Below are 144,179 nucleotides of genomic sequence, written 5' to 3'. Positions count from 1 at the left end.
ATCAAACCAGTCTTCGCTCTGTTAGCAACTACGACGTATTAGTATGTTAACTTTTGTTGGCTCTCTGCGGTTTCATCTAGTAGCATGGAGTCGCGCAGGGTAGCCGCGTGGCCTTGGGTGCCTTGCCACAGTTCGCGCGGCTCCTCCAGTCGGAGGTTCGAGTCCTCCATCAGGCATGAGTATGTGTTTTGTCCTTAGCGTAAGTTACTTTAAGTTAGATTGAGTAATGTGTAAGCCTAGGGAGCGATGACCTTAGCTGTTTGGTCATAGGAACACCACCACCACCACCACCAACACCAGTAGCATGAAAACTATTCTGTCTTTTCTAAACACACTTCCTACAACCCTATATTTTATGCGAATTAATTCTATGCATCTATTTTTTTATCGCCGATCCTACAGTGAATCTCATTTTTTCTCAATTCACGTTAAACTCAGTCTTATACCGCAAAACAGCAGTCGAGACCTGCAGCTCGCTTGTTTACCGGTTTTCGTACAGTTCTTGATACAGTTACATACATGTTGCACTCCGTACGTATATGCTCAAAAATTTCTTACCGAATGTTTAATGTCAGCAGACTTCTTATAGAGAGGAACGCTCAATTACCTCAGTCTGCTTGTTGAAAGTTACAGCCGTAACGTTTTAATTACAAAATCGAAATACAGAAGTAACGTAACTAATATTTTTGTTTGTAGGACGATGTCAGAAGAGTCTAAGCAAAATTTCGGGCTCCCGTCACCATTCTATCAATGGGCTACGGTGCTTTAGCGTGGGGATTTTAGTGTGCACCAAGACTACGGTCATATACCTGCAAACATACAAAAATATTAGTTACGTTATTTGTTAGTTTCTGAGTTCTTAACTAAAAAGTTATAGCTACCTATTTATATATTCTCTTCGCTGCGTCCGTCGTACATGCTTTTGTTCCAATTTAATAGAGCTCCTTCTTTTGGTCTACTTATCTGTCCCTAGTTTTGAAAGCAAGCTTGTGACTGTGTCTTTTATGTTGCTTCTAACAGATATTACATAGTTCTAGGGTTTCCTACCCCAGTCGGTGAAACGGAAATCTTACACGACCGGTTTGTTGTTCGCGTTTTTGCCTGCCTGAATCTCGGTCCGACAGTTAATTCCTTTTTCTCAGGAACGGGTAGACGCATCAAGTTATAGTTTATGTCACATGCTGGAGCCTAGGGTCCTCTGAAGATGTAAACAATTTAAGCTTGTAAGTCAAGTCAGTCAAAAGATACGGGCATTTATGTTATATATTTTGAAACTCAAAAACTCACTCATCGAAAACTATAGGGTACTTACAGTTTCCCTAGAACATTAAATTTTGCAAGAAGCAGGTTTTCAGTAGTGGGTACAATGATTCAGGAGGGCGGTTTCTGATTACAGTTTATAAATGTTTTTTGTAATTTAATGAGCTGCGATCAAGTCCGAAATGGTTTTTAAAACAATGCCTTTTGCCTCTAGCTGTGATAGGAGCACGAACGACTGCTGACAGTCTATGCTCACAAGTACCGATTCTGTAATGTTCCAACGCAAAGTAGTAATGGTAATATAAGGAGGATTGCACTCCTATTGTTAGGGACGAGATTCTCGATATCCCATAAAATATCTATTGAAGCGTTCCACATAACAGATCGACTTTTTACCAACAATAGCCCTATGGCCGGCTGTACCAGTTATTTCTCTAGAGATTTCCAATATATCTTATACGTAATTGCAACAGGGACAATGGGAGACGAAGTTTACAAATGTGCAACTGCTACTAAGCATAGCATGTTCATACAGCTCGTAAATTAAAAAAAAACATTTAAAAATTACTGAAGCGAATTTGAAATTACACAGAAAAATTTAAAATTAAAACATTCTCGAAAGCCTTGGAATTCCCAGGAGCGATATCCTACCAGTATCAGTATCGATTCCCAGGGTGAATGAAATGTCTATATACATAATTAGATATGTACGAATCCCCGCTGCGCGATTCCTGCTATTGAAGGAAACCACTCAATACCAAAAATTGTGTTGGTGGTTGGGAATTTCAGGTCCGCTGGTGTACTGTTTCGCATCACCTCCCCCCAGTGTGGCGTTTCCAATACTCGGTCCTGATGGGATACAACAGTTCGCCGACCCCGCGTTCCGCCCGTCATTTTGTAATTAACGGCCCCCCGTCCCGTGAGTCTGAATGTGGCGGATGAGGCGGCAGCGCGCGCTGGAATCACTGGCGCCAGCAGATGAATGGCGCCTATTCAGTGGCGGCTCAGTACCAACGGCGTTCTGCCGGGTCGTTATGCGTGACCTAGCGGCTGCGACTTTTCAGCGAGTAACAGCGAATGCTAACATTAATTCAATAAAAATACACGATGAATCGAAAATCGCGATGTGAGCGGTAATGCGAGAATATCATTTCACCTCACCGGTGCATTTCATTTAAAGTGAACGGGCAAAAGTCACGGAAAGGCTTGTTGCATTCGAAGATGTGCCGTGCACGTCACCCGAATATTACGGTCAAATTTTGCTACATTAGACACAACATACTGATATTCATCTCCCTTATTTAGCATACGAGTGCCCAGTTAGGAAAAGAACGGCTTTCACGGATTACCTGAATGTATCAACCTTCTCTGACATAGCTTCTGGAACAGTTGGTGCAAAGTTTTACTCATGGATCGAAAATACTATACGTATCAGCGGGAGCATCATTCTGCTTTAAGACAGAGAGGTATGGTCGTCACGTCTTGCTACCTCTAGGAGCCAAGAAGCCACCTCGCTAACATCGAGTTGTTATCTTACAACGCATATAATACGCAATAGAGCCTAAAGTCGGCTGACACTTGACGGGTACCGATTCCTTTAGTGGGTGTTAGCCCTTTAAATAGCAGTTTAGCGCTAACTCGTAAACTAATCAGCGCAAGACGCCCTAAGACTTCTTACTAGATCGAAAGATCCCGATAAACCGATCTGTTTACAGCGGATATCGGGTCTTATCAGCATAAGGGGCAGGACGCGCTGACCTGCTTGGGGAAAAATGATCAGCAACTCCCACCTTCTCTAATATCCCTTCTCCACTGTCATTACTATCAAAGAATTACCGTTAAGGCTAAGAAACAATGGTCATAATTCTGACGAGGGGAATATATTTTCACACTGCAGCGAAGTGTGCACTGTTTTAAAACTTTCTGGTAGATTTAAACTGTGTGCCGGACTAGGACTCGAGCACGGGACATTAGGCTTTCCCGAGTAATGCTCTACTGCACGACGTTATCTAATGGGTATTCTGAAGCTGAGCATTAGCTTCTGTAACCAGTATCCTATATGAGCCAGCCAAATGAGACTTTACCTGTGGTTACTCATACCTTAGCTAACTAGGCTGTGTATGGTTAAAAGGAACAGCTCGATAATGTCATACCGTCAAGCTCTACACGCCTGCTTTCATGCCGGCTGGTAGCTTGCTACAAATAATAACCTGTAGTTGTGATCCTGTAGTGAATGGTCTACGCTTTGCCTAGAACTGCTAATTAATAAAGAGAAATGTTAAATAAAAGATATGGGTAATTAATAAAAAGAATTCTATTCTAACGTCCGAACCTGATGCAGACGACACCGAAGAATTTATGCTGCATAATATTTATTCGAGAAAGTATATCTCAAATAAAGGGAAACGTCCTATGATAAACCGTTATATTCCAAACCAACGATAACCTCATTAAATGCAGTAAAGTTACATTGAGAGCATTACGAGAATCATAGCATAATTCCCTAGCTTAATAGCCACGCAAGACGATCACAACACATGAAACATTCTCCAGCTAGAAATAGTTCAGAATTCAACACGACGACTCATAAATTCACACAAGCAATACAACAGGTTCAAATGGTGCAAATGGCTCTGAGCACTATGGGACTTAACTTCTAAGGTCATCAGTCCCCTAAAACTTGGAACTACTTAAACCTAACTAGCCTAAGGACATCACACACACCCATGCCCGAGGCAGGATTCGAACCTGCGACCGTAGCGGTCGCGCGGTTCCAGACTGTAACGCCTAGAACCGCTCCGCCAACAACAGTTCTTCTCTAAACACATTCAGATTTCACCGGCGCTAGAGACCCTTCAAAAGTTAGTGTTGTAAAGGCTGTGGGGCGGCGGATATAAGTTTGTAAAAAGTAATAAAAAATCTGATTGCTGGATATATGCTTGCATGTAGAATCAGTTTCTGGCTTTTAGAATGTTGTTAATGCTGTCTTTTGCCGTTCTCAACGCTGGCTCTCTATTTACTTCTTGGCACCCAGAAAGTGATTTAATAAAACATGGAGCCAGTAAATAGATATCCTAGTGCCCACTTTACCTGAGAATGTTGTTATAGCTGCAGCTTATAGCTCTGAGGAATTAGGATTTTGTCCGGGATTTCTAATCAAAAACGGTTTTCCAAAATAGTTGAGTATATTCTGAAATTCACTGATAAAAAACACAAGTATCCCTACAACCTAACTAACAGAGCAGTTCAGAGTCTAATGCGCTGATGCAACTATAAATGTCCGAATTAAATGTTAAAAAGAATGCTCGCCATAATTTGATGAAAATATTTCATCAAACGCCACGCTAAATATTTGGTAGAATGTCTGTCCCGCGACGGCACGTGAAAATACGACAGTACGCAAACTGAAGCTAGATAATGAAAATCATCCCAGAATTAACACTTCACATGAAATGTTTTCATGGTTCCGCATATCTCTAGTAACTTAATACGGCACCCGAGGCTGTTTGTAGCAGATACACTGATGCGACGCGACTACCGACACAGATGGCGTGTCATTCAGCGTCTGGAGAGAACTGGGGCCTTGCTTCCTCGCGCAGTGTTCTTATATATAAAGCCGCGGTGCGGACGGCTGAGGGAACGCATGATCAAATCCGCTCTCCCGACTAGCCGCTGGGCTAGTAACGCACCACTTCAAGTTACATAATAATTTATAGCTTCTTTGGCTGATGGCCGAAGAAGCTCTTAATTTAAACGTGCATTCAGCACGCAGGTAAGTATTGATAATAAAATTTTGACGTGGCTAAGTTAAATACTTTGAGCGAGAGAATTAATTAAATTACACTGCACGCAGCAGATGAGCTCTGAACTGTCCCTTTTGAGATCCGCTATCGCTATAATTTTATAGGTATTAAAAAGAAACTTTACACATCTTCATAGTCATAGCGGACCTCCAACCTATTTAAATCTAAACATCCTAGCCTTATTTATTAGCCTACTTAATCTATCTTGCTTCCTTCAGTTTTGAGATGAAAACCAGAAAATCATGAATTTCCACTAAAATCTTAATATGTGAAATCCAAAGTACTGTTTTTATTAAATCATTATGAAAGATGAATCTAAATATAAATTTTGAAGTCTCTAGCTCTGTTCTGTTGCGCCAATGATTTTTCCAGAAAAACGTCCAAATCTCGGAAATGGCTGAAGTTATCGAACTGATATTTAACACACATTAATTTAGTATTATTTCTGACATGCTAGAAAAGTTTTAGTTCATTTGCTTGATTTTTAAGCTATTGCGCAACATTTATGACGTCAGAGCTAGTTACAGCAGACTGGCTGGCACATAATGGAAACTGATGTGAATTTACTACAGTGTGAGTAGGCTGCTTCCCTACAAGGCCGTTGACTACCCGGAATCTGTCACCCACATAACCACCACTAAAAGGTCTGTCTTCTACCAATCTCAGCGCAATGTGGCCATAATCGTTGTATTGAGTACTCCATTTTATCCTAGCAGTGATCCGCCACTGTCTAACTCTCGTTGGTTGAAGGCCACTCGCAACAAAAATACATTGTTCTTATGTTCTGCAGACGTGATTCTGACTCAACCACTTTCTGCACTCAACTAACATATTAGAAGAATATTTAAACAAAGAGAAGTTATAAACATCCTATTATGCTTAGATCGTTTACCAAGTGTAGAAGTATGGAACCGGAATCTCACTATTGATGGTGATGGCCGTCAGTGTACGGCCCGTGAGACCGCCTCTGCAGCGCCATCTGCTTCCTGTAACGGCTGACGGCGAATTTCAACACACAGTAAACCATGTTTCATTCATCGGTATCTGTTTCAAAAAAGTAAACATATCGAGATTTGTGCCTACGAACTACGATTTGCAGGCAGCATTAGTTTTCTGTTTCGCATCGAATGCTTGTCGAAGCTTTCGGCGAACATGCTCTTGGGAAAACATAGTGTTTCGAGCGGTTCAAAAAATTCAAAATTAGTGATTCTGAAGTGTGAAACGACGAGCGCGGGAAACCACCGAAAAAGTTCCAAGACAACGAATTGCAGGCCTTATTGAATGAAGATGATATTCAACAGGAACTCGCAGAACAGTTTAATGTGACGCAGAAAGCCGTTTCTCTTCGCCTGAAAGCTATGGGAAACGTGCAGAAAGTGGGAAAATAAGATCCGCATGAACTAAGTGAAAGACAGCAAGAAACTCGAAAGAACACTTGTGAAATGTTGCTCGCTAGATACAAAGGAAAGTCGCTTCTCCATCGAATAGCAACAGGTGATGGAAAATGGATTTATTTTGAAATTACTAAGCGTCATAAATCATGGGTTAATCCAGGCAAACCATCAACACCCACTGAAAGACCAAATCGCTTTGTAAAGAAGACAATGCCCTATGGTTGGTGAGATCAGACGGGTGTCATCTGTTATGAGCTGCTAAAAGCTGTTGAAAGCGTCGACTCTGATCTCTACTTACAGTAAATGAGCGATTTAAATCGAGCATTACGTGAAAAACGACCAGAGTATGGAAAAAGGCAACACAATGTCATATTGCTCCATATAACGCCCCATCACACACAGCAAAACGAGTCAGGAAAACGATCGAGGCGTTTAGTTGGGAAATACTAGGGCATGCGGCTTATTTTCCAGGCTTGGCTCCGTCAGATTATCATTTGTTTGCATTACTGGGATACGCTCTCGCTGAAAAACGCTTCAGTTCGTATGAAAATGAGCGAAAATGGCGCGCTGACTGGTTCGCTTTTCGGTGTGGCATGTAGACTGCCGGAGAGATGGGAGAAATGTATAACTAGCAATGGAAATTATTTTGAATAAAATATTGTATATTAGTTTCAAAAACCAGGCGTGTAATTATTGCAAACAAATTGCGGTTTCACTGTGCACCTGGTACAGTACATAGTTTGTTCAGAAATGAAGAAGGTAGCACGTTTGCGTCAGATCTCTCATGTTAAAATACAACAAAATATCGTATTGTTTAAATAATTTTTTCTGTCTGCTTGAAAAAGAGTCTTTTGGCCCTCCTTTCACTACTGGTTTCAGGTAATGTATGTGACTGATCATTTCTTAAATTATCATGGTTTCTTAATATCGACTGTAATTATATTTAAATAAATTTACGGCAGAATAGTAACATATTCCTTAAACAAATACAGAAGAATAATAAGAAATGAGGTATTCATGCTGCGTTCCGTTGCTGTGTTACTGTGTAGGATAAAATGTTCTGACAAACATTAGCATAAAGAACAAGATATAAAACGTAATAAATCAATAAATAAATTGGTTACAGATATGTAGCTTCCAGGGATAATAGCTACATAGCAGTGTCATCATCTGATATGTTGTTTGTTGAAATCACACAGAGCATTTATAGGTTCTTAATTTCAAAGTTCTTTGTGAAAATATTCAGTCACCGTAAAATATTAACTTTTGTGGTTTTCAAGTTATTAAAAATATTATAGTTTTATTGGCTGCAATGCATTTTTATGGGATTGCAGATGTTTTGAGGATTGCTTTATCAAATGTGATTTATTACAGAAATTCTAAGAGTTGTAAGAAACTGTATTTCGGACCATCTTAAACGCCACCATTTCCGGAGCATCGCCTGTTTTTCGACTGAGTGAGCAATCGCCACCCTATTTCCCTTCACTGGGCTTTACCTGTTTCCACACAAGTGGTGATCACCTTTTTATCCAGTCACAGCCTTACTGGTCGCGTGGCCTGGACTGGCCGTGCTGCGTTCTGGGGATACTGGCTAGCGTTCAGGCACACAAAAAACTCACATCGCGTCATACCATTTCCAAGCGGCGGAATCACTTGCCTGACTGTGTTTAACGTTACAACTAAGCTATCCAAGCATGACTCACGACCTACCCTGAAAGCTTCACTTCCACTGGTACCTCATTTCCTATATTCCAAAGTTCTCCAGCATACTTTACAGGAATGGTACTCCTGGTAAAAAAGTTACTGCGATGAAATGGCCTCGCCACAACCTGGGGGAACGTACCCAGAAAGTATTGTAAGATAGGAGAAGAGGGATTGATGGAAGTGAATTCAGAATTTAGGGTTTGGGTGGGGGGCTGAGTTGCAGTTAGATAGCTCAGTCGGTTGAGAACTTGCCCACATGTGTGACGCAGAGGTTTCAGGTTCGAATACCGGTCCAGCACACAGTTTTTCTCTGCCAGGAAATTTCATGTATGGGGCACTAACTTCTAAGAAACTTGGTACTGTGGTATCAAATAGCACATATCTCATACGATATAGTTTCTTAACTCTGGTCTTACACTAAAGGAAATGATCATATTACTAGGTTAAAACCGACACCAACAAAACGAAACAACCGCTAAAGTTAATACCCTCTCCGAATTTGCATTATTACAGTGCTGAAGACGACATCTTACATTTGAGTTTTAGTGTGTAAATTACAAAAATCAAAAAGTAAAATCTCTGTTTTGCAAACAACATACCGAGCGAGGAGGCGCAGTGGTTAGCACACTGGACTCGCAATCGGAAGGATGACGGTTCACACCCACACCCGGCCGTCCTGATTTAGGTCGTCTTTGATTTCCCTATAACACTTCAGGCAAATGCTGGGATTGTTGCTCTGAAAGGGCACGGCCGAAAACCTTCCCCATCCTTCCGTAATCGGATGGTACCGTTGACGTCGATGTTTGGTCCCCTCCTCCAAAACAAACAAACAACAAAACAACACAGAATTCTTGACAGCTTTGCGACTGAACTGATATGTGACTTGTAGCGTGTCTTCGGTAGCTCCTCCTCATGATCAGCTTGAACCTGAAAGTTCAACATGTGTGGACTGATGGCTATCAGAAATGTACACGACCCCAAAAATTTAATTGACATTCCATCTGGAATTCACTCATTTGCCATGGTAACCAGTCTTTTACATTACGAAAAATGATTAGCTCAAGTTTATAAATCAGCATGCGCAAACACAGTGGCACAAAATGGACAGTTCACATTTTTCTAAAATAGAACGCAGATGACATTTAGCATAGTTCTTCTTCAGCTAAAGAAAAATACCTACACTTCGGAGGTTAATTTAACACGTTGACTAGCACACCCTTTGCAATGGATGTACAGCGTAAGACGTACGGTTCTGCTGTGTCTGCCTCTGGTCACACGGCGGTCAGAGTGTCAGATGAGTCCATTATACGAAATACTGCGTCCAACAAGAGCTGTTTTCATTGAAAATAACGTTATACACTCTTGACATTTGTAACGCAGTTCAGCCACAGTGTTCGTTAATTAGAGGTACTTAATCATCCACAAGTTTGTTTACACCAAACTTCTTGATTTTCGCAGAATGCATCATCAGCGCTCAGATTACACATAATTGTGGCGTGAATAGACCAATGAAAGCACCAGTGAAATAAATGTTAATTGTTCACTTTCAAACCACGGAATGACTGTCTTGGGTGACGATTAACTACTTATAAAATAGTGGAGGAACAAACTGTTATTTTCAAATCTATACTATGCTGTGAGAAATGGCTAGTTTATAATTCACTATTTGACGACCTACAAAATTTAATGGAATGTCACATTGCAGAAAATGTTGTTGATTACAAATATATCGAAATACGTGAGCACTATTTTTATTCTCCATTGTGATTCCTCTCATTTATCTGAATAGACGCCATATCGCAAACCATAATGAATTACACGAAATTATTAATCAGCAAGTTAATCAATTATTTCTCTGTGTCATATGGAATTAAATAAAATTAGGATGCCAAGTATACGTAGTCATAGTTCAGGATGTTACAAAATCTACGACGCAAAATGGCAGTGCTCATTAACTTCAAATTTTATTATTGCGGGAAATCAGACTGCTTAACTTTCGACTGGTGTAGGTCGCTTTTCACAAACCTACAGATTGTCTCACAAAGTTTATTAGTTCTCGAACTGCAACTAACCATAATTTTTAATTATAGGGCTCTTATGAAAATTAATAACACAAATGGAATCGGAAAACTTGAATAAAGAAACTGAACAATTAACTCCCAGGAAATTATCTAAACAAGCACCTGAGATCACCAAGTGAATGTTCCACATCAACAAGTACACATTATGAAAATAAGACAAAATTTAGCGAAAAAATTTAAGGTGTTTCCATTCATACGGCCCGTTTCGCTGCATTAAAGCAGCATCTTCAGGTGAAGAATAGTGTCACATAGGTTAGCATACGGATACGTTGTCAGTTAATCCGCCATAAACGTACGGTTATGATAACAGATGCAAGACACATGGGTCGTAGTACACTTTTCTGACTTGAATGTGATAAACTGACTTAGTAACTACAGGTGCAAATTAATGAAAGAGCGGGAGTATAATGCCGGAGGTCTCCCAATGGTTCACAGTCAGCTGGACGTCGCATGGTGTAAGATCAGCGGGATTGTATTGCTAAATGGTGCACCCTCTCTAAAACGAGGACGTCAAAGGAGGGGAAGGGACAACGTTTGTCCGTCAGCGAGCGGTTAGAAAAGGCTCTCTGCTGATGTTCTTCGTTACTTCGTGGCTCGGAGACAACATTTGGATGACTTCAAACGTGAAGAATCATTGGGAAACTGGAGGAAGGGCGGAGTGTAGTGAGTTTAGGGTAGGAGATTGGTGTCGCTCACAGTATTGTTACACGTGCATGTGGAGCTGTCGGAACCACAGGCACTGCTGCCGGGAGGAGAGGAAGTGGTCGACCACTGTCAGATACAACAACAGATGACCGCTGCGTCGTGCTACAGGCAATCAGCGGGTGCAATTGCAATCGTATTTAAGGGGCCACTAAATAGCGCAGGCACACGATCATCGACGGCACAGTGATGGAATGGGGGGCGGTCTCTTTGATCGACGACCGGCATGATGCCTTCCTTTGACACCCGGACATCGATGGCACCGCTTGCGATGGTGACGAGGTCGTAGGAAAAGCAGCAACAACGAGTGGTGTAGCATGCTCTTCTCCGATGACGGCAGATTGACTCTCAGGTGTCATTTTGGACATAGCCTCTAATAGCGAGACGTGGGAACACTTTCGAACACGATGGTATTGGTGCTCCAGGTGTAATGGTGTGAGGAAACATAATGCACTTGTCGGATACATCGGGGAGTACGTCCACATACGTCATCCTGCAGTTGCCAGCCGCACTGGTGGAGAAATGGAATGCTCAGCAACAAGAACTCTTTACCAATCTTGTGGTCAGCATGGGACACACAAAAATATTAAGTGCGGTTGTGTGAGTGGGACTACATATAATATTGTGTTCGTTAACGTTAACGCTAAACACACACACACACACACACACACACACACACACACACACACACACACACAGAATCGTCCACATGATCTGTGGAACGTGTAATTAGCAAATTAACTAAGTCGCAGTCCACAGTGCCCCGTGTCAATTTTAACGCATTTTCTGTAACGTGTATTACCAAGATCGGATTTGGTACTTTACGTCCAACTAGAAAAAAATTTGCCGGCCGCGGTGGCCGAGCGATTCTAGGAGCTTCAGTCCGGAACTGCGCGACTGCTACGGTCGCAGATTCGAATCCTGCCTCGGGCATGGATGTGTGTGACGTCCTTAGGTTAGTTAAGTAGATCTAAGTTCTAGGAGACTGATGACCTCAGATGTCACATCCTATAGTTCTCAGAACCACTTGAACCATTTTTTTGAAAAGTGGAACGGTGGTGGGGCTTAGCGCCGAGCCATGAATACCGTTTTCAGGTGTATAGAGATAATGGGCTCGTAAGAGTGTAGAGTATGCCTCATTGAGCTTTCAATCTTGCGTGTCAAGACGATCGGTTCGGGTTGGAGGTGGCTTAGTTATGACATGGGCTAAGTTAACAAGGCCACAATTAGGTCCCATTGGCGGCCCGGTAGAACAAATGACACGATAACGTTATGTGGACGTTCCTGGTGACTGTCTGCATCCATCCCTCACAACAAAGTACGCTGAGGCAGATGCCTTGTTCCAAGAGGACAGTGCAACTTGCCACTGCTCTTTGCAAGCACGCATGACGCTTGATAAGCACTGCACGGTTGAGTCCTCCAGATATATGGAATGTCGCAGATATCTCGATGGAAACAGCACCAATTATACAGGAAAATTTGTGGGTAGCACTGCAAGTGCTTACAACAACTACTAGAGTGCATGCCTTGGCGTGCCACTGCGGTTTCGAGAGCTAACACAGCACTGGGTCTGTTTAACATCACATCCTAATCATTCCCACGACCTCCCGCCAGTCATAGTAAATAAACATGGGCCGTGGAGACCGCTAAGTCACAATGCTTTGCGACCTTCCTTCAATTATTTTAATACGTACCAGTTTCGAGACGTGACCTCACCACCACGCATAATTGTGATAAAATAATGTAACTTGATTGCATTAAGATCTTGAGACTTTCTGGCAGAACAAGACCTTGCCGGACAGAGTCGAACTCGTGACCTTTGCCCTTTTGCAGGCAAGTCCTCTACCGACTGAGCAGCCCAAGTACTCCCCGTCCTCACAGCCTTACTACCACCAGTACCTCGTCTCCTACCTTCCAGACTATACTTGCCTCCGGAAGGCAAAGATCCCGAGTTCGAGTCTTGGTCCGGCACATAGTTTTAATAACCCAGGAAGTTTCATATAGCGCACACTACACTGCAAGGTGGAAATTCCATTCTGGACAGTTGCTTAAACTTTGCTGGAGACACTGTCGATGAAGTGTCCGAATGTTTGCAGTGCAATGGCAACTCACTGTTCAAGAACCGAAACCTCAGAAGGTAATGTTGTTGGGTACTGTGGTATAGAGCGAAGTCAGCGTTCTAACTGATCCCAAAGGTCTTCCACAGGATTGCTCTCGGGATTCTGAGCTGATGTTGTCTTTCTCCAAAAACCATTGCCTCACAGTTGCTGCTTCATGAAAGCATAGTCTAGCCGATGCAGTCGTCACTCGGAACTATTCTTCTACTTTCAAACAATGTTAATATTCTTCCACATTCATCGTTATCTTCAGAGCTTATGAAGACCATAACCTAGCCAAGAAAAACATCACCTCATCGGTAATTCACTGTTGCCACAATACATGATGGCAGGAAAAGTTCTCTAGACATTCGTCAAACCAAAACACTTCCATGGGATTGCCACGGGGTATAGCGTGATTCATCACTCCAAATCACTTGTTTCCAGTCATCCACTGTCCAGTGGTATTGCTCTCTGTACCACCTCAAGCTTCACTTAGCACTGACTACAGAAATGTGTGACCTATAAGGGGCAGCTCGACCATAGTACCACTTTCCCTTTATCTCCCTACGCACAGTCGTGCTAACTGGACAACTTTTAGCGTTGATGCATACGATTTTTCCAACTACCATCCGCAGTGCTCGTTGGTCTCTGTCAGTACAGGAGGTCTGCCTGGACTTGCTTTAGCTATGGCTGTCCTTTCTCATTAGCACTTCGCAGTCACAATGAAAGGAGTCCGTTATCGCTATTTTTCTCTGCCTTACCTCTGCTATTCAATATTTCTGTCATGTAGATTTCTGTCTGCCACAGGCCTATATTTGGACGAGAATTTTCTGCTGGACATTTGACTCAATTACATTTTTTTCTGCGCGGGCAACATTTCCAACATTCAATCTGTATCGAATTTAAAATCGCAGTGAAACTGGGATGAGACTTTGCGCTGATGTGTTGCGCAATGTCTCTAGTGTACTCGTCGATTGTGTCAAGTCCCACTTCTCATTTCTGAAAGCACAGTGATCGCGGAAAATACTACACCCACTCAAAAACGCTGCAGGAGCGCCCTCATGGCCCCATCAGAATGCGGCCAAGCAGTGTCCCCAAGAAAGAAGCACGTGAAAGCTCATCATGTGGGTTGCATTTATTCTGGCGGTACCCCTCAGCAGGCACTTCACTCCTGGCGGGAGGCTCAATAGAGAGAGAGGTGACCTCATTTGTTTTCTGTGATTTAAAGATTCTTCATTGATTGGCTATAGAGTTCAGTCCTGATGGTTGGATTATCTCTCCTAATTATCTGAAGCACTCAACTCATGCCACTTTCCCGTAATGAGCTGTATTCGTAATTGGGATATTATAATGCAAGCTTGCTTTCTATGCATTGTGTCTTCCCGTAGGAGATTTGCAGGCGAGTTTTCTGTGAGATTTCGTGAAGCTTCTCCAGTGCAAGTCTGTCTTATTCTCTGTTGTTGTTAGAATGGTAAGATCGTCCCACGAAAGCCACACACTTTACATTGATTCACTGCTCTATTTTAATCCCGAGCTGTATTCCCTTTATTTCCTATTCCCATGTTCTCAAAGCTTTTTACAGAACAATGTTAATTGAAGGGGGAAGAGGCCATCTACTTGGCGAACACCAGTCCGAATATGAAATGCTTCTGACGTTTGTCCAATGAGTTTAACTGTGGAGGTCGTACCTGTTAATGTCTATTGGATAATTGATCTTGTTCCCTGTCAATCTGGAATTCCTCTAAAGTATGGAATAATGTTAGCCTAGCTAATGAATCATAAGTCCTTATAAAATCGACAAGAATACCAAACTGCCTGTCGCTCGCTACACGGTCCGACAACCAAGAGTTATGGTCTGGAGTGCCATTTCTTATCGCAGCAGAACTCCTTTGATTCTCATTCACGGTGTTTGCCTAACTATTGAATCATAAGTCTTTATAAAGTCGACAAAAATTACCACAGTATTTCTACGTCTTCTCATTTGCCTTATTTTCTTCGGGTTCCATATCTGTTCAATTCAAGTTGACCTGTCGAAATTCTGCCTGGTACTCTCCTATTAATTGGTTCGCCTGTTCTTCTAGTCGACTTAGCAGGGCTCTCGATAGAGTTTTGCATACTATCGGGAGATGTGAAATTCCCCTGTAATTATTTGGATCGGTTTTCGTTCCTTTTTTGTGGATACGAAGAATTAACGCACATTTCCACTCTGCAGGTATTTTTTCAGTTTCCCAAATGTTTGACGTAATTCTGTGAGTTGCTTGTGTGAGCTTATTGTTATTTAATTTCTACATTTCTGCTAGTATTCTACCTTCCCAAGGAGACTTGTTGTTCTTCAGAGGGTTGATTATTTTCTTTACTTCTATAAGAGATGGAAGTTTTGAATCAGGATTATATGGGGATATTTCAAAAACTAGTTGTTCTGTAGGTGACTCGCGGTTGAAAAGGGAGTGAACATATTTAGGCCTACCTAAAATTTGGCGGTTATTTCTTGTGTTGGTTTCCAGGGAGCCGTCAAGCCGATGAAAGCACAGATTAGGTGGTTGACATCCTGATATGTTTTCTCTGAAAATTTTAGTAATTTCTGGTGTTCTTAATAAATTCTTGTTCAATTTCTTTAAGCCGATGTATAACGTATGTACGTTTTCCTCTCCGCATTGCTTTAGATAAACTTTTCTGTATTCTCAAAAATTTCTGACATTTTTTTGTTGCTCTTGGAAGTTTTCCATGCTTTATTCTCTCTTCTATTGCTTGATAACATGCACTGTACCACTACCTGTGTTTTCTCTTTCTTGGGCGTTTGCCATATCTCACAGTGTTTTTTCAGTATTTCTGCTAGTTACTTTTAATCTGAAGTATTTCATTGCCTAATTCCTAAGGAATTTCAGGTATTCTGGATCAATTCTGAATGTTTTATTCATTTGTGATTTTTTCTGTTAGGTACTTAGCTGGGTGATAACGTGCTTGACTCCCATGCAAGCGGGCCCAGGTTCGATTCGCGAACCGGTTGGAGATATTCGCCGTTCGTGGACTGGGTGTTGTGTTGTCATCATCATTTCACCCTCATTACCGGCATGCAGGTCGTCCAATGTGGTGTCAAATGCAATAAGACTTGCAAAAACGGGACATTCAAAAGATTAGACGAATTGTTTCTCTCATCTATACTCTTCCTTATTAAATAAACTCATCAAAAAAAGTTTTGCATCACCTGGATTCCCAGAGCTCCGGAACCTGTACAGAAAATTGGAATAGAGATCAGCATAAACATCATTCCCACCCTTTTTATTGGCCGGCCGCGGTGGCCGTGCGGTTCTAGGCGCTGCAGTCCGGAACTGCGGGACTGCTACGGTCGCAGGTTCGAATCCTGCCTCGGGCTTGGATGTGTGTGTCGTCCGTAGGTTAGTTAGGTTTAAGTAATTCTAAGTTCTAGGGGACTGATGACCTTAGAAGTTAAGTCCCATAGTGCTCAGAGCCATTTTTGCCATGCTGTACACCCTTACAACGAGACCTTCAGAGGTGGTGGTCCAGACTGCTGTACACGCCGGTACCTCCAATATCTAGTAGCACGTCCTCTTGTATTGACGCATGCCTTTATTCGTTGTGGCATACCATCCACAAGTTCATCAAGGCACTTTTGGTCCAGATTGTCCCACGGCGATTCGGCGTAGATTCCTTCGAGTGGGCCGCGCGGGATAGCCGTGCGGTCTTGGGCGTCCTGCCACGGTTCGCGCGGTTCCCCTCCCCCCAGCCCCTCCCCTCCCCGGAGGTTCGAGTCCTCCGTCCTCCCTCCGGCATGGGTGTGTGTGTGTGTGTGTGTGTGTGTGTGTGTGTGTGTGTGTGTGTGTGTGTGTGTGTGTGTGTGTGTGTGTGTGTTGTCCTTAAAAATGGTTCAAATGGCTCTGAGCACTGTGGGACTTAACATCTAAGGTCATCAGTCCCCTAGAACTTAGCACTACTTTAACCTAACTAACCTAAGGACATCACACACATCCATGCCCGAGGCAGGATTCGAACCTGCGACCGTAGCGGTCACGTGGTTCCAGACTGAAGCGCTTAGAACCACACGGTCACACTGGCCGGCTGTTGTACTTAGACTTAGTTAATTTAAGTTACATTAAGTAGTGAGTAAGCCTAGGGACCGATTACCTCAGCAGTTTGGTCCCATAGTCCTTACCACAAATTTCCAATTTTTCCTCAAAGTGGTTGGTGGGTTACGTCGTCCATAAATAGGTCTTTTCTATTTATCCCAGGCTTGTCGATGGGTTCATGTCTGGAGAACAATGCTGGCCACTCTAGTCGAGCGATGTCGTTATCCTGAAGGAAGTCGTTCACAAAACGTGCACGATGGGGGCGCGAACTGTCGTCCATGAAGACGAATGCCTCATCAATATGTTGCTGATATGGTTGCACTGTCGGTCGGCGGATGCCATTCACGTATCGCACAGCCGTTACGGCACGTTCCATGACCACCAGCGGCGTACGTCGGCCCCACATAATCCCACCCCATAACAGCAGGGAACCTCCGCCTTGCTGCACTCGTTGGACAGTGTGTCTAAGGCGTTCAGCCTGACCCGGTTGCCTCCAAACACGTCTCCGACGATTGTCTGGTTGAAGGCATTTGCGACACGCATCGGTGAAGAGAAAGTGATGCTAATCCTGAGCAGTCCATTCGGCACTTTGTTGGGCCCATCTGTACTGCGCTGCGTGTTGTCGTGGTTGCAAAGATGGACCTCGCCAAGCACGTCGGGAGTGAAGCTGCGCATCACACAGCCTATTGCGCACAGTTTGAGTCGTGGCACGACGTCCCATGGCTGCACGAAACGCATTATTCAACTTAACGGCGTTGCTGTCAGGGTTCCTCCGAGCCTTAATCCGTAGGTAGCGGTCATCCACAGCAGTAGTAGCCTTTGGGCGGCGTAAGCGAGGCATGTCATCCACAGTTTCTGTCTGTCTGTATCTCCTCCATGTCCGAACCACATCGCTTTGGTTCACTCCGAGACACCTGGACACTTCCCTTGTTGAGAACCCTTCCTGGCAGAAAGTAACAATGCGGACGCGATAGAACCGCGGTATTGACCGTCTAGGCATGGTTGAACTACAGACAACACGAGCCGTGTACCTCCTTCCTGCTGGAATGACTGTAGCTGATCAGCTGTCGGACCCCCTCCGTCTAATAGGCGCTGCTCATGCATGGTTGTTTACATCTTTGGGCGGGTTTAGTGACATCTCTGAACAGTCAAAGGGACTGTGTGTGTGATACAGTATCCACAGTCAACGTCTATCTTCAGGAGTTCTGGGAACGGGGGTGATGAAAAATTTTTTTTATGTATGTATATTTTTAAACATAAGTTTATGCACAACAAATTGCGATTTGTTTCCTACTTCACAGACGGTAATCACAGAAAGGTAGCTAATCGGTTTACAATTAGATTATTAGAATAATACTAGATAATCTGAATTTTCGATAACCACAAAGAAGGCTCAATGTTAGATGGGTTGGGGGAGAGGAGATGAACAGAGGGATGGGCGGAAATGGACATAGAGAGCGGAAAGGATACTGGTAGAGAGAGGGGAGGTGGAGAAGGAGGGAGGAGGAGATGATGGGCAGAGAGAGAGGGAGAGAAGGAGAAGACAGACAAGGAGAAGAGGAAGAGGAGATGGAATGGTACTGCGGGGGGGGGGGGGGGGGGAGGAAGGGGAGGCGATTACGACGTGTATGCAGTACCCATAGGTGTTACCAACGCCTGCTTTCTATTTTATTTTATTTTATTTTATTTTATTTTATGATTTAACCAGACTGAGACATAGCAAGCATGACCAGGTACTGCTAGTTAATCATATGCATTTAGATGGTCCCTTGCACTCATATTACAGTATGTGTCGTTAAGTCAGATTCTGTACCAGGAACCATTCCGGTTCAGAGATTAATCAATTTTATTCTCTACATTACCTCACCAGCGTGCCATTTGTTAGACATTTGACTGTTGGTCGAGAAAAATAGCGTCTAGTTTGTCAGATATTTATAAGTCAATGAAGAACTGATCGTTGAAATTCTTCGATTAACTGGAGTACTCTTAACGGTAGTTTATGTTTTGTATGCTCTAGCCAAATGCAGTGTTTAGTGTGTCGGTTGTGCTGGATGAAAGTACCACTAACAATTCATTTTATGTTTGTCAATTTGGTTGGTCGTAGAAGAGTAATATAATAACGAATCGACCTGTTACATTACCGCACGGAGCGGCTGTCGGGGCTTTGTGTCATGCAGAGAACAATGAGTTTGACGGTAACCGTTTTCAGTATGTAGCACGAGCTGCCATCATTAAAACACAGCACTCAGGGCTTGTATGGAATTTCCCAGGTATTGATTAACGCAATAATTACAGACGAGGTAAAAGGTACGTGGAAAATGCAAACGAATTCCCTCGCCCGTATAATTGGTGATTCTCGTCTGTGCTTCAGGAATTCAATAGAAACGAACGGTTCAAAAGACTGCTGGAAATTAAATTTGCAGTGATAAAAACGAAACGTAGCTGTAAATTTCCAGTGAATATGTCGATGTATTCTTTGTGTGGCGGTCGGTGTTATTAGAGGGCAATTCTATGCCGAGCTCTGTGACAGATAAAAGCGCTTGTTACAGTACTCAGATTACATTCAATTTTTGGAAAGGGGGATGATTTGTTACTCGCCGCAGGTTTAGTAATATCTGTCTCAAATGACAGTAATTACGAACACGGTTAACTCCTACCTGATTCCAAATAATACTGAAAAAATCGAGTTAATTTTACCATCTAACTGAATAGAAACGAACGCTTCAGGGACTGCTAGTAATTAAATTCGCAGTGATAAAAACGAAACGTAGCTGTAAATTTCCAGTGTATTCGTCGATGAGTTCTTTGTGTGGCGGTCTCTCTCTTATGCGGATGGTGCATCTACGTCTACGTTCAATTGTTGCGCTAAACGTATTGAGAACGGTGTATATAAACGAGTTTCACTAACTTCTCGGTCCATTTTGTTCCCAAAATAAAATAGCTCTTTGTTTCTTAATTCCCAAATTCTCACAGCAGCATGTTGCAACCTGATAAGAAAGAATCAAAACGCGTTAAATTCATTCCATGTTATCTTAAGCAATAGTATTCCTTATCTTCAAGCGGTTCAGGCTGAGTAATCACTATGAAAGTGTTGTGAATTTTTCCGTTGGCAGCTTCCTGTACATCTAGAAGTAAATACATATTCCACAAGCCAACTTACGGTGCGCCGCCGATTGTACCCTGTACCACTGTTGGTCATTCTCTTTCCTGTTTTCACTCCCAAACGGTTCCACGGTTTGTCGCAAATGCCGGTTTTGTGAACTTCCGCAACAATGCTTCGTGAAAAGAACGCCTTCTTCCCTCCAGGTATTCCTGTTCCAGTTCATGGAGTATTTTCGTAACGCTCGCGATGTACGAGGGTTATTCCAAAAGTAAGGTCCGATCGGTCGCGAAATGGAAACGACTATGAAAATCCGATAAAGCTTTGCACAGATGTGTTGGGTAGTGTCTCTAGTATAACCCCAGTTAGCATCACGTCGCTCTTCTCATTTCTGAGCTCGCAGTGAGTGCGTAAAGATGTCTAGAAAATAGTGTCTGCCGCCAAGTACGAGGGCCTGGTGCGAAATTTCGCCTGAAGCTATGCAGCCAACATTACACAACTGTCGTGCTGTTTCGTCTTCACGACAATTCTCAGCCGCATTCTGCAGGGGCAATGAAGATGCTCCTGCATCGTTTTCAAATGGAAATGTTAGATTACCCACAATACAGTCCGCAATTGTCTCCCCCTGAGTTTCATCTCTGGTCACATGAACCGCTGTCTTTGAAGACAACATTTTGACACAGACAACGAGGTGTAGGCCAGCGTGGAGAATTGGCGGAAAGCACTGGCGGCTGCCTTCTATGATGAGGCTATTGAAAAGTTGGTACAACGCTATGACAAAAGTCTAAGTCAGAACGGCGACTACGTAGAGAAGTAGCTGAAAGGTGTAGCTAATTGTTACAAGTAAAACATTTCTGATGTTCACTGTGGTTTCAATTTGGCAATCAATCGGACCTTACTTTTGGAATAACCCTCGTAATATGTCCTAAAGTTTACACGTGATTCACGATGGCCTTTACCTCAGTTAGCGATCGCGTAGGAATCCAGAGACGCAATACTCACGATATTTAAACTCTGTTGTCTTTCAGTTCTACTCACTGGATATAAGAAATCGACAAATTTTTAAGCCTGATTTTGTCTTTATCCTTCCTCGTGCCTGATGGGCTAATTAAGCCATTAGTTCCTAATTGAATAATTGGTGTTAATAATTTAGATTCAGAAACCCGTGTTCAAAATTTGAAAATTTGGTCAACCTATGAGATTAATATTTATTATGCTGGATACTATTTTTTTAATATAATCCATTATGGAGTCGAGGTAGCAGTTGTCGTTATACTGGTTATCACTGTTAGTGTTCAACCGCGATTCTTACACATATATTTTAACAACGCGTTTCAAGAGACAATGCTCTCATCATCAGGTTGTAAAGTCTATGTCAAGAAATTAAACGGACTAAAAAGACAAAATACCATCACAAATAGTTGGGAAGTCCATAGAGTACAACAAATTTAGAAGTATATTGGACTGTGGGTCCTCGTCTTACATTAAAGTTGTTGACACATGTCGATGGCCGTCCCATAGCTACCAAGTATGCTGTCGCACTGTGCCGGCTCGGGAGCTGTTGTGGACTGACGTGCCTAGGTGTTGTGGCGTGGTTACAGCCATGTGCTTGACGGTAACGCTATGCTATTGGGCGCCTTATTTCCTTATTGCATTGGTCTGCCATCGTTAGCCTCTCGCAACTCCGTCAGTGACATGCTACAAGTTTAAAGTTGCATACCTACCCTAAAATAATTCTAAAAACCCGCTAAAAATCTCATTTCTTTACAATTATCTTGTGCATTTAGAATATTGCTTTGTTTCTTTTCGGGGATAGCTATCTCGAATTCCTCTAGTAAATCAGGTTTCCTCCCTTTCTTTTCTACATGCAATATTTCTACGTTATCTTCTATGCTATTAAGGGGATGGACTGTTTCATATACATGGTTCGCAACAGCTGATTTGTCATAATTTCCTAACCAGAACGCATCTTTATGTTCTTTATACCGGATCGCGAATGATCTTCCTGTCTGCCCTATATATTTTGCATCACAAGTTCTGCACTGAATCTTATAGACTCCCGATCTTTCAAACTTTTTTCTCTTCTCGCCAATATCGTGCTTAAGGCTATACCTCACTAGGTTATTAGTCTGAAAAGCTATTTTAACATCGTATGGCTTAAAAATATTTGCTATCTTTTGTGAGACTGTTCCGTAGTATGGCATCGTGATAATTTTCACTTTCTCTCCATCATGTTTTTTTCTTTTTGCGCTTATTACTTTTCCGTAACAGTTTTTCAACCATATCTATTCTATAACCGTTATTCATCGCTATTCTCTTAACGGTATTAATTTCAGTCTCCCTATCTTTTTCGCTCATAGGTATATTGACTGCCCTATGCATGAGACTACGGAAAGCAGCTTCTTTATAAGCCTGCGGATGGCATGAATCATTCGGGATCTCGGCATCAGTCGTAGTTTGTTTTCTATAAACGGAGAACACATGTTTGTTGCCCTGCTTTTTTATATTCAGGTCCAGGAACTGTAAACAATTGTCAGTTTCATACTCCACGGTGAATTCTATTTTATTATGTGTCCACAACAGCTCTCGAGCCGGCACAGTGCGACAGCATACTTGGTAGCTATGGGACGGCCATCGACTTGTGTCAACAACTTCAATGTAAGACGAGGACCCACAGTCCAATATACTTTTAATTCTGTTGTACTCTATGGACTTCCCAACTATTTGTGATGGTATTTTGTCTTTTTAGTCCGTTTAACTTCATGACATAGACTTTACAACCTGATGATGAGAGCATTGTCTCTTGAAACGCGTTGTTAAAATATATGTATAAGAATCGCGGTTGAATGCTAACAGTGATAACCAGATAACCATGCTGGATACTATTGTATTTGAGGAGAAGGGAATTATTAATAATAAAGGTTATAGCGTGTGATGGATTTAAGTTTCTGCCTAGAAGGGCTAATAACTGAGACAGTATAAATCATTATTCATACTACAATAAAATTATTTTGGTTTCTGCCGTGAGCCTTCAGGCAAAACAAACTGCTATAATACCATTTAGTCATGTTTGCAAATATTTCTCATATTACAAAATGTCGAATTGTGACAGGTCGTCTTAATAAACGTCTTGACTGGATTTATGTAAGATATTAATTCATTTGGTAACTAATGATGTGTGTATTATCTATCTCTTTTTTTCATGAACCGAGCTGAGAATTTCCAAGAACGAGTAAAAGTAGATTCACACAGCTAGGAGAAGAAATTCCGTCAGCGATGCACGAACTCTAGTATGAAATTTACTTCTTTTCGTACTTGAATTCATGGTATCAAGTGCTCGCTTAGAATAGTTTCAAGTTTACCCCGATAGTTTTATATAGTGCTTATGGTATTTTTTGTAATAATTGACAATATTGAGTAGTTTTTATAATAAAGTCGGCGCTCTGAGACGAGAGTCGAGTTTCGCACTATTAGATTGCTTTCCTGTCCGAGCTTATTACGACCACCCATCACTGTTACATGTCATTGCATCGAGTAATAAGTAATTTCATTAGTCATTTTAATAAGGAATAAAGTTCAATTTTCGAAATTTTTCTTAAATCCAGCTAATATAGAAAATGGCTAAACAGATAACAATGTGTACCAATCAGATTTGTGATTACACAGATATAACCTACGAAGGCTCAAAAGGCGCGACAAGTAATGACTGTCTCACAGCAACAACCACATACATTACCATTCTGAATAGAATCATCATACTATTCACGCTGGGTCACACGTTGTGCTGTATGAGCAGCAATGGGACAACAATAACCAACTGAATAACAATAGTCACATTAACAGATGCAAGCAAAAGCTCCATGACAACAGGTAGCTAGCTATATCAGCCACAATGTCCACATCCAGTGTCAACAAGCACTATAGAATAATCAAATTAATTGGAACTGGCATAGCGCTGTGCCTGACAGAGATATGGCAGTGTAAAACGTCTGTCCACATTCGCACAGAAAAAAAATATGACCACCTTCAGCCCCACAATTATGGTGAACGAATGTGTTTGGGACAGTAATCAGTCAGTTCCACTGATAAGATACAATAATGGGCATGACATAAGTGACTAATTGTACTTTGATAGTACTAAGTGTGATACGCAGTATTTTACTATGTCCTAATCAGGAATGAATGCATTTGTGGGAAACATATTAAGAACAATGAAACTATACAAGTACACAGGTGCTACAGTCAATGAAATCTCTACTGGCTTGTAGAAGAGAATATGTGAGGATAGGATGTGCTGTCCTTGCCCGTCAGTAACTAACTACAGGACAGTGGGAGTCAAAGGCACAAGGTCTTTCAAAATACTGCAAAACACTGACAGGGCCTAAAAATTAAAACGATAAACAGTGGGACTGAGATCATAGATAAGCAGCAGTCTAGGGTGACTGACATTAAGAAACAAGTAGCTAACCTGATAAACGAGTCTCCATATTGAAGAGGTGAACAATGATCTGATACAAGAAGTATTTTGTTATGATATTCAAAAGTATTTCAGGAAAGGCACGGTGCAATCTGTGCAAAGCAGTCTCACCTAAATACGTCTTCTGCCACAGATCCTGCCCCACGCTTTGACTTGATAGACTGGTTACCATTGGAGAAAGAAAAAGAACAAATGTAGGAGAGAGAGTACTAATCAGAAACCACACAAAATCCTCACTCCTGAATAGAGAGAACAAGAGACAAATGATGAAACTGATCCATTTGGACTCGTCAACATGCCACAAGCTGGAGCTTACGTGATAGTACAGTTTAAAAAATAAAAAGCAACCCACCACATAGAAATTATCCGAATGGGACGAAAATCGGAAGATGTAATGTACATATAAAGAGAAACAAATAACTACAATTTCAGAAAAAAATTAATGATTTATTCAAGAGAGAGAGCTTCACAAATTTAGCAATTCAGTATAATATTGGTCCACCTCTGACTTGCAAGTAGGTATTGGTATTGCTTGATAGAGTTGTTGGATGTCCTCCAGAGCCATATTCTGTTCGACTGGCGCTTTGGATCGTACAAATACCGAGTTGGTTGGAGGGCCCGCCCCACAACGCTCCAAATGTTCTCATTTGGGGAGAGATTAGTCAACCTTGCTGGCCGATCACGAAGACAAACAGTAGTAACTCTCAAAGTGTATGGGCAGGCATTGTCTTACTGAACTTTAAGCCCAGGATGGTATGTCATGAAGGGCAACATAACAGGGCCTAGATTATCGTTCACATACAAGTGAGATTAAGAGGACCATGGATGAGAACCAAAGGAGTTCTGCTGCGATAAGAAATGGCACCCCAGACCATAACCCTTGGTTGTCGGGCCGTGTAGCGAGCGACAGGCAGTTTGGTATTCTTATCGATTTTATAAGGACGTATTATTCAATAGGTAGGCTAACATTATTCCATACTTTAGAGGAATTCCAGATTGACAGGGAACAAGATCAACTATACAACAGACGTTAACAGGTACGACCTCCACAGTTAAACTCATTGGACAAACGTCACAAGCATTTTATATTCGTACTGGTGTTCGAGGAGGAGATGGCCTCTTACCTCTTCTATTTAACATGGTTCTGGAAAAAACTTTGAGAACATGGGAAAACGAAATAAAGGGAATACAGCTCGGGATTAAGAAAGAGCAGCGAATCAATGTAAGGTGTGTGGCTTTCGTGGGACGATCTTACCATTCTAACAACAACAGAGAAGAAGACAAACTGGAGAAGCTTCATCAAATCTCACAGACAACTCACCTACAAATCTTCTACGGGAAGACACAATACATAGAAAGCAAGCTTGCATTATAATCTCTAAATTACGAGTACAACTCAGTACGGGAAAGTGGCACGAGTTGCATACTTCAGATAATTAAGAGAGATAATCCAACCATCTAGACTGAACTCCATAACCAATCAATGAAGAATCTCTAAATTACAGAAAGCAAATAAGCTCACCTCGAGTCATTAAATAAAAAATCTATTTCTGTCATTGCGGAACTAACACAGTGGTCCTACAAGAATCACTCCACGCCGTAAAAAATACAGTGATTCATGGTCCTGCCGAAAGCAGAGCAACTGAAAAGCAAGAAAAAAAAATTCTGAGGGACGTATATGTATCAGTGTTCCGTGAAGGAATTTGGATAAAGAGGGCACCAAGAGAGGCCTACAAAGAGATAGAAACAATAGCGGACACCTTTAGAGAGAGAAAGATGAAATTTTATGGACATGACAGCAAGATGAACAAGAACAGGCTCACAAGGCAAATCTTTAATAGCAAACTATAGCAGGAACAAGCCAAAGTGGATCACTGAAAGAGAAGAAGCCGTTAAGGAACTGGGCACCACACAGGATAACATAAATAATCGAGAACAGTTCAGTAACATCATAAAGAAACATACACTTAAAGAAAACCACAGCGAGAATCGAACAGGAAACTAATACCAGGCAGAACACAAGAGAGAGCACAGCGATCGTATGAAGAGAATTTGAGAAAAACGAAGGAAGAAAAAAAAGACATGGCTAGTCAGTGCAAACGCTCTTTTAAAAGGGGATCATCGAAATATAATAATATATTCCTCCAAACGTTTATTAGAGTATCGTGAAAAAATTTGATGTCATGATTTTTGGTAACAGTGTTTCTCCTTTATATATACTACGTATATATTTAGACATTATATATATTAGCAAATACATACCCCGCTGTAGGTTTGAATGTTCATTACAATATATATACATATAGGTTATGTCTTTCAAATATGCTCATTAAAATATCGTGCAAAAACCTGAAGGCCGGCAGTGGTGGCCAAGCGGTTCTAGGTGCTACAGTCTAGAACCGCGCGACCGCTATGGTCGCAGGTTCGATTCCTGCCTCGGGCATGAATGTGTGTGATGTCCTTAGGTAAGTTAGGTTTAAGTAGTTCTAAGTTCTAGGGGACTGATGACCTCAGAAGTTAAGTCCCATGGTGCTCCGAGCCATTTGAACCAAAAGCCTGAAGTATATCGGTCAAGAACTTTTCGAGACAACTTTTCTCCACTACACATGACATATTTATTTCTATTTGTATTCACAGGCAATGTTGTGTCAAAATTGTAAAGCATTTGATCGCCTACTTTTCGCGTTTTGCGAGCAAAAACATATGTAGAATGAATTTTTACAAATTAAAACGTGTGGCCCTAGTAGTGAACCACAAGTTGGCCAAATCCTCCTAAAACAATAAATAACGTCCAATATCCCACAGAAAAGGACAAAAATTATCAAGAGAACAAGGCATTTTACCTACTGAAATGAAGTTTCATTGTGAAGACGGATTTATTGCAAAACAACGCCTAAAATACGACGTGCAACCACGAAAATTAAGAGCAGTTATCTAATTAAGATACCTATAAATGACAGCTATATAACTACTGGTAATCGGTTGGCAACTTTGAAGGGAACAGACAAAATTGTCTAGTTGGTGCCTCCGTCTTTTAGTATCAGCATTGAAGCTACCTTACTGACTGTATGTTAAACGACAGCGATTGTGAACCATAGAACTGTAAGACTGTGCTATGTGCAGAAATTGATAAACTCTTGCTACGGGTCGAAAGTACGCCCTGAGAGGATGTAAAAAATCTTGCAAAATTCCTAATGTTATGTACCTGCAAAAATGATCACCACAGACAACTACCCATCGTGAGCAAACACCGCGCCCGGAGCTGTAAATTCGCAAGTCCACGACCAGCGCCCCTGTGCACAGACTCGAACGTTGGACTCTCGCTGGACGAGGGCTCCGATCTTCGCTCTATGCCATGACCCAACCAACTCTCTAAATCCCTCCCGAAACTTCGCGTGGAGCATCTGGGAAATCTTTCACTATCAGTTACCCGCGGCAGAAATTCACCAGGCGAATCGAGTAATCAGATAGCGGCGCACAGCCTTCCTCTTTCACATGGGCGAAAATCACTCCCTGAATAGTGTGGAGAGCCGCCAAAAATTACTGACGCCCTTAGTACGTCTTCTGACGTTACTGTCTGATTCCTGATCATGGTTCTTATTTTCATCGTTCATGGGAAACTGCTTGTCGTGGGAAACCAATCATCTTAAAAAAATATGTTGGCTGCGCTGGTGACATACCGTCGGGCGTCCAGCAGCGTGAGGGCTATTTCGGTCTCTGAGAAGAAACGTTTTGCAATCCTAAAACATAACATGCTCTTAAAGATAGTCCTGTGAAAAGTGACCCACAAATACCTGCAAGTACAGAAACTATTTCTCTCCCGACTGGGAACAATATCCAGGGTGATGGCTCAACGTGTGATAGAGCCTGGAAGTTCTAAAAAAGACACTGAGACTAGGACTGGGAACAATACGACATTGCACAGCAGGACACTGCCCATCGCCTTGCGAGTCCCTAGTTACAGAGCCTTCTGTAAGACCACCCCATGACGTGGAAGCAGTTACTTGTCCAACAGCACCTGCAGCCGTGTGTTTCCGCCTTCCCAGAGCAGCGGCCCATTAAGACGACCCTGAGGTAACCATTCAAGCAGCGTATCTCTTCCCACACAGCGGGAACTCAAACTGACCACCTGATTTTAGTCACCAGGAAGAAAGACCCGTCACCTCTAATTAACCAGTGCAAATAAATTCAGAGGGAAGCACTTTACAGTGATTACCAACCGACTCTATTAAACTTCGTAACTGTTCAAGAGCATCCTTGTTTTGATAATTGTTAAACGCGTCTATATTCATGATTTGAATTAATGAAAAATTAAAGGAAGCAAGCCCTCAGGTCTTGCTGGCTTTCAGACTTTCCTCCAACCTTCTAACGCATTTATCTGAAATTACAAGCAGATTTTAATCACACTTCACTACTTGAGTCTATGTACAAGGAAAAATATTTACGGTATGCCTACCCAACTTTAAAGGAATCGTGTTCATATTCCACGCTGCAGGACTTGTGTTGCTGATGGAATGACCTGTACATTACTTTACATTAATGCTCGTTTCAGAGACCACGAATACGACATTTCATAATGATGTTTAATGAGACAGTTAAACACAGGTTCCCTTTACACAATATATTTTTAATTCCTACTTAATACCCTAAAATTCATTTATTGAGTAGAAGTAGCTGTCTTTCAGAAATTCCTTTAATATATGTTTAAATGCTGGCTGGCTATCTATCATACTTTTAATGCTGTTTTGTACATGACCAAAGACTTGTGTGGCTGCATTGTTCACACCTTTCTGTGCCAAACTCAGATGTAACCCAGAATAGTGAAAATCGTCCTTTGATCTAGTGTTGTAGCTAAGCACTTTGGTATTCTTTTGGAACTGGGATCTGTTATTAAGATGAAATTTCATAAGTGAATATCTTTATTGCGAAGGTACTGTGAATATCCAGAGTTCCTTAAAAAACATCTGCAAGGTGATCATGGGTGGGCTCGAGCTATTATTGTGATTACACCCTTTTGTGGAATGAACACGTTCTCTCTTAATCATGAATTACCTCAAAATATGAAGCCATATGAAAGCAGTGAATGAAATCAGGCATAGCATGCTAATTTACTGAGGCGTGCATCAAAATTTGAAATAACACTACTAGCATAAGTAGACGAACCCAAACGTTTCAGCAGATCATTAACATGTTTTTTTTCCAATTCAGTTTCTCATCAACACATACATCCCAAAATTTTGAATGCTCTGCCTCAGCAACAGACTTCTGCTCAAAGTCTATATTTATCAATGATGTTGTGCCACTTACTGTAAAGAACTGTATATAATGCGTTTTCTGAAAATATACTGACAGACCATTTCCAGAGAACCACTTAATAATTTTCAGAGAGACATTATTTACAATTTTGTCAACCAATCCCTGTTTGTTGAATGCGATCAGTATACTTGCATCGTCAGCAAAAAGAACTAGTTTAGCATTTTCATGAACACAGAGAGTCAAGTCATTAATATATATTAAGAACAATAAGGGACCCAAAACTGAGCCTTGTGAGACACCACTTTTGATGCCTCTCCAGATCGAGGACCCTGTGGATTTTTGCAGACTACCTGTGCTATAAACTTCAACCTCCTGCATTCTTCCAGTCTAATGTGGATAAACCATTTGTGCGCTGTCCCACTCACACCACAATACTTAAGTTTATCTAACAGAATTTCATGAACACACACTACAAAGCCTTCGAGAGATCACAGAAAATCCGATTGGGTGATGTTTGGTTATTCAGAGCATTTAATATTCGATCAGTGAAAAAATGTATAGGATTTTCTGCTGAAAAGCATTTCTTAAAACCAAACTGACATTTTGCTAGTACTTTATTTTTACAAATATGTGAAGCTACTCCTGAATTCATTACTTTTTTAATAAAGCTGTCAGTAGTGGGATTGGGCGGCAGTTTTTAGCTTCAGACCTATCCCCTTTTTTATGCAACTGTTTAATAATAAAAATATTTCAGTGTATCTGAAAAACTGGCCTGACTCGGTGAGCTGCCGCGTATTTGGCTGAGAACCATACTTATACGTTGGGAACAATCTTTTAGAACTCTGTTGGAAATGCCATCAATTCCAAGTGAGCTGTTACTTTTGAGTGAATTTATTATTTTCCTAATTTCAGTAAGATAGTGGGTTGACTTTCAGTTTTATTAAATTACATAAGTATTGGCTCTTCCCTATACAGCCTTGCATTTTCTAATGAAAAGCTGGATCCTATTTTCTCTACAGCATTTCAAAGTGGTTATCGAAAATATTTTCTTCTTCTAACTTTTTGTTAAGACACTTTTCACTGAGTCTGATAGAAATACAATCTTCCTGTGCTCTCGGCTTCCCGGTTTACCTTTTAACAATATTCCGAATCATGTTAACTATATTATCAGAAGTGCTGATCTCAGATATAATGCATGTAATTCTGGACTTTTTAATAAATTTTCTCAATTCTGTGCTGTAGTTTTTATAATGTTTAACTATTTCTGGATCATTACTGCTTCTACCTGTTAGACACATTTCCCTTTTCAGTTTGCAAGATACTTTTATCCCCTTAGTAAGCCATGGCTTTTTAGGTGGATTTTTACAATTATGCTTCATTGTTTTCTCATGGAAACTATTTACAAATATACTCACGAAGGTATCATGAAATAGGTTAAATTTTACATTAGCATCTGGTTCTCTGAACTCTTCATTCCATGCTAACTGTTGCAAGTTTCTCCAAAAATTTTCAATTGTTAGATTGTTAACTGAATGCACTATTTAGGGGGACTATATTACTTTACTGTATGGAGCTGTGTCGTGTATTTTAACTAGTTGTGCATCATAATCAGAAAGATTATTCTCCCAAGGAAAAGTTTTAATTTGATTAAATATATCTTGGTCTATAAAAAACTATATCAGTGTGCTGCTTTCCTGTACTACCCCTGTAGGAAAACTGATGTCAAATTGAAAGAACCAAGTAATACTTCAAGGTCACGCTTTCTATCAGACTCTACACGGAAAATCTAGATTTAAATCCCCATAAAGAATAACTTTTCGGTCTGACTGACAGACAGCACAGGAAAGAATCCAAGTTTTTCAAAAATAGTTGTAAATTTCCCAATGGGGACCTATACGCAGTACAATTATAAAAGTACCATTATTAAGTTTAAGCTCACAGTCGCATGCTTCTACATGTGGCTCTACAAAAAAAAATTTATTTTCTGTATTTGTCATACTATGATAAATTTTAACATACATGGCAACTCTACCTTTCTCCATAGTGTCTCTACTTACATGTGCTGACAGCTTGCATCAACCTACATTTACCTTTCATACAATAAAGTAGAACTGAAACACACATACCAGTGTCAATTGAATTTGTAGACAGTCAACATGGGTCTGGAAAAAGTGAGCAGGGCTTAACTAGTGAAGTTATTTTGTCAAAATATCTACAATAGTGCTGCTGCTTTTCGTGAGTATCTACCCATAAAGGAATACAGAGCGGTCCTCATTCCACACTGCGGTTTAAGAACGTGGTTCGCAAGTTCAAATTAACTGGCGATTTCTGAATTGCTTCTGGGATAGGCCGACAGTGTGCGATCTACCGTTCGAAAAGGGCTGTGAACATTTGTGAAATGGTAGCTCTAGTTAAGTTCCAGGATGTTGCAGATGCGGATGATCGTGACGTTCGGCACTATTGGTACTCTGAAACGTAAACATGCTGCGCAGTAAAAAAATGTTATCCTCTCATGTGGAACTTGAAACGTGTTTCTTTCAACGGTTTTTCGTTATTTCTCTTCTACACGTCCTTAAAAATGTTTCCACGAACATGACTGCCCTATGATCACTCCTTTCTCATGGGGGTCCTCCGTAGCAGCGTTAGTTTAAGAATAACCGCGCGTAGGTCGTGCTAGACAACTGACAACACCGTTCTACTTGCAGCTTCCAACACCTGCAAAGAGGAGCAGGACGTGGACAATATGTATTCGAAACACATCCGTAATCAGAGTCAGACCAATGCAATCGGGATTAAAATAAATAAATAACAGATACAAATATTTCAGTTCTGCCTGAAATGAAAACAGTATCCAGTTCCTGAATGCAGATGATTTGCAGACAGTTAAATAAATTCAATTACTATTGTTAGTTATATGTATAGCTATAGCTAAATAATATACATCCGAAAGAAGTTGTTTCGCTTTGAACGTTGAAACGGGACCGTCATATCGTTTCCTACTGGGTGAAGTAATTTGTCGGACGAAATGTGCCACTTGGCGCACCATACTTGTTCCGCCATGTCGTTTGCACCACGCTAAACGCTTACCCTGGTAAGACTCCAATTAAACAGCTGGAAGGAAAATGGCGCAAGTTAGGTGTTTTTATTTCATTCTTACTTTTGCGGATGCCATTTTTAAGTTCCTGTATTCCTGATTTGGTGTGCGATTGTAACTGAAAGACTGTACGAGCAGTTGAGAATGTACGTTACAGGGTAGCGGTGGGAGGACGGAGCCATTACAGGAGGTAAAACCAAGCTTTCAAAATTAACGAAAAACTTCGCCTCCTGCTCAAAACAGAGCAGGGGCTCGTGAGAGAGGCATGAGTGCGTATTTGGAATAAGGGAAAGGTAACTGTCAAACGCTAGAACGATCAATGCTTCCAGCCCTAAAGGATCTTCTCCCCACCACCCGAAACACACGACAGGGGGGCTTTTTTCTTTCTTTCTTTCTTTCTTTTTTTGCGTCATCAGTCTTCAGACTGCTTAGGTGCTGTAAGCCACCAATTTCTCTTCTGTGTGCCAACCTCCTCATCTAAGAGCAGCACTTGCAACCTACATCCTCAATTATTTGCTGGATGTATTCCAATCTCTGTCTTCCTCTACAGTTTTTGGCCTCTACAGCTCCGTCTAGTACCATGGAAGTCAGCCCCTGATGTCTTAACAGGTGTCCTATCATCCTGTCCCTTCTCCTTGTCAGTGTTTTCCACATATTCCTTTCCTCTACAATTTTGTGCAGAACTTCCTCATTCCTTACCTTATCAGTCCACCTAATTTTCAACATTCGTCTGTAGCACCACATCTCAAATGCTTCGATTCTCTTCTGTTCCGGTTTTCCCACAGTCCATGTTTCACAACCATACATTGCTGTGCTCCAAACGTATATTCTCAGAAATGTCTTCCTCAAATTAAGGGCTATGTTTGCTGCTAGTAGATTTCTCTTGGCCGGGAATGCCCTCTTTGCCACTGCTAGTCTGCTATTGATGTCCTCTTTGCTCCGTCCGTGGGTTATTTTGGTGCGTAGGTAGATGAATTCCTTAACCTCATCTACGTCGTGTCTATCAACAACTCCTGTTAAGTTTATCGCTCTTCTCATTTCTGCTACTTCTCAATACTTTTATCTTTCTTCGATTTACTCTCAATCCATATTCTGTACTCATTAGATGATTCATTCCATTCAGCAGATCACGTAATTCTTCTTCTCTTTCACTCAGGATAGCTATGTCATCAGCGAATAGCATCATTGATACCCTTTCACCTTGAATTTTAATTCCGCTCCTGAACCTTTCTTTTATTTCCATCACTGCTTCTTCGATGTATAGATTGAAAAGTATGGGCGATAGACTACATCCCTGCCTTACACCCGTTTTAATCTGAGCATTTCGTACTTGGTCGATCACTCTTATTATTCCCTCTTGGTTCTTGTATTTATTGTATATTACCCGTCTATCCCTGTAGCTTACCTCAATTTTTCTCGGAATTTCTAACATCTTGCATCATTATTGCACGCTTTTTCCAGGTCGACAAATCTTATGAACTTGTATCGATTTTTCTTTAGTCTTGCTTCCATTATCAAATTCAGTGTCAGAATAGCCTCTCTGGTGCCACTGCCTTTCCTAAGGCCAAACTGATCGTCATGTAACACGTCCTCAATTTTCTTTTCCACCCTTCTGTATATTATTCTTGTCAGCAACTTGGATGCATGAGCTAAGACGATTGTGCGATAATTCTCGCTCTTGTCAGCTCTTGCAGTCTTCGGAAATGAGTGGATGATATTTTTCCGAAAGTCAGACGGTATATTGCCGGACTCTTATATTCTACACACCAACGTAAATACCCGTTTTGTTGCCACTTTCCCTAATTATCTTAGAAATTCTGGTTGAATATCATGGATCGCTTCTGCCTTATTTGATCTTAAGTCCTCCAAAGCTCTCTTAAATTCCGATTCTAATACTCGATCCCCTACCTTTTCTAAATCGACTCCTGTTTCTTCTTCTATCACATCAGACAAATCTTCCCCCTGATAGAGCAACTAAGCTGAGTGAGAATGACCAACGTAGAATCTCGAGTGAGAGAGCGAATGGATGTTTAAAAATCTGACAACCCTCCCCAGCCTCTTCCTTTTGGACACAGGAGTCGTGCTTCGGGAATGCGGTGGTTGAGACGAGAGACGAAGAGATCTCCAACAATGATGAAGTTACAATGGAACGGAGATAGGTTTGATGAGTCGCATTTCGGTTTAATAATTCTTGCCTTCCCCTGCTCCTAAGGACAGTGGAATGGCTTCACTTTACAGGAGATTTTTCGAGGCAGTGATTGGTGGGCAGCTGGCAGCGTCTTGCTGACGAAAGTTAGTACACGATATGATCCCTGAAGCACTTCTGTTGCGCTTTGCAGGAAACTGTTAAGGTTGTAATACTTATTTAGTTTAGTCATGATAGGGGGACATTTGGTATCATTCTAAGACCTCACATTGATTTTAGATTTGCTAGGTGTATCGCTACGGTGAGTTTCCCCGCGCTTTGTCACCAGCATTTAAGCAGTGAAGGGCAGAGAGCAAAGAAGTTCTTTCTTAGATGAATGTGCTTGCAGTGCGAGAGAATAGTATTTTTTCCTTCTTATCTGCACCTATTTCCGTATCTTCCTCCACAACTGAGTTCATTCCCGAAATCTTTTCTGAGGCATTTTTTTAAGGGGGACCATTTCATGGCGTGTACGAGTAATCTTTTGTATTCATTAATTTAGAATTTTGCCTTGGTCATATAACGCATGTACAGTGACGTGATATTGTCTTAAGAAATATAGAGTCATAATAAAACTTATATTAGTATTTCACCTCTAATTCAAAAGCAGCCCCCAATGTAGGCGAGAGTTCTTTCCTTCCATGGTTTGCGTTAGTAGAAAGAGGAGGAGACACATTTTCAAGCCTCAATAATCAAGTTAGCTGGAACTGAACCATATACCAAATATTAGCGTGCTATGTGTCTCCCAAAGTCATCTTCTGCCACCTGCTAGTTAATGAGTCGTTTTCCGCCGCCCGACGTTAAGTTATCAATGCAGTAGGCAAGTTTAAGGCATGGGCAATGAATCACTTCTTGGATTAATTTCAAGGTTTTATTTTCCTCATGTGCCTTAATAATGAGAACATTTTATGAAGGGTATAGGATAGAAGTTAAGTTCCCCTTAAACTGCCTCTACCAGGGCAAAGTCCTATTACATCCACAATAAGCTGCCGTCATTCACTTACGTCCCATCTGCCAGGATACACATGAAATATGTAAAATACTACTTTCACTAACGTCTCCCTGCCAGAACGCATACTTTACATTGCAGTAATAAACTGTCTACTTTCAACGTAATATGTTTATCAACTGCTGTTCTGATAGAAGACAATTTGATCGTAGTAGCTTCGCCTCTGAATCGCAGTGCCACTTGAAGCAATGCCGTTGTCTTTACACTAGGTAGTTATAGAAGTAGGACACACACTTTAGATGGATTAGGGCATCAACCGGTTAACATAAACTATGGCTGCAATTACCTCGGAGAACAAGTCAACAATCTCTATTGCGAGGCAATGAAAGGCAGACAATGCGTTTTGCGTGAAGTGTAACTCTTTTAGAGTCTCTAGAGCATTCATTTAAAGCCAAGAGGTACACTATTTCTAGCAGTGTTAGATCTTCTTTTATGTGGACAAAGTAGTGTTATCGATATGTATTACATACAGCTGTCTCTCAATAGGACTTGTTAATCAACTGAAGATCCTACACAGCTGTCACCCGAAGTGATTAAAATTATTGAAACCGAACGTGCGGCACTTGCAGCCTGGTAGTGGACACCAAATGATTTATTTTCGTACTGCAGAAGTGCGAAATGAATAAATTAAAATTGTTACATGATACAGCACTGTTGTTCCTGGTTGCTGCAACTAATCAGTGGTAACAAATATTTGCTGCTTCGGCGAGTGTAATAGTCTCTTACTCGCTGACTATTTTCAATTAAATGCAATCATTCTAATCACTCTATGAATGGGTAATCTTATCACTTTTCACAGATAGTCACTATCTTGCTCCTAATGTTTCGGTGTATATGAGTACTCACAATAAAACTTGACAACTCATCATATTTCCGAAACCCAAAGATACACAATCAGCTTCTTTTTAGCGTAGTAGTAAATTATGTACATTTTGAACAACAAAGTTTGTTGATAGAATGTGCTTTCCATCAAATAGCTGTCCGACTATCTTCAGTCAAATATTTTCAAAATAATTCACCACACAGACACGTTAATATTCTCTTCAATATTTCAAACATATTTATTGCATACCGCAACTTATATACTACTGTCACTATATTCAGCCGTGCAGTGTAAATGCTTAAGCAAGCATGGCCAATTGAGAATTAATACAAAACTTTAACAATGTAATACAAGTTATTCATTTTTCTCGTGGTAATGATGATGCTTAGCGTAGTCTTAATTGGTCTGAAGACACCTTTTTGCGTTGTCCGACTTTCGGCACGGCTGCAAACTTATCCTTTGTACCTCTCTCCAGCAAACCCGCGGCTCTAGATCTCTTCACCTCCGTCAAGTCACGTATAGAACATGACACAAAGAAAGAGACACACAATTTGCAGTATATACACAATACATATATTAGCATTAATGCTTGCTTATTACAAAAGAAAAACATAATCAGGCACAGTACCGTGCATTGCAGGAGCGGCAAAGTTTTCAAGCTGCTATTGATTGTATAGGAGTTTAGTAGAGAAAGTTTTGACAAGTGGCGCACGCCCAGAAATCTACCGTTTGGATGTAAAATAAATTTGAAGTTAAAAATGAAGGTCGCACAGTTTCCGAATATCCCGCTACAAGTTGCGGTGCGTAACGAAAGAGCTCCACAACGCATATATCGAGAACGTTTACTGGATCGCCACAGTCCATCACATACAATTTTCGTACAACAACGGCTGGTTGAACAGCGGCCGTCGGGATTTTACTACGAAAGATGGTAAATCACAAAAAATGTGACCGTGAAGACATCAGACTATCCGTTGCTGAGTTACAACTAGATTTCAGTATGTGCCATAACGCTACCCTACTTTTATGTGTGTATACTGACAATTAGTAATTACAATGAAAAAAAAGAAGCACATATGACAAATGGGAATTTCGCATGGAGTAGCTAAGGATGCGTTGCAATACATCAATGAATCATGCAATAATCCAGTAACGGTAATACCTAAAATGATTTTATTGTATTCCTTAGGGCCTGCCGCATGGTAGATATTTTGTAAGGGAATTTTTTATACATTATTATTCCAAGAAGCTGACAATTTCTGAAGCTTTATTCAAGAGTTCTACATATGATGGTTTACACCAGTGTGTCGAGTGGAAATAATCTTTCAAAAAATAGGAGCTTTTTGGTACAGGCTAATAGCACAATCTTTACTAAATGATCATCACATTATCAGGCGCTGACATTAAAATACTGTTCGTGCACTAAGCAATATAACTAGTCAAACAGAAAATATAGTGCAGTCACTAAACAGAATAATTTATTGCAATGGCTGAAACATCTCGCTCGTAATAAAGCTTTAAACTTGTAACGAAGGGTTGTGAAAATAGTTAAATAAAGAAATCAGATATTTACGCACTTTTAAATCTTAACGTTCAGAACGTTGACGCAAAATGTTAGTGAAAAACTGAACTTTACAAGTAAATATCACTTCACTGGACTGTTGCTGTGACATCGCTGTTCAGTGGCGGATAAATAACTTCCACAGCCTTCCTCGTTCATTTTATAATGATGTTACGCTATTTGATATCGGCACGTGCCTTTCTGCAGTACCTCCATATAAAACCATGTTCTAAATGTTCTTCCATACGCATTTCACCAATCATCACACAATGCTCTCAGTAGGGCACAGAACACGCGCCATTGCCACCTGGAACCGACCGCCACAGACCACTTAGCTCAAAGTAGTTGCGATAAAGGAAGTCTCTGCATAACCAGTGCACCTCTCGCACAAGTGCAATAAATGTTTTACATACTTTGTTTCTCGTTAACACGTTCTACTTTTTAGTATAGTGCAATTTTCGATTATTTGATTATACAAATAATGTTATCCGCACATATTAAAGTACCCAGAAGAAAATGACAATACTATGTAAATAGTTTCTTACGCTACTCACAGTTTACCTGCCTACGATTCACGGAAGGATGGCACATACTTTTGCAGATCGGATTATGACTCGAAATTAATGAACATGCATCAGAAATTATACTGTGCTCTATGTTTCGTAAGTGAGTGACTTCAGCAGATGTAACTGTCTTGACATAAGTTTGGAAATTGGAAATTTATGATGAGTTCCTGTGGACCAAACTGCTGAGGTTATTGGTCCCTAGGCCTACACACTACTTAATCTAACTTAATCCAACTTACGCTAAGGACAACACACGCACACCCATGACTGAGGGACAACTCGAACCTTCGACGGGGGGGGGGGGGGGGGGGGGGTGACGCGCGAACCGTGGCAAGGCGCCTAGACTGCGCGGCTACAACGTTCGACTCTTCACAAGACTATGTCGTTAAATGGTATGTTCCCAATTAGGAGGGTTGACTGTAGTACTCCACCAACGCGCACCAAGGTCTATGGCCTTTGAGTATGAAAGCAGAGGTCGCAGGTACTCCTCGTGCTACGGGGGTGTCTTGTAGAGCCCGCACGGTAGAGCTCTTACTCTGCGGTGCGGTGAAGTGGAGCGGGAGATTTGAAAGAAATCCGATCTTCAAACTTTTACATACACACGATATAATTCCGTACACGGAGTCATTTACCTGCCGATTCCCATTTATAACCACCACAGGACTGTAATAGGAATTGCTGAACATGGTGCGTGCGTAACAGCTACTTACGAATAACAGCTGTATCTGTATATGTATTACCGCTCGGCACTACACGCAAATCCTATCAGAGGGCGTAAAGGATCGATTATAGATAACCCTGTCCGCTCTGCATCTGACTAGAACAAATAAGTGAACGTCGCTATCATAATTTGAGAACACTGTGTAGGTAAGCAGAAATGTGGAGAGGTAGGCAACCCAGCGTTACAAACGTAGCGTCAAATATTCTGCTTCGCTCTGAAGTCATAGAATGAGTGCAAAACGTGCGAGATACAAAGCCCAAAAAATTTTTAAGATGATAGGTGTTTCCAGGTGTAGGAGGAAGTGTTATCCTTTTTGTAAGACATTTGTAGGATTGAATATTCTTAATCTCAGTTCGGCTGCCTATTTGGAAGCTCTTTTTCGATCCAGTATTTACTCTGCAATGTAGGATTAGTCATTTAGGAAGAAACTTAGGTTTCACGTTCTCTTTTACATTAAGGTAATTGGGGACAATGTAGTAACTCAAAACTTCCTGCCAGATTAAAACCATGTGTCAGACAAGGGCTCGAACCCGCGAGGTCCACCTCACGTGGGCAAGCTCTTTATCGACTGGGCCAAACAATACAACTTCACAGCTTTAATTTATGGGAAAGGGTGAATCGTGGATCGTGCCTGGATAGTTCAGCCGATAGAACACATTCTCGTATAGGGTGAAGATCCCAGGTTCAAGATGCGGTCAGCACACAGTTTTAGTATGCCAGTGTTTAAAGCTCCACACACCTCACGGTAGAGTAAAAATTCATTCTAGTCTAGAACTTGCAGACAGGTTCAATTACTCGGAAGGCTATTTCTAAACAGTTTGCAAAATTATTTTTAGACATGCGTCATGAGGTTCGGTAGGCATGTTAAATAATCTGATTCGATGTTTGGCCTTAGCCGTCGTCTGGATAAAAATGTTCGTCATAGTGACAGAGTAATGTGTTCATGTATTAAACTACATTTTTTTAACCGTATGGTTAACGAAGTCATTATCTTACACCTTTCCTTTGATCACAAATTCTACCACTTGTAACTCACCTACATGCTTGAAGACTTAATAACTGATTCATACAAAACGTATTCCAATCATATCTGTTGTAATTTCCTTAGGTATTATGCTGCGCATGTTTCCAGTGCTTAAATTTATTTCCCATAACAAATGTTCAGCAATACAGGTAAGGCGACGTTGATTCACCTCTTCTAGTTATAAGGCAGCAGAGACCGTGCTATCGTAAACTAATCTATTGACCACACAACCGGTCTATTTTCTGGTTGTTGGAAAATGTAGGCGACGGATGACAAACACATTTATCCAACACAAAACGAGCCTATAAGATGCTTTTTTATGACACTTTGAGGCAACATAGTATACGGTTTACAGTTAATATTCTAGCTCGATACCCAGTTGTGTTATTTTCGAGTTACTCTCCTTTCAATGAGCTTTTTCAAACGTTTTGCAATTTCAGAAATCAATTTGCGATACGATATCGCCTTGTTAATGGTCATATGCATGTCTGGGAATATATTTTAGGTCATAAACCTGTGTACAATACTGCATAAACATTCAGGAAAAGTTTGAAAAAGAGTGGCAGGCTTGCAGTACCAAATCTTATGTAACTTAACGAATTTAAGAATTGAAACACATTGCAAGTTACAGTCTTTATATTTCTTACTTTACCTCACTTCTACCGCCAGTTTTCTTACACAAACGCTGCTGCTGTCGTTAGTAATCTTAGCTCGAGAACGCAGTTAACGTTGACCTTAACATGTGGCCTGATTGCATGTGAGGTTCTGTCGTGTTCCGCACACACTGACTGAAGGAGGAACACTCTACCCCTGCAGCGCCGTGTCGTGCAAGGAGTAATTAATGTTTCCTTGGGAGGCGACAGGAGAGCACGGGTTAATCGAATTTCGCGCGTCGCTGCACTAAATGCTTGTACGACACGGGTGCCAAATTCTTGGCAAGCTACGAATATATAATATTTCAGACACAGCTATACGATAGTCGAATGCTGGTTTCACGCTATGTGATCAAAAGTATCTGGAGATCTGGCTGAAAATGACTTACAAGTTCGTGGCGCCCTCCATCGCTAATGCTGGAATTCAATATGGTGTTGGCCCACACTTAGCCTTTATGACAGCTTCCACTCTCGCAGGCATCCGTTGAAACAGGTGCTGGAAGGTTTTTTGATGATTGTCAGCCCATTCTTCACGGAGTGCTGCACTGAGGAGAGGTATCGATGTCGGTCGGTGAGGACTGGCACGAAGTCGGCGTTCCAAACCATCCCAAATGTGTTGTATAAGACTCAGGTCAGGACTCTGTGCAGGCTAGTCAATTACAGGGATGTTATTGTCGTGCAACCACTCCCACCACAGTCCGTGCATTATGAACAGGTGCTCGATCGTGTTGGAAGATTCAACAGCCATCCCGAATTGCTCTTCAACAATGGGAATCAAGAAGATGCTTAAAACATCAATGTAGGTCTGTTCTGTGATAGTGCCACGCAAAACAACATGGGGTGCAAACCCCTCCATGAAAAACACGACCAAACCAAAACACCACCGCCTCTGAATTTTGCTGTTAGCACTACACACGCTGGCAAATGACGTTCACCGGACATTCGCCATACCCACACCCTGACGTCAGATCGCCACATTGTGTACCGTGATTCGTCATTCTGCTCAATGTTTTTCCACGGTTCAATTGTCCAATGTTTACGCTCCTTACTCCAAGCGAGGAGTCTTGTCATTTACCGGTGTGATGTGTGGCTTATGAGCAGCCGCTCGACCATGAAATCCAGTTTTCTTATCTCCCGCCTAATTTTGATAGTATTTACAGTGGGTCTTGATGTAGTTTGGAATTCCTGCGTTATGGTCTGGTCAGATGTCTGCCTATAAACATCACGATCCTCTTCGACTGTCGGCGGTCTCTATCGGTCAACAGACGAGGTCGGCCTGTACGCTTTTGAGCTGTACGTGTCCCTTCACGTGTCCACTTCACTATTACATCGGAAACAGTGGACCTGAGGATGTTTAGGAGTGCCACGTTCAAAGTCCGTGAGTTCCGCGGGGTGCCCCATTCTTCTCTCTCATGATGTCTAATGGCTACTGAGGTCCCTGATATGGAGCACCTGGCAGTAGGTGGCAACACACTGCACCTAATATGGAAAACGTATGTTTTTGAAGGTGTGCGGATAGTTTTGATCACGTAGTGTAGATTCTATCTTAAGGAAGAGAAAGGGCTTTTCATAATTTGATCACCGATGAATTGGTGATTCCTAGACTTCTTTCGTCGCTACTTCTGTACCCGTTGCTTTAGATGGTTGTGAAGTTATTCTCTAATAACACTAACGATAGTACGAAATTGTATATAAAGTGATACTTTGATTGAACTGATTTGTTTCATGTGCATGAGTGGCAAATATTTCGCTTTCGATGAACGAAAAATGTTTGTGGCCGCCTACCAAGGTCTATGCTCGGTTTGAAATGAAGTAGCAGGTAGCGAAGTTTATTTACGTTCCGCTTATCAACTAGTAGAGTTATTTGGTGGGCGCAAGTTTCTGTTAAAATACAAAATTTTTAATTTCATTAAAAGATTCTGTAAATTTATATCATCCTTTTCATTCAGCATTTTTCTATCGAAAGGAAGTGACAGTAGTTAATATAATATTGCTAACCAATATTGAAATGTGAATTACTGTGAACCAATAAAAAAACCTGATCTGATGAATAGAAGTAAAATGAACCTCAAGACAGCAGTAATTGGTGATTTTTTTACTGTCATAATCGGTTTCGCTGCATTAAAACATCATCTTCATGCGCTGATACATTTTTGATAATGCTATTATTATACAGAGTGAGGCAGCTAAGACAGGCCACCCCAGATTTGTCCACAATGAATCAATGTACAGAAGTGCAGTTTCCACCATGTTACAGCAGACAATATAGCGGAATTCTTGAATTTCACAAGTGATTTGTTTCGTCTGTAGTCACCGAATTACGACATTGACGTTTTTTTCTAATGGAAATAGATACTATTTTCTGTGGCATTTGAACGAAGCCTCTAAGAGAATTTCAACGAAATATATTGTATGAAGGTAATAGCACCACAAACTAGCATCCCACCGTCAGGAGATTCGTTTCTGCTAACGTCTGCCCTATTACAAAAAATGCAAGCAATCACATAACTCTGATATGTTTCTTATATACATCTGTCTATGCTCTGTTGTTGTAGCAATTTTTTTTACAGGTTCTGACATGCAATTCAACGAAACCTGACGTTCAGACTATACAGAATGGAGATATAAGTAGTGAGACTGAACAGTTCAAATTTCCAGGTGTACAGATAGATAGCAAACTGTCGTGGAAAGCCCATGTTCAGAATATTGTCAACAGACTTAATGGTGCCCTTTTACTATTAGAACAATATCTGAAGTAAATGGTAGTGGGACACAAAAAGTAATCTAGTTCTCTTATTTACACTTCCTTATAACGTATGGTGTTACATTTTGGGGCAACTCTTCCCATTGTAAATGGGTACTTTTGGCTCAGAAATGGGCGGTTCGGGCAATGGGTGGTGTAAGTTCGCGAACCTCTTGTCGACGCCTGTTCGTTAGCCTGAATATTCTGACATTGGCCTCTCAATATATATATTCTTTACTGTCATTTGTTGTTAACCGTGTCAGCTTATTCACAACAATTAGCAGCTTTCACTCTTAATATTAGGCGGAAATCGAATCAGAATTTGGATCGCTCCTTTGAACAGAACACTCTTGAACAGGAAAGTGTGCAATATTCTGTTGCATTCATTTTCAACAACCTACCACAAGAATTCAAAAGACTCTAGCAGTCGTCCACGCTCTTTCAAATCTAAACTGAACAGTTTCCTGATGGGTCACTAATTCTGTCTAGAAGTTCCTCCAGAAATTAAGCTAATTCCTGTCTTACAAAGTTGATCGTTTTTATATAAACTGATAGCTTCTCATCCTTTTAGTATTCATAAACATTCTATTTTATCTACTATTCCTTTTATTTTGTAATGTCATGTACTGATTCGTCCATGACCATGGAGATTTGCTCTTCAATTTGGTCCTACGGAACTAAAATTGTAAAATAAAAATAAAATAAAATTCAGGATTGTCTTTAAAAACATTACAAAAAATACAAGAGAAAAAAAGCGCAACTTATGGAAGAAATAAAACTAACATTTTAGCAGCAGTAACATATAATGCAAGTGTCACTAGGAGGGATCTCGGAAGTGTGAAAGGGATCAATGAAACGAGAATTCTGTGAACACTACATTCCAGCGCATACCATCTTCTTCAGTATTTCGCTGCATCTACAGGTTCATGCCAATGACTTCCAAAATTGGTTATAGTTCTTCGAAGATTACCTACGAAAAGTACTAAGCGATGTGGCATATCTGTGCCAAGTTCTTTTTAAGAAACATCCTTTACAGACCATGGGCAAGTCAATATTCGCAATATGTGCTAATTGTCATTTGTAAGCCGACCCAAAGAAATGGATAAAACAACTCTCTTGGTCTGTCAACACGATGCTTTGTCTTTCAAGAGGCGCATCTTTGGTTCCCGTTTTATTGATGAAAATCTAAGTATACTCAAGTATCTTTATTTCAGCAGATATGCAGCTGCCGCAGTTATTGGAAGAAATCCCACTGGACATAAGGCAGTCAGCGAAGTACCAACATAACCAATGTGCAACCCACTCTACAGATCTACTCGTAATTACAAATCCTCTTTAGAGAACATTTGCAGAGCATTGCAGCGGTCATTCAGAAAACAGAAGAGGTCTGCACACTCACCAAATTTAACAACTGCTTAGTTTTATCTGTAGCGAAATGTAAAATAAAAGGTCTAGAAGAAAACGCCAATGACTCCCGAAGGCATGAAATGCCTTATAACACCGGCCTGTGCTGCCTGTAACTCCACAGTGTAACACCCCAATAGCAGAAACCCTAATAAACAACCCCTTGTTGTAAAAGATGTAGGAAAATTAGTCAACCTGACAGTGACGGCAGCTACTGACGACAAATTTACACTTGTGATAATTTGATCGACAGGAATGTCATGTGAGTAGTAATATTTATAATGAAATAGAGACTGAAGGAAAGAATACGATAGGATACGCAACAAAAACACCAAAGAAAGAATTGCAAAATAATTAATAACGAAGGTTAAAGCCCATATGGTAAACTGGCCAAAGATAACATTTACCAAAGAAGAGAGTTGTACCCGCATCTAAAAGGAAGTTTGATGTGACTACAGTGTAACTCGGAAATGGAAATGTTAGCTTCAGTTGCTGTCTAGTCGCTCTCTAGTACTATTCCGACAGTAACGTACATGTCAGTGCTACTAGGTTGTTTTAAGCTAATCGGAAGGTTGAGAGTTTTGCGATATAGACTGAATCATTATTCAGAAGTCAGCACTAAAGCAAAGTCATCTTTACCTTTAGCAAGATAACGGAATACGGAGATTCGCGACGAAGTAAAATCGTGTGAGATGTGTGACGGGATTTAGCCTTCGTGATACTGAATAAGCACGAACATTCAAGGGCATTGAAAAAGAAAGATCGCCGACAGAAAACCAATTATTAGTCACGAGTAGGTAACATACTAACGCCAACACGAAGAACGTACAATTGCGCAGAGTTGTCAGAAGTTGTCGTCAACGACAGGATTACTGATGCAAACGGAAGCAATTCCCTGAGTGAGAAATCGGTGTGCGTGCTCCGCGTAGGGACAATTAATTACAAGGAAAAATAAAATTGGATTGGAACTTTAATTCCTCGTGTCACCTACATAACTGAATAGATATTATCTGGTGTATTAGTGAAAATTAATTGACTGTTAGAATATTATGAAGTGAAAAGTGAATCCATGGTTATTTAACAATGAACAGTCATCGATTTGCCACAAGATTACGACGCATTCTGAACATTGCTTAAGTATGTGTTATCTCTCGAATTACGTCGTGTAGTTATTGAACACGTGACGTAGCGACGTCTTGACGACGGAATAACAATTAATTAACTTACATCCTCGCAATTCCATAATGTGGCCACGCCTTGGGTGATGGATTGAAGGTTCAAGACTTTATATTCTTAATATTCAACATCCATTATCTAACCGAGCATAACAAAGGAAGAACTAGTTAGCCAGTCCACACAAGCTGAAAATTCTGTCGCGGACTCACAACAAAAGAAAATCGGTGGTCATCATTTCAGGTCATCGCGTCGTCGAATGGTGCAATTGCCGCGTTTACCAGCGAAGAAGCAAGAGCGGCTTACACATTCTGAGGCGCTGCTCTATCGGAATATTGACTTTGATCACGAAAAACGGTATTTGAAATATGACCAAACCACACGAGGAGTTTGTGTTTTTCTACTAGTTACAGGGTGCCGTTGTCGTGAGCGACGGACGTCGTTCCACGTCATACCGACTGGAACGACCATCACCGCCGAGTCGTGTCAACTCTTAAGGAGACGCAGACGCCACAACAGGAAATTCAACGGGCAGCATCGACTGATATGATCTCTCCCTTCATCCTGCACCCAACGCACTCGCCATCTTATGAAAATTTTTATGGCCTCTCTTCTGGAGTAGAGGAATAAATAACCCGAAATCTCTGAAAACCACGCAGAATCATAAAAACAGACAGCTACACTAAATATTCACTTGCAGGTCTCACAGTTTGAAATCCGACTGAGATGCCATTAAGAGCAGCGCGTTTTAAAAAGAGACGACAAGGAAGAGGCGGAGATTTAAAAGAAGAATGACAGCGCATTAGCGTATATCACAAATGTTTTATTACGCAGCTCCGGGAGACGGTATTGTGCGGCCGCTGTGGGTGGGTGCAGCGGGGAGTGCTCTCACTCTGAGGGTTTCGCAGCCGCGGGCTGGGAGCGCTCTTCCAGCATAATGGCTGGAGAATGGCCGCGCCCTGGAAAAGCGGCATCAGCCGGCGCCGCTTTTTGCTAATTTGCATCAAACTGGAGAGCCAGTCTAGTCTCCGTGGCTGCGGGGCTTCATTCTCATATCTCGTGTTGCTGCTACCGCGACAGCATACGCAAAATCTAATGGCGCAAAAAGCTCCTTAAGGAGACTCGGGTAATGAGCGTTGCCTAGCATACAGCTAATTCGTCTGATAATCTCAGCGTGGGACACTAAAAGAAACAGCTTATAATCCTGGCGAAATCGGAGCCTGGATTCTTAAGAAGCATTGTCAGATTCTCTGTAATAGCTCTAACAGACATAATAAACAGACGTTCACGCTGAGGAAATGTTACGATGAATTGTTATTCGAGTTAGACAGCTTCAGATGAAATAGCTCTGAATACGGTTTCGGACATCTGAAGTTAGTGGCCGGAAGGCGTGAGGAACAAATAAAGACAACAACAAAAATGGACTGACCTGTTACGGGAAACTGAACACACTTTTCAAAACCAAACCTTTTAATGGTCTGAAACGTAATGATAACAATTTGCTTGTATCACCAGTTTTGACTTATGTCAGGGTGACATGGACTTTTAATAAAAGAACCATTAATGCTCTGGAGTTATCCAGCGGGAGCTATATGTTGTGAGCTACTAGAGAAAACTAACAGCCGGATCAGAGAACAGGCTGGGGTAGATATGTGACATCGATATGATCGTAATGAAAACAAAATGTAAACAGGTAAGACTTCAGACAAGAAAAATGAATGGCAAACGGACGGAAGACAACCTCTGTTCTTTACAATATCCCGGCACGGCGAGTTACTTTAATAATGTGTGGATGACGTCAGCAGAGATGCAAGGAAAATATAAGTGTGCACAGCTGACGCCGGCAGTGGATGGGAAAGCCTTCAGAAAGTGTTAAGCCGAAATTCGACATTGGAAGTCTGATGATGATGAAGATCATAATAATGATAATGGTGATGATGATGATGATGATGATGGTGCTGTTGGAAGAAGGCGCCAATAACCAGCAAAGCAAAAGAAAACTACGATCTTCCAACTGGGAAAAAGCGGTGACTTTAATCGTAAGATTAAACTGTATGGTAATCTGAACACATCAGAGTATGGAAGATATTTAAATCATTTTACCATAAAACTTACGTCTGATATTGTGGGTGCATACTCACATTTTGCAGAAATAATAATTTATGGCTGTATCTAATAAGTTTGGATAAATATCTAGCTTCAGTGTGACTTTGCACAGCATGGAATAAAGGTACGTTTAGAAATGCAGTTTTTATGGTTAAATTAAAAATCTACATCGCGATGATATTTGTTTATTATCAGCGGTTTCAACTTTAAGTTAGAACCAGATTCAGTTGCGTGCCCGCTGGGATGGCAGAATTACAGAGAGTACTAAAACGCATGTTATTACAAGAAAATATGGAAGCCTTGTAGCATTTACACCTGTGGCTGCTAATGGTTTCAGAGCTGCCATATTAGTTTCTACGTTACCATGACGACGGCTTCCTTCTCTGATTTCAGCGCTGATATCTTAGCCCTTGCGCTGCCTTGACAACGGCGTCATTGTCGAATATGCACTACAGCACAGTGTTTAGCAAATAGACGACGACATGAATATATTTTAATGGCTGTATCTTTTAATGTACTTTGCTTCGTAATTACATTTTCGGGTGATATATGGCCGTGCATACACAGAGATGAGCCAAAAACATTATCACCACCTGATAAATAGCTGGTCTGTCCGTCATTGGAACGAAATATATCACATTCTGTGTATCAGCAATCAGACAGTTTGGTTGTTGGTTTTCAGGTACGTGGCATTAAATGTCTACGCACAGGTCATGTAATTCGCGTAAATAACGGGCCGCTTATTTGCGTGCGTGGTGATGGCTGCCGATAGCGACCCACATGGGTGCCACAGGATTTACATAAGGCGAAGTTAGTCACTGAGACATCAACATGAGTTCACTATAATGCTTCTCAAACCGCCGTATCACGGTTCTGGCTGCGAAACACGAACAATTATACTGCTGAAGCACGACATAGCCGTTACGAAAGATATCAGGCATGAACGGGTGCGAGTGGGTCACAGCTGTCACTGGTCCCAATAGCGCAAATCCGCTCCCACCAGCCTGCGTCCACGGGGTGCTGTGCGTCTCGAGCCGCAGTTCACCTCGATGACGGCGTTTGTGCAGACGACCGTCAACCTAATGTAGAAATGTGATTCTGCCGAAGAGCCAATAAGTTTCCACCAATCAAAGGCGGAATACCAATTGTCCCGTGCCCACTGAAATCGTAATTGACGATGTCGTTGGGGCAACATGTAAACAGGCAGGTGGTCTGTCGCGGAGTTCCATGTTCTATAATGTGCTATGAACAGTGTTTTGCGAAACACGTGTGCGTGCACCATCATTGTACTCTTTCGGCAGAGATGCCATAGATCACCGTCTAGCTTAATTTACTGGGCAGACAAGCCTCAGAACCCCACGTTCCATGCAGAGTCGTCGAAGTACAACTATTTAGCGCCTAGTGGTAGTTTCACTATCCTATCTCTTTCCGTAGATGCTCACAACAGTAGCACGTGAACATTCGACGAGCTTCACCGTTTCCGAGATACTCGTTCACAGGCTATGCGTGATAATAATTTGCCTTTTCTTAAAGTCGCTTGTCTCAATAGTTTTCCTCTTCCTCATTTGCTGACCATATCTTCGCTAGGGTGATCTCTGTGCTTTTCTGCTCCACTTACACAATTCTGTTACGGTTTCACATACCCGCAACACCACCAGGCAGCATCCAAGTTCGAGATGGGCACAGGTCAAAAGGTTAGGTTTATAAGTGTACTTGCTCTTCTCTAATTCGTTTGCTGCGAAAATACTGATAAGAACGATGTTTTGCTCATTCATATCAGTGGCAGCAGTCGACATCGCTTCCTCGCTCATTCTCTAAGTTTGCCAATTTTTAACATAAATGACTACTTGTCTGATGATTTGTAATGGTTAAACTTCTCATAAATTTGTAACAGGTCAACGAGAGCTTAGTTTGTAAATTTCATATAACATCGACATTTCACTTTTTGCGTGGCGTTAACCATTGGCTGGCGTTGAGGTAATCGGTCTTGTGCGAGGAAATTGCAAGCTACTTAACCAGTGGCTCTACGGCCATCGGTCACAGTTACGGCCGCGCTAACACGAGAACAGCCGAGTAGCCGCCAGTACCAGCCACAAGGTTAAATGGCACATCGTCTCTATTTCCTGGTAAAGCCATGCATTTCAGTACTCTTTGTAACTCTGGTGTTCCTACCCTCGCAGGGCTCACATCTGAAGATAAGCTCAAAGTCGGAATCGCTCATAATAAACAAATGTAGCTGCCATTTATACCGCTATTTCAAACAAATAATAGCACCAGATCGCTTTTATACCATGGACAATCTCTTCTTAATTTAGGATGCCCGCATCTCGTGGTCGTGCGGTAGCGTTCTCGCTTCCCACGCCCGGGTTCCCGGGTTCGATTCCCGGCGGGGTCAGGGATTTTCTCTGCCTCGTGATGGCTGGGTGTTGTGTGCTGTCCTTAGGTTAGTTAGGTTTAAGTAGTTCTAAGTTCTAGGGGACTGATGACCATAGATGTTAAGTCCCATAGTGCTCAGAGCCATTTAGGATGTGGTGTTTATAATGTGTTCTCCAGCCACATACCACACGATTTTCTCTCCTTACGTTGGTGACACAAACATCGACATCTGTTCATCTTCTCCAGCGGATCTCATTTCATTTCTATGGAAATATGGTACAGTTCGTTGCTCACTGAGACATTATCATAACATGGTGAAATGAATCTACATTTCATGGTCTATTGAATGTCACCTGCTTCACAGCGTGGAAAATCGTGCTCAATATTTTTTAAATAATCACAAAAATTTTAAAGGCTTCTACATCGGAAATAATATAAAATCTTTGAATTTTAAAACTAATTTCGGTTGTTCTTAGAGCCATCTTTAGATAAATGATGCTAAAGAACAATGTCAGCATATAAAAAATGGTTGGTTTGCACGTCTGTAGAAATGAATGTGTAACTTTGTCCATTTAATCACTTTCACACCAATCAAGGTGAAGTAGTGTGTCAGTGTATAAAATAAGGAAAATCCACATTGTCTGTATAACAGCATCCATCCATATTCTAGATGCTGACATAATATTTTAATTTGACTGATCTGAATACGGTTTCATGAGCAAAAGAAACAAGTTACCAAATTTTAAGGCTGTACATTACATGTGTTCTAGGCATTTTTAAAGTTTTGTAATACATTTTTAAATTTTTTAAAGAATCTGCAAGATCGCTTTTCTCCATTCCTGATAATTTAGGCATTGATAATAATCATTATCTTTGGTCAACAATTATTACTATCGCAGTGATTTTACAAATATTGACGGTTTATTTCTCTCTGTCCCCTTGGTGCGTTGATTGATATATTTTTCAGCACTGTTTTGGACACAAATTTTATCACATCACTTTGCAACAACAACACAGAATCACGAAAGACTCGACGCACGTGGAATGCTGTCGACGATACGCGCACACTCGGCGTTTATGAGTCGGAACAGAATGCTGAAGCGGCGCAACCAAATGGTACACCATCTCCGCCATCGTCGTCACGAGTTCACTGCGTCAGTGAACTCCTGACGACGATGGTGGAGATGGTCATCGAAAGCTCGAGGATTCCATTCGAATTGACGCGGGTTGAGAACGGAGAACGTTTTATTCATGTACGCCGTCGCGAAAGACTCCGAGGACGCAAGTGGTACACCGCAAGCGGAACACCATAGCCACAAACTACTGGGACTAAACAGGAAGTTAGTAGTGCAGGAATACAGTGGGTGCGGAATAATTATACCCTCCTGGAAATTAGTAAGGCACTCACTTAGTTTCAGGAGAAAGACACGAGAGACGACCGACGTTGTACATTCGCCGGCCGCCGTGAATCACGTCGGCGGACAAGTGAAGGAGTGCTGCAACGCTGAGTGCCAGCGTTAGCCCGACGACGCTTCCAAGGATGTCCCACCAGCCGTGGCAGTGAACACAACGGCACCAGACCAGTTGTGTTGTCTACCCACGAACGTCCGCCTCACTAGAAAAACACTGCGCCTTGTGGTGGCTCGCCCCTCAGTACCGACGCAGTACCACCTGCCTGATCGGTAGCAGTGCCAAAGATATGGTTTAGGAAGAAAGGGGTCACCACACTGTAATGCAATGGACATACTCGGCATAGATTTAACTCTAAAGGTATCGGACTCATTTCTGACCCATAGTAGGAAACGTATTTTATTCGTATCCGGGTGGTGCTTTGAGTTTTGCCACGTTGACAATGAGTTCAGAAAGACTCCAAAGGTTCTAGGCGCTCAGTCCGGAATCGCGCGACTGCTACGGTCGCAGGTTCGAATCCTGCCTCGGGCATGGATGTGTGTGATGTCCTTAGGTTAGTTAGGTTTAAGTAGTTCTAAGTTCTAGGGGACTGATGACTACAGATGTTAAGTCCTATAGTGCTCAGAGCCATTTTTGAGACTCTAAAGTGTAACCAAATGATAATTTGGTCTCTGAAATGAATAGTACACTGTCAAACGGTAATTGTCAGAAACTTTTTTTTTTTTTGCTTTAAACTTTACAGAATAAATATCACAATCTTTCATTAGTCATCGTTAAAACAGGTAAGTAAAACAATGTTGCAAAGTTTTTCTTTATAAAAAGATCGAATCAAAATCAAAATATATTGTTTATATGAGTACTAATAGTATGTTTACTTTTACAGACAAATAATATAGGTACAAATATTTGTGAAAGATTCTAAAACACGTCAGGTGACTAAAATGCCTTGCATGTTTTCTTACTTATTGGAATCAAGGAACTAAAGCATAAGAACAGACAGTTTCAGTCTATAATTATAAATATTTAAGAACAAAGTCTTGACAGTATTGCTTAAGCTGGGATGGGAAGTTCAGACATTCAACAAGAGTTTTTGCTTGACAGCTTTTGAATACGTACTTATTACACCTGAAGCATACGTTCCATGTTTTATTTCTCTTTGTTGCTTTGTTGTCTGCAGGAAACCTGAATTTGATACCACCTTCTATTTCCACATTGCCCACTGCCGTTATCGAGTGCCTGCCAGGGGGAGATTGACTCCTCTCTGCAGTTCGTAGGTACAGCAAGCTCATCTACTACACTGAGGACAAAGTCTCGGCGTGAAATCCTCTTAGAGGTAAGTAACTTAAAAAGTGTGTGAGCGCTGGTCATGGCTAGGTCAAGAATATTGTAAAAGAAGTGCATAAGCCATCAGGGGGTGCCAGCTAGGACATTGTAGTTTCTAGCCATTTGGTCAACTATATCGACTACACCCTTAGTTCCATTATGAGACTTCACAGTTTCCGACACTTTCTTCTCAGTATTATCATTCACCTGATATCCAGCATGCATGTTACTTAGATTGAGAATTTTTTTCCATTGGTATGCCGTGTGAAGATGGTCAGCTGAGTTGTAAGAGTGTTGCATACAATACGTCGTTACCACTTCGCACAGCAGGAGGGACCTCTTTGAGTGATCTCTGTAGAGTGCCAACAAAACGTTTTCCTTTTTGTTTCATCCGCTACTATCACGTAGGCGATGAAGTTGACAGTCGTGACGTGCCGTAAGGGCGGAGCGCCTGACATCTGCTGTCGTATAAGAGAACTATTAACACTGTTCCCCTGACAGCATTGTAGTAGCGGGAGCGGGTGGGGGCTTACCCCCTGTATAATATTTTACTCTATACATTCCCAGCGTCACTCCAAAGGTCTGCATGTCGCCAGTTCATAGAAAACGGAAGCCGCCCTGATATAAAGTATCGCCCGACCTCTGAATTCTTTGCATTTCACGTTCTTTTCTGGCGAAAGTGTCGTAATATATTCCATATCTCATGAATAACGTCGAGACACGCCTAAAACGATTTATTGGCTGGAAACACGTGTTACTGATATAAAAATGCGTTAAAATGCCTATCGGTCAAAAATGACCCACATGGTACTACTGGTATAACAGGTAGAATTTTCTTACTTCTAGGTGAGCTAGAGAGATAAAATTTTGGTGAGTTGTACAACCCCATAAATGATGAGAAGTCACAGGAGCGTTTGCTCCTCCGATGATTATGGTGGCGATTAGGGCCCCCGGAAAACCATCGTGAGTCAAAAATGACACAAATGGTACTTCTAGTGTAGAATAATACGAAACTGTGGTGGCTTCCTCCTCGGTACCGACCCTAGATTCAGACACAGAGAACCATGCAGTGGCATCTGGCTTATGAGTAATGCTGTGCCAAAGAGATAGTTTGGAGGAGCATGAGGTCACCACACAGTAATGCAATGTGCATGGTCGCCATGGATTTGGACCATGTAAATAAGTCGTGACCTAATCTCATTATGTCATACTGAATTAACTTTACTGTGTTAAAAGTGATCAATACCACGAATGGCATTCTCCACCAAAAACATGTCTGGAGAACGAAGTGGCGGAAGCTGTAATCGCTAGAGAAGTGGCGTCCCTGATGCTCTAAGAAGGGTGTTTCGCAATCTGGACGATAGCGAGGAAAGTGAAAGTAGTCAGTGACTAGTTTTTAACACTTCGCACGACATTTTGAACGTCATAAATATAGTCTCTCGCTTGGTTTCGCGACTACCCACACGCATTCTGAAGCCCACCGAATCGAGTACGCAGTGGAAATATTGTATCTACATCTACATCTGATACTCCGCAAGACACTGCATGGCGCACAGCGGAGGGTACCACTACCTGTTGTTTCCTTCCTGTTCCACTCGCAAACGGTGAGGGAAAAGCGACCGTCTATATGCTTCTGCACGAGCCCTAATTTCTCGTATCTTACCTTCGTTGTCCTTACTCGGAATGTATGTCGGCGACAGTAGAATCATTCGGCAGTCAGCCTCAAATGCCAGTTCTCTAAATTTTGGCACTAGTGTTCTGACTCAGGCCTTCCGAGATGATATATTGAGTCACCTGATCACCGTGGAGGAGTGCTTGTGTCAGTGTAATCCGGACATACAAATTCAATGGAAACATGTGGCCTCACCAACGTCGAAAAATGCAAAGGTTCAACCATAACCAGCGAATGTTTTTCAAAAATGAAGAACCTATCAACAAGTTGATTATGTTTGAAGGACAGTTACTGAACCACGACTTTTTAAATAGCAAGATCAATACAAATTCGGTAGATTACACTGTTCAGATCTCAGGAACACAATTTGTATTTGTAAACGTACCTGTTACTAATACTTAAGGAAATGTCTGTTGCTATGTGTACCTTCTCGTTTAGAAATTGGAAATTTGTGTTAAGGTCTAATGGCACCACACTGCTGTGGTCACCGGTCCCTAAGCATACACACTACTTAATCTAACTTAAACATCTTACATTATGGGCAACACACACACCCATTCCCGATGGAGGACTCAAACTTCTGACGGGGGGAGCCGCACGGACCGTGACAAGGCGCCATAAACCGCGCGGCTACATTCTCGTAAGCGAACGTTTGACACAAGAAATTGTTCTTTATTTCTGCATAACTGTGCAAACAACATTCATTTTAATCTGTTTACTTTATTCAGGTCCACCCAAGTCCCTCCATTAACAAATTAACAATTCACTGATGCTTCAGGAATACATCCCGGTTGCCGATCCTTACTGTAGCTCGATCTATGCGATAAATTTATCTTCTAGTCATTTTAGTTAATCGATCTACTCATTAAATTTTCAGAATCCATCGTGACAGTACCGTTCATAAGATATCAGTCACTTGTCTGAACAGAATTACTTTGCTTACAGTTAATAGCCTGGGTTTTGTTATCTATTTTGCTGTCCAAAGGGCCAAGTCACCTATTACTTTTAAAGTCTCATTTCCTAACCATATCACTTCAGAATATTCTGGTTTAGTTCGTCAACGTTCCATCACCGTTTTCTTACTTACGTTGATATTTATCTTACAACTTCGTTTCAACACACCAATCCGTTACAATGCTGTTCCTAGTCCATTGGCGTCTCTGATAGAATCATATCTTCGGGAAACCTCATAGTTTTATTTCTTCTCCTTGAATTGCCATTCACTTTCGAAATTTCCCCTTTGCTTCCTTCACTGCTTGCGCAATGTACAGACTGAATTTCATCAATTGTAGTGTACAAAAATAAATGGCTCTGAGCACTAGGGGACTTAATATCTGAGGTCATGAGTCCTCTAGAACTTAGAACTACTTAAACCTAACCAACCTAAGGACATCACACATATCCATGCCCGAGGCAGGATTCGAACCTGCGACCGTAGCGGTCGCGCGGTTCCAGACTGAAGCGCCTAGAACAACTCGGCCACTCTGGCCGGTGGTAGTGTACAACACTCACTTCTCATATACTGAATCTCTTTCACGTCCTTCGACCCTAATCAGCAGTCTGGTTTCTGTACCACCTGTAGATAACGTTTCACTACTTGTAGTTTACATCTACTGCGTTTGGAATATCAAAGATTGTATTCCAGTCAACAATGTCAAAAGCGTTTTCGAAGACTACATATTCTATACACGTAGGATTGCCTTTCCTTGACAGATTTTCGACGTTAAGTCGTAGGGTCTGTATTGCATCTTGTGTTCCTACATTTCTCCAGAACCGAAACCGATTTTCTCCGAAGTCTCTTCCTGCTGGATATTCCATTCTTCTGAGAGTGAGTCGGTGTTTTGTAGTCATGACTTGTTAAGCTTATCATTCGGTAATATTCGCACCTGCCAGCATCTGACTTCTTTGGGAGAGAAATATTACTTCCTCCTCTAAATATGACCTTAACTCGCGTGTCTCTTATGCCTGGCTCACACATCGGACGGATTACTTCTGCCACTGATTCTTGTAATAGATTTATTTTCTTATTATATATATATATTACTTCAAGAAAAGGAAATCTGACAATATGAATACTTCTGGCGCCCTCCGGATCTCTGATGAATGTGAGGCACTGTCGAAAAGCGGGACAATGTTCGTACTGCCACGCTATCACGCTTTCACACAGAGGTCGGCGCCAGAGTTTCTTCGTGGTCTGCAGGCGAGTCCTCCCTATTGTCTGAGGCCCGTATTCACCTCACACAGTGGCAGCTCTGCCGACGTGAGGTCACTCTCGCTCCTTTGTTGTTGGACGGACACAGCGGTACCACAGACAACTGTACTGCACAGGTTGGTTGGTTGTTTTCGGGAAGGAGACCAGACAGCGTGGCCATCGGTCTCATCGGATTAGTGATGGATGGGGAAGGAATTCGGCCGTGCCCTGTCAGAGGAACCATCCCGGCATTTGCCTGGAGTGATTTAGGGAAATCACGGAAAACCTAAATCAGGATGGCCGCGGGATTGAACTGTCGTCCTCCCGAATGCGAGTCCAGTGTCTAACCACTGCGCCACCTCGCTCGGTACTGCACAGGATATCCGCATCCATTGTTCCAGGAGAATCCCTGGAATATATTATTATCATGAAAGCTTTAGAATCTTAATGTAATGATGTATAACGAACAGAATGACCTCCTCCGTCCAAACAATATGCTGCCCGAAAACATAGATCACGTAAAATATAACTCCCAGCTTCCTCACGTCATATTCTGAAAACCACGGACCAAGCAATCTGGTAGATGCATTATTTATTGACTCCCAAAAAAGCATTTCACTGAGTACCATACATACGTGTATTATCGGGGTACTACCGTATGGGATAACATGTAGCAGCCACGTAGCCCTTCGAATCATCAATGGCACTCCTTCCAGCATGGGAGGCAACGTCACCCGCAAGAAAAGTCGATTTTCCACCTTGTTAGGCGACATAGGAAGAGGACTTGTCCAAAAATACGGTCGCCAATTATCCCGGACCAAAAATTCCGGCTGAACCGATGTTGATGATTCGCTGTCACCTCCCCAAGGGGTTCTATATACTATCCCAGAGGTGACTTATTAAAGTGGAAGATACCACTTCACGTAAAGTTGGCCCCATCTGTGAATAGGATGAATGACACAAAGCCCGGAATCGTGGTTGTCTGGTGAAGAAACCACTGACAAAACTGATCCCAATGTAGAAGGCCTGTCAGTATTAAGCCTTGCACCCGCTGTAAGTGACAAAGGTAGTAACAACTGTAATGGAAAACGTTCCACACGGTCGTCTGGCTTACCCTGTACTGGCGGGCCAACCGCCTGGTACTGACACGGCGTTGGCCTTTCACATTGTTGCATTTTCCACCAGGTCTGTTGTCCGAACATTTCGGGTACGTCCCACATGATTTCCTGCTTCCAGAAACGACAGTGTCTCAGACAGACGATGAACCAATGTTGCAGACAACGAATGATGTTGTTGCTATCGGCGGGGAAAGATCTCCTGATACGACCTTGCTGCCAGCCGCTCGTTGCAATTTGCCTTTCCGTAAGTAAACACCACGTGGGAAAGCTCTCGATTCGACTACGGAACGTTTGTGTACTACACTGTATCACATCCCCTACAAGGTGAGTCGCAAGAAAAGTGAATCAGACACAACATTAGCAATTATTATGGCAGGTGATGGAGCTAGGCATGATGTATGAGGAACAGCAACACTCCTGTAGGAGGAAACCGTGCATACTGTAACTGCGGCTGCATGCTACAGGGCGCATTGAACCACAGTCTAAATGGTCTCTAGCATGGAAACCATGGATTTCTGGACATAAATTCATTAGACCTTTCTTGTTCCATATCCTCTCGTGGATCAATCCTTAGAGTTTGCACACGGTGGAAATAATCACCCTGTATAATGAAGTACTGTCTGAAGAAAGCTGCTCAAATATCCAATCGGATGCTGATAATTTCAAAGTGGTGCAGATATTAGCAACTTATTTTAAATGTTGATAAATGTAAAATTTTACACTCCAAGAAGCGAGAAAACTGGCTATCTTGTGCCTGCGATATCAACGATATCGATCAGTCACAGTATGAATCGGTCATCTCATAAATTAACCGTTGTTCCTATACTTCTGTTTTATAGTTTATAATTTCACTTGTGTTATTCGTTATTTATGGGGCCTAGCCTTTTTCCATATCCCGTAGACTTTTTGCAGGTAGTGTACTTCTTTTGGAGAGCAGGCAAATCCTGTCTGTATCCTAATTCCTTTCATACGCAGTTTCACATGAAATAGTGAAAAGAATATAACCTTTTAACTTACATAAAAAGCGCAACGTAATCAGGACTGATTTCACATGACGGTTCGGGGAATGGATTATATCAAACTCAAAAAATGGTTCAAATGGCTCTGAGCACTGTGGGACTTAACTTCTGAGGTCATCAGTCCCCTAGAACTTAGAACTACTTAAACCTAACTAACCTAAGGACATCACACACATCCATGCCCAAGGCAGGATTCGAACCTGCGACCGTAGCGGTCGCGCGCCATATCAAACTCCTCTATTCGTTTATCAAGCAGGCATTGTCATAGTGATGACCTTGTGCAAGGTATGGGATGATTGCGGAATGCACGTGGGGGGAGAGTGTGTGAATTCAACTACTTTCCGTAAGACTGAACATTTAATACCTTTTGAACTCCCATTTTTCAGCTCACTCATCATGTACCAGAAGCAGAACTAATTACTATGGTCCATTAAGAGAGTGTGGATTTCAAAAAAATACCAGCACTGGCATCGCAGGAAAGTACACAACCTGAGGATAATGCCACTTCGGGTGGATGAAAAAGGCCCTGAAACTATGTTCAGTCTGCTGGTGGAGAGTCTAATAGTCCTGGCAGATTCTCAAACTAATAACGTCTTCCAAGGCTCTCCATCATTTTCAGTGCTAAAACACTGGCGCAGGAAACCACGATATAGCAGCATTGTGAATGAACCGACCCCTTAAAGTCATTCTGCGAAAAACAGACAAAATTCTTTAATGTCATCACATATACATGTAAAGCGTGATGTTTGTATTCATGCTACTCTACTTCGAATCCTCTGATCAACGGTTTGAATAACTATTTGATCCATAAGCGTACAGGCATGTCCTGCAAATGCAAAAGCAATCGATCTTAGAAAAAATTCTTCTCCGCACAAGTTCCTAAAGTACGGAGTTTTAAATTAAATGTTGTGTCTAGACAAGACAGCCTAGACACAATGAGAGGAAGCCGAAAGGCACGCGCTTAAACTCACGCAAGCTGGCGTGAGGTCTGAAACAGGATACGTAATGAATGCTATAAGGAAAAGTACGTAGCTTCTGGAATACTTAACTTTAATCCACAATTGTAGAACATCACAATATATATAGCAAAGGATTATGGCGCCTTGCTAGGTCGTAGCAATTGTAGGTGAAGGCTATGCTAACTATCGTCTCGGCAAATGAGAGCGTATTTGTCAGTGAACCGTTCCTTGCAAAATCGGCTGTACAACTGGGGCAAGTGCCAGTACGTCTCTCTAGACCTGCCGTGTGGTGGCGCTCGGTCTGCTATCACTGACAGTAGCGACACGCGGGTCCGCCGTATACTAACGGACCGCGGCCGATATAAAGGCTACCACCTAGCAAGTGTGGTGTCTGGCGATGACACCACATTCCTCCCCCGCAAATCGGCGAACGGTTGTGGTATAAGGCTTCCGCCCGCCGTGGGGAGGACCCCATGTTGACGTATGCGACGAGGTGGGGAGCCTAACAACAGACGAGGCTGTGCCACCCGCACCCGGTCATTCGGTCCGAGGGGAGCTAGGAAGCGTCTGAAAACCTAGTCCAGAGGCGCAGCTGATTGAGATGCCGACGCACCTCACCAGTGGCCCCCAAAACCAGATATATAGCGCGGGCGAGGCAGCGAAGAATGCGCCCTGCGAGCCAACGCCGTGAACCTCGATAGTTGCGATAGTATACAACGTCGCCTGGAGCAAAAGCAGGTGTCTGCCGCTGCACAGGAACCTGATGCGGCAGATGCAACAAAGACATCAAGGTTCGATGAGGACGACCGTGGAGCAACTCAGCCGGCGAGCGACCATCTCGGGGCTGAGAGCGATACGAAGACAAAAAGAGCAACAACGCGTCCTCCCGAGAATGCGACTCTTTCAACTTCAACATCTGCGACTTGAAAGTCCGGACCAATCGTTGAGTGGCACCGTTTGACTGAGGCGAAGACGGCGCGGATGTCAGATGCTTAATACCATTGGCCTTGCAGAATGACTGAAATTCTGCGGACATGAATTGTGGGCCATTGTCGGAAACAATAGTCTGTGGAAGACCTTCAATGCAAAAAAATAGCTGATAACGCTTGGATGGTGGCAGATGACGTCGTGGAAGACATCCCGACAACAAAAGGAAAATTACTAAATGAATCGACGACAACCAACCATCGAGCATTCCAGAATGGACCAGCAAAATCGATGTGTAAGCGTCGCCAAGGGAAAGTGGCGTTCGGCCATGCAAAGAATTTCCGCGGTGGTGCGGATTATTGTTCGGCACACGCCATGCAAGAAGAGCACATTTTCGTAATCGCAGCATCGATTCCGAACCAAGTACAGTGCTGACGAGCAAGCTGTTTCGTTCGCACTATACCCCAATGTCCTTGGTGGAGAAGCCGTAAGACAGAACTGTAACGAACGTGGGACCACGACCCTGGACTGATCACTATCAGAACGCAACAGCAAAACACCACGTCGAACAAAAAGTCTCTCCTTGTGAGCAAAAAATCGACGAACCAACGGATCCTCGATCCATGACTTTGACAAGGGCCATTGCGTAGCAACAAAACGCAAAACGGTAGCAAGGACAGGGTCAGCAGCTGTGGCTGTAGCTACACGACGAAAATCAATCGGAAACGATTTGACCACGTCCTCGGTTTCCGCATCAATGAACATGCAAGCAAGTTCGGAAGAATCGAATGCTCTATCCTCAGCAACAGGCAAACGGGACAACGCATCGGCGTTTCCGTGCTTAGCAGTGGACCTATACAAGATCTCGTAGCGGTACTGCGAGAGGAAAATAGACCAGCGAATGAATTTCTGGGCTATACGTGGAGGTACAGGCTTGTTCGGATGAAAAAGTGACGTCAAAGGTTTGTGGTCTGTGATGACTGTAAAGTGACAATTATACAAGAAATCGTGAAACTTAGTAACACCACATACGAGAGCCAAGGCTTCTTTCTCTAACTGTGAATAATTTCTTTGCGCAGACGAGAGCAATTTGGACGCAAAGGCAATAGGGCGATCATGCGAGCCATCTTTGTGCGCAAGCACAGCACCGATCCCGAAATCCGATGCATCTACCATCAACAAAAGGGGTTTCTGGGGATCAAATGGCGTAAGGCAAGTATTTGAAAGCAACGCCGATTTCAACTGGCGAAAGGCACGTTCGCATTCCGTCGTCCAGATGAACTGAACACCTTTACGGCGTAAGCGATGAAGCGGAGCTGAAATGGAAGAGGCATGGGGAACATAGCGATGGTAATAATTCATTTTCCCCAACACACTCTGTAGCTGCTTCAAATTCTGCAGCGAAGGCAAGTCCTGTATGGCACGGAGGTGCTCTGGACTCGGATGTATGCCTTGTGCATTGATTACATGTCCCAAATATGGTAAGTCACGAGCAAAAGACACACATTTGTCCTTCTGCAAGCGAAGACCATTGTGTCGCAAGAACTGAAATAATGTTCTGAGATTGGCTAAATGTTCTTCTTCCGTCTTTCCGGAGATCACTATATCGTCCAGATAGTTTGCTGCAGTAGGGACCGACGCACAAACGGTTTGCAGATATTGCTGAAACAATGCAGGGGCGGATGCACACCCGAATGGCAGTCTTTTGAATCGGTACAAACCAAGATGCGTGTTAACCACCAAGACGCGCTGGGATTCGTCGTCCACTGGTATTTGCAAGTACGCATCTGCTAGGTTCAACTTCGAGAAGTATTTACCCGGGAACAGTTTGTCAAAAAGATCTTCCGGGCAGGGTAAAGGATAAGTTGCAATCACTAATTGTGGATTCACTGTGGCCTTGAAGTCCACACAAAGTCTCCATTTTCCGGAAGGTTTTGGCAAAATTACTGAGGGTGATGCCCAGAGAGAAGCCTGCACACGTTCAATCACACCTTGTGATTCCAATTCGTGTAATGTTCTTGCGACCTCAACACGCAATGCGTGGGGAACATTGCGCGCTCTGAAAAATTTCGGTTGCCCATTGACTTTCAGTTCCAAAAGTGCCTTATAGTTCGTAGCGCAACCGAGGCCCGGTAAAAAATGTCTGCAAATTCTTCACATAGACTAGGAACACTGGCTGAAGGCACAGTCTGGTTCACTGATAGGACCTGATTTACTATAGACAAGTTAATCAACTTAAATAAATCTAAACCAATCAAGTTCACTGCAGAAGAAGAACGAAGAACGTAAAATGACAAGTTTTGTGTGTCCCTTGTATGTAGCAAGAAGGCTGCACTGTCCTAACACAGGGATATTCTGACCTGAATATGTAGTTAGCTTAACATTTGCGGCACGCAACGGAGGTTTGCCCAGCTGTTGATACGTGTCGTGATTGATTAGCGAAACTGCAGCTCCGGTATCGAGGTGGAATGGGATCACGTTGCCATGAATGTCCAAGTCTACAAAAAGTTTATTGTCCTGCTGACGACAAGAGCGACTGTCTCGTGCAATTTGAACAGACACTGGTACAGAATCACTTGCTAATTGACGTGATATCCGGCGACGTCGACGCACACTTTTTGTGGGACGCTCACAGTCACTTTTAGAGAGAGTGGCACTGGGCGGAGTGGAATTAACTACATGAATGTCCATGGGCGAAGGTTCACGAGCCTGAGTATTCTTGGTTCGATTCCGATTCCGGCGTGAAGCAAAGGGCCTGGAATTGTTGTGAGTGTCCGTTCTGAGCCTTTTCCGGCAAACACTCTGAACATGTCCTTTTTTATTACAGAAAAAGCAAATAGCATTTGCTTGCTGGCGCGGGATACGTGGCTGCGCGGACGTGCACGAGGGCTGTTTACAGTTCCGCGCAGCTCGCCCGGCGGGCCGGTTAATGTGACACACGGCTGGCGAAGGTTCAAATGATTCCTGAGCAAAGTCAAGTGTGTCTTGCCTATCCAATATGCCGATCACTTGTTGAAGGGAGGGATCGACTAGTTTCAAAATTTGCTCCCGTATACGAACATCAGAAACGTTCTGTGCAATTGCATCACGCACCATAGTATCTGAATAAGGGAGTCCACATTCACACTCAAAAGCACAATCCCTTGTAAGGCCTTGAAATGTTGCAACCCACTCCCTATTAGTCTGACCGGCCGTACGTTTTGTACGAAAGAACGTATACCTTTTTGCAACTACATTGACAGATTCTTTGAAATATGCATCTAATGCAGACAAAATTTCTTCGTAGGACAGAGTTGCTACGTCGCGGCGGGGAAATAATTTCACTATCACACGGTACGTCTGCACGCCGAGACATGATAATAAGTGAGGCTGCCGCTCATTACCTTGAATTCTGTAGGCGGCGAGATGGAATCCAAATTGGCGTGACCACTCCTTCCAGCTTTCCATCGCCGCATCAAACGGACGAAAAGGTGGTGCAACTGCATGTTGTGGCTGCGGTAGCGGTGGAGCGGCGGCTGCCGCATCGTTCTGCATTGCACGTTGACCCTGGACGAGCTGTCCAAGGGCATCCAATAACGCCTGCGTCTGCTGATTCTGCAAGCGATAAAATTCGGACAGTACATCTGGAGATTGTGGCGAAGCCATGACACAAGTAAATTAGAGCAATACGACCGTTAAATCGTCGTTGCCAAATATGTTGTGTCTAGACAAGACAGCCTGGACACAATGAGAGGAAGCCGAAAGGCACGCGCTTAAACTCACGCAGGCTGGCGTGAGGTCTGAAACAGGATACGTAATGAATGCTATAAAGAAAAGTACGTAGCTTCTGGAATACTTAACTTTAATCCACAATTGTAGAACATCGCTCTTGATGATACATGTTATAACAACAATATATATAGCAAAGGATTATGGCGCCTTGCTAGGTCGTAGCAATTGTAGGTGAAGGCTATGCTAACTATCGTCTCGGCAAATGAGAGCGTATTTGTCAGTGAGGCGTTCCTTGCAAAGTCGGCTGTACAACTGGGGCGAGTGCCAGTACGTCTCTCTAGACCTGCCGTGTGGTGGCGCTCGGTCTGCTATCACTGACAGTGGCGACACGCGGGTCCGCCGTATACTAACGGACCGCGGCCGATTTAAAGGCTACCACCCAGCAAGTGTGGTGTCTGGCGGTGACACCACATTAAATAATTAGACCAACATCTACATCAAAGTACGAAATAACTTCACTTATCTTAACGAAAATGAATTTATGCTAGGGGCACTCGTGATAGCACTTCTTACGCACCTCATGACGAGAGCCTAAATGTTCTCTTCAGACATTTTAGAAGAACTGCGTTAGCTATCACTTGACTGGCGCACATTTACAGATTGAGGTCATTAACCGGCCAATCACCAAAACGTCCTAGTGGCACCATGCACTTATCCGATCCAGCGTGCGCCAGAAAACCGCTAAAAGCTCGATAATTTGTTCCTGCCGTAATTTACCGGACAAAACTAGAACAGAAAAGTCAGTGAAACTTTCCATATCTTCGTACAGTTTTTTACCAAGGAAAATCGCCAAGCAACCATATGTCCTGAGAGGTTGTTTTAGTTAGACAATCATCTTCGGTATCAGATAATGCCATCTTCAGGTCCCTACGCGCTTCATGTACAGACAATCAGATGTCTAGATACTTGCATAACTAGAGCCACCAATATCTGGATTCTGTTAATTCTTTTTGAAGCGTTTACTTCGAAGACTTGACAACAACTACACTGGTTTTTACTTTGTAAAATGTGCGGGAAGTTTGTTGCATAGTTCCAGCTCAGTCCACAACCCCTGCGTGAAAAATAAAACTCTATTGGAAAGTACTAAGCCTCTACGAAATAGGAATAAGAGAAGCTACCTGATTCTCCAGTTACAAAATAAAGCTCAGTTACACACTTATGCACACACCATTGAGCTTATACTTGAAGGGAAGAATTGTGAAAGAATAGCACAAGATGACGATTTGAAATATAGTAAAATGAAATAAAAGACGATGGTTCCCTAGGCAATCTTTGTCCGAACTCTTATTCATGTAAAGCAACCAGCAGCAGAGTTTAACTGAACTTAAACACTATTGTCGAGTATTAAACGAAAGGGATCTGATAGAATACCCTTTCAAAATACCAGGGTGTATCAGTTTGTTGGAATATGAAATGGAATGATCGCAAAGGCTCAGTCGTAGGTAAAAGCAGGTTTGCAGATTGTAGTTGACTGATAGATTCCGAGGAAAATGCAGTTTGTTTACAAAGGAAGTTGCTTACAAACCACTCGTCCGACCCATCCTCGAATAATGGTCAAGTCAATGGGACGAGTGCCAAATAGGACCAGTGTATACAAAGGAATGCGTGAATGGTCACGGTCTGTTTTACCCATTGCAGGCCGTCACGGAGATGTTGAAAAACGAACTGGCAAACTCTTGAATATGGACGCAAATGGTTCCCTAAAAGCCTACTTACAATGGCATGACAAAAGTCAAGGTTCGTTGATTTGGGGAAAGATACCAAACAGCGAGATCATCGGCCCCGTCGGATTAGGGAAGGACGGGGAAGAAATCGGAAGTCGACTCTGCCCTTTCAAAGGAACCATCCCGGTGTTTTCCTGAATAGATTTAGGGAAATCGCGGAAAACCTAAATCGCATTGGTCGGACATGGGTTTGAACCGTCGTTCTCCCTAATGGAAGAAGTCATGAAATAGCGATGTGCACACATACAGATGTCAGTGATGTAGCGTACATAAAGTATAAAAGGGTGGCGCATTGGCGGAGCTGTCATTTGTACTCGGGTGATTCATGTGAAAAGTTTTCCGCCGTGATTATGGCCGCACGACGAGAGTTAGCCGTCTTCGAAGGCGGAATAGACCCATGGCACATTCCATTTCGGAAATAGTTAGGGAATTCAGTATTCAGAGATTCACAATGTCAGGAGGGTGCCAAGAATATTCAATTTCCGGCATTACATCTCACCATGGGCTAAGCAGTGGCCAACGACCTTCACTTAACGACCGAGAGCAGCGGTGTTTACGTAGAGTTGTCAGGGCTAATAGATATTCACCAATGCGTGAAATAACGGCAGAAACCAAGTGGGATGTACTTGTCTATGGTAGTAGACGACCAAAGCGAATGCCTTTGCTAACATCGTGATATCGCCTGCAGGTCCTCTCCTTGGCTCGTGCCACATCGGTTATAACCTAGACTACTGGAAAACAATGGCCTTGTCAGATGAGTTCCAATTTCAGTTGCTAATAGCAAAGCCGTGGACCGAACTTGTAAACAAGGCACTGTGCAAGTTGATGGTGGCTCCATAATGGTGAGGGCCGTTTTTACATAGAATAGACTGGATCCCGGCTATGTTCGGCTACATCTTCCCAAACAATCATGGTATTTTTATGGATAAAACGGCACCATTTCACCAGGCCACAAATGTTCTCGTCGGGTTTGAGGAACATTCTGGACAGTTCGAGAAACTCATTTGGTTATCCAGATAGCGCGACTAAATCCTGTCAAATATTTATGGGACAGAATCGAGAGATCAGTTCGAGCAAAACATACAGCACTGGCGACACTTTCGCATTTATGGATGGCTGTAGAGGTGTTTGGTTCAGTATTTCTTTAATGGTATTTCAACGACTTCTTGGGCTCATGCCACTTCATGATGCTGCACTCGCCGGGCAAAGTGGGGTCCGACACGATATGAGGAGGTATCCCACGACTTTTGTCACCTCAGTGGAGAGCTCTCCAAGAATCAACTTGAATTGACGAATCTATGACTGTACAAGAACTTCAGAGGTATCGCTTCCCTCGCTCCGTACATGTATCGAATGAGAAGAGGTCCCAATAACTGCTGCAGTCGGAGATAGCGTCTTAAATGCGTCTCTGTGGATTGCAGAGAATGGATAAACTAATATGCCTAAAAGTATCCGTACGACCTGAATTGCGTTACTCCTGTTGTGTATTCAATCCTCATAACGTAACTGCTTTACAGGTCCTCTGCTTTATTTTCAGTACAATCGTTTGACTATACAAAATAGTTACTACAAGAGAGTGTTAGAGAAAAATTCTTTGTAAGGCTATCAGTACAGTAGCAAATTAATTAATGAAAACATCAACAATCACGTTATTAGTGATGACAAAGTCTTTTACTGTAATAAAAGCTTTTCGAGTATGAAGTTGAAATTAAATGATGATAATTTTTGTGCTGGACCGGGACACGGGATTTCGCACAAGCAACTATTGTCTCTGTTAGTTAACACCGAAAGACCTTAACGATAGACTCCTTCGGAACGAACAAGGCAAGCAGTTGTTTAAACCTGAAATTACGTGGTGTAGAATTATATGCCGGACCTGGATACGAACCCAAAACCTTGTCGTATTGTTAACTAAGTACAAATTAATTTTAGATATCGAACAATTTTACCAGTAGCAAGATGAGTGAAACTGAAATGACACGAAAAGCTTTTATCTTACTGGTATTCGAACCTGGCACGTATCATCGTTGTTTTTCAGCTACAAATGGACGTTGAAGTCGAAATATTTCACCAGTAGCCAAATATGCATATGTTTGAATAGGAAATAACGCTGTTATGTGCTGACTGGATGCCAAACCCTGCACACATCACCCTTGTTGACTAAGTTCAAGAAGACGTTAACTATGGAATTCCCTTTCACTAGTAACTAGGTGTGGCATGTTTTAACTTGAAATGATGTGATGATGAGTTCTGTGCGTTATTGGGGGCCGAACCGGCACCAGTCGTTATCTCTGACATGCACGGAGATACGTTGATATTCACAGGTATTATTCACACGTGGCTTGGCGAGTACGTGATACAATTTGAAGAAAACACGCTGACAGTTTTAATGCATGAACAGGATTAGAGCCCAGACACTCGCCTTTCGTGAAGATTGAGGAGTTTGCAGTATTGGAGAAACAACGAAACGATGAAGTTGAATAGCTGAAAGGTATCAAAGCCGGAGGAGGAGGAGGAGACCTGAGACCGAATTGCAGCCCAGCACCAATATTTTCAACATATCAACTTAAAATACAGTACGGTGTGAGTTCCCTGTGACCTTACATGACTTTTGTTTCATTAATAAAATAAAATTTCTGCTATAAGAAAGATTATTGGTGACAAAGTTTCTACTTGTCACGACTTTCATCTCTCCCATTGCCCAAAGTACACCGGCTCTCCTCCTGGAGATAGCTGAGGAACATCGTGTCTAATGTGGATCTGCAAACACTTTGGTACCGTACGTTGTCGAAGAGGCGTTACCAGAGCGGGAGAGGGTTTGTTTGTTTTTGTTAAAAATGGGTGCTTGAAGTGTATATCGAATTTAGTACTTAACCATACGAAATTAGAATAATTAAAACAGACTACCAAACTAGGTATGGGGCTGGTTCTTGATTTTGTCGTAACGAAGGTTACTCCACATTCTATGAATGTTTCTGTTACATTGACTAAATCAACGTGAATCGCTATAATAATATGCATTGTTCAACACAAATGCGTTACTGCTTACCATGAGACCCTTACGATTGAAGTCGAACCCTAATTTAGTAAAAAATAGTATCCATAATATGAGCCAGCCCAAAACATTACTCATTACCGAGATATTACACACACTTGACGCCGATACGGTCTGTGTCGTCGTCAGACCCTGTGTTCGCTCAATATAAATTTCGGGATTACCACGAAAATATATAAACTGGGCAGCGAGAGTAGAGCCAGAAAGAAACCCTGTTAGCAAATTATTCACTGCCAAACGCAATCAATCACAAAATCACGCAATTCGTAAACAGCTAAAATTTGTGTCGATATAAGCGAAAAAGTTAACAAAGATGTAATTTCTTAAACTTGTCACCTTTATCTATTGGATACTAAATCGAGATAGCGATAGAATATATGATGAATCAGTTCAGATTTTCTTACTGTATTTCGATCTGTTAGCTTATAGCCCGATAAGAGAATGAGTGAAAAGTGACATTGTCTAGATCTTCAGCAAGATTAGAACCAACAACCAAAGAAGCAGCTTCTTCCCCTTCACAAAGCTGCCGCTAGCGAGCTGCTAGTACGTGCAGAATTCTGTCATTATCATAGTGACTCATAACACAGATAATATAAAACGTAAAACATGAGATTAGTTGCAGATTTTGCATGGGACGAGCTTCCTGGAAAGAAGTAATAAATGTGACAACCCAATGTTACACCATAAGTGAGAACCATTGATATATTTATTAGAAGTTACAAGCAGATTAATTCTGAACCACTCCAGCAAGAAAATCGTTGATCACTTGGTTGCCAAATACATTCTGTAATATTACCAACTCTCCAATGGACTAACGAGAGGAAGAACACGTTTTCCCTGCCAATGTGTTGAACTGGTCACCACTTGGGGCCCTCGCGTTTCGAAGATGCGGTGGCCCAAGCTGCCAATGGGTTGACTTAGAGCCAAAATACCTGATGTATAGCCCAATGAGGTTTATTCGTGCTCTTCTATCATCTGTGTCTAAAGGCAGTTTCAGTTCATAAATAAAGAGTGGGGAGAATTATTTGGGTGGCCATAATCTTCAGTATTTGTTGTAGGTATAACTGTTTTTTTTTTTTTTGTCATATCCGTCCTGTAAATTAAAAAGGTCCTCCAGTGGCAGTGATTCGCTTTTTTGGCCTCACCAGATACTATTACTGTTCTGAGTAAATAACATTCTTTTTAATGTTGTACACTTAAAAACAGTTTTTTTCTACACATACGATCATGCAGAAAGAAATTCAGTAAGTAGCGGGTAACACATATATTCAAATCAGAGAATCAAACTGTGCAACGAACCCTCCAACCCCCTGTCGTCCTTTAAATGACAATCATTTAGGATAGTTGATCGAAATAACAACAATAATATCAATATTTCTGATGCAGGATAATATAAAGGCACTCCAGGCAGATGCCGAGTTGATCAAACAAATAAGCCAATGAATTTTACTCAAATTTCTGGAACTAACGAATAATATTTAGATTCAACAATAGTGTTATGAAAATGGGTTACAAAATAACAATAAAGAGATAGAACAAATATGAAGAAATACAGTCGAGTTAAAGCATGCGATGCTGAGGTCATTAAATTAGAAAATTAGACACTAAAAGTAGTTGATGAGTTTTGTTGCTTAGACAGCAAAAGTAGTGAAGGTGGCCAAGTATAAAGGATGGAAAAAGCAACAAGAAAATAGCTTCTTAAAAACAGAAACTGCTTTACAGTCAATATAAAATGAAGTGTTAGAAAGTCTTTCAGTAGCTTTTTCTTGGATTACAACCTCGAACGGAACTGAAACATGGATTAAACTTCAGACAAGAAAAAATAGAAGCATTTGAAAATTGGTGCTGACGAACGATGGACAGTAGAAAAGTACATCGAATAACGAGACTGTCCTGAATCGATATGGCAAGAAAACTGAGCGTAGGAATCGTGTGATGGGACGCGTACTGAGGCATCAAGGAATTTGGATTTAGTAATGAATGGAGGTGTGGGGAAAGGTAAGAACAGTCGAGGAAAACCAAGGTTTGAACATGTTAAGAAGATCAAAGTGAATGTAGGTTGCAGTAGTTATATAGAGGAAATTGAATACACATGTTGGATTATCGTAAAGAGCTACATTCATCCAATTACCTCTTCACCTTCATTAAACAGTGTCAGTTGTATAATGCATGTATTCCAAAAAATAACTTCCCCCTCAGCTTTTACTCTGTTAGTTTCCCTAGTACCAGGGATTTTTTCTACTGATATCTTAACACGTGTACTGTCGCCCTCTTTTAATTTACATTTTCCACGTATTCCTTTCGTCGTCAATTCTGCAGCGAATCTCCTCACATAATTTTCGTAATTTTTCTGTGAAATCACAAATCAATTTTATTATTTATCGATTTTGCATAGGAAAATATAATTGCATCACAAAATTGTCAAAGGTAAACGTTTCTATGTAAAAGTCTTAGAATGGACGACGACTTTATTTAGAATGCAGTAGGTATTATTCTAGTACGGCAAAACAGCGAGAACCAGTCTGAATCTCGGCATTCTAAAGCTGTTTTGTAGTTTTATTAAGAACAACTGGCTTATGAAGTAGAAGTAGTTCATCGAAAGTGAGATGTAGAACGGAATGTATCTACAAAAATGTAATATTCTCTTGGAAATTTTCATACAGCAGGTACTAACTATAAGTAAAGTTCTGAACAGTGAAACACAGGTGCGAGTGTACTGATTATTTATCAGATCGTTACACACAGACCGTGTTCAGTGAATATCATTTTACTTCTGTACCAGATGATTAAATGTGTTATGCAGATTGTCTACGGAAATAACACATAACCGTGCAAGCAAAGAATCACCGCAGTGAACAACAAGATATAATGCCGTAGAACTATGAAGAGTACTGCACATGTCAGCAAGAAGTTGTGATTGTCAGCCAATACGTCATCGTCTTGGCTACTTTCAAGAGGCAGACAACATTTCTTTCAGAGCAGTTTTGGAGTCATTCTGTATGTCGTCAGTGGATGAAAAGACATTAAAATTAATGTCGCTGGCCGAGTCATATTCAACCACGAGCAGAGTACTATTTGACGTAGAAGTCTCTCTTAACAATCAAACTTTGATAAATTTCTTATGAATTTTCTTATAGTCTAGATGTTTTGCTAGTACGAAGCAGTCAGGAAATAAAGAGCGAAAGTTGCCAAGTGCAAGGTAGAGCAGGGAAACTCCAACCCACGCTCAGCTGGATGAATCTAATACTGATGTTTTACTTTCCCTCTGCCTGAAGTGTACTGCAGTTCGAGAGGCCCGTTTATCAGAGACATTTTGTTTCATTGACAAATCAATATCAGCGATTATATTGTAGCCACAATGAGTATGTGATATTTTCGTTCTTTTGAGTTGTTGGAGACTGAATGAAGGTTTCGCTTAACAAAGATGCATCTCGGACAGTATTGTCCGCGTTTTATGTTCCTTTTTAAGAGTTCTGATAACTGCTTCTTCCTTTGTGTCACCAGAGGCAGGAGTCGAATTTGCGCTGCACGCACTGAGTTCATTTCCTTGCAAGTTTTTGAGCACACTTCACTTTTCTTGATTTGAAAACTTACGTTATTCGCAGCTTTCAGGACAGAGTGAATGGAAAGAAAAAGTGTAACACATCAATAGGCTAGATGTGCGGCCCCGGAAGCTGAGTGGTGCCGGCAAGGTAACTCAGTTTGTTCGGTCAGAGGGTTAGATGCCCTCTGTAATAAAAAAAAACTGAGTTAATGGATCAACGACGAACTGAAACGGGTGTCTTACGACGTCCACCCCGAGCAGATAAAACGAACAAAAACGAACAAAATGAGATTACCCAACAAAAAAGCGCGACGGAACGTCAATCCTCAGGGCCCGGGTTCGATTCCCGGCTGTGTCGGAGATTTTCTCCGCTCAAGGACTGGGTGTTGTGTTGTCCTGATCATCATCAATTCATCCCCATCGATGCGTAAGTCGCCGAAGTGGCGTCAAATCGAAAGACTTGCTTCCGGCGAACGGTCTACCCGACGGGAGGCCCTAGTCAGACGACATTTATTTATTTTAATAGTCTAGATGTTCATTTATATCATATGAAAATTCCTTCGGTGTAATAAGGTACTGATCATTACTCTGATCCATTACAATGTTGAAAAAAATATAATACATTCTGAAACACTTTACCTAAGCTGTGGAAATTCATAATAGTCATACTTAAAGTTTCTTATTGTAAAAGTAAATCATGAAAGCAATTACATTTACCTATAAGGTTGCAGTATTTGGTTTGACATAAGTAACTATGTGTGCGTGTGCGTGCGCGCGTGCTGACGGAAGCTGTTGTGGATACTTTTGAACACGGTGGATTTGGACAAAAACTACACTCTAGAACAGAAAAAGACCAAAGTAAAAAAACTCGACTCACGACGAAGGAATTATCCGAATGGTACTGAAATCGTAGACAAACAAATGGTCACAACTTCAGAAAAGTGAATAATTTAGTCAAGAGAAAGAGATTCGTAAATTGAGTAAGTCACTAAAACGTTGTTCCACCTTTGGGCTTTATGCAAGCCAGTACTTGGCTTGGCGTTGATTGCTAGAGTTGTTGGATGTCCTCCTGAGGGATATTGTTCGAAATTATGTCCTACTGACGCGTTACATCATGAAAATGAGCCCCACTGCATGGACCTGCTCAAAATATTACAAACATTCCCAACTGAGGAACTCGGCGAACTTTCTGGCCGTGTCAGGATGTGACAACCACGAAGACAAGCAATAGAAACTATCGCCGTGTGCGGACGGGCATTACCTTGCTGAAAAGTAATCCCATGTCGGTTTGCCTTAAACAGCAACAAAACGGAGTGTGGGATATCGTCGACGTACCACCGTGGTGGGAGGGTGCCACGGATGATAAGAAAAGGGGTCTAGTTATAAAACGAAATGGCATCTCAGATCATCACTCGTAGGTGTCTAGTCGTATTCTGGGTGAGGGGCTGGTACTGTACCGCAGTTCATGGCATCTCCAGACACGTCTTCTGCCTGTAATCGCACTGACTGGAGTAGAATTGTCTTCAGTGTGAGTCCCGCTTCGAACTGAGCCTCGATGACAATCGAAGACTTTCGGGAGACGAACCGAACAACCACCAGCATGACTGTCGCCCGCCATTAGGGACGACAACCAGGAGTGATGGTCTGGGGTGCCGTTTTATTTCGTAGCATTCTTTGGTTCTTATCCGCGGCTCCCTTACAGAGCGTCGGATGTTCATCGCCCCGTTTCGTTGCCGTTCGTCGCAAGACATCCTAGGCTTACACTTCAGCACGATAATGCTCGTCCGCACACATCGAGAGATTTTACTGCATGTCTTCGTATTTGCCAAACTCTGCCTTGGCCGGCAAGCTCGTCAGATCTCTCCCAAATTGAGATCGTTTGGAACATTATAGGGAGGGCCCTCCAACCATCTGAAGGCTTTGATGATCAGACGCGACGCTTGAACAGAAATTAGGACGATATCCTTCAGAAGGGTATCTAGCAACTCCATCAATGAATGCCAAGCCAAATGACTGCTTTCATATGGGACGGTGGTGGACTAACGCGTTATTGACTCGCTCAGTTTCTGAAGCTCTTTCTCTTCAATAAGTTATCCTATTTTTTCTGAATCTGTAATCATTCGTTACAGCTACTGATTTCCGTGCGATTCGGATGATTCCTTTGTGGTGTGTCCTTTTTTTCCTTTGCTGTTGTTCTTAGAGTGGATATGCTGCACTGTGATTGGTTGTAAAAATTTTCTTGCAAGCACCTGGTATATTTACCATTTTCTATGGAATATACTTCTTCTACCTCTGCTATTACAACAATAATTATAGAAGGCTCTGCCAATTCTGCCATCGACAATAATTAACGTCATCATCTGTTACTAAAAAAACGCCATTAACTATAAACTTGTTTCACACTATATTTACTTTAACCTAATTACCGTTTGCTTCACTTCTGACAGTAGGTAAATCACTGCTTCTGATAGTACGGTTTACTGTCTTGTCTAACGACATTCGTTTATCTTCAGCATATGTTTTCTACTTGTTACGTCACATTGTCGTGGTCATAAACATTTTGCCGCCTCATCTCGCAAGGTGATGAATCATAAAGCTCGTTTCCACTCACCATCAAATATTATTCATTACTTTCGGCAGCTGCAGGGAGAGTGAGCCGTGCTTTCGTCACACATACGCGTAGCGGTTTTTTTATTGTACTGCACCATAATCAACTCGCAGCAGCTACATTACTCAGGGATACTGTACTGCAGGATCGCCAGTGTTGGTAGCAGCGGAACACAAACCACTGATGGCCCGAAATCGACTTACTTCTAGCGCTATCACCCTATCTCAGAACGAAGGAACTCTCATTCATAATGTCGTAAAAAAGACTACAGGCCCACTTTTGCAGCCCCTTAACTGTATGTGTTTCCTACATCCCAAGAAAATAATTTTCATTTGCCTTCAATTAAATTTGCAACCGCAATATGAGAGAGAGGGATGGAAGTTTACAATCGACTTAACTAGAAGGTTTCCTTTGTCGCCAGATAAACGCTGGAACTTGTAAGCCCCTGACTAGCTTGCGAAATGTTCTAATCTTGTTATGATCTACATGAAGCGAAATACACATCACCCGGATCACAAACGTCTCTACCAGTTGTGACAGGGCACGAAACTATATAAAAAAAAGGCTGGTCACTGTTAGGCTAAATGTTTTGTCCAACTGTGACAAATGGGGATGCTAGGTTCTAGCTTGACACCTTGGCTGATGGGTAACATGTGCGCTTCGTAATGTGGCTGCGAAGCCGAAGCTAGTTACAAATAAATAATTTGACGCAGGAAATTGTGCTAAAAATATTGTAAATAAAAGATTTTTCGAAACACATTAAAACCGTAAAAAGTCTACACGTAAGTACTAAATCAATTATAAGTTCATGTTAGAAATATGGGAGAGATTTTCATAAACCAAGGTTTTCGACAAGAGTATAGTCTATCACTCACTGGATTTAATTTACACATTGAAGCCCTAGTTATGAAGCGAAAAGATGAAATAGAGTTACCACTAAAAATAGGGTCTAGCGTACCTTTAAATACTCTGTTATATGCCGATGACCATATAATTACGCAGGAAACATAAGTTACATAGAACAGCGTTCAGATTGAGCCAAAAACGCTATAGCTTACACTTAACTATATCTGCAAAGGAAAGGATCTAGTCAGATCGAAAATCAAAATAAATGAGAAAATTTTAGAACAAATGTCCCACTTCAGTTATCTATTATGTGATATTTGTTTTAACTGTGACAAAGACATTGAGAAGGCAAGAAGTTTCAGAAGACAAACAAGAAAAGAAATACAAATGAAATTCTTTAGCCGGCCGCTGTGGCCGAGCGGTTATAGGCGCTTCAGTCCGGAACCGCGTGAATGCTACGGTCGCAGGTTCTAATCCCGCCTCGGGCATGGATGTGTGTGATGATGTCCTTTGGTTAGTTAGGTTTAAGTAGTTCTGAGTTCTAGGGGACTGATGACCTCAGATGTTAAGTCCCATGGCGCTCAGAGCCATTTGAACCATTTTGAAATTCTTTAAAGTAAAGGCTATGTTTATTCTTGTATATGGCTCCGAATCATGGACAGTAACAAAAAAAGAAAAATCACTTTTGCAGTATAAGAGATGAGGTTCGTAACATACGTAAGGGGCTGTAGTAAAAAAGATAAAGTTAGGAATGAAGCAATATTATCAGTTAACGACAAGATAGAACAGAATAAAATTAATCAAAAGGATCATGTTAATAGAACGACAGAGTATAGCATAGAAAAGATAACGAATTATAGCCCGACTGGAATCAGAGAAATAGGCAGACTTCATAAGAGATGGGTGGCTGATAGAGACCGAAACAGGTGACTGTAACACCTAATTCTTGGAAGGAGATGCAATCATGCCACCGGCCCGTATTTCTTGCATACCCTGTCGCAGATCCATACAAATCTTCCGATCCGAGGGGGACTGCTTACAAAACACTCCTGTGACCCATTCTGGAACATTACTCACGTGTGTTGGACCCTTACGAAAAAGGACTAACAGGGTCACTTAAAAGGATACAAGGAAAGACAGCTAGATCGATCGCAGGCCTTATGTAATCAATGGGAGAGAGTTACTGACGCGCTGAAACCCGTTAACAACAGGACAGTTGGCTGCAGTCATCATATAATCCAAGTTAATAACCTCAAAAGATTTCAAGAGCCAACATTAAGTGATGAATCTCCTACGTACCGAGATCTCCAGACGGTTAGGCTAATTACAGAGCCCATTGAAGCAGCAATTCTTGCAGTTGTCTCTACGCTAATGGTTCAAATGGCTTTAAGCACTATGGGACTAAACATCTGAGGTCATCAGTCCTCTAGACTTGGAACTACTTAAACGTAACTAACCTAAGGACATCACACATATCCATGCCCGAGGCAGGATTCGAACCTGCAACCGTACGCTAAAGCGATACGAACAATCAGTAATGTATGTTACAGTGGGAAATACACTCCGCCAAGAACTTCGCGGTGGTTTGCAGAGATTTATTTTGATATAGGTGGTTGCTGGCTGTATTTGTAACGAAAAATATAGAATAGTCTTAGCAGCCAAAAATTCTTCTTTTCCTAAGATTTCTTGCTTTAGTTCACAAGCTTCTATCGGACGGACAATAGCGAATGAATTGTTCAGCATTTTACTTCTCCACGACACATCTTACTTTGTGTCTGGGTAGGCAACAACTGTGTGTCCAGTAGTAGGCCAATATAAGACAGTAAGGTGTAAGACTAGTAAGCAGGGCACAAGGGCTGCTGAAGTGAAATGCTGACCACATTTCAGGATAAAAAAATTTATTTTCACCATGTTAATTAAGACAGAGCACTGGTAACAACACAATGAATAATTAGCATTTGCAAATTGCGGTGATGTAGCGATTATTCAGTTATGTAAAAGCAATGATAATAATTCAAAAAAATTTAAAAGAAAAACAGCCTTATGGCCCCCACTTTAAATTAATAAAAAATTATTTTACAAAAATATAAATTGTGAAATGAAACCAATTATCTGGCCTTGTGAATACGAAAAATAACCATTTGCAAAAGCTATTAGGTTTCAAAAAATACTCAAATAGCAAGATCTCATAAATACGTGAATTACCTATTATGGAGATCATTCGGCTGTATGATTTTATGCTAGCCTGAAAAACCTACACAGCAATCAGCACATTCTCGACGTTTGGCGTTGACATCGGCCGCTCGTCTGAATTCTGTGCTCGACAGCTCAAGTGACAACAACAGGCAGGAAGGCCTCTGCACACGGATAACGGCTTCTGAAACACACAAAACCATTATTATTACATAGTTCACCAAAATACTAAAACCAACAGCCAAGCACTGGGTAGCGCCAAATGCAGGAAGAGATGTTAAACGTTACAGCGTGACAAACGCAGTTACTATTAAAGCCATAGTTCATTAAACAAACTCCAGTGACCTAAAATTTCACTTGATAAATTTATAGACCAGAACTAGCTCATAGTGATAATGACCAGATGATCCGCAAACAACCTTAAATACCAAAGCACCGTTTGAGGGCGGATAATTTTTACTAAGATAGTTGCCAAGAAGGAAGAAGTTTGCAATTCCAATATAAATTAGCGGCTGAAGTTTTATACAGAGAATAAACTTTGATTCGTAAAATTAATCACTAAACATATTGGCAATAACAATTAAAAATGAATCGCGGAATATCGGCCACACTTGTAATTCAAGATAAAATCAACGGAACCACGGCACAGCCAAGTTAATGGACATGCAATATCACGTATCCAGGACTCATGTCCTAGTGGTTTAAGGAATGACTAGCGAAAATCAAAGTGGCTACACGCAGTAATTACATCGAAAAGTTCCACCACAAAATGGCTTACCATTTAAAGTTAGTCCAGAAGCTCGCTGTTAACATGCTCGCCAGGGTAAACTCCCGCTCTTTCATAGGGATTTGAGATAGGCACGATTCTTAAACAGAGCCTATGTTGACCGGTGACTGTTTCCGCTCTCCAGTTCCGCTCGCCGCCAGATCCAGGCGCCCGAATGTCAACACTGTGCGTCATCGCAGTACACCAAGCGCCGAGTGACTACTCGCGATGCTCCTGTGCTGTCTTCCCTCTGTCACAAACCCGACCGAGTCTCCATCACTCCCCTCGCGAATTTTTTTTTTTCTTTATTGTGATTTCATTCCCCTGCCCCATATGGGCAGGGGAGGGCTGTCAGCAGCACAATCCGCCGCTCTTCAGCCGAGTGACATGACAACTAAAACAAGAATAAAATAATACATACATAAGGAGGTAACCCCTCGCGAACCGCGGCAGCCCTAAATAACGGGCGCTAGCCAACAAAGACGTCGCAAAGTGCCTAACTTCGACAGAGAAACTATCCTGCCAAGAGCATCGCAGGAAGTCACGGCTCTTAAGTGATCGTCTATTTGAACTCTAGGTTCAAACTGAAGCGTTTTTCATAAGTACTGGCGGATTTGGATGTTTACTTTATGTCTTTTTCATCAAATTTATCTTCTTCCCATAAACAACGGAACTTTTAAAGATGAGAGGCTACACAATCGAAACAAAATCCCGTTCTAGAAACAAAGAGAAATGCAGAGTCAGCCCAATTTTTTGTTACTGCAATTGCTACTCAAGTAAAATTTTAAAGTTTCATATATGAAAACGAAGGCAAACTGATGACTGGTCAGTTGTACCGAAACACGATTAGACGGAGGAGTGAAGAGGGAAGTTATTTTTTGTGCTCTTTACAATCTATGTATTTCGGTAACTGTAATGTCAACTGATATTCAGATAACACTAAGAATAGCCCGTAAACGTAGTATAAAAACTTCCGCAATATAATGACGGAGTAAAAAATTTTCTTTTTCCTATTTTATGTAGGATAGTTAAAGACCCCTTTAATCAGAGGAAATTTTCGATCTACAGCAAAGTATACGTCCATTGGGTCTTCATGGAAGGTTAGAAGACGTTATGCGAAGTCTGGAAGGTAGGGGAGGGACAACTGGGAAGCTGTGAGGGTGGGTCGTGGGTCGTGAGTCGTGCTTGGATAGCACAGTCGATAGAACATATGTGAAACACATGCCTATGAAAGGGAAAAGTCGCAGGATCGAGTCCCCATCCACCGCAGTGTTTTAATCACCCAACTTTAATCAGCATCATCATCATCACCACAACCGTATTCTGTTGGTCGCTACGCTGTTAACGCCTTCTGATTTCCTTTCGTCAGAGACATCTGCGACTAATGTAAAAATGCAAGGGTGAAAAGGGTGGGGCGGCGAGGGGGCGGGGAGCTCCACTTCCACCCCCTGAATCAGATAATTTTTATTTAAATCCCATGCAAAGTCAAAATTTCTTCAGTATAAAAGAGGCAATTTGAAGTTAGAGGCCCCATTAAGGGTCCCATATGTATGTAAAATGTAGAGATAGGTACCTATTTACCTTTGATCAGGCCATGGCAATTGACAGTAGGTGTGTTCAGAATTTTCGAACTTTTGTAAAACGTTGAATGAAGGTTAAAAAAATCGTAAAATGGTAGGCAGCTGCCTGCCAGCCGCAATTACTTTACATTAAACACTTTGCCTGAAGGACTGAAGATATTTACGACGCAGATGCGGCAAGAAGTGAGGAAGGTATCATAGGCAGTCGATACGATTCTGGTTGTTACTGCAAAATGGACAGTGCAAGAAATCCTTCCATTTATAATTAATTGGGAGTTCAGTGAATCGTTACCCTTTAAACAAATTACAATGCAATACTTCTTTACCATTCGTACCTCAGTTGCATCATGCGAGAATCTTTCCACACCGAAGCTAAGATATCTTCGCTCTACCATGAATCAATAACAACCATCCAATCTGTTCATTTTATAAGTTGAAATAAAAATTTGAAATCAAATGGATTATAACGACCTTACTAATAATTTCAGTACAATAAAGGCACCAAACTGTGTACTATAATAATATCAATAATAAATAGTGTATCGGACAAACTTTATGAAAGTAAGTGATAATTTTATTGTACTTTACCTGATTGTTGTTGTGCCGATTTCTTTTATGTTTTTCACCTGTATCTTTAGGTATGTACATTACAGTTACTAGAGCGTACAGCACTTGACATTTTACGTCAGCCATTACACATACATTAATCACCAGACGTTCTCTACAAATACATAAATATCCAAGGAAACCCGGGAGGGCGGCTTTTAGTTTCGTCACCCCGGGTCCTCGACGGACTTGGTCCGCCACTGGTATTTATGGGGTCTGCTACGTTAGCTGCGCTGCTCTTGTTGGTGCAGGAGCCGTGTCGGAGCTGTGTTGGAACCAGTCCGTCTGTTTTCCTCTTCCGTCTGGGAGCACATTTTTAATCTCTCGTTCTTCCGCTCCGTTGCGGCCAGCGTGAGCCCCAGAGCACAGCGCCAGCGCAACGAAGCAGAAAGGGAAAGAGAAATAGAAAGGGAAAGGAAATTTAAGATTTACTGCCGCCTCCCACGGAAGAGTCACCCATCAACGGTGGACTCCTCTAAAGCGTTCGTTAGTAATAGTGGGAGGAAACAGCTAATAAGTACAACTAATAGATAAATAACTTCTCAAAATAACTGTTTTACATATACTGAAACACTCTCTTTGCCACACAGTGTTATCTGAAACTACAAATTACTGCAACCAGTCACAGTTTTTTATTATTTTCACTGGCCTTTCGGGAGAGTTACTTTTCCGACATCAGGTAGAAATATGTAAAATATTAATGCATCTATGTATTCTATGTGTGACTTTCGGGTAACCTTTCATGCTATCTTTCAGTGATCACAAGGATCTTTTATACTCGTGTTTGTATCATATTTACTTCGAATACACTGCTTTATTTTCACCTATTATAGACGCGCCCGAACCTATCTGTTCATAGCAAACGGAAGCCAGACGTTTCTACTCCATAGCAGTCTGCCAATCCACCTCGGGTGTGGGACTCAGCATTAGGTAATTGTTCGAATGACAGGTTCATAAACTTAAACTTCAAATGAAACGACAAGTATAGTTATAAACAGAAACTCATCACTATGTCAGTCGTGTCACTAATTATTAATAGCCAGTGCCATTCAATTATATATTGTTAACACGTACAGTGAGTTCTTAGATAGTGAAAGGAAACAGAACTAATCTTCTGAATTATACTGTACATCCATATTACTGACATTGTTTTGTAGTAGGATTTTGCACAAGTACTGTGTTTGATTGCATAATACTAACACCAATTCTTTACAGACGAATGGAAAAACTGGTAAAAGCCGACCTCGGGGAAGATCAGTTTGGATTCCGTAGAAATGTAGGAACATGCAAGGCAATCTTGACTCTACGACTTATCTTTGAACCTACGTTAAGGGAAGGCAACCCTATGTTTATAGGATTTGTAGACTTAGAGAAAGCTTTTGACAGTGTTGACCTGAATATTCTCTTTCAAATTCTGAAGGTGGCGGGGGTAAAATACAAGGAACGAAAGGCTATTTGTAATTTGTACAGAAAGCAGATGGCAGTTGTAACAGTCGAGAGGCACGAAAGGGAAGCAGTGTTTGAGAATGGAGTGAGACAAGGTTGAGCCTATCCCTGGTATTACTCAATCTATACACTGAACAAGCAGTACAGGAAACCAAGGAATAATTTTGAGTAGGGATTAAAATCCAGGGAGAAGAAATAAAAACATTGAGGTTTGCCGATGACATTGTATTTCTGTCAGAGACAGCAAAGGACTTGGAAGAACAGTTGAACAGGATGGACAGTGTCTTGAAAGGAGGCTGGAAGATGAACATAAACAAAAGCAAGACGATGATAATGGTATGCAGTCGAATTAAATCAACCGATGCTAGGGAATGAGGCATTTAAAATAGTAGATGTGTTTGCTATTATGACAGAAAAATAACTAAGGATGATCGAAGTAGAGAGAATAATAAATGCAGACTGGGGATAGGAAGGAAAGTATTTCTGAAGCAGAGAAGTTTGTTAACATCGAGTATAGAATTAAATGTCAGGAAGTCTTTTCTGAAAGTATTTTTATGGAGTGCAGACATGTACGAATGTGAAACACGGACTATAAAAAGTTTAGACAGGAAGAGAATAGAAGCTTTTGAAATGTGGTGCTCCAGAAGAATGCTTAAGGTTAGATGGGTACATCACGTAACTAATGAGGAGGTACGAAACAGAACTGGAAAGAAGAGGAATTTGTGGTACAAGCTGACTAGAAGAAGGGATCGGTTGGCAGGACACATTCTGAGGCATCAAAGAATCATCAGTTTAGTACTGGAGGGAAGCATGGAGGGTAAAAATCCCAAAGGGAGACCAAGATATTAATACACCGAGCTGTTTCAGAAGGATGTAGGTTGCAGTAGTTACTCGGAGAAGAAGAGGCTTGCACAGGATATAGTAGCATGGGGAGCTGCATCAGACCAGTCTTTGGACAGAAGACCACAACAACAATTGTGTTTGAAATACAAAAATTGTCTCGAATAATCTGTTGAAAGAAAAACACCATAGATTCAGAAAATATCGTTCTTATGAAACATCACGAGCTCTTTATTCACATGAACGAAAATTGGCTTATGAATCCTCGGTTAAATACTAGCAGAGTGATCGTGTGGGTGTAGATGTGGGTGGGGTTGTTCTCTGTGGAAAACATTTTAGAAAGTAAGTACACTTTTCAAAAGACAGAATGGGTCCATAACAACAACCAAAAGTATATTTTGGGCTCTTTGTACACATCCATCATAAGGAATTTTAAGTATGCCAGGTAACCACATTAACAAATGAGTTACGCACATAGAATAAAACCTTGATAATTACCTCATAAATATTTATGTGTATGACCATGGCACTAGATGTATAACTGTTAGGAAGGGAAAATAGACATAGAACTCCGAACAGCATTCTCTGTGAAGGAATGAAATTTTGCAACTGAATTATGTAAAATATTTTATTACGTAAATTTTTAAGTAAAATTTTTATTTAAAGTAAACAATAAAAATATTATAAAGAAGTATCTGTTACGCAATAAACTGAATAGAGTGAACGATTACTTATCTAAGGCATTTATGCTCAAGCATCCAACGCGAATAATTAATAAAAAAACGTCTCCGTCATTCCACGACGTATTTTTACACTATAATGTTCCTTATTATTTTCTTTAAAACAGGACACCAGACCTCTGGAATGAATAATGCAAAAATCACAAAACTGAAACCACGCATCATCGTCATGGTTCTGCTTCCAAGCGATACAGTGTTTGTAGCGTGTGAAGTGACTTGTATTGAAATATGAATCAAAAGAACAGTAATTGGTTTGACATAAGCAAATATATATATATATATATATATATATATATATATATATATATATATATATAAAATCAAAGTTTCAAAACCACAAATACACACACACACACAAATATATATATATATATATATATATATATATATATATATATATTGATTACAGGTTGAATTTCCAGAAACAGTGAAACACGTACTTTTTTCATCTCTCACCGAGAAGTCAGACACCAGTTTTCTAAGATTTAGCTTTAGAAATGCTTTCGCAATGAAATATTTTCATAAATGGTTTCACTCCTACTTTCACCTCCTAAGGGATTTAATTTTAGAAACCAGTAACATGAGCATTTTCTATTTCTAACATTGAAGCCAAATACAAATTTTCATAGATTTAGCTTCAAAAATTCTTGCACAATGAAATACTTCGATAAAAATTTTCATCCCCAGTTTCACACCCACAGGGGATGAATTTCCGAAAACAGTGAAATACGTATATTTTTGACAAACTGCCTGTTGGCTTCTGTCTCGGGTTCTTCGGCCGACGTCCATCTAATGATTTTACTGAAGTTTCGCCAGTACGAGTGGCTGTCATTTTCAAAGCTTCACCCTCCATTGCCGGTGGTGAACTGGAGCCGACCTCGCGGCCGCAGACTATATGAACCTGGCGCGCCAACGTCAGAGGGTTTCTCCGCGGTCGTTGGTCGTTTCCAGTGCGGTTCTCCTCTTGCTACCTGCGACGGTCGTGCGCTGCAGTACGGGAGGACAGGCGCGCCAGGTACATATACAGGGCTATTACAAATGATTGAAGCAATTTCATAAATTCACTGTAGCTCCATTCATTGACATATGGTCACGACACACTACAGATACGTAGAAAAACTCTAAAGGTTTGTTCGGCTGAAGCCGCACTTCAGGTTTATGCCGCCAGAGCGCTCAAGAGCGCAGTGAGACAAAATGGCGACAGGAGCCGAGAAAGCGTATGTCGTGCTTGAAATGCACTCACATGAGTCAGTCATAACAGTGCAACGACACTTCAGGACGAAGTTCAACAAAGATCCACCAACTGCTAACTCCATTCGGCGATGGTATGCGCAGTTTAAAGCTTCTGGATGCCTCTGTAAGTGGAAATCAACGGGTTGGCCTGCAGTGAGCGAAGAAACGGTTGAACGCGTGCGGGCAAGTTTCACGCGTAGCCCTCGGAAGTCGACGAATAAAGCAAGCAAGGAGCTAAACGTACCACAGCCGACGGTTTGGAAAATCTTACGGAAAAGGTTAAAGCAGAAGCCTTACCGTTTACAATTGCTACAAGCCCTGACCCCCGATGACAAAGTCAAACGCTTTGAATTTTCGGCGCGGTTGCAACAGCTCATTGAAGAGGATGCCTTCAGTGCAAAACTTGATTTCAGTGATGAAGCAACATTTTTTCTTAATGGTGAAGTGAACAGACACAATGTGCGAATCTGGGCGGTAGAGAATCCTTACGCATTCGTGCAGCAAATTTGCAATTCACCAAAAGTTAACGTATTTTGTGCAATCTCACGGTTTAAAGTTTACGGCCCCTTTTTCTTCTGCGAAAAAAACGTTACAGGACACGTGTATCTGGACATGCTGGAAAATTGGCTCATGCCACAACTGGAGACCGACAGCGCCGACTTCATCATTCAACAGGATGTTGCTCCACCGCCCTTCCATCATGATGTTCGGCATTTCTTAAACAGGAGATTGGAAAACCGATGGATCGGTCGTGGTGGAGATCATGATCAGCAATTCATGTCATGACCTCCACGCTGTCCCGACTTAACCCCATGCAATTTCTTTCTGTGGGGTTATGTGAATTCAGTGTTTAAACCTCCTCTACCAAGAAACGTGCCAGAACTGCGAGCTCGCATCAACGATGCTTTCGAACTCATTGATGGGGACATGCTGCGCCGACTTGATTATCGGCTTGATGTCTGCCGAATCACTAAAGGGGCACATATCAAACATTTGTGAATGCCTAAAAAAACTTTTCGAGTTTTTGTATGTGTGTGCAAAGCATTGTGAAAATATCTCAAATAATGAAGTTATTGTAGAGCTGTGTAATCGCTTTAATCATTTGTAATAACCTTGTAGTCTGCGGCCGCGAGCTCGGATCCAGTTCACCACCAGAAATGGAGGGCGAAGCTTTGACAATGCCAGCCACTCGTGCTGGCGAAACGTCAGTAAAATCATTAGATGAACGTCGGCCGAAGAATCCGAGACAGAAACCAATAGACAGTTTGTCAACAAGTGGTCACGAAAGCCTTAACAATTGCGTATATTTTTATTTCAAACAGAGAGGCCAAATTCAGTTTTTTGTAGATATAGCATTAAAAATGCTTACACAATAAAATATAATAATGCTTACGAAGTAAAATATCTCTATGAAAAATCTCATCCCATACTTTGCTCCGTTCTTGGTTCAATTTCCCAAAACAATGAAACACGTATTTTTGATTTGTAACAGAGAAGTCAAATACCCGTTTTCATAGACGTAGCTTTAAAAAGATTTTAGTAGTTCGTAAATAATGACATATTTACAAGAAAGCTTTCTTCCACTGTTTCATCTTCATAGAGTTAAATTTCCATAAATGCTGAAACAATTATTTTTTTATTTCTGACAAAGAAAGCAAATACGAATTTTATTAGGTCTTGCTTCAAAACTGCCTTGACACCGACATTTTTCAGAAAACCTCCCCTCTCCTGTTTTACCCCTTTGCGGATGGACTTTAGAAAAATACGATTTCGAACGACGCCTGCAGCGTAAGGTCTTCACCCTCTGCAAATTTCAAGTTTCTATCCTTAGTGGTTTGCGCTGCGCGATGATCAGTCATTCAGTAAGTGGGGTCATAGCCTTTTGCATGTAGAGAAGAAGAATATGTCCCAGCCCACCGATCATGCACCTTTATGCGACGTGGGTGCCACTGTTCGCTTTTGGCGTAGAACTGCAGTCTGTTGTAGAATCGCAGCAAAAATATATGAACTATCTGCAGATACTGATAAAATCTCAGCCTGAGAGCATTCCATCGAAGGGTAGGGCAACAAAGCGGAATGAATCGGTTTATTCTAGGAGGGTGCGTGTAATTACACACAAGGGCAGTGGACAAACCAGTGTCGTCATTCGTCGTCAGGAATTAGCTATTGTTAAGAAGTGTGTTATTTACGAACCAGATGTAAATGTCGTGGGACTAGGGCCTCCCGTCGGGTAGACCGTTAGCTGGGCGCAAGTCTTGGATTTGACGCCACTTCGTCAACTTGTTCGTCGATGGGGATGAAATGATGATGATTAGGACAACACAACACCCAGTCCCTGAGAGGAGAAAATCTCCGCCCCAGCCGGGAATCGAACCTGGGCCCTTAGGACTGACATTCTGTCGCGCTGACCACTCAGCTACCGGGGGCGAACACGAACGAGATAAACTAAATACATTGTGTGAGATGCTATTCCTTCAAAGCAATATTTTTTCTCCTTAAAACTAAAGATATTGTGACACAAGGTTATTCTAAATGATGGGCCCACTTTCAAAACTTTGTATTAATTAAGTACAAATCCAAGGTGATCAAGCTTTATACCAATGAAAAGAGGAAGTTTCAAAGTTTTTTCATAATGTTTGATATCAATTTAATAAATTTAATAATTTGGAGTAATTTGTAATTAGCTAGTTTTTAATAATTATTTAATAATTATAAATATGATAAATATTGCAAATGTTCAATGTGGCCACCGTTGGCTGCACGGCAAACATAGACACGGTAGCCAAACTCATCCCACACACGTGAAAGCGTATCTGGGTATCTGCTTTTACTGAGTGAACGGGAGTAGTGATGAGATTCCGCGCACTGTTCACAGTAGTTGGTAGAGGCGGGACGTAAACACCTTCCTTCACATAACCCCATAAGAAGTAGTCGCAGGGTGTGAGTTCAGTAGATCTCGGTGGCCAGAAATGCAGAGCCAGGTCCTCAAGTCCCCTGAGACCGATCCAGCGCTGAGGAAGGGAGTCATTCAAAAAGTCTCGTACATCACGGTGCCAATGGGGCGGAGCTCCATCCTGTTGGAGAATGAAGTCCTGGGAATCTTCCACAACTTGAGGAAACAGCCAGAAATGCAGAGCCAGGTCCTCAAGTCCCCTGAGACCGATCCAGCGCTGAGGAAGGGAGTCATTCAAAAAGTCTCGTACATCACGGTGCCAATGGGGCGGAGCTCCATCCTGTTGGAGAATGGAGTCCTGGGAATCTTCCACAACTTGAGGAAACAGCCATTGTCCCAACATGTCCTGGTACGTGATTCCCTTTACAGTTTTTTCCGCTAAGAAAAATGGTCCATAAACTTTTGTATGGGATTTGGCAGAGGACACGTTGATCTTCACTGAGTCTCTTTCGTGTTGCAATGGGGAATATGGGTTTCAAAAACCGTATATGCTAACAGAGTGCATGTTGAGTTCTCCACTAAGGTGGAACGTGGCTTCATTGCTAAAAATTACAATCTGAAGAAATGAGTCATCCTCCTTCTTTGCTAGCACACAGCCACAAAGTGCGAGAGCTTTTCCTTGTCATTGGGGTTGAGAGCTGCACAAGTTGTAATCGGTAGGGCTTGTACAGCAAACGCCCTCTCAGAACTCTGCATACAGATCACTTAACCATGTCCGATCACAGCAGAGAAAACTATTTCAGTTGCGAATGAGTAAAATACGGTGGGAGGGAGATTACGCCATGACTAGTACCACTGTTGCTGCTATTGTTACTAGCTTCCTCGCGTGTGATGTTCATCCACTCACCTTTCGAGTAATATGGCAACTGCCGGACTTACCTACGTCAATATTCTGCTCTCATATAAGCATAACCATCTCTAAAAGCACACTGTAGAAGCTGTTCATTTGTTTCCTGTGACTGCTAATCATTCGTTCTGTCGAAATAGCGGCTTTATTCATATATTAAGCGAAATACGTTACCTTCCTTTGTGTTGGGAATCAATTGACAGTTTCTCCACTAGGCGACGATTTTCTAGTATAGCTTCGTGGCTTCCAGTACAGGTTTTAAGTGTTACAAGTTCCTTAGCGCAACAGCATAATCCTCAAACAACCACTCAGACCTTTCGAGGTTATTCGCCATATATATATATATATATATATGCTCAGTATATATATATATATATATATATATATATATATATATATATATATATATATATATGCTCAGTGTTAACATGAGACCAGCCGTTAGGATTTCCCACGTGTTCTGCAGGAATCAAATTACGTAAGATATGCAGTACTAAAGACTGCTGTTTATTGAATTCGTGTTGATTCCTAGAAAGGCAATAAACCGTGATAGGCGGCCGTAAAACATCTTTCACAGTTCTACAATAAATCTATCAGCGACATAAAGCAGTCCGTTCCAGCGAAATAGGAGAAGCTGTTCCTAGGACAGAAGTAAACTGCTTTCGTAATTCTTACAGGGTTCTAATTATGAGCAAGTGCCTGTCTTCCCTTTACCATTGTATTTGATTCATTATTACGTGACCACTTATCTCAGTTTAGGCCATTTGAGTGTTCGTGAACCCACCACTTTTCTTAAACCACGGATGATCTTGGTCTCATTCTTGCTCACGTTTTCACAGGAGTAATCAAGAGATATAGTTTTTCTTGAAAATGTCAGTGTAACGTTTGTGCAAACCTCATGTACATTCATTGTGTGCTTCAAGAATGTACGGTTTTCTTACAGGTTCTGTCTCGTCAGTCTGCATTTTGACCCAAAAATACATTGCAGTTATCAGAACAACACATTACTGCTGTGGGGATTGTGTTTTGGAGGTGGATCAGTATCTACTAGCGGGCAGGTGCGAGAATATTTTCCCACACAAACGACATATCATCTGGTGCCCCACACCTCCATCCATTAGATGTTAGCTGACGTTCCTCTTTTTCCGTCAATCTTGTGACCGGATTTATGCAGTGCACCATGAATTCCTCCTCTGCGCCAATTCCAACATCCATATTTACTTCATGTATGTATTTCAACCTCTGTCTTCTCCTAAATCTCCATCAATTAACATAGCGGTTATACCTTTCTATTTAACCACATATCTTCATCCTCCCCCTCTTCTTCGAAATCTTTTGCAAATGCTCCTCTCCTCACCAAATCTGCAGAAAACTTTCTCATTTCTTACCACTCCATCTAGTTTTCAAAATCCTTTTGCAACGCATCTCAAATGCTTTTAGTCTCTTCCGTTCCAATTTTCCAACATTCCATGTTTCACTACCATGCAATGTTGTGCTCCAGACGTTCATTCTCAGAAATGTATACCTGGTATTTAGGTCTATATTTGGTACTAGTAGATATCTATTGGCCAGGAATGCCATTTTCGACAGTGCTAGTGGCCGGCCAGGGTGGCCGAGCGGTTCTAGGCGCTACAGTCTGGAACCGCGCGACCCCTACAGTCACAGGTTCGAATCCTGCCTCGGGCATGGATGTGTGTGATGTCCTTAGGTTACTTAGGTTTAAGTAGTTCTAATTTCTAGGGGACTGATGACCTCAGATGTTGAGTCCCATAGTGCTCAGAGCCATTTGACAGTGCTAGTCGGCTTATGTCCTCCTTGCCCCGTCCTTCATGGGCTATTTTGCTTCCAACATAGCAGAATTCGTTCACTTCGTCCACTTCGTGATCCCCATTTCGACTACTTCTCATTACTTTCGTGTTTCTCTGATGTACCCTCTATCTGTATTCTTTACTCGTTAGACGTCCTTTCCATTCAACAGATCCTGTAGCTCTTCTTGGCTTTCACTGAGGATGTCAATAGCAAACCTTATCATTGATATCATTCCATCTCCAATTTTAATCCCAGCCTTGAACCTTTCTTTTATATCCATCATTGCACGTATAGTGTGGAGAGTAGGGATGAAATGCTACACCTCTATCCTAAGCTCTTCGTTCTTCGTTTTCCAGTCCTAATTTTCCATCTTGGTTCTTGCATATATTGTACAGGGTAGGGCAAATAAAACTGGACCGGTGAACACAGTTCCAGGGTACAAAGAAACACAATAGAGACAAATAAATAGAGTACTAACCCGACTACAACAGATGTTGAAAGTGACCTGCATTCATCTGAAGGCAGATCGAAGCTGGACAGCTGGAGTTGCTGTCCAAAGTGTTCTGCTGTAGTTCTTGAAGACTATGAGAGTTGTTTCTGTACACCTTAGACTTGCGGGCCCCCCACACAAAGTAATTGCCCACTGACAGACCAAGCGTCATTGGTGGCCAGCTAGGACCGCGACCAGACTATCCTGCTAACAACTCTGCCAGGCGTGAAGATTACGTAAATGTGGCCCAAGGTTCGACCGGCTTGATGGGCAGTTTCTCCAGGCTGTTGAAAGTAAATGTACGTCTTTTCCTTCCGTTAATACTGCCACAAATTGACGTCGAGCCCTATACACTCGTCCGGGCAAACTCATCATCCCCTAGAGAGAGCATGTACCATTTCCACAGGCAGGAAGTATTTAATAATTACTGTGTATACTGTTTTCTGGAATACGATTCCTCAGGTTACGGTTTGTAATTGTGGCTTTTCCTTAAGTAAAATATTTCCTGGTGCTAGTTATACCTTTTGTCTTATGACTGTAGTGGGTCGTATTTAGAGACCAGAAGTGTGTGACCCACAACTAGTGAAATATCAAGTGTGGAAAAGCAGATTGCTATTGGACTGCCGGATATGGAAAGCGTTACACCACGAACACATTGGCTGAACATTACGAAACATACTCCAGTATTTCCAAGGCGATGGGATATATCGATGAAAATGTCACCCTTCATAACTGTCGGTGCCTAAAATTTTCATTTCGTACAATGAAGAATGATGTGCACACATGATTGCTGCGGGGTGTGTCTAGACCTCACTGGAAATTTTCTGCTGGAGATCGCAGCACAGAATGCGCAGCGAACATACAAGTGCAGCTTATCGATATCTTACAGACTACGAAAAAAGCTGCATAATTAGTTTGAGAGAACTGGGAGCATCATACTGACAAATTACACAGAAAGCTGAGAGTAGTGAAATGGTTGTAGAACGAGTGATTACAAGAGACAAGTCGGCCCGAGTTCATCCAGATCTACAGTGTGTACCGAGCCAACTGATTCACGCTACGGAATCCTACACAAGTATGTCAGACTAGAGCTGTAATCAAGCAGCAGCGAACGCCTGCCAGTCGCTTAATTCACCTGGCTGCACAGAAACGTCAGCGTAAGCCGCTGTCCTCTTCCTTCAGCCGTTGATCCGTGTCTGGGGCGGTGACCGATTCCTGAATAACAACAGCTAGGCCCTGATCATCGACACTGTTGCAGAGGTTTCCAAGCGAAACAGAAGCACGGCTCTTACGAAAACTCAGCGCTGGGCAGCCGTCCTTAAACACCCAGCTTCAGCTCGTCATCATCAGTACAGGTGGACCACACTATGACGCACAGCCCGTGACAGTTATGGCCAAACTTGTGACGCATCCCCCAATGTCGTCCCAGGGCTGCAAAGCGACAACCGCCCTGTGACTGCCAGAGCCCATCCATCTGGCAGTCTGTGACCACTTCACGATAAGAGCCACGCAGTGAGTTCCAGCCAGCTCCGCGCTCTGGGTGCCCGCTGCTGTCGCTCTCCAGCCGGCAGTTCCGTGTTCATAGCAAGGCCTGGACTTGGTAGCTGGGTGTCTCGTCGCTGACCCACCGCCCCGCCTCCAGCAGCGGGCTCCGTCTGTGCCGGCGCGCTCGTGTTCGAGGATCGTCGTTCGCCACCTGCTGCCTGCATTTTACAGGTACACTGCTCTACGTTAATGTATAGTAGTTAATCGTTTTGGCAACAGACTGGCTACCTACGTCTTCTGCACCCCCATCTACCAGCAGGAGAGAACTGCTCGCTCACCCGTTTCCGAAGTTACAATGCGTTACAGTACCAAAAAGTGATTTAGATGGTACAGCGCCAGAGTCAACTGGGGGCTGAGATGAATTATGTAGTGTTCACCACTGAGTCCATCGTTATTCCGTGGTGGCCACATCGACTGCAACGTTTCTGTGGACGAGCAGCTGAAATGTCATAGAAGCTAGACATTCTAGAACCCCTTACTTCTACCTGGAATCATGGTATGGAGAACAATTGGGTATGACAGAAGCTCTAATTTGGGCTTAATGGGTGCTAAATGCTAGCCCGTATGTGACAATAATTGTAAAATCTGTCTTCATATCCTTCAAAACCATAATACCAAGTGACATGTTCTAGCAAGGTATTTCAAGACCCGACTTTGTGTGTCACTCTACTACCATCTTGATGAACGTAAGGATCCATGATTCCCCTGCGCAGTCCCCCGATTTTTCACCCATACCATAAGTCTGGCTTCAAAATGGTTCAAATGGCTCTGAGCACTATGGGACTTAACATCTGTGGTCACCAGTCCCCTAGAACTTAGAACTACTTAAACCCAACTAACCTAAGGACATCACACATATCCATGCCCGAGGCAGGATTCCAGCCTGCCACCGTAACGGTCACGCGGTTCCAGACTGAAGCGCCTAGAACCGCACGGCCCCCATAAGTCTGGGGATGTGACCTGAAACGTACATCGATGACTGAAAAACTATGAGCATCTGCTTAATGGCGTATTGGTGCACCGTTGGGTGAAATACAGCAGCGGTTCTGCGTTGCGTGGATTCCGCAAGTGCCTGGCAGGTTTATGGAAGTGTATGACACCTGATGCCTATTCACTGATCATACAGTTCTCGTGAAGTACGGGCCGGTGGTATATGGACGAAGCTGGCGCCAGTTTCGTCCTCATAGCCACCTTAGGAATGAGGGTGTACCGGCGACTGAACTGAGCAGGTTATGCGTCTCTGCGTTACTGTTCCCCAGCGTACGAAATTGCTTGTAGCAACTACTCCTTTAGGGCGCCTCAGACGATTTAAGAACTTACCACAGCGCACTTTCACAACTGATAAAGACTCCCACTGCTAAAATACGGCAAAACTGAATAACACATTGCTCATCGCTGTAAGATGTGAGATCGGTTAACTTTTTACTTTCATATATCGATATCTACATATCTGAGAGAAAACGATGTTGGCCCGTGATCTTTGGTCGTGTTGTTACACCGTCTCTGCCTAAGGGCGCTCAGAGAGGGAAATTATTGTTATACAATGGATGTTGGAAAGAAGATGTGGAATTGAATTGGCAGGACATTTTTATCTGGATTTGAGCTGCTAAATATTTAGTATAGAGTTGCTGAAAATGATTGAATAAGATCATGGTGACAGTATTTAAGCATTTTGAAAATAGTTTTGTGAATAATTCTGTTTCAAGGTAAATCTGCCTATTGGATACATGCACATACTCAGCTCTCCGTTGAAAACTTAAATGTCCTATGGAGATTTTGCTGAAACATTTATTTCATGAATCTCTAGCAGATAGAGGTAATACATTTTGTAAAAAGCAACAGAAATGATGTTCAGTAAGTTATTCTTTGGTTCAAAGTAAGTTTCTGTTTAATCAATCAGTCAGAATTGATTCTAAAACCAGTGATTGTTCTGCAAAGTCAATGTTATTCAAGACCCTGAAAGCGAAGTTATAACGTAATTATTTGCTACAAAATTATTTTAGAAAAATCATTAGTAGAACATTAATACCCAAAATTAGCTCCACGCAAGAAATTCTGTGTTGCTTGTATTCCTATTGCTCGTGGCAGCACAAACGCTTTTGAATGTCATTTTTAGCTTACCTTTCCAATTTAGCTTTTTTGCGGCGCTGCTTCCTGTGCCTCACTACCGAGAGAAAATTTTTACTGTATCGAGTTCAGTGAAAAAATAGTTCAGGGCCATAGTCATACAGTTACACCGTACATAAAGAACAATATCTTTACACAGTCAATCACTAAGTGATAGCTTAGATTCAGTGTGGAAGTTATTTTTTAGTTATACAAAGTACATTTCAGTAACAATTTGATATACCCATCTAGAAAACATTTTTAGAATTCTGAATTTTTTCCGCAAGTTATCTACGTAAACCAGCAGTGGAGTTTAATTAAACTAATTTGCATCATTTCTTCAGACCTTGAATAATTCATTTGATGGGTAATTTTTATTTGTTTTATTCTGACGTATCTTTAACATGTTGAAAACTGAACGTAAGGTGACCCAACACTGTTAAATCGACTGCACAGTAGAAAACTTAAATAATCACATTTTTCTGTAATTAGTTTTGTGTACATACACATACACACACAGAGAGAGCTATGTAAAGAAGAACACTTAGGAGGTAAGCTATTAATTTTCCGTATTGACATGGCTATATCGAAAGCATGTTCATAATTTGCCGCTGACCCACGATTCCTCTGTAGGAACATTACCTCTGTATCTGAAGAAAATAGCCGAAATGCTGCCAGGTGCAAAAGGCTGGAATTACAAGCCTCTAAAAGAGGTTTGAGGAGGAGACGGACGTCAAACTGGCCGACTTAGAGCAGGAGAGACACCACAGGACATTTTAATTTCCACTGTCTATACTTTTACAAATAAATTCATAAAATTTTGCCAGCATGACAAGAAAGGATTCAGGATTCACACACATAGCAGTGGGGGAGTTAAAAAAAACACAAAATCAAATGGCTCTGAGCACTATGGGACTTAACTTCTGAGGTCCTGAGTCCCCTAGAACTTAGAACTACATAAACCTAACTAACCTAAGGACATCACACACATCCATGCTCGAGGCAGGATTCGAACCTGCGACCGTAGAAGTCGCACGGTTCCAGATTGTAGCGCCTACAACCGCACGGGCACTACGGCCGGTAAAAAAAAGCGAAAATATTTTTTTTTTGCATGTGAAATTCATCTTTTTTTTCACTTACTGTTGGCTGCATTTGTTGATGTAGGTAGACTTTTCTTCAAAAGTAAGAGAGATTCTTCGATGAATTTTTCACAGCATACAAACCATAATTACAGGTGTATGAAACTCTAGAATTTACTTAATTTATGAAAAAAGGAATTACCTGTTAGATTTTAAACTTTATGTTTAGAAAAAACTCTAACATTGTAGTTAATTATCTCAATTTTTACCACAATTTATAATAGATTCGAAAAATTCTAGAATATCGTACATGTGTATTCAAGGTTTGTATGCTGTGCGAAATTCATCGAAGAATCTCTCCTACGTTTGAAGAAAAGTGCACCTACATCAACAAATGCAGCCAATAGTAAATGAAAAATTGATGAAATTTCAGATGTAAAAAAAAATATTGAATTTTTTTTTTTAACTGCCACTGCTGAGTGCAGATCCCGAATCATTCCTTGTCATGCTGACAAAGTTTTATGAGCTTATTTGTAAAAATGTAGACAGTGGATATTAAAATGCCCTGTGGTGCCTCTCTTGCTTCAAGTCTGCCCGTTTGACGTCCTACCGCCGTTAAAGAACGTGTTAATGTTAGTGAAACCAGTTCCTCAGCATTTGGTTCTCATTCGGTAGAGTCTAAGAATTGTTTTAATGATCTCACTAAAAGCATCACCATCCATCATAAGACAGAAGAAGACAGATCACTGAATATCGTAGAAGAAACAGAGATTCAAAATCGCCTGCCGAAGCCCTGACTGAAGTCGTTAATAATATTTAATGAACACACATAGTTACGAAATGAGATGTGTATACAGACTTCAAACAATTTTTTAACTGAATAGGTTCACATTATGGTTTTCTCCGTTATTCTGCAAAGTTAACTGATTATTACGTCAAGGTATGCTGGTTCAACATTAGATCCACGTCCGAGTTTACAATCTCGTTATGTGGTGAACACAGATTTTGTTGCGTTACGTCCATCCTGTAGATTGTTTTACTCTTGACAGTTAACGTTAGTTTCATCTGGTTATAAATTCTGCCCTGACGTATTTCACATATTTTACATTACGTACTACACGGAACAACAGGTTTAAAGCACCACATTTCCGAAACACCGCAACTTTCTCCCCATGGAACGCATGTGTGATATTTGGCTGAATGGTGCCTGCAAACTTTCTCTGTAACGGCGCAAAATCGTGGCGCTCTCCGACGTCACGATCTGGTTAGACGACATTTCCGATATGCGAGAAGAAGGCCAGAACTCAGAAGCTCACCTGATCTCGAGAAGGTCGCCCCAGCCCCACATACCGAATCTTTCCTCTTCGTTTGACACTTCTGCGATGTAGTTCAGAGCAGCGACGGCAGAAGTTGAAATCACGCAATTCTCTCATGAATGGCCAAGGAAAACACTGCTAACACACCCCCGCTCAGGCTTTGAGGGGTGGCATAAAGGCAATTCATGAAACCCTCCATTGCCTTGGGACGTTCATTTCCAGACACTACGCAGTCGTAATCCACATTTTCCGGTGTGATGGGTAACAGGAAGACGTTCTTAACAATCTCCGATACTGCTAACATCTCGCAGAAATTTAAATCATTCTCTAAGGACATTTTGAGGCTTCATCCCCATTTAATGTGATGTACCCCTTTGCAGCCTAGCACGACTTCAATTCTTACTGTAGTGTACAGAATGGAATTACTTAGGGCGGTTCAGCAGCATCTGACGAAATACGAACGTCATCCGAAGCAGCAAATGGGTCTTATGATATTTCAGTGCCTCTTTCATGCTCTCCTATGGCAACATCGCAGAGTGGTTCCACATTGACACATCCGTGACTATATCGACAAAGGATACTTCTAAGACCCCTCCCCCCGACCGTGCAGTTTTATGACGTCAGAGGCTCCTGATTCCATTTATTGAGAATTTTAAAAGTGTGCCTTTGGAGAGAAAACGTTCAGAGCAGTGCTAGGTGCTTGCAGGATGCCAACTGTCACCTGAGGTGTATCAAGTAGTTGCCTACCAGCAGGCGTCCGCTACTACTTCGAAGGTTTTCTTTGTAGGGGCACATTCTTAAAATTCTCAATAAATGGAGGTGGGTGCCACTGAGGTTACTGCTCAACTGTGGGTCTCAGACGGACCCCTTGCCGCTACACACATCAAAAAAAGTTTTGCATCACGCCGGTTCCCAGAACTAGACGTTGACTGTGCATATTGTACCACAGACACATTCCCTTTGACTGTTCAGAGATGTCACCAAACCCGCCCAAATATATAAACAACCACGCATGAGTAGCGCCTATTAGACGGAGGGGTCCGACAGTCTATCAGTTCCAGTCATTTCAGCAGGAAGGAGAGACATGACTCTTGTCTGTAGTTCAACCATGCCTAGACGGTCAATACCGTGGTTCGATCGTGTCCGCTTTGTTAGTTTGTGCCAGGAAGGGTTCTCAACAAGGCGTCTCGGAGTGTATCAAAGCGACGTTGTTCTGACATTGAGGAGATACAGAGAGACAGAAACTGTCGATGACATGACTCGATCACACCGCCCAAGGGATACCACTGCAGTGGATGACCGCTACCTACGGATTACGGCTTGGAGGAACACTGACGCCACCATGTTTAATAATGCTTTCGTGCAGTCACAGAACGTCGTGTTACGATTCAAACTGTACGCGATAGGCTGCATGATGCGCAACTCCAATCCCGACGTCCATGGCGAGGTCCATCTTTGCAACCACGAAACCATGCAGCACGGTACAGATGGACCCAGCAATATGCCGAATTGACCGCTCAGGATTGGCATCACGTTCTCTTCACCGATGAGTGTCGCATATGCTTTCAGACAATCATCGGAGACGTGTCTGGAAGCAACCCGATCAGGTTGAGCGCCTTTAACACACTGTCAAGCGAGTGCAGCAAGGTTGAGGTTCCCTGCTGTTTTGGAGTGGCATTATGTGGGGCTGATGTACGGAGCTGGTGGCCATGGAAGGCACCGTAACGGCTGTACGATACGTGAATGCCATCCTCCGACCCATAGTGAAACCATATCAGCAGCATATTGGCGAGGCATTCGTCTTCATAGACGACAGTTCGCGCCCCAATAGTGCACATGTCATGAAAGACTTCTTTCAGGATAACGTCATCGCTCGACTAGAGTGGCCATAATGTTCTCCAGACATGAACCCAATCGAACGTACCTGGGATAGATTGAAAAGGGTATTTTATGGACGACGTGATCCACCAACCGCTCCGAGGGATCTACGCCGAATCGCCGTTGAGGAGTGGGACGATCTGGACCAACAATGCCTTGATGAACTTGTGGATAGTATGGCACGACGAATACAAGCACGTATTCAAGAAGAAGTGTTTCTGGGTATTAGAGGTACCGGTGTGTACAACAGTCTTGACCACCACCTCTGAAGGTCTCGCTGTGAGGTGGGACTACATACAATATGTGGTTTTCATGAGCAATAAAAAGGGCGGAAATGGTATTTTTGTTGATCTCTATTCCAATTTTCTGTACGGATTCCGGTACTCTCGAGAGCCGAGATGGTGGATAACTTTTTTTGATGTGTGTATTCACGGATGTGTCAGTGTGGAACCGGTCTGCGATGACGCCAGAGGAGGGCGTGACGCATGAGTAGTGGTAAAGCGTAAGCACTCTTTGGTGCTACAGATCACATTTTGCCGAATGGTTTTCTGTGGTCCATAGTGATCCCATCCTGTACACCAGAACAAAAATTCCAGTCGCACTGCACTCCCTAGGGATGAGATCGCTTTCAGTTTCACTTACGTTTCGCAATGGCAGACAATTACGTCATATCAACAAAGCGGCCATTTAATTCTGCTGATCTGTGTATTTGTCCACAGTCTTACACACACAGTCTACACAGTCTTACTGACGAAAGCGATTATACATTACAGTATAAAGGTAGGAGATGTGGTTCTGGTGGAAGCAGAGCTGTGAAGACGGATCGTGAGTAGTACTTGGGTAGCTCAAGCGTACAATACTTGTCCGCGGATGGCAAACGCCCCGAATTCGAGTCTCTGCCCGGCACACAGTTTCAATCGGCCAGGAAAGTTCTTATTCTACAATCGTTGCATGTAGCGGTTCTGCACCCTTAGCTGTGCATTTCCATGTTTTCATTTCACGGCAGTAGTGTCCAATACGACCAACAGTTGTGTCCGTTTAGCGTCTGACAGCTACAACATGTAAACTGCACAAAATGTGTATCACAGAGCTAAGTGAGAGAACGGACACTATCGTGATAAAACAGACATGGTTATCATAAGATTTTCAATTCCAGCGGGAATCTCTGTATCCTAGACCAGCGTCAGTTTTAGCATCATACAGATTTCGCTTGATCACACGTCGTTTGATGTAGACGTGCGCAAAATATAAGTAACCGTTTGTGTGTGGCACTAAGCAAGATTTTCAAAACTTCCCATGTCTAATGGCATCTTGCGAAGTGAAAGCAATTGGCTCCAAAGAGTGTGATACTCGAAGCACCAGGCGAGCTGAATCGCTTAGACACGGAGTACAGAGGGCGGCGCTACTCAGACACTGCCGCCGGGTGCGCCCTTGCAGACGTGCGATGACGCGCCACCCATTTGTCACGGCCGCTCTCGGCGCGCGGAGTGGTGTCGAGACGATTCCGCATTTCACGCTCAGTGCAACCACAATTTATCATCCGTGTCCGTGTCCAAAGCTCACATAGTGGTGGTGCACATCAACCATGGCACACTGGCACAGAAGTCGAGGCACAGTGCGAAAGCGGTTTCCATTAGTATTACTTATATATTTTTTCATTCATCCGATTAATCCTTTTCTATGATACAGTAAATCAACTTTGGCTATGCTTCATCGTGTTTAATTTTGGTTGCTCCCAGTTAAAGGGGGCGGTGTAACATTAATTTTGTTGCTATAGCTCGTCATTAAATTTATCCCTTTTCGCTGAGTGGCCCGATTGCAGGAGTTCTATCTATATCGGTTGGAGACCTAGTAGTCATGGCAACCACAGCCTATAAATATCAACCAAAACCATTTCAGCTGCTAGTAACTTATTTATAAGCGCGACCGCTTTTGCAGCCTTTTAGGTGCATCATCAGCTGCAATCTTTAAAAAGTAATAGACGAAAAGGTGTATTGATAAGGTAAGGAATGAGGAGATTCTGTGCAGAATCGGAGAGGAAAGGGATATGTGGAAAACACTGACCAGGAGAAGGTACAGGATGATACGACATCCGTTAAGACAAGATAGAATGACTTACATGGTACCAGAGGGAGCTGGAAAGGGCAAAAACTGTAGAGGGAGACAGAGTTTGGAATACATCCAGCAGATAGTGGAGGACGTAGGTTTGTAACGTAGCAAGTTATAGCGAGATGACATTCGTTGCAGTAAGACACGCAGCCGTTTGGTACGGTGGGTGCAGGGTGACTACGTTTCCTTCCGCTTTGCTCGTGCTGCCGTGAGAACTGCATAGAGTGACTTTCAGTCGGTACGGAAATTCATATCCTCTACGAATCTAAATAATCCATATTAGTTGTCATTTGACTTCGTTAAAATTTGGTACACAGCCTTTGATTATTAATGGAATGATGATGTCTAAATTTCAGATATTTATTTACTATTTTTCGGGAGATAGTGAAAATTATCTAAAAGTACTCAAACTGACGCATATGTTTTAAAGTCCAGTTAGGAACAAATTGACTTTCGTTTTCATTTGATGCCATTACAAAGTTACCAGTGCATAAAATCAATTAATTAGAATTTTCCTTTCAAAACATTAGTTACTTTATATTACGTAATATAAAAATCTCTCAGAATTATTATTTGCTTATAATTTTGCAGTGTGAGTGCATGAGAATGATTGAGAGAGTGTGTGTGGGATATACGTTAAAACTTAATATGTCATTTTGCGTAAGATCTTGTACAAACGAACCGTGGGAAAGTTATGGTGCAACCACAATTCAGATGACGTATGTCGGTGTGAGCTTGCTTTTGTATAAAAGCAGCCAGAATAAAAGTTAGAGGCGGATTAAGTTTATTTATCAATTTGGAGAACATTTTATCTTCGCTTATTTTAATATACTAGAAATTGAAGTTTTAATGGCGTTAATTACGATCAGATTATTGATTGGATGAAGCAAGTTTTGCCTCGAGAATGATCTGGAAGGAACATTCTGATTGGTAGCTTATATCAACAGCTAATCAAAATTAAGCTGCTCTCGAGCGAATATGGTGAGGTGAGCTGAGAGTAGAGGAGCTCGAGAGAGTCGCTTGCAAACCAGCCTACGGATAACACCATGCTAGACAGCTCTTTAAAAATAGTCTGTAAGAAGAAAAACTTGGAGTTTATTTCAGTTAGAACATGTCGTGACTGAAGAGACTGGAGTTACGAACATTTTAATGAGACTTTGGTGTTTCTAAATTAAATAGTTGGAGATTTATGAGCGTGTGAACTTTCTGGCCGTAGTAACAATTCCGTGTGGCATATTTCATGTTTTGTACAGAATACTTCGGCGAGCACTTCTTACTAAGAAGACCACTGAAACGACCGAATGTTTAACTTGCGAATAGTTGTGGGTCTGTGACTGTTAGAAGGTGAAAATTAGTCGGGTCGGACTTGCAAAAATTCTGGCTGATTTTCGAGTGAAAATATGTTGTACAGGCAGTAAACTTTGAATGCTAGATTATTAACATTGTAAATATAGATTTATAGCCATTGCATGTGTTTCCATATGAATAAAAAGTAGATTCAATCTAATTTTTAAATGCTTTCTGCAAGTAGGCTGCATCCTCCGAACGCCCTATTTTTTAAATATGAACTTTCAGGAACAGATTTTCAACTCGAGTTACGCGGCCTCTGTGTGGTAGGCATTAGGTTGTGGTTTCATCAACGCTGCTTTATACTGCCTAGCACGTATCTGCTGCTGTAGAGTGAAGGGACGCCGGAACGAGGCATATCGAGGTAGGTGGACTTCCAATGAGTGATAGATAGAATGTAGACGACCGACCTGGCCCCGCCGCAGGTTGCAAGTGCTACTCGGAGATGAAGTGGTTGTCGCAGGACAGGTATTCGTAGAGGGAAGCATCAAACCACAGTCAGAAGACTGGAAAAAAAACGAAAACTTATGTAAGGAAAGAAAACGTAACTGAAATGAAAAGATGTACGGTACGACCAGACACAAAAAATAAAGTCATGTTCTGATAAAGAAAAAAGAAAGGAATGACCAAGCGATGATAGTCATCAATTTTATGCTAGCTAGCAGACGTCGAGTGTAAAATATCATAGAACTAAATTGTGCGCTCCCGTGATACCTAGAAAGAACAAAGGCTAAAATAAAAACTTCCTAATAACGAAGTACCTTGTAATTAAGAGATTACCAATTTCCGCTCACCATGAGGATACGTATCTGATAAGATGACGGGTCGCAATATACCTAAAAGGTGATGAGAAACTCACCGTTTATGATCATCTGATGGGTTATGTATAATTAAAGGGCACCCGTCTTTCTTTTACCAAAGAAGGTCTGAAAAACGTACTTGTAAAAGCCCCAATTATTCAATCTTAAAGAAGGCAAGAGCACAACTTTGTTATATATTATCATTCCATGTCATAGTTTAGAAGATTTGATATGTACCACACTGAACCATTTTGCAACCATTAAAATGTTGCTTTTCTGTGGACAACATTGGCAGTAGTTATAGTTTTTTAAAAATTTACCTTGGTTTTAACAAACTGTAAGGGATCGACCAGTTTCCCATCAGCCCACTCATCGTTCTGCATGTTTAGCTATCAGTGGATGGGCGTGCGCGCTCCACATGAACCTTCTCTCTCTGTTTCGCTATATCAAATTTCCTCGTTTTCGTCTTCACACGTCCCTGTTAGTATACATTCAATGCGCGCACTGCGCGGTGGGAAGTGCAGCCTCTTGACATTTGGTTTCAAAATGCGTTACTTCATACCGATTGTCCTATTTAAGTACAACAGGACATTCAGCGTTGTTTCGCATCATGTCAGTTTTGCATTGGATTTCTTGCGGGAATGAAGCACAATTTATGACTGAATAACTGGGGCTTTTCAGCACTTTTTCAGTTCTGTTTAGGTAAGTGTGGAAGCTGCTTAATTCGCAGGTGATCACATACGCGGAATTTTTGATCACTTCTTTCGTATGTGGGGACCCGTTCGCTCACCAGATACTGTTATGGAAGGTGATTGGGAATTGATAGTATTTTACCTACCAGTTTATTATTAGGAAGTTCTTATTTTAGCATTTGTCCTTTACTGGTATCACGGGCGCGTATTAAGGGAGCGGTGAGTGTCGCTTTATGCTATTACATAATTAACGTCCGCTCGCTCGCATAAAATTACTTGCTATGTTCGCTTAGTCTGTCGTTATTCAGTCCGTATATGCTTCCAGAACTGTAGTCCTCTTTTCCTAATTAGTTCAGTTAGAGCTCTCAGTTGCATCTTAGTTTGTATTTAGTACTACTACTACTTTTCAGTCCCAGTACTTTTGAAGATTTCTTATATCAACATTTTACAGTCTTTCAGTATCCCCAAATCTTGTGCGTTTAAGCATTCAGAGTTTCATGCCCTGTTATTGTTTAGTAGTGACCTAGTGTTGGTTACTGCACAAGCGCTTTTTGGTAGTGTGTCTTATGTCATAGTCGAGCACTTTCCACCTTGAGTACTCTGTTTCCTATTACCTAAATTTCTTTGGTGTTGCTGGTTACACATTCGCCAGCTCATTTAAAATATTTTCTTATTATTTGTGAAGCGTCGCTGATTATATCATAAACTGTGGTGGTTCGAATAGTATTTTTGACCTTTATGTTTCCTTACTTACAGGGGTATACTGGTTGAGACATTCGGTGCACGTATTTCCGTCAGCAACAACGACCTTAGCCCCGTTGGACACCGCGTCGAAATTAGTTCCGATGATAGACACGTGTACGTCACTCCTTGTTTTTTAAAGTCTTTGTCAGAGTTCGTCAGTTGTTGCGGCTGACGAGGTGGCGTGCCAGAGTTCGGTTAGCTCATGAAGAGATGTTTTCAATAGCTGAGACACCTGGAGAAAGTGCTGACCTTGATAAAAGACGAAAAGCCTCTGTATCGAGGAGGTCGGAACAACACGGGAAACATGAGTTCTCGATATCATATTGGAAGCAAACATCTCGAGAACCTATAAGGTACAGCACAATCGCCTGTCTTCACACAGGAATATAACGGCTTCGTCGTAATTATCACCTAAGGAAACTAAAAGTGATTTTACTGTGTGTCCAGTGGCAACCGATACCAAAAAGCTAGGTTCTTGGCCGGTGTTCTTATCGGAAGTGCAACATGGTGACATTAGTTCTCCTCGGAGTTTGGACAATGAACTGTTTATCGTGATGTACAGTGAATGGGAACTCGTTTGAGAAGACGATGCGATGCACTTTTGCTTACGGTGTTACCACTGCCAGCGTGCCTCTCTCTGAAGCTGTGAGGACAGGTAGTGAATTTTCCTTCTGTATCTTATTCCTGAGTCAGGATACGTGATGTAACCATAAGGCGTAGCACAGCCAAGCGAACGTTCTGTCCTCTCGGGCTGTAGTCGCGTGGGGGATACCGAGTTCCAGTAGTATGTACGGCCCTCCTGAACGGGTCGACCCCATATTCGCATGTTGCTCGAGGTATCCCGAACCAAGAGAATAGCAGTATTGTGAAACGATAAACCACGGTCTCGGTGGGGAACTATACCACGGCTGTCGCATCCAAACGATCTTATCACAAAACAATCTGAAGTCAAATGCGATTTCTTAACCAGAAACCAGCTGTCTAGTATTTCCTTAAACGCAAAATGTAGATGGTGTTATCTACTTCGTGCAGTTGTTTTGAATTGTTAATGATCTGCAAAGCCAAGCACGTAGTACACTTTGTGACACTTTGACATTTCTCGTATGCCGTCTTCAGAGTGTTGCAATTTGAATGGCCAGCAGTGTAATTTGTGTAGTTATGTGCAACTTGAAAAGTAGTACACAGTCTACCGAATTCTTCGTTCCTTATCAGCCTTAACATCAAATAACTTAATCTATTACAATTTAGTAGCACCCAAACCACCTGTGTTAAATCGTAGCATCGTATAGCTTCTCTGTCGAGTTTCATTGCTTTACTTCTTCATGATATGTATGATTACTTCAGAATGAAAACTTCACCCAGCAACGGAGTGTATGTGGATATGAAACCCCTGGTAGATTAAAACAGCGTGCTAAACCGAGACTAGAATCCAGAACCTTTGCATTACGCGGGCAAGAGCTCTACTGTCTGAGCTACCCAAGCACGACTAACAACCCGTCCTCACATACTTCGGCCACTACCTCATCTCCTACCTCCGAAACTTCACAGAAGTTCTCTTGCAGGAGATGAGGTACTGGCGGAAGTGAAGCTGTGAGGACAGATCGTGAATCTTGCTTCCGTATCTTATTCGGTATGACTAGTGCATTAGTTTGCGAAATAAAAGTGATAAAGCTTAGTTGCTTTCCTTTCATCTCGTAAAGTGAAGTAACGCTTTACTTTGTGGTCAATCGATGTCGCTATGGACTGTCACCTATGGAGCTGTCCGCAAACAGCTTGAAACCGATTTGGCGAAAACCGATCGGCAGCGTCCGGCAGCTACGATGTGTGGCTATGATGGATCGCAGGGGCTTCCCCCACTTGTGAACGAAACGTCTCGATTACTCCGGTTACCGAAGTTCTCTGCAGAGAGCTCCGGTTTAGTATCAAACTGCCAGCTGACTGGAGTAGACCTGCTTGGAATTCTCTAACATCATGATCGGAATGGGCAGGGTTTCAGTTCCTGACCATCGCTGAAAATCATGGTGTGTCTTGCTATAGAAGCGGCCTCTCTTTGATGCAGAAGAAGAGTCACAGAAAGGCTTCGGTACCTGTCCGTAGCTCTGCTCATCGAACAGGCAATAAAGCAAATGAAAAAAATAAATCAGCAGAACAATATAAGTGTTAGAGGAAAACACAACAACGTCAACTTTCACAGATGACGTAGGCACTGTGGCCGGGTGTCTAAAAACAGAATGGTTGTTTCATGAACTGGATTGTATATTGCCCATAGAATGCAGCTAAAGGATAAGAAGGGATAAGAATGATGAAGAGTAGGAGAACAAACAATAGCAACTTGCTTGATATTAATGTTGGGAAATCGCGTACTGACAGGAAAAGAATTCTATACATGCAGAAAATTCTACAGAATAAATGAATCAAAGAAAATATCACTGGTAGATAGGTGCAGTCAATGAAAGCTTTCTGAAATAAGTAACAACAATACGGGTCAAGCATGACATTCCTGAAAGTAGACATTGGGAACACAACAGTGCTGTATTTAAGTGAAACGTGAAAAATTTGAATTGTGGTAATATCGAAGAACGTCAAATGTTAAGTGGGAGAAATACGAATGAGTTCCAAAGAGAATAGGTAATGAAAACAGTCAAAGGAAGACAGTTACTCAAGAAGAAACAGGTTTGTGGGACATGTTAGTTTACGATAAGAATAAGACGTACAGTAAAAATGAAAGTATCGGTGGTTCAAAGTCAGTAAAACAGCGTAACTAGAGGAGGCGAAACATTAAAGAAACAAAAACATGAAATGCAGTAGGCTACTTATCCTACTCGCTTACGTCGACAGTAATAATGTCTTTATTATTGCAGTCAGGACCTCGAAGAGGGTCGGAGACAAACCTGCTGTCCAGTGGATGTGACAAATGTCCATAGATCAGCTCTCCATCACACTGAGTCACTGATGCAAACTTGCATATTGTTTCACAGCCTTCCGCAATAACGGCACCAAAACACTGTACATCATCTACCGGGGTTCTTTACGGAAGAGATTCCAGATAGCCTCACAAATAAAAGTGTAGTGGTTTGTGAATGAAAACATGGTCCAGGTGGGCTGTGTTATTTGTTTGCTGTGCGATTGGCCAGATTCGAGCTTATTTTGAAGCACGTATTTAAGCTCCCAGCTTCATTTTACATTTTATATACGGATTAAGATACGTGCTTGAAAATCACTGAAGGTCGAAACTGGCCAATCGCACAGATAATAAAGAAATAACACATCCTTCCCAGACCACGTTTTTGTTCACAAAACACGCCGAGGCTGTGGACAACCGTAAAAATAAAATTTTAAAAAGTGTAGTGGATTTACGTCTGGAGAGCACGGTGCCAAGGAATTGGTCCACCTACGCCTATGCATCCGCCACGGAATCTATTATTTGAAAGCGAAAAACATTAAGTTTGAAACGAGAAGGCGGTCCGTGTCGCGTTAAGTACACGTTTTGTCTCACTCGCAAAGAACATGTTCTAAGAGTTGCACACCACGTGGAGTATCCTCTGAGAAACCACGGTACGTTCTTCCGTTGAGCCTGGGTGGGAGAACATCAGGCCCTGGGAACAGTCATCAACAGAGCCCTTCCCAAATTTTCACCGAAAAATCTTTCTTGATTATAGGATTGCATAATGTCATGAGGATCCTCTACAACCCATATGAGTTGACTGTGAAGCTGTAGAATTTGATCATGTTAAAATGAAATCTCGTGAGTGAATAGCGTTTCTGGACAAAAGTGAGCTTTGACATTTTATCGAATGATCGAATGTAGCGTACCCGTGCCTGCACACGCTAAACTATGATGCTCGAAAGTATGCGAGAGGTCACGGTTACTTCCGCCTGCTTTGCATTCAATGCACATAACAGAAATATGTTTCAGGTCCTCTGACCACTTTTCGCTACAGCCATTTGACTTAATAGAGTGGTTTCTACAAAAAACCACTAGAGAATTTTGCTTTGTATGATAATCGGTCCAGGGGCAAATGAACCACATGATAATGAAGATATCAGAAGGGAGTTATTACAGGTGATACATTACTTAACATCTGTACACTCAAAGTAAGTATCAACTTGAAAATATACGAAGAGAATGAAATCTCGTGGGTGAATAGCGTTTCTGGACAAAAGTGACCTTTGACATCTTATCGAACGATCGAATGTAGCCTACCCGTGCGTTATGTCATAGCAAAAATACTGTTTCAGAACCCTGGACTTCTACGCAGTGAATATTATTCTTGTTATATGACTACGACAAATGTCTTAATATTCTTTCAGTCACAAACAAGGAATTCTTCACGTATTTAAACCTTATATGATGTAGAGCTTTGTGCTGGAAGGGGATTCGCACCCAGTACCTGACTCTCGGATCCGTACATATCTTTATCGTTGACTTCACTCGAATAAACCTTAACTGTCGAAAGCTTTTTCACTAGTAGCTACGAGTGTCATCTTTGTACTTAAAATTATATGATGAAACTTCTGCGTCTAATTGAGAGCCGAAACCGGCACTATTCGTTCTTGTTGAAAGAGGACTGCGACACGTCAAAAATCGCAATTATTTTTTCACTTGGGTGATGTTTACATGCAACAGTTCTAAATGATACGGCGAAAATTCGACGAGGATTCGAAACGAGACACGCGATTTCGTGGAGAACATGAAGAGTATTGAATCTTGGGGAAATAACTATATGATGGAATTTTGTCGTCCCAAAGGCGTCAAATCCTAAGATTTGAGTTCGAATCCCAGTCCAGCACTAAAATTTTCAACAACTCACCAAGAAATAAGTGCATAAAATGTAGACTGGCAATGGCAAGGAAAGCGTTTCTGAAGAAGCGAAATTTGTTAACATCGAGTATAGATTTAAGTGTCAGGAAGTCGTTTCTGAAAGTATTTGTATGGAGTGTAGCCATGTATGGAACTGAAACACGGACAATAAATAGTTTGGACAAGAAGAGAATAGAAGCTTTCAGAATGTGGTGCTACAGAAGAATGCTGAAGATTAGATGGGTAGATCACATAACTAATGAGGAGGTATTGAATAGAATTGGGGAGAAGAGGAGTTTGCGGAACAACTTGACAAGAAGAAGGAACCTGTTGGTAGGACATGTTCTGAGGCATCAAGGGATCACAAATTTAGCATTGGAGGGCAGCGTGGAGGGTAAAAATCGTAGAGGGAGACCAAGAGATGAATACACTAAACAGATTCAGAAGGATGTAGGTTGCAGTAAGTACTGGGAGATGAAGAAGCTTGCACAGGATAGAGTAGCATGGAGAGCTGCATCAAACCAGTCTCAGGACTGAAGACAACAACAACAAGACTTTACATTACAAATGGTTCATTATAAAGTAAAGTGTCTGGTGTAAGAAACGTTTCTAGTGGCAGTCAACTTGCCAAGACATCCACCTATGTCAGGACCTTACCAAACCTACTCTGCTCCGGTCGATAGCGAAGGGACATAGTGCGTAACGTGAGTTCGGGACCGCGGTGCAGATATAGGTGTTCACTTGGCGTTATCAGAGGTGAAGGCTTGTTAAAAGAGATTACCTGAAGTGTGAACCAACCCCAACCCTTAAAAATAGGCTATCTGATTAAAAGTATCCGGAAACGTGGCTGAAAATCACTTACAAGTAGTGTCGCCCTCCATCGGTAATGCTGGAATTCGATATGATGTTGGCCCACCCTAAGCGTTGATGAAAGCTTCCACTCTCGCAAGCATACGTTTAATCAGGTGCTGGAAGGTTTCTTGGGGAATGGCAGCCCATTCTTCACGGAGTGCTGCACTGAGGAGAGGTATCGATGTCGGTCGGTGGGGGCTGGCACGAAGTCGGCTTTCCACAAAATCCCAAAGGTGTTCTATAGGACTCAGGTCAGGACTCTATGCAGGCAAGTCCATTACAGGTATGTTACTGTCGTGTAACCACTCCGCCACAGGCCGTGTATTATGAACCGGTGCTCGATCGTGTTGAAAAATGAAATCGCCATCCCCCAATTGATCAGCAGGCGTGGGAAGCAAGTAGGTGGTTAAAACATCAATGTAGGCCTGTGATGTGATGTGCCACGCAAAACATCAAGGAGTGCAACCCTCCTCCATGAAAAACGCGACCTCCAGTAACACCACCGCCTCCGAATTTTACTGTTGGCACTACACACGCTGGCAGATGACGTTAACTGACATTCGCCATACCCACACCCTGACATCGGATGGCCACATTGTGTATCGTGATTCGTCATTCCACACAACGTTTTTCCAATCATCTAATGTTTATGCTCCTCAAACCAAGAGAGGCGTCGTTTGGCATTTACCTGCTGACGTGTGGCATGTGAACAGCCGCTCGACCATGAAATCCAGTTTTCTCACCTCCCGCCTAACTGTCGTAGTACTTGTAGTGGATCCTGATGCAGTTTGGAATTCCTGTGTGATGGTTTGGATAGATGTCTGCCTATTACACCTTACGACCCTCTTCAACTGTGGACGGTCTCTTTCGGTCAACAGACGTGGTCGGCTTGTACGCTATTGGCTCTACGTGTCCCTTCACGTTTCCACTTCACTATAACATCGGAAACAGTGGACCTAGGGATGTTTAGGAGTGTGGAAATCTCGCGAATAGACGTATGACACAAGTGACACCCAATCAGCCGACCACGTTCGAAGTCCGTGAGTTCCGCGGAGCGCACCACTCTGCTCTCTCACGATGTGCAATGACTACTGAGGTCGCTGAAATGGAGTACCTAGCATTAGGTGGCAGCACAATGCACCTAAAATGAAAATCATATGTTTTCGGGGGTGTCCGGATACTTTTGATCACATAGTGTAAAAAGACTGAAGGATTCTAACAGGTCATCGAATCATGCATATGGCGGGAGCCTGATTTCGTCATAACAACGCCCTAGACGGAAATTCTTACCTCTTGCAAATGGATTGCAGCCTGTTGGAAACATTCCTCTTCCGAAAAAATGCGAAAAATGACGGAATATTCATTTCCTTATTCGTCCACATGGCCGTCCACCAGCTACCTTCGCTACTCACCAGTTTCTGTGGTGATTTTTGTATTAGTGGTCTAGTGGCAAATGTGGCGCAGTGTAAACAAAAATGTTTTTCTCATTTCAAGTAAGATCTTTTCGACATCAGTTATGCTCCAGGAAGATCGACGACCTTAGATATTTTTACGGTTTACCACTTTGGTCTATCCGGTTACTGTCAAATTTGGTGATGTGCGGCAATTTAGCCTCATTGAGACCCTTGCATTGACTGGGATATGGAGGGGACTAGGATTAGGAAGGATGAGGAAGGAAATCAACTGCATTTTTTGAAAGGAAAGATCCCAGTATTTACAGGAAATGAATAACGTGTAGCCGATCATGAGCTGGAACAGCTTAGCGAAGTATACATTAGTGTCGTGAGTCAAAGAAACTGTTTTGCCTATGTCATCATATATATCGTTTGTCTCACCGTTTGGAACTGCTCCCTGCCCCACCTTCTATCACTACATAGTTTTCTCACCTCCCACCTAACTGTCGTAGTACTTGTAGTGGATCGTGATTTTAGAAAAATCTTTACATAAATACCTTAAGTTCTCTATCCATTGTCTTAGCCACGCATTTGGTTTCAAAATACTGGTGGCCTGGCGAACTGCCATTAAGCTTTCCTGTAACTGACGACGTACACCTCGCCTACAGCTACTTCCTAGCAGCAGCACTTTCTTCTTGCAGTCACTCTGCATCTCACTGGGCTTTGTGATCTCGATTGACGTGTGCCGCACATTTCCTTCTCCTCGCCTTACCTGAGGGCATTCTTTACTTAACTCTTGCAGTGGCAGGCATCGTTGTAAGTGTTAACAGTAAAACTATTAGGTCGTGTTCTCTTTCTCCCTATGTTCCTGCCAACAGCCCGTTCCCAACGACTCTCCTCCGCTCTATCTCTCTTGATCCTGATCAGTTCCTTCCTTGCTTCCTCTAACTGCATGTGATGGCATAGTTTCTCCCTTCCTGTTCCTCAACCATAATGTCCGTACCTGCATGTTCTGCATTTCCAGGACAGAGCCCCCGTTCTCGGGAAGACATATCCCCTCCTCCTCCCCCCTCCGCACCACCACTCTAAAATATTGCTCACAAAATTGGCAACAAATCCCCCGTCTCAATACACTACAACAGCTCCAATATTTTTCACTCAAGGTCAATTTAACTTTAGGGAATGTAAGAAGATTGTGAAGGACGGATAGTTGGCTGTAAGTTAACAAAAACCATACTGAAGTGTTTTGTGCTTTTGCTGCCGTTTTGTACTGACTTAGAGATATAATGACAGGAAAATGAATTAGCAGTTGCTTGATTTGTAGAGAAGTCACGTTATCAAGATTGTCTACGTTTTTAAACTTTTATAAGTAGCAAATTTAGTCCTAGATCACGTTATCTTACCGGTAAACAACACGAAATGTGATGAAAAATACGATATAGAAACGTTTTGTTACATTACTGACACTATCGAAAATAGAAGCTGTTTGTTTCAACTATATTTATACTATTACGAAAGCTTAAATTGAATTTTCAATGTTTACTTCACACAAAACGTCGGCAAAAATCGCGACTGTATGTATTTCTAATAACATACTTTAAGAAAAAGCACGAAAGGAACGCTAAATATTCATTTTTGTAGCAAGAACAGATACTGCAGCAGGTATACAAGTCAAAATAAAATTAAAAGTAATACTATTTAGTCTTAAATAAATACATTTTGTGCACAAAACATACCTGTGTATCTCACTCCGTGGTCATCTTGTACCACCTCGTTTGAATCCCGTAACTTCTACAGTGCTTTAAAAGTTTCAACTAATCTTCAACTCTCTCTAGTAGTCCCACTTTTTGCAGCTAAGAGTATCGTACATCCTCAGGCTATGAAATTGCCACCGTGACGGCGGATGTCTAGCCTTCTCGTGCCCTTTGCTCGCTGTATTCTACCACGTCGCGAAACACAGCCCTGCAGTCAAGAGAAACTGTAGCTCCTGGCACTCCCTATTCTCCATCACCCCGCCGCAAGAGACTCAACACATGCCTAGGGAATGATCTGTGAGTTTGGACCCAGGATCCATGTTCCTGTCCTGATGTAACCGAGAGATCCCCTAGCAAAAGTACAGAGAGAACTGTGGGGTCGTCCGAACGAGAAATATCAAGAACGAAGCTGGGGCACCACCAGAGAGGCGGACATTATGGATTAAACAATAGGACTGGGGCAGCCGTGGTAGAGTCGGCTGGCATTTAGAAGTGTGGAATGGCCGAACGATTGTGGAACGGCAGGATGGGTGTAGTTTGCTTTAGTGTTATCTGTCTGACCTGTTCCTGAAACGCATAATGGGAGACAGCGACTTTGTCTCTGTGAGTGCATGATCAGACAGGGCTCTTCTAACATTCAGTAAATAGTGACTAGTTACATGTTCGATGGATAATTTTGCATGATAGATAGTAATAATGTCTAACTTGTCATTTCACATTCACATAGAAAGTTAATTTGTACATAGATCACCTAACTAATGATGAGGTACTAAATAGAATTGGGGAGAAAAGAAATTTGCGGCGCAACGTGACTAGAAGAAAGGATCGGTTGATAAGACATATTCCGAGACATCAACGGATCATCGATTTAGTACAGTTTAGCGTGGGGTGGAAAAATCGTAGAGGGAGACCAGGAGATGAATACAGTTAGTAGATCCAGAAGGATGCATGTCGCAATAGTTAGTTGGAGACGATCAGGCTTGCACAGTATGGAGTAACATGGAGAGCTGAATCAACACAGTCTTCGGAATGAAGACTACAACAGCAACAACATGGCTACATCATGAACATTTCTAAGGTTTTTTTTACATTAAAAAGGGAAACAGATATGCAGATGTCAGCTAGTAATTCATACCCATCATATTTTACACATTACGGTAATAGAAATTATTCTACGGAATAGAAGGAGTTGTTAAAGAGAAACTTTCTCAATTTGTTTTCAAACTTTACTTTGCTGACTGTCAGATACTTTATATCACTTGGTAAGTGATCAATATTTTTTGTTGCAGCACTGTGAACTCTTCTTGTATTAAAGACACGCTTAAGTGGAGTAATGAATGTGATTTCTTCTTCTGGTATTGTAATCATTAATCATGTACGTCATTGTTCCTTTAGAACTGCGGCAGAGTATTAACAATACACTTCATGAGAGAGTAAAAATATACTGTGAAAAAGTAGTTAGAATATCCAACTCCTTAAGCACATGTCTACAAGATGATCGTAGGTGAGCACTAGATACTATTCTCGAAGCACATTTTTGAGCAATCTCAGGATTTACAGTGATTCTTAGTGCAAATGTGGCTGAACTAAATTATTTTACGCGTTGCAAAATGTGATTTTTCCAGATAACATTCCCATTAACACGCACACCTAAGTATTTTAAGTTTACTTCCTATTTATTATTTCCTCACCACGTGTCGTATTTATCACTGGTGTAGTAGCGCTCGATGTACAGAACTCGGAATACTGCATAGTTTAAAACCGAGGGTCAGACCATCCGCAGAAAATCGGTGTATGGCACTTTTAAGAGTATTCATTACCATTTATTTTGTTTCTATGTGTATGCTTGGACTGATTACTATACCAGTGTCATCCGTAAAAAGAACTAATTCTGCTTGTTGTATATTAGGCGGCAGATCGTTCACATATATATGAAGAACAATAGAGGACCTAAGACTCACCCTTGGGGAGAACAATATGGGATTTACCCTCTTTCAGAATTGCGTCCCCGGACTATATTGTTCGAACAACTAAGGACAACTTTCTGCATTCTTTTGGTTAGATGTTACATTATCCATTGGTTGGCTATACCATTAACCGACAAAACTTCAATTTATCTAGAAGAATACTGTGATTCATACAGTCAAATGCCTTAGATAGGGTGCAGAAAATACCAACCGCCGCTACTTAATTATTTAACGCTTGTAAAATCCGGTGAGTGAAAATGTAAATGGCTTTCTCACTAGAGCAATCCTTCTGAAACACAAACCTTGATTTTCTGAGGACATTATTGTTGCAAAGGTGTGTTACTATCCTAGAATACATCACCTTCTCAAAATTTTTGGAAAATTACGTCCGAAGTAATAATTAGGTCTTCCCTAATGTAATTAGTACTGTGTTCGACTGAAGAGAGTGGACCTTTACTAGGTTGAGCTGTAATTGCTGTCGGTTCCACGCTTACTCTACGCAATGTGCACTGGCCAGTCACTGCAGTAGTCTGGTAGTATACTGCGCTCTACACATATTCTGCACTTGTTATCTGGCATGTACGACTATAGTGGCAACATATCCATAGCATATTAGTTTTCTAGTCTGCTTCTCTTTGTCGGATTCCTTCTCACTTAATTGTGTCGCAAGATGGTTTCTTTTCTTCAGTGTATTTCAGTGAATCCGCTACGAACATTAATTTTAAATTATGTAAATTGTTTCAAAATATCTTGGCCAGTTGTGACACGTGGTGGTGCTTTGGCATCTGGCGCGTCTGGTCATTTGGTCCATTGGCTGATGTTATTTTGGTGGTCAGTCCGTGAGTTCCACGCAAGAGTAATTACACGCAAGAGTAATTACTGTTATAGTTAAATCTTGGTTCAGCCTTATACTCTTCGCATAGTTGGATTTTAATTATATTTAAAGGGGCGTTACTGTGTATTTTTGCTGATTGTCGTTGGGCGTTTCTCATACTTCAACAATACTTATTCAAAGAAAATGTTGCTCTTGTGCTATAAGATTATTTTGGGGCACCAGGAGTATATTACGTATTTCATAAAATTGTAATTTTTTTGTGATATTTGATTGAAGCTCATCTCAGTGTTGAAGTGTTAAAGACACTATGTTGAGTAGTGCAACTTTAGAATCGACCACATAAAATTTCTGGATATTTGTTGTAAAATAAATTGTGAGAGTCTGCTGAGTAAAATTTTTAAGGGTAACAGACTATTCACAGCTCAGCCCTGTCATACCACTCTCTCTAGCGACATAAGGTTTGACACATCCCTACGCAAGAAACTTCTATTACATTTATACATGTAGCTAATTCTCCTTGAATCTTGTGCCACTTCTGCTCATTTCATATGATGTTTTGAACGGTTACGCCGTCTGTATCAGCTCGTCCGTTTTGGGCAATGCCTCTGAAATGAAAAAAGTGCCGAACAATATGATGAAGCATTCCAGATTCCCCGCAGTCGTAAACACCATTAAATCTTCGTCATATACATGGTGAAAGGTTCATGTTCTGACTGAATGTGACTTTGAAGTTCAGTCCACACACTCGAAAGGAACTCAAAGACGAGTCGTTCGTTAGTTGCTGCATCCCAGTTCTGCTGCCAGTCTCACTTTAAATACGATGTGATTTCTTCCTTTAAGTTTGAACTAATATTTATGTCCCTTTTTCAGTTTATCCTCCTCGTAATCATTATTATGCTTTCTTTCTGATTATTAGGTCTACGAGTAATATTCCTAATACTACCAAAGAGCTTTTATAGATGTAGACACCTATAAACCCGCAGTATACTGTTATGCACTCAATGTAGAGCTTCTTTATTTAGTCTTATCCTATGTGCGACACAACCTAGTACGAAAGAAATTACGGCTTTGTGATGTATTTTGATGATCTTTGCATGTAGATAGAATTCATTCTTGCCAATCACTGAAATTTTGCTCATAATATGTAGAACTCGTATATAATTTCTGTGTAACCGAAGGTTTTAGTTTCCATCGACAGACAATCCAAAGATAATTGGTTACCTGCATACATCTTGAACGAACTATTACTGTTTCTTAACGCCTATTGATGGTCCACAACAGTAGGAACGTAATGGTGTTACGAGACATGGAAGGAGAAAATTGTGAATTTAGGACCAAATACGACCTTTGACCATCAGGTTGATTACATGCCGGAGCAAACACATAATGTAATCATGCCTCCCCCAACCCTACTCACCGCAATGACCATTTAACAGTTTAATTTCTCGAAATAAGCTAGTTATAGAATTTCTATGCCAGTTATGCTAAATGTAGCTCGTCCAACAAAATCAATATCTTACTGTCTTATCATTTCGGCCAGCGACATACGATTTCGACTCCTCTCAAGTCAACCCACATTTATGTCTGTTTATTGAAAAGAGACGAATCAGAGTGCCTCCTACGAGAAGAATGGATGGAGGGAGAGCTCTTTCTCTTCAAGTAGTGCCGAAAATTGTGGTATGTCTCTATGAAGTCGGACATATTCTTGCCATAACTGGTGGTGGTTCATTTGTCGTACGCTGGGAGCATAAAAAAGTGGAACATTCTACCATGAGTAGTTTGAGAGAACATTACTGGCTTATTCCAGTTTCTTCCCATATTGCTATTGTTAGCGCCTAAACACATGGGTGTTGACGTGGCGGGCGTCGCAAACAGATGATAGGATAATGCTTTAATTGGGTTCATTTCGTAATTTAACGTTATGGGACGACAAGTATTTGAATTTACGGCCATTTCCACAGCTACATCAGAAATCAGTCTTTTCGTTCTTTGAAAGTTATGCTGTAGACCCTATCTGAATGTGAGCGTTATGTATTTGTGAGTAAAAATTTGAAATAGTTTGTTTACTTAATATATACCACAATTCTGTGCTTTTAACGCACTATACTCGAAGAAAACCGTGATGAATTTTGATAATGTGTTGTCTGCAAAATGGGGCAGCATTTTTTCATGCAAATAATGTTCTAGGAACAGTGACTACGAAAACGTAACTTCCATCATCTGTTGTTTTGTAAAGTTTTCCAGATGATGCCCATTACCAATCACTACTTTAGGGGAGGGGATGATAACGTATGATGTTCCACCCAGTAAAAACATAATTCCCAAGTTGACTGGTTGAAGCAGCGTTTTTTTATATACATTCATCAGTTTGTATGCTTAGTTGATGGTACGTTCCGTCGGTATTCTTGACTTCAGTCCGTATCTGCATGAAGAAACGTAACTGTTGCGTCAACTGAGGAATAATCCTTTCAAATATTGACAATTTGCCTTCCAAATATTTCCATCGCAGAACTACAACACTTACAAAAATATCGCTAGCGAACTCCACAGGACAAGAAAAAAATTGACATAAATCAATGAGTCTGATAGAGTGTCACTTGCTTTTTTAATACTAATGGTTGAAAATCCTCGAAGTCATCTTCGCAAAATTTTATTTTCTTACTAGTTTCAGCTACATGCGAGCCATATTCAGATCATTAAAACATTTTTGATAAGGATAATTTCCATAATGTCTCGACTCATTGTTAACATCTTCTTTTTAAGAAACTGACAGCATCCATACAGAATGTATAAGGTATAGGTCAAATAACTTTATATCGTTCATAATCAGTGGAGTAGAACGATAACCATCAAGTTAAAACTTAGTAACTGAAACAATTTGATCAGTATTTGTGTTATCTAATATCAGGCATCATCATGAGTACGTTATTGTAATACTGTATCGCAAAATTTTAATGATGTTTTGAGACATCATAGAAACTACATTAATCAAGAATGTTTTACGATCGGAAGATGGCTCTTGTGTAGCTGAAACTAATAATAAAGCAATAAAAATTATTGGCGATCATAACTTCGAGGATTTTTCAAATCTTAAAACAGAGAGTACGACAAATCGCTTTTCTTCAGCGTCGAGAACGCCAACGAACATGATAGTATAGATTCAATAATTATATTTACGTAGCGATAAACACGAACCTCAGGGAGCAGACAATGTTAAGTTAGCAGTACTTGTATCTCTAATTGTCCTATTTCTAGGAAATTAAATGACGACGAGTAGAGGAGGAGAAGGTAGAGGCGACTGGGAGTTGGGAGGTTGAGGGGTTGTTGTTTTTGTTGTTGTTGTGGTCCTCAGTCCTGAGACTGGTATGATGCAGCTCTCCATGCTATTCTATCCTGTGCCAGCTGCTTTATCTCCCAGTACGTACTGCAGCCTACATCCTTCTGAATCTGCTTAGTGTATTCATCTCTTGGTCTTCCTCTGCGAATTTTACCCTCCACGCTGCCCTCCAATACTAAATTGGTGATCCCTTGATGCCTCAGAACATGTCCTACCAACCGATCCCTTCTCCTACTCAAGTTGTTCCACAAACTCCTCTTCTCCCCAATTCCCCAATTCTATTCAGTACCTCCTCATTAGTTATGTGATCTACCCATCTAATCTTCAGCATTTTTCTGTAGCGCCACATTTCGAAAGCGTATATTCTCTTCTTGTCCAAACTACTTATCGTCCATGTTTCACTTCCATACATGGCTACGCTCCATACAAATACTTTCAGAAATGATTTCCTGGCACTTAAATCTATACTCGATGTTAACAAATTTCTCTTCTTCAGAAACGCTTTCCTGCCATTGCCAGTCTACATTTTATATCCTCTCTACTTCGACCATCATCAGGTATTTTGCTCCCCAAATTGCAAAACTCCTTTACTACTTTAAGTGTCTCATTTCCTAATCTAATTCCCTCAGCATCACCCGAGTTAGTTCGACTACATTCCATTATCCTCGTTTTGCTTTTTTTGATGTTCATCTTATATCCTCCTTTCAAGACCATGTCCATTCCGTTCAACTGCTCTTCCAAGTCCATTGCTGTCTGACAGAATTACAATGTCATCGGCGAACCTTAAAATTTTAATTTCTTCTCCATGGATTTTAATACCTACTCCATTTTCTCTTTTGTTTCCTTTACTGCTTGGCCAATATACAGACTGAACAACATCGGGGAGAGGTTACAACCTCCCTCTGGGGAGAGGAAGCCATGTGGCGTATGAATGGGCATGTTGCAATACCCCTGCATATAGGCAACCCGATACTTAAAATGCAAATGTGGTCCAAAATGCTTTTTTCGCTTCTTCTATGGACCGAAATACCCATTACGCTCTCACCCGTTACAATTTCCATTAGAGAACCATATGTACTTCGTACTTTCGCAGCCGTATCACAGTTGCTTACAGAGCGATGATTCGGATGCTAAGCACATAATAGGAAATGGTTCCGGAATACTACGAGATGGTCCTGTTGATGAGAGACGCCATACTGTGATTAACTGGCTATTTATCGTCCCCTCTTATTACATTATAAGTCAAGTTTATACTTCTAATCTAGGATTACTTAATGTGATATTGTAACATATTTGCAATCCAGAGATCATGAGATTTGTGTTCCTTTTGTCAGAGATGACCTCGTGGAAGGTTATGGAGTATCGAGAGAATTTTTTTTCCTGGCACTTCAGCTAAGTTCCCCTTCCTGGCACAGTCTTCCTCTCTGTTAAGAAAGCAGTTGACCAAGTTCTGAGAGCTGCCGGCAGTGACACGGGATGTGTCGATCTGCCGGAGAGAGAAGTGCATTCCGCCACGTCCGGGCGACTTCGTAACTCGTCAGGGAAAGAAAGTTTCTCTGAGATGTAGTTCCAGTTGTGATGACCTCACAGCTGCAGTATAATCTACTGCACATACTGCAGAGTAAAGACTGTATCTCCCTTCTGAAAATCGCTTGCATATCATCTAAATGTTGATGCATCGTCACGAAAAGCATTAAATTTAAAAATCACCGAAAATGCTTTGGGGTGGAGTTCAAGCAATCATAAAGGCGGAGGGTGTGTACACCCCACATTAACGACCTCTTTTAAGTGTCAGGTTACGTTTGATCAGAAAGTGTGTTTGTTAAGCAAGTTCTGGAAACGTGTAGTACACCTGTAAAGGAAAAATTACACACTACGCTAGTACAACCAGTTAGAACGTATTATATGTCCTTACCGAGTTGGCGTGACCACAGACACCGACAAAATTCAGAGACGCCCTACTACGATCGCTGACGTGTCGGTGAAGCCCGTACGAGCAGAGACTTTTGGGAGAGTTGACTGGGAATTCTCGAAAGAAATACGATTGACGGGGTAATTTTAAATGACAGGAATTCGATGAAAACTGTATAACAATCCTGTGGGCAACATCGTATACATCGCGTAACAGTTGAATATTGTAAAAGAGATTAGGAGTATTTTGGTGTAAAGGACCAATGTTCTCCTGTAACCCGTTACTGAGACATTGCATTTCGTGTGATTTCTCACCGCCACTTCTCTCTGTGTCTGTATTGTACTGAAAATCTCTGCAAACCTGTAAATGTTGACGGTATGTGGTGTGTTTCTTGTTTCGAAACAACCTTGTTCAATCCGCTTGTGGTATTTGCTGCTGATAAAAATATTGCCCACTTTTCACTTTACTGTCAAACTTTCATTCATCAGTGCTCTAATAGGTCTTAGGTTTCATTTCCCGACAGTGTTCTCTGTACGTAAACAGTGGTACAAAGGAATATGAATAGCTTAACTGATGAACACTGGATCTACAGGCCTTGTATGGTTTTACTGAATGCAATCGAACCCTGTTTGACAATCTAAGACGCAAAGGTATTGCAGACATGTCCTATAGAACAGACACCACGTATAAATATATAGTAATATGTTCCCTCAACGTCGGGAGCTGTTTCATCTGTATGTGATGTGTTGCATTACTCAGCGTTCCGTACTAACTGCTTCCTACACGTACACTTACAACCGTACTGTACAAACCACTCCGAAGTGCACGGCAGAGGGTACGTCATATTGTACCAGTCGTTAGGGCTTCTCCTCGTTAGATGCACGTATGCAGCACGGGAAGACACTGTTTGAATGCCTCTGTGTACGATGTACTTAATCAGCTCTTGTCATCACAATCCCTACTGGAGTGATACATAGGAGTTATAGGTTATTCATAGAGAAAACGTATACAGCTGATTCTTGAATCTTTGTAGGTAGCTCCTCTCAGGATAGTTTACGTCCATTTTCAAGTTTCTGACTGTCCAATTTCTTCAGCATCTCTGTGGCACTCACACAAAGGTCGAAGAAACCTTCGACCATTCGCGATGCCCTTCTTTCTATACATCCAGTATCCCCTATAAGTTCTTTATGGTACTAAAGAATTGAGCAATATTCTAGGATGGGTCGCCGTAGTTATTTGTAGGCAGTCTCTTCTGTGCACACATTGCGTTTTCCCAGAATTCTCCCAATGAACCGGTCTGCTATCTGCTTTATTTACGACTGAGCCTATGTGATTCTTCCATTTCATATCGCTACAGAGAACTGTATGAGTGTACTGATTCCAAATATGAATCGTTGTACTGTAGTCAGCGCATGCTAGGTTTCATTCGTATTTTGAAGTTCTCAGCTTTACAGTTTTGAACGTTAATGCACGTTGCCAATCTGCGCAACTCTTCGATTGCACATTACATGCTTATTCAACGTTGTGAAGATATTTTCACTGAATCGAAGGTAGCTGTTGTAAAAAAACCGAATAAATCACAAGTACATTGTTAGTGAATACAGTTACGGGGCTTGCCCAGAAAGTAATGCACCGCATTTTTTTCTTCAACAGTTCTTTATTGAACACAATGAGAATTACTCATACGAAAGAATGGTGTTTTATCTACACACGATATTTTCTCACGTAATCTCCATCCAATTATATGGCCTTCCTCCAATGCGAAACAAGGGCGTGTATGCCCTCTCGGTACCAATTCTTGTCCTCGTGGCGAAGCCAGTGCTTCACTGTATGGATCACCTCCTGATCGTCCTCAAAATCTCGTAAAGCGTCTGTCCTCGTGTATGACAACATCAGCTCGCTGCAGCATGGCATGTGTGGCAGCCGTGGATAGTCTCACCGACCGCTGCAAATCGTGGAGCTCCGCCGAACCGCTTCTGATGGTCTCTCCTTCCGAGCCCAGCGACTAACTGTACTTCTGTCGACAGCAGATGCTCCATAGATTTTGCACAAGCGTTTGTGAATACTGCCAACACTTTCTTCCTCTGCAGTGAGAAATTCAATGAAGGCACGTTGCTTGTAACGTACTTCACCTACAGTCGCCATTTTGAAACTGTCCTGCAGCTACGCTATCTATCGGAAGTGACGGGAACTTGGCACGCTCACTCAGGAGACTTCAAATAACACATGCGTAACGTTTCCTATTCGTAGCATTGTTTTCGGCTGCGAAAACAAAATGCGTTGCGTTACTTTCTGGACAACCCTCGTATATAATTTGGTATCACTTGTAGTGCACCTGAGGACAGTTTATGGCACACAGCTCTCGATAAGTAGACGCATGATTCAGAGATTATATTTATCCAGTGAACCGCGACCATTTTCCCTTTCTCTTTTTGAAACGTGGCTTCGCTAATGCAAAAGGCAATAACACATGATCATTTGTGTAACGGACAGTGAGAAGAGCTGGGAGAGGGGAGAGGGAGGGATAATTCACCTGCGCTTCCCTGACGTTTCTTAATATTTGCTGTGGGGACGCGTTCACGTGACTACTTGTAAAATTGTGCCTCCCGCTTGCCTGAGATTAGCCTGTTTCCTACGTTTAGTTCAAATAAATGATGCACCGAAAGTTTTTCGATCACCTCCTGTGCAAGAAATGTAAATTAAAAACACAGTACAATGGGTAAGTACGTCAGATGAGTAGAACCATTCATGTTCCAGTTTTTCCAAGATTAATATTTCACAGCATCTCTTGCCCTTTGCTTTATCCACTCTAAAAATAAAAATAAAAGTAGATTTAAAAAATCGGCGAGCCATAGTTGATTTGAGAGTCGTAGAAGTATATGTGCCGGTAAGATGAAACCTTGCAATAATCATTCTGCCATGAAGTACAGTATCTATTGCCAATAAGATACACTGCACTGAGATCTGGAAGTGGACACGGCAGTATTCCGAAATAATGTTCTGCGATATTCGATGGAGAAATAACAGATGGTAAACTACGTATGAGGTATGATTTACCCTGTAGTACTCAAGAGTTACCCGATAAACAGTGTACTAAGGGTAACTTCAAAAGCGAAATATGGAATGCGCGAAATAAGACAAAAATAATTCAAATTAAAAGTTTGTTAAAAGCGTTACCAGCTAAATTAAAAACGTGGCGAGCTCATTTTGTTCCGAGTTGATTGGATGCTACTGCTCGCCGAGCTCTTGTTGCAGTCGTTGTTTTGCAATTTAGCGGTCCGTTCTTCCGTGATGGTTGTATTTGGCAGACCAATCTGCAGTGGACGTATGTCAGCTCACTGTTGCAGAAAATTAACACCGATTCATTAGTCACTCCACAGTGAAGGCTCTGCGCTAGTTCACTTGGACAACCTACTGAATTGTTCCTTTAGAAGTTGCTATTCCCCTCATAACACTACCGACTACTATTTAAACAGTATACTCTGATAACGTTACCCGAGGAAAGAGTTTTATTTTGTGACCGTGTGTAGTGATGAGGTACCGGATGAATTTTGTTTCCCTAAAGGTTTCTCTTGTAAGAAAGTCGTAACAAGGTAAAAGTGAATCGAACCAACGTTCCATTAATAAAGTAGTAAACTCTAATTATTAAAAGAAAGGTTTGCCAAATAATTAGGCAAAGTTGCATCCAGTACTATCATGGTACATAAAGGAACTATTTTGGTTGACTTTACTGGATACTGAACTGCTGATTATATACTAGATAGTAGCGCAACTTAGAAAGTAATGTACTAGTGATTTTACTTAAACTACACAGGAGGAATATTAATGCGTTTAGGCAACAACTGGTTCTCAGTAACACCATCTGTAAGTTACAGTAAGAAGATAACGATAATGATAAGGAAATGATTACTTATGGTGGAACGCTAGTAACTTGGACGAGAGGTTATTTTGTGAGTTTAGTTATCGGAAACTACTACTATTGAAGTAGTTATGGAGTAATTGTACGTTTATTACAGATTATTATTTGCAGTCTCAAGGATCATTCACTTCCTCATATTATTTAGCTCAAGTGGAACACGTGACACATGGATCTAGTGCAATTTGAATATGTGTAGCTAGCTGCTTACTCTTGATTGCTGTTTTTTGTAATATTACATTTAAATTTGGCTGTTAGCATGGGAACAAACAAACTAATATTTCAGTAGATTCATATCGTGGCTGAATATCTTGTCACAATACAATATGGGAAAGACTGTTAATTATGTAACTCATGAAATTGTAAATACTGTTATTTCAATAAAAAAAACTTTAAACTGAATACTTTGACTGCCATTTTTGAAAACTGAGTGGAGTATTTCAAAACTTTTGCTCACTAAATAATTATGCACTTTAATCTCCACAAAGTTTATTAACTTTGCTTTTCGGTTCAGTAAAATAGTATACTCGGGTTCACCGTATCGCTTGGGATAGTAGCCTGTCTAGGTAAACGGTAAATGACTAAGGAGAAAATACGGTGGCTTAACACAGGTTTTTTTTCTGAGTCATCAGTTTTCTATCTGGTTTGATGCCGCCCGCCATGAATTCCTCCCCTGTGCCAACCTCTTCTTTTCAGAATAGCACTTGCAACCTACGTCCTCAATTATTTTCTGAATGTATTCCAATCACTGTCTTCTTCTACAGTTTCTAACCTTTACACTTCCCCTAATGTCTTAACAGATGTCCTATCATCCGTCCCTTCTCCTATTCAGTGTTTTCCACATATTCCTTTCCTCTCCATCTACTTCGTGACCATGAATCCAGATGTTAAGTTTCTCGCTGTTTACAGAACATAAAATGCTTATTGAAAAGGAAACCACACATTTGGTCCGTGAAATTCTACGGTTCTCAACTGATAATTTGAGATGAAGATGTTGACAGCATCGATCTTCTGTGCTATTCAAAAAAGGTGGTGAAAATATCCATAGCCCTTTGTGTGCAACAGGCTCCGAAAATCCTCATCGTTGGATTTTCATAGTACAGGGCTAACAAGAGAATACCATGAGTAATAAGCCGAATTTCTTCCGTATCCGAGACTATATTTTACAATCTTGCAGTTTTTATCGTCTCTTCCAGTTCACTAGGTGTACACCCATTGTCTGCTAGCCATCGACTCATGCCGCAAAGGAGCTTTGCGGTTGCACCGCCACATCCACCTTTTCTGTTCGCCCTAGCTAATTCCGTTGCGGAGGGACTTCCTTCCAAGTTAATGATAAAAAGTTTACTTTCCCTGTGCGTGAACCAGTATTACAATTACAGTATTAACTTTACGTTCTTTTACAGCACATTACTTTTGAAATTACATTCATAGATTAATTACAATTATGTTAATTGTCATAAATAATAATAAAAAGATGACGTCGATGTTGCATCAAAGATCATGGTTATACAGAAGTCTTAAGTAAAGACAGAAAAACTAGTTGGATAAGACCGTTATAGGTAATACAGATAATAGTGTTACACACTCTTTTCCAAATTTTATATTTTATTATTACGTCTAATGACACAAATCACCCGCATCCGCACTTCCTGTCAATGTAGCATCGTTTAACCCTGCCAAATACCTTTCTTTCGATATGATACCTGTTACATTTAAGACGTATTTGTTACATAGTTAAAAATTATTCATATCTTCCAATAATACCAGCGTCTGTCATTTGAATATGGAGCAGCACATGCAGTTTCTCAGTATCCAGAAGGACGCTCGAATTAATCAGACTATATTGATTTGTTTGTTTACTCACCTATTTGATTCGTTTTGACTCCTTTGGACCACGAGGTACTTGTTCAGTACATTTTCTGTCGTTCCAGTACTTCTTATTTCTCTCATTCAACCTTCTTCTCCATGCTTCCATAATCTTAATTTCATTGCAGTATCATGCGTCCTACGACCTGCCACTGTATCGTTTTAGTCCTGCACTGCTGCGTACGAATTATTTTCGCTTATTCCCATTGTTTTCTAGTCTGCCCTGACTTCTTTCATGCAGTTGTTCCCCGTTAAGTACAAAACATTCTATATATTCGTGGTCAACATCTTGCCCTCCATCCTCACGATATGTTCGACAAATCTCAGTCGTCTCCTCTGTACCATGTCAGAAATCAGTCAATCCTCCCCTTCAGCCCGTGCCTTGATATAAGTATGCATACTTCACATTGTTTCTTGTGCACCAGATGTCTCTGTCTTTCCCTGTCGAAACCAATACAGGTTCTCTTCCACCAGAGTTGTCTCTCTTGCATTCAATCTGGCATTTCTGATTGTGACACGTACCGTGTCAGTTTGGTACTCCTGGACAGATTTTCATTTCCATTTATTGTTCCTGCAACATAAAATAATTTCTACAGCGTTTGAAAATTGTCTGTAATGCTCTTGCTGATCTGTATGTTAATTCTTACGTTTTTCCATAGGTAACAGAAACTTGTCTTTCAACATCCAATTGAGGTATGCATTCAGGACATTAGTTTAATTGTAAAGATTCATGTTTGATGTTCTTCGTTCACATGTAGTAATGCCATATCATTGGCAAAGCGTAGCCAGTCCACTGTGCTGTTACGTTTTATTCTGTACTCGATTGTACAACTCGCACAACCTTAGAATTGTGCATCTGTCTCCACCGTTGCATCACTTCATCCAGCGACGAGCTGAACAGAGTTGATGCCGACCATCTGTTTATTTCTAACTTTTTTGACAATGAGCTACTGCACTTGACTTTGGCAGCCGCACATTTCAAGGTGTTACTTCTTAATTCGTGTTACTGTGGCGGCCCCTGGCACGAAGAACATTCAGCAACACATTCCTGTCTACAGAACTGTAAGCTTTCGTAAGACCACGAAAATCAACATAGTGTTTTAAACCCTTCCTGTGAAGTCTTGTGATAGGCTTTTGAGTTCAAAAATCTGTTCGGTACAATTCCTCCCTTTGCGGATATTAGTCTGATAATGTCTGAAGTTTAACTAGAGCTCCTCTTCCATCACTGTCGCCTCTGATCTAGAGAGTATCTTGCACGTGATGGCCAGAAGTGAACATCCTCTGTAGTTATTCTGTATCTTTCTGTCATCCTTCTTATATAGGATGTAACGGACATGATTGCATAGGCGAATGAGAACGCCATAATGAACAACATTAAATTAGTATTTACGTCATTTGCAGGCTAATTATTACAGCTATTAAAAGAGGTATGTTTTTGGGTTCGTTTGTATCTCCAAGTATATGTGACAGGAGCAAGCCATTAATGTTTATTTCATCGCCAGCAGCAGGTCAGCTGTTGAAGTGTGAATGCTTGGAAACAAAAAGTTTGGGATATACTGATAGGCATAGTCCACATGGTGCAGTTATGACCATGGAGAAAACATCACGTCGTAAGGTTTGCAACGCGTTTGTGGGAAGACTGACGCAGAGAGAAAAAAACACACGTCATCAGAGTGCTGCCTAACGTCGTGGAGTCGTGCCATGTTTGCCGGTTTATTTATTTATTACTATGGCCAAGAATTTGTCTAATTTCAAACCTTCTTCTTTTCCTTTACAGGCTTTTTTTCTAAATTTATATGGCGTGTCTGTACATCCTAGCATAGAAGTCATTAGAGCTCGTGAAAACCGTGATATGACATGAGATAAACTAATTTGGTGGTTCCCTCGCTCTCGTGCACGATCTGTTACTGCCGATTTATCTGTTACCAGATGACAATTGCTTCTGTGTTCCTTAAGGCGAGCGTTAATGTTTTTTTTTTTTTTTTTTTTTTTTTTGTACTCTTGACCACATGTGCAAGGGTTTTATATGCTCCTGCTGTGGCAGGAGTTTAGGTATTCACGTACGTTTCTATTTAGTTCAAACACTGTGTCAATACCGTGTTTTCTGACTAGTCTGCGGATTCGTTGTGTGAGTGTTTCTACGAATAAAATGAAAACTGCCCCTTTAGAAGCCCCAAATCTCTTAGGCCGTAGTGCTCTATTTACCTCTTTGTCAGAGGAGTTTCTTCTGAAAGCAATTCTCTTAGCCCAGTCCGCCAAAATTTTGAAAACTTCTCTTTTTTGCCCGGGACGGTGATGGGAACTTCTGAGGAGGTATCTAAAATTGTGAGTGTGTTTTATGTACACATTGTGCTCAAAAGTTTCATCCCGTTTTTTAAGCATATGTACATGCAAAAATGAAATTTAATCTTCCTTCTCTTTTTCCACAGTGAATTTCAAATTAACTGAAACCAACACACAGGCTTCCTCTTCGCCATCTGAAGCGCTGCTTCTTCAAATATTTTTATAAAAAAATTCGCTAAAACTGCGCTGAACGCTGAATGATTACCGTAACATACCATCAGTTTGTTCATAGAATTTGTTGTTCCATTGAGAGAAAGATTTGATATGTGTTAGTGTACAGGGACATATGCTAAACAGTTTGAGAAAATACTTTCCAATTGTGACATGAAATCATTAAGAGGAGTCATACTATACAACGAATCTTTAGTAAGATTTCTCTACAAATCGTTGTAGAAAAGTGGTCCAGTGTTTCGATCCCACTGGTCAGACAATCATGCGATTTTTGATGGATGACCAGAGGCTCCATCATTGAATAGTTTTATGCTCTTGCCAATACATAACCAATGCCTGACAACTACGGTTGCGTTGCTGCTGTGCAGTCTCTACTAGAGACCAGCAATGGAGCGAATAAGAGTGCATGTTGAGGATTGCATACATTAGAAATCAAGGCGCCACTGGGACATCAGTGTTATACAGGCTTTCTTCCATTCTGCTGTTGTTCCATGAGTGTGGCGAGTCTGAGAATGATGGTCTTGTGGAGGCTTCCAACTTGTCGATTCGTTTTCTCTTACTAACGTGCGTAGAAGTATAAAGCCAATTTGTAAAATCGAAGTTAAGTGCATCATTTTGCTGTTATAAACTAGCACTGATAGAGCGAAAACGACCGATTGTCGACTTCAGGTGGTCTCTGACGAAGCTGTGCGTTGTGAGACTTGTGAGGTAATGGGCGAGTTGCGGTGCCCTGAAAATATTTTAAGTTCAGAGTTGGTGTGGCTGCTCTGGGGCCTCTCGGCAGGCCGCGGCTTGTCAGCGGCCACTTGGTTCCGAACGTTAGCCAGGGTCCAGGCCAACAGCATGGCTGGGAATTCCGTGGTGATGCTGTGTCGATGAAGAAGACATGCAGGGAGAGCCAAAGATGGCGGACTTCGTGAAACCTTAATGGCACCCATTTTACAGTTAATATAGAAATTAATAGTAGCCAGAAGAGTGATGATACCTTAAAAAGAAACATGTACATTACGATTATTTGCAAGATGATTCTGATGCTGTAATCAGATTTTCAATATGTTTATTAGTTTAAAGTCTAGTATCTGCCTGTAAATTATACAAGTAATGCCCAGGAACGAATTTCCAAAATCTAAACGATTCATCCGATTTTGTCAATCGATGTGTCTTTAGAAAGCTATTAGTGTAAACCTAAATTGGGAAAAATTACAGGCATGTGACTTGAATAGTACATGAGTTACTGGAGGTCGAAGTGGCCGATTACTATCGATCGCATCAGGCCATAAGTACTCCACAGTTACGCGAAAAAACGGTATCAGCATGCTTATCAATATATTTATTCTTTTATGTCTTTCTTTATATCTGATATATACTGTTCATGAAATTGGATAAATATTTACTGTGTTTTAGAAAGCACAGAGACATTAGGCTAATGGCCTACCTTTTGCTTCTTTTTCTTTGATATATGTTTATTTGATTTAGTTATGTATTTAATAATGTGTATTAGAGCTTATTTATGGTCCTGCCATAGGAATACTTATTTAGTTTCAAGTTATTTAAACGTAAATCCAGTATTTCGAATGTGTTTCATTATGTTTGTGAGTGTACGTAAGGTTGGAGACAGGGCGGGAGCGCTCTAGCCAATTACAGCAATCGTTTCCTAAAAGAACACGTAGAGAGATATATGGAGGTGGGGGAGGAGCATTGCTTCCGGAGAAGAAACAAGGTTGGTCCTGGACAGTATGGCACGACAGATGCACGGTCGTGGGAGGTAGAAGTATATCCGTGTCTTCTGCAGTGAAGATGTAGTATGCGTTTAGAAGTGAATATCTCACGAGCTATGTTGTTGTTCATAACTAATTATATGAAGTATCAATCTATTGTTTCCATGTTATTCAACTTATATTTTATTTAATTGCTGGACCATCGACACCAATAAGAGTTTTGAAGTAATAAACAGCACTCTAAAAGGTACTTCTGCTATCCTACTCATCATTTAAGGTCGTTAAGATAGTACCTGCAGATTTTATTTAACTGCAATATTTCATTTATAAATTACCATGTTGCATTAAAAATTCGCAATTGACGAGTGATAGGAACCTTTGACGATTCGATTCATGTGTCTATTGATATTGTATACTGCAGACTCGGCAGTATTTGGCTTGTAATGCGGCAACTAAGTATCCCAGCCCCTAGACAACGAAATCAGCCAAAGCTTTTAATATTTCAACTCTGAATCAGAGTGTACGTAGTTGAGGGCCACCACAACACCACATCACATTTAATTTTTGAAAGGCCGCAGACTGTGAAAAGTGTAACATCAAAGTTATATGATGTAGTGCACACATTTGTATATGTGCTGCATTAGAGATACAGTGATTTCCTGGATAAATTAGATACTATAGTTCACACTTCAGACAAAAAAAATAATATAATTTCGCTGCATGCATATTCTGATTTATTTCACCTCCAGCATCAGAACACGTGTGTGATCCGTCAAGCAAAAACCGGACGCTCAACAAAGCCACTTGTAACGCCGAAAATGCAGTTAAAATACGTTCTGCACCATTCAAAATTTTTCGGCCTTCTAATTTCCCTTGAAAACATGTTCTGTACCTCCAATTCTGATTCTGTAGGTTTTCTTCCAGAAACCATATTTAAAATGTAATGGACGTAATACTGTATGTACTTCTGACTGTATATAATTGATTGTAATTATAATGCAGATACTGTAAATTGCTGCGTAAGAGCCAAGGGAACTTTGTTTTAATGTATCGATAGCAATGACGAATTGGTAGCAGCTGTGACGTTTATCTTTGTATATGGAGAGTCTTTGTCTCGTTGAGAGCAGAGAGGAAGCAGAGAAACTTGAGTCATGAAAGAGTGCGAAGGAGTTTGTTGGGCGCTCCCGCAGATGTGGTGTGCAGCTATGATCGCGCCAGTGTAGGCGCACCTTCTTCGTTAACCCGTGAGAGTTGCGAGCACGGTGGGAGTGAAGAGGTGGTGGAAGCTGCAATTCCAACTATTTCCTGTCTGATAATTGCCCGTGGCCCTGGAGGCGACTCGTGGTTCTCAACCAGCAACAGCAGCAGCCCAGCTGGTCATTGGCTACATCCTGCATCATCTGCACAGCTTCACGATCATAAGGCTTTTAACTGACAGACCGTAACTAATATTGTAGAGGCATTACCCCAGTGGCATTTCTTTCACAATGTTTAACTAACTTTCTTGCATAATTAACTGCAATAATTAAAACATGTAGGGCACCTGTGTTGTCATTGTTCTCAGACATTATTACCAAGGAGAGGCTCTTTCCTTTCCATGCAATCATCGAGTTTCGTAAGACTATGAAGACTCATTAACTATGTACTGCTAGTTTTGTGTGTTTGCTAATGACCAGTTTCAGCATAAACTTTTTGCCTCAGTGACTGTTCATTCTTGTATTGTATAACAGAGGCTTCAATAATTTAATGCTATGTATTAACTTCATTCATTTAAATTAACGTAAAATTTTAATGGCATAAGTAATAACTGAAGATACAGCACAAATTATGAGTGTGCAATTTCATTTTTTCTGTATTTAACTTAGGGAGTGACTTCTGTTGGCTTGATATGTATCTTATGGTAGTCATTTTAAAAGTAAAATCAGTTGCTCATTTACTTAGAGTGAATTGAATTCAATCTTTCAAGAATAAAAAGTTAATTGCTTGCCTTTTTCTAAATTTTGCATTACGTTACACTGAGGTTACTAAGTCATTTTTTCACATAGTAAAGTTTAAGTTAAGCCAGTCATTTATGCAATTAGTAACTTCATTTGACTTTGCTATCAAAATTTAGTACTTCAGAATAAGTAAATGCGAACTCGCTTTTTGATTCACTAATTTTCTCGTAAACTGTTGCTCTGTGGAAAAGGGTGACAACCTCCTGTTGCCAGGCCAGCGATTATTACTTAAATTTCTTTGCCGTTACCTTTCTTAAGATTCTGGAGATTCATTGCCCTAGCGGGCTGGCAAACCGTTCAGTTATCCCCTTTTTCGCTAGTCAGCGTTTTCTTTGTATTATCAGTAAATTCTGTAGCAAATATGACATGGTACCTTTTTCTTCCCTGTGCGATCCGTGAGCGGTTGCACTACATTCCACCCATTTCAAAACTGTCATCAGTATTTAGCTTAAGTTTAGAATAGATTCTGCCTTCAGGAGGGTATGTTTACACCTGCCTCGAACAAACCGGTGCTATTTTCCCTCGGTAACAATAGCCTTACTCACTGTAAAATTTCATTAGGCATAAGCGATCACAGTCAGACATATCGCAATCCAGCAGTAGGCCGATTAGGAAGGGGGAGGCTGCACACTGTAAAGTAAATGCGACCTAAATGTGCGCTTTGTGTATTCTTTTGTTCTTGCGAACTTCCACTTATTGGCTAATGACGAGCTTTATTGCTTAGCATTCATCTCTGCATCTTTTCCGAAGATGACTGTAGATTTATTTTGATAAGTAATCACCCTTTATGGAATACATTTCATCCTCATGACCTTTATTCTTGCACTATCATCACAGACTCAGAGATGTTTCAAAGGGAGTAAATATCAATGTAATCATTACACAGTACCTGATCAGATAAAAAAAATTATTGAAGTATTCGAAAAAGTTTTATACATTCACATACATACAAACATAAATATATACACTTATACACATGCATACATAAAGGTAGCCGCACATACATATCTATACATACATTATATATACCGAGAGGTAGAGGTATAAGTGCAGATATTCTTACTGGTAACTGAGGACAGTGTACTGAATATTAGAGCAATATTTACTTCACCTGCAGACTAATAATTATAGCTCTTAGCAGTAGTGTTTCCTGGTTTGGTTAGTACCTCCAAGTACATGTGGAAGAGCATGCCATTAATGCTTCTTTCCCTCTGGACAGCAGGTCAAGTGCTGAAGTATGGATACCTAGACACAAAACGATTGGTTTATACTGACTGGAGTAGTACACTTAGTGCAGTTACAGCTCCGCAGAAAACATCAGCTATCAGGGAGTAAATTATGTGATGTGTTCGCGGGAAGACCTTTAGGCAAAGAGAAAATACAACACACTGAAGTGGGTACATATTAAGCTACGAATGATCACAATATCTCCACTTACGCCCCTAAAACCTTGTATATATACGATTAAACACATTCACATCTGTATAAATTTAGTTATAAACAGAGAAACATTAAGTGCTAACCAATCAGCCATTGTATTGGCATATGTCATTCGTTATGGCGATCTTTTGCTTATGTAGCGGCACTGAAGCGAGTCTTCGATTACACTTTTCAGCTCGTCGACTCACTTTTCTTTCTAAGCTGGTACAGCCCACTTTTACCTGGCAGCGGATTCATGTCATGAGTTCGTAGTTAAACGGCAATGGCAGGGACTCGCGAGTGGAATCTCCGGGCATATGTAGATGACGGGATCGGAGAGAACCTCATATGACCCACTGGTGACTAAATCAACTACGCAGAGCTCATATTTGATCTCTGTTTTCGAGTCGCGTTCCTCGCTGCATTGGGCGGAGTGCACTGTCTTTCTCAGGTTCCAGTCGTGTTGGATTTCTGCTGACGTACTCCACTGCTCTGTTTGCTCCAGCTGGCATTCGACCTTCTCGTCGTCTCAACAACAGTCCCAGAGTGGTGCACTACTCGAAAACTCCGAATTAAATAGCTAGTTAACATGACCACCTGAACAGCTCTGCCAGGAGCAAATCCTGGTGATCTCTGCTCCACGCTGACGTATTTGGCACAACTGTGAATTCCAAATAATTTGTGAATTTTTGTGTAAATAGACACCTATACTGGCCACGCAAACCGCAGCCAGATCTTGGCCTCACTCAGTCGCACCTTCCACACGTTCCTGTCAGCTGCATCTTCATCTCCTACACCCAGCATCTGCATGTCTCCCATGGTGTTATCCTTCCACACCGTTCTCAGCCGTCGGAGTGGTCTCCTTCCTTTGGCTCCTCCATCCATTACTGGAGCTATTATCGAGCTCTTCCCACTTCTCCTCACATGTTCGTATCACCTGAGTCTTTTAGTTTTCACACTCGCTACGATGTCAGGCAATTTATATAATCGTCTATGTTCTCTGTTTTTCCTTAATGTCCCCTGTTCATTTTCTGTCACTCGTCTATGTATTTTTCTCAGGTTTTTTTTTTTATTATAAGGGACTACGTCTTGCTTGCGCAGCATGCTGTTGGTTTGACTATGGACTGATGTATTGTTATTTTTCCTGCCTTGGTAGTAACTTAGATCTTACGATGTTATGTATAGCTCCTAGACATCTTCCCCGGGCTTGAATTCTCGTTACGATCTCTTGGTCTATAGGTTTTTGTTGGGTGATGTCGACACTGAGATACGTGAATTTATGTCTTCTGTAATGTAAGGTTCCTGATCATAAGATGGTTTGGTTCTAACTGAGCTCTTCTTTCTATTACCATGAACTTTGTTTTATTTTAATTTGTACGTAGACCTACTTTCTTAGCGTCTTACATCAGTACAGTTTCCATATCCTACCAGCAAAATATCACCCGCGAAAGGAATAACATTTATCTTTTTCCCTACGGTGTTTCCTGCACATTCTTGTTTTGCTCTCCTGAAGGTGTTGTTGGGTTCCAAATCGAACAGGGGTGGCGATACAATATCTCCCTGTATCACTGTTTTACCTCCGTTGTTTCTGAGAATTCCCCTTGTACTTTCACTCAACATTTTGATTCCTTCACACACATTTTAGTTAGCTTTATGAGCTTGTCTGGTATCCCACACTCAGCCATTATCCTGAACCCATATTAGACACGCCACATGTGTACCCAGACCGTGGGGCAACATCCATTTCAATCACATCCTGCATTTGTTATTGTTCACATCTACTCTTATGAAGAAACTACCGGAATTTGTTTAGTATTCCACGATATTTATATTTAACTAACCGTTTTTCAGATGTTATGCGATCAGGAGATACAAAGATAAGAAAGTGAGGCTGCGAATTTGTGCTGTCAAAGATATTAAACCAATTCCATACGAAGACTGTAACAGATGGCTGTCGAATGTGACAACTGTTAATGTGAGAGGCATTTTTCGGTAAAAATGTTAAGTAAGACATCTTAAGTTAGTTAATATTATGATGCATTGAGCTAAAGAGCTACATGACTAATTTCAATTGTTCAGTGATGAAACACAAATTGAGCAAACTACAGTAAACTTTAATAATACATTTCAAGGGGATGACAAAACGAGATAAAACAAAACAACCACCATATTACAATCAAGTATAATATTGTAAGTGAGACAACTGATGCAACTAAACTAGAAACTGAAATAACCGCAGTTATAGCATTTAAAGTTATACGCTAAAGCAGCGAAACAAAATAAAACATGGGGCATGCAAGTGGTTGGAGAAATTTACTCAGAGGTCTGAATGAATTTGGTTCAAATGGTTGAAATGGCTCTGAGCACTATGGGACTTAACTTGTGAGGTCATCAGTCCCCTAGAACTTAGAACTACTTAAATCTAACTAACCCAAGGACCTCACACACATCCATGCCCGAGGTAGGATTCGAACCTGCGACCGTAGCGGTCGCGTGCTTCCAGACTGTAGTGATTAGAACCACTCGGCCACTCCGGCCGGCTGGATGCATTTATTTGCATTTTTAGTAAGTGCAATTAGAAGTGGTGAGTACAGGAACTGTGTCTGATCATTCAGTATTAGGTATCAATATGTCCATTATAATGGTCGATCAAAGTTTCCGTTTGATGGCGTTATTGACCGTGATTCCGCTGTGCGTATGTGAGCACCGACATGTTGGTAGGGATTAGTGGGGCATTCGTGGTTTTCTGACGTTCAAGATGGCGACGAAATACGACCAACGTGCTGTTATTCTTTTCTTGGCTACTGAAGGACAAACACCACCAGACATCCAACGGAGAATGAAGAACGTTTGTGGGGCACCACTTCTGCCGAAAACCATCTTTGGGGAATGGTACGCCTTATTCTATGCTCGTCGGGATTCGACACAAGACACACGTCCCAATAATCGCAAATGGCGTAACACTAACTAAAGCGTGAGACACTCGAGCACCCGGCCTATAGTCCTGATCCCCCCAAATGCGATTATCACAACTTCTGTCCCTTAAAAAAGGCCCTGAAGGGTCGACAATTCCTGTCGTAGGAGGATATACAGCAGGCAGTTACGGACTTCTCCATGCAGCGGAACACGGTATTCTACTAGATGGGTGCCTTCAACGTCTGGCGTCGGTGGTATGATTTCCTCAATTCCGATTGTCATTCTTCCCCAATTGGAACTGTACGGCCTCCGACCGGATACTTTTTGACTGCATCTTACAATTTCCGTTACTTCAAGGTAGTTCATCCTCTTCCGTCTGTGGACGACTTGTAGGAATTTTTGTACCGCATTGTAACTTCGGTCTTACTTAGCCAAGTGGTCTGCAAAGGTAGAGGCTCGTTTTCTAAGTCGCCAACCTTTATATTGTTCCTTAGAGCGCGCAGACATCACCGTCACACTGCCCTGTATCGAATTTTTTACCATTACTAGTGCTTTTGAATATTCCACTCTCTTCCAAAGTTGATGTGCTGCCCATGCGATTATGCAAACACTGTTCAATAGTACTTGTTTTGTAAATAAAAAGAGCCTTTTCTTGCGGACTGTGTTTTATCAGTCCCAGACGCGTTTAAGAATATCTCACTTTAAGGCATCATGCTTTTAAGTCAAGAAAGCCAAAAGCACCTATGAGAAATAAAACTCGGAGCAGGAAGAAAAGGGAGATTTTATTTATAAAACAAATATTTTTATGCTTTGCAGCGGAGGATGGCCATATGTTGTGCACATAAACTGATGTTTTGAATTACCTATATGTTTTTGAAATATGAAACAGCACACAACTTAGTGAGATCTTGAGGTGGTGGACCGAGCATGGGTTAAAGAAGTTTTTTATTAAATATGAAGTTCTCCGATGCAGGAGAGTCAACACTGTAAGACGTTATTTGTTTAACTGTAATTAGTTCAGATGGAAAATTGCAATTACTAACTGGAATGGGCATCTGGCGATGCACTATTGAACAAAAGGCAGCGTGTTTATGTGTCATCCCGTGTTGAGAATTAGCTAGTATTGCATTGTCCTTGGTGGTGGGATTCCTGTAAATCTTGAAAGTGTGAATCCCTATGTGTAGGTCTAAAAAATTTATGGAATTACTTCGAAACTCCTTTGTGCATTTTATACTGTTCTGCTTAGAATGTAAGTGTTTGAGGAATATTTTAAGTTATGACTTTATAGGCTTTCCCGGGGTCATAATTGTTGGTAGGGCTCCTAGGATTTGATCCCGGGTTCTAAAATCAACATGATTAAATGTTTCGGCGATATATCTGTTCGCCATGTTCATGTGAACGCTTCTGCTGTTGAGTCGTGTTGATACCTGACTCCAAGGCCGCAAATCGTCTACCTATATAGGTCTCCCTACCGTTACGGCGCATGCGCCGCCCACCACAGCTTCTGCCCCCAAGACTACGCTCAGTAGCTCGGTACGGGCTTTTGTTGAAGTTTCGAGAACATACCTTCATACGTATATCCCGCGACGAGACCATGAGGATAACATCAGAGAGATTAGAGCCCACACAGAGGCATACCGACAATCCGTCTTTCCACGAACAATACGAGACTGGAATAGAAGGGAAAACCGATAGAGGTACTCAAGGTACCCTCCGCCACACACCGTCAGGTGGCTTGCGGAGTATGGGTGCAGATGTAGATGTAGACTACACTGCTGTTGCCGCCTCTTGTATGGAACCGGCGCCAACGGTGTATCGCTCTCAGAGGCTACCATCAAATACTCGGGACGGCCCCACCAAAGGTCGTTGTGTTTTGATGTGAGATAGTACAGGGTCCCATGTCCTGCTAAGAAGAAAACCCTTGTCGTTATTAATCAAATACTCTGCCAGCCTAATTTCAATCGCCCCTTTACATTGTCCCAGAAACCGGAAGTACTTACAATTATGAGTCTCTTTCAATTGCATTCTCCATCCCTCGTTTAAACAGTGTTGTGCTACCACGATTTTTAAGGTTCTGTTAGTCTTTCATGAGGACAATGTTTCGCACATCTGTACCTAACAGTCGGAATCGAATGGAATTTTGTGTATACCAGGCTTCCTAGCTGCAAAATCATCTGACAGAGCCAAGATTTGCACTAATCTTGGAAAGTAGATGGAACACACCCTTGATGTTAAAACTCCTTAAAATTTCTCCAATCTTAAGTGATATGCCACCAAAATAAGGCATAAAGGCTACAAATCTATGCTTCTCTCCATGTGATCCCAGGATGGCCCAAACTCAATAGCCCGACGAATCTGCTTTTAATTAAACACAGCATTCTATCGTGCAAGTTCTTTGGTTTAATTGCCTGCGTCGGAAATTAAGTATGTTCTGCGTACCAGAATACTTAGGACACCATTGCGTTGATACGGTGGATGGCAAGTCTTACTATGCAGATACTGAGAGGTACGTGTAGATTTTGATTGTTCGTTATGACCAAAAGGATGATAGTGTTTTTTAAACCATAACGTCCAAAATTGAAAGCCTGCCATGACTTTCGATCTCCACTGTAAATTTAATGCTGGGATGAAGACAGCTAAACTGGTCCACAAACAGTTTATAAGCGTCACATCCATGAGGCCAAACAAAAAAGGTATCGTCAACTTATCTCCAGAACCACGGTGGTTGCAAAGCTGAAATCCTCAGTGCCTTAACCTATAAATCCTCCAGCAAAAAATAGTTGTCTACGAATGGCAAAGTGTTACCCATAGTCGTTCTGTCATTCAGGGCAAAAACGTTGTCGTTAAATGAAACATACGTGGATGTCAGCACGTGACGTTAAAGCTTCACCCACTCCTCACACAGTTTCTCACTAATCAAACTCAAGGACTCTTCCAGACGGTCTCGTATTAAGAGAGATACCACATCAAAACTTACAAGCAATTCCGAAGGATTCAATCTCAAAGACTTCAGCCGTCGAATAAAAAGCCTCCGAATTCGAAACATGGTGTCCACACTTGCCAACATATGGGCTATCAACAGGTGTTAATTGCTTTGACAGGCTGTAGGTGGTTCGTATTTTACTACCGCATTTTACTCTTATTTTGACAGAAACATTTGTTACCTATTTGGCCTAGACATCTTCAATGGTAAGTAAAGGAAATTATAGTTATAACAATCATTATTATTTGCTGAAATAATTGCAGAAATATTTTGTTTGCCTTTAGGGATGTTGTGGTCCATAGCAACACCCTATTGTTACCTTTCACGTCAGCTGTAAATCAAATATATAGATTCGTTACTTACTGTTGTGTCTTCCACATTGTATGACTCCACACTTTTATAAGCACTTCTGACATCAAATTTATTCAAATATAAAGAAGGACAGCAGTCAGTCGCAAGAATTAGCAATTTCTTGAAGATCTTCATTTCGACTGTATTATCGGTGAATTACCACAAGAAAGTTCTGGTAAAGCACTGATAACTACGTTATAGTCGAAATCTAGGTCTACAACAAATAACGGATTCTTGTGACTGTCTACTGTTCGTCTTTAAATTTTAATATTCAACGGTCTCTTTGCATACAGGCATCGAATGGGTCCCAATTTAGTTAATGTTTACTTGTACGAATGGTTCCACTGACCTGCATTTCACAACCCTGATGTTCACCACACTTGATCTTACTGTCAGATTAGTTGGAAGGTGATGGGGAGTCCTGAATTTTGAATCGTGGTGTAGTGAAATAGTTGTGTTGTGGCGAGGAGTGCGTCTTTACAGCGAAAGCTCTAAGGGCGTGCCAACAATCGTTGCTATTCTTGAATTGCTTGCTAATACAACATTTTTGCGTGCTCCTGATACGTTTGCAGCGGCCTCTCGTCTGTGGTCCCCAGGTGAGGCTTCGTAAAAAAACACGTAAAAATTAGAAACTCACATCTACTCATGGAAAAAGCTTTTCATAAACTGCACCATTTCAGTACTGCTTAATTAACAAACTTTTAAACAGAATTTAAAAACTAATCGTATTTCATATGTGAATCCTCCAGTTAGCGAAGTACCAACTGCGTCATGGAACGAGTTTATATTAATTAAATTCTCGTACCGTTGTTGACCGCAAGAGCGGACGATCGATTTGTTCCCCCCCACCACGTAACCTAAATTATGCCGCTCCGGCTCGCAATTCATTTACCTCCAAACAAGCGTAAATGTCAAATGAAAACTGTAACACTAGTACTGGTACTCTTATCCTCGGGTAATGT

The sequence above is a fragment of the Schistocerca piceifrons genome, chromosome 2, assembly GCF_021461385.2.
Source record: "Schistocerca piceifrons isolate TAMUIC-IGC-003096 chromosome 2, iqSchPice1.1, whole genome shotgun sequence".
NCBI classification, from domain to species: Eukaryota; Metazoa; Arthropoda; class Insecta; order Orthoptera; family Acrididae; genus Schistocerca; species Schistocerca piceifrons.
The sequence above is the reverse complement of the archived record's forward strand: the minus strand, read 5'-3'. Positions refer to the sequence as shown.